Source organism: Ptiloglossa arizonensis, chromosome 12 (assembly GCF_051014685.1).
Source record: "Ptiloglossa arizonensis isolate GNS036 chromosome 12, iyPtiAriz1_principal, whole genome shotgun sequence".
Classification (NCBI taxonomy): domain Eukaryota; kingdom Metazoa; phylum Arthropoda; class Insecta; order Hymenoptera; family Colletidae; genus Ptiloglossa; species Ptiloglossa arizonensis.
Genome location: NC_135059.1, coordinates 13,828,495 through 13,971,962, shown reverse-complemented (window position 1 = coordinate 13,971,962; position 143,468 = coordinate 13,828,495). Strand labels below are relative to the sequence as shown.

Sequence of the window (143,468 nt, the reverse complement as noted above, 5' to 3'; positions counted from 1 at the left end):
TCGATCGTTCCTCGCTCTTCGTTTCACCGCACCCGATACGTACAAACGTGCGTACGTAAAGATCACCCAAGCCCCGGGTAAACAGCGACGGTCGATTACCGTGCGAGCGAAACGAGTGCTTCGGCCATCGTCTCTCGACGAAGGGTAACGCCTCGTTTCGACGACATCGGCACCGCGTTGTAAAACGTAGCAGTCCGCGGAACATTGGTCCATGGTGCAACGATACCGGTTCGAGCGATCGCGCTACTCACTCGGGGGTACGATTCTTTTCCATGTTATCGAGTCGTAGAATCACGATTCGCCGAATGTCCCGTAACGACTCGATCTCGTATCGAAGCTGCGTCGTCGACGGGCGAGAAGGTTCGATCGGCGAACAGTCAAGGTGCAAGGATAGCGCGCGGTACTGGCCGTGTAGTCGAAACGCGTCCCGTGTCGCGCACGCACGGGCGCACGGGCGCACGGGCGCACGGGCGCACGGGCGCACGGGCGCACGGACGCACGCGCGCACGGACGCACGCGCGCACGCGTGAATAGCTGTGTGCTCGATGCGTCACGGTTCTCCGACTGCGGGCCACCACGCCCATCGCGACCGCACTCGCTCGTCCGTGACGCGGACCAAAGACGCCGCGCGTCGCAAACACGCTCAAAGGGTGGATGCACCCCGGTGCCAGAAATACGCGCGAAGAAAAGTTGCACCGTCGCCGGGAAACACGACCGGAATGTCACGCGCGCTTTCGAACGGCCTCTCCAGCAATTACGTTTTGTTTATCGTGTTTTATCGAGGGGCGTCGGCCCGGAGGGCGGTTTAACGGCTCGATTCTCGAGCAGATTCTGCGGTTTCGGTTCGCCGAAGATCCCGCGAGCGCGTTAACTCTCTACTCCGTAACGATCAGAAGCGTCGGACCGTGACCGCTCGGGAGAGAAACTATCGTTACGCACGCGTGTCGGACCGCAAAAATCCGACGCACCGAGAACGCGATAAAACCAAGAAAATCGAGATCCGTGGTAATTATTCGACCGGTGGAGGAAACTGGGGCAAAACGGAGCACCGGTGTTGCTCTCGGACAAGAGTTGCGAATCGATCGAGACGGTGGTTCTCCGGCGGTTCTCGCATCGTTTCGCGATCGATCCGCTCGGGAACCGAGCGGAATCAACGTAGCTTCGCCGAGACGATCGGAGAATTTCCGGTGTCCCAGTTTCGATTTCGCGTTAACTTTGCCACGACTTTTCAAATTCTTTACCCGTGAGTCTAGCTCGCTTCTTATTCGAGAGAAGCACGCGAGGAGACGAGCACGGACGACGAACCGCTTATTTTCCTTCCGCGCCTCTGCGCAATTCTCGAGACAACGCGAGACCGAGCATTCCGCAAAGACGATCCCGGATTACGCCGCACGGAGCTCCAACGATCTCATCGTTGTCCGTTGCGAAAGGTATTTTTAACGTAGATTCTGTTCCGCGTTTGTCGATTCTGCCGAAGTTTAGCAAAGAAACGAGGAGATGGAACGAATACGACCGATTCGTCGAGTAAGAACCACGGTGGTAATTGGTCGACGGATACGTACATCGGTTTACGCCGATTTAATTTCGCGATAGGTGACCTCGTACGATATAAAATATTCGCACTTTCCGCGTCGGTTAATTTTCACGGTGCTGTAAACACGCGAGGACGAGGTGGATAAATTATGGTTTCTTTCTTCGCGAAACGTTGAATTTCTAATGTTAAATGGACGGAGTGGAGATTCGAAACTTAAGATGGATTTTACGATTTTCGCGTGAAACGTTTACCAAGAATTCAGCGTCGATCTCGACCCGAGTACACGCGTCTCGACGAAATTATGCGTACCTCGTTTAATTCGTTCGAGCAAATATTATTACGTATACGGAAGAACGGACAATCGATAGAAATCCGAGCGACGATTCGATAACGGAATCTCGCTCGGGCGTAACGAAATTATACCCGAGTGTTTCTCCAAAATTTTCAAGGAACGAATCGAAAGGTTTCTCACTCGAGTCTCCGGAGCGATGCTTCGACGAAGGAGATTCGCTCGCGACGACGAACTTGACTCTTGTCGCTTCGAGCGTTCAGCGCGACTGTCGATTTATTTTCGGTGCGTACGCGTACCTACCCGCTCGCGAGATTCGAAACGCGACGGTTTCGACCGAACGATACCGAGGACCGAGTCGATCGGCCGAGTACCCGAGAACCAGCACCCTTGCGAGTCTCGAGTTGCTCGCTCGGTATTGTTCGGTTCGAAGGAGACGCTCGTTTCCGTTAAAGTGGAAGAGACTCCGGAGAGTTCGATCGGAGTTTCGTTGAGGGGTATCGCTCGTTCGCGCGATTCGTTCGCGAGACGGTTCAGCGGGCGCGCGCCGCCTCGAAAACCATCCGTCTTCCGAGAACGAGAGAAACCCTTCCGCGTAGCGGTTCGCGGAAGAGATACCGGGACGGAACGGAACGGTTCTGGTATCGTCTAATCGTATCGGGGTTTATCTCGGCCGAATCGGGATCCGCGTTCGCGAGCCAAGGCAAGGTGAGGCAAGGCGAGGCGAGGCGAGGCAAGGCAAGGCAAGGCGGAAAACGAGCGGTACGGTACGGTAAGATCGAATACCGGGAGCTCGACGGTACGTCCGTACGCGCGTGCACGTTACACACCGGGGCAGGAAACTCGGAATCGGAGATCCCGTCGGATGGCGATGGGGAATAATTGCGCGTTTGCGCTCGTTGCGGGAGGAGGATTCCATGGCCGCCTCCACGACTCCCGGTAGTAATTATCGAATCCCTCCTCCAGCTTGTTCACCCTCCTCTTTCGGGCTGCTCGGCTCGTCCGCTGCGCTGGCAGGAGGGCTCCTTTGGCCACGTGTATTATTATTCGGTGTGCGCACCTACCGGCTAGCCGAGCGAGCGCCCAGCGGGACGACTCTCGCGGGCATCCAGCATCGGTGGATGCTCTTCGGGCCATCGGCCTGGATCAGAAGCCACTCTGACACGAAGATTACTGGAATTAAGCCTTTAGTTCCGAGGTAATCGCGACTCGCCCTAAGAACCGATCGACTCGGATTTTTGCCCCCCCCCCCCCCCCCCCTCGTGCCCTGGCACGGTCTAACGAGAGACGCGTCCCTCTCGTCGTTCCCGAAATTGACGGATTTTCCTCGCCTCCGAGTTTACGGGACGCCGAACACTCCGGGGTAAAGACGACGTTTCGCGATTAATTCGTACCGTGTCGCGACTCGAACTTACGCGGCTCGACCGTCGACCGTCGACCGTCGAACGCCGACCGCCGACCGAATATACGACAATTTAATTGCTTAATTGGCGAGTTGGTAACCAGCTCCGCGTTCCCAACGGGCACACCGAGCTCATCGATTCCCCCGCGTCCCCCGACGAAGAAACGAAACTGTCCTTGTGCCGCGCCGTCCGATGCCCGGATCGAAATCATCGACGTCTCAATCGGCGACGAAGATGGCCGCGGATAATATCGACTTTCCACCTCGAGGTCCGTTAAAACTTCTCCGGTCGGTGACAGGTAACATTTTCGCGTTCCACCGGGGGGATTAAAATGCAAATGAAAGCTCGCAAACATCCCCCGGTCCGGCGACTCGTTCCGAGTTATCGTTCGCGGATCGCCGCTTCGGTGATCGAAATTGTCCAAGAGGCTGGAGGAGGGTAAAGGGGTCTTACCCCCCTTTGGTAGCGAGGATAAGTGCACGGTATAGGCAATATCTCGTCGGGTGTAAATCCTTCCCTTTTCCACGGATCGTTTTGCCGTTTCCTCCTAGTCGGCGTCACGCGGCACGGAATACCGAACGAGATGCCCTCGAGGGTCTCGGACGCGGTTACGTTCGTTTCGACCGATAGAAGTATTCGCAGGTGCGCCGATCGACCAGAAGCGGCGCCTTTTTATCTTTCCCGGGCACGCAATTCCGTGTATGGAAACCCGTGGAGAGGCGTATCCACGTAGCCGGCGGAGAGCTCCACGCGCCCGAAAACTCGTGTCTTCGGGCTCGAGTGTTTCTTCTACCGCGACCGCGAGCTTCGGTGATCGCCACGGAGACAGCGATCTGCCCGCTCCGCGAAACCTCGACAAATTTCGGAAGGGAAGACCGCTCCGGTGTTCGAGTCGGTGGTTTTCTTCGAAAACCCATCGAAGGTTCGGCGAGCGGTAACGATCGTTCTCGAACGATTTGCCCTCGTTCCCGTTTCATTGTTGCGCGACGCGATCCCTCGAGTCGGTCGTTGCGCGTTCACTTTTACCGGGAAAAGCGAAGGACCGCGGGCGCGCGGTGCTCCGCAGCTGGTCGCTTTTACCGCGCGTAAACGCGCGTTGCGCGATATTTCGAGCGTCGAGGAAACGCGGTAACCTGTCATCGGGGACGCGTATGCGAGGGACGTGTACTGTCGTCGACGGCTCGCGATCCTCGATGGACGCCAACCGACGATGCTCCTACGTCTCGCGAAATTCTATTTACCCCTTTACGGTTCAGCGAAACTGTTCGCCGTTCGTCGCCTCGAGATACCGATATCCTCGAACTCGCGTCGATGGTACGCGTCGGGAGTTAAACTCTGTGAAATTTTCAAGCATCGCGGTAAACTCTGTCCCGCGGCGTGCAATATTGATGTCTCCCTGACCACGATACCGTTTCTGGCCCGCGATACGCAATCCTCGATGCGGCAAGAACCACCGCGCCGTCACACGGTTAGTAATTTCTACTCGAGGACCGAGTATCGCAACGTATCATCTGCGAGCTGCAATCGGCGATCGCTGCCGGAAGTCACACGCGACGTATGCACTTTTTTTTCCTCCTCGGCAACCCGGTCCCGGTTGACACGGGGTATTACGTGGGCGTGTAAAAACCTCGCCGACACGTGGGCCGCGAAACTTTTCTCGGCCGGGCGATCGAAAGAGGGCGAACTTTGCTCTTCGTGTCGATCGTATCGCCATTAATTCTCCTTTATCCTCGGTACACGTGGCATCTAACTTTCTCCTACTTGCTTCGTTCGAGCGTTCGTTCGGCTCGCCGAGACGGTCCGGTGTCGCGTACGAAAGGCTCTCGTCCCGTTCGCGGGCGTTCGACGACGAAATCGGTGACGCGCTAGCGAACCCTCTCGATACGGCGAATCTCCTCTCTTTCTATAGGTTTGATCAAATTCTATCGATTCTCGATGTCGAAATTGATCGAAATCGATTCATCGGTCGTATTTGCTCGCGGACGGTTACAATTTTCGAACGAACCGCGATGCGTCCCCCTTCTGTCGAAACAACGATGAAATCGATTCGCGGAACGCTTTCTCTGGAATATTTTCTGCGAGCAGTGGCTTCCGAGAAAGTTGTCGGTTCGGAAAAGCATCGTGCGACGGAGCGTGATTTTCGGTTCGCGGGAGAGATCGACGTTCGACGTCCCCCGAGGGCACATTAGGGTGCCCCCCGAGACCGGTGGGGATCGGGCACCGGGCGCGTCGACTCGTTCCGTTGATCGCGACCCCGTAGTCGATATCGTAGCCAAAATCGAGCTTCATCGGGCGCAAATAGAGTGCCTATAAATAACGAGGCCACCCCGAGTGTTGCGATTACATTACCCGCGCCGGGGAATCGGAGACGTACGGGCAGAGAGACGGAGAAGAGAAAACACGAGCGAGGACACCGCAAGGGCTTCCGCAAACTACGGTTTTGGGGGTGGTTCGGGGGAAGGGAAAACCCGGGGGAGTCGGCGGCAGATTAAATCTCCTCTGGTTAGCGTTTGATTAAACCTGGGAGTGAGACCGATGTTAATGCTCGGTCCGCGCTCGATTGCGCGCCAACGGAATTGACAGCGCGAGAACGACGCGCCTCGTAAAGCAGCCCCCGGTGCGGCGCTAACCCCGCGCCCCTCCTCCTTCCTCCTCCTCCTCCTCCTCCTCCTCCTCCTCCTCGATTTCTCTTTTTCGAGCGCGATACGCAGCGCCCCTTCGAAATTTCGTTCCACGGTCTCTCGGAGACGTCGTTATCTCGATCGAAGCGAGCAGCTGGTCTCGACGGAAACGTCTCCGTCCCCCCTCCCCGCGAGCCGATAATTGCCTACAAAGACGTAACCGAGTTCGCGTGCAGGGGCCCCCTCCCTGCTCGTACGTCTTCGAGGACCGAGCCTCGACCGTTCTTTCTCTCCTCTGCATTGTCCGAGCCCCGCGAGCCTTCGCGAACCTCCGCGAGCCTCCGCGAGCCTCCGCGATACTCCGCTCGTTCATAACGCCTTCGACGGGATTTGTTTAATTACTTAATTGCCCGCTTCGGGGGCCGAGCGCGTTCCGCGCGCCAGCGCCGATGTTGCGCGAGTACCGGGCGGCTGGCAGATGTCGGTACCCTCCGGGCGAAGAGGAGGAGGAGCGAATGCTAGTACCCCGCGAGCAGCGTCTTATCCGATCCTCCCGTCCGAAAGAAATTTACGCAACGACCGTTTAACCCTTTCGCAGCTTACGCGCGACCGGTGACTACGATCGCCGAACGCGACTCTTCCTACATTTACCAGGAATTTATCATTTTTCGGTGTTAGACCGAAACGAGTTTATCCGCCCCTCGAGCGGAAACGACCACTTCTCCGGGCTCTTTTAATAACGTGATTAAACAGCGTGATTGAATAACGCGATTAACCGACGGGAGAAGCGGTCTCTAACAGAGGAACAACGTAAATAGCTTTGCGGCGAGTATTTATTTTGTATCGAGTATCGTCGAACGAAGACATCGATCGAACAAAGATCGAATCGAGTGTGGTCGTTTTATCGATCGCGCTCATCGAACTCGATTTTTTCGAGCGTTCGCGATCGCGATCGCTTTTTGGAAATAAATTTCCAACAGTTTATTCGGCCGGCAAGTTCTCGAGGCAAATTACGATGCGCGTCGCTTCGGGGTAAATAGTTTGGCAAGGGGCGAAGAAATTGTAAACAGTTTCGAGAAAAAATATTCCCTTTTCCAAGAGGGAAACCTAAACGCCGACGGCTGTGCGCGCGCAACGTCGCTATTGGCCACTGTCCAAATTCGTCACCGTTCTTGACCAATAGCTACGGTGCGCGCGGTGGTAGGGTAGCTGCTAGACCGTAAACTCCGGTTAGCCTTCTTCTCGAGGACGTTCGACACTCGTAGGGCTCGTTCGACCGATCGAAAGAACCGTCGCGTGGTAACGCGCGGAAATGGTTAACCCGAACGACACCGTAGGAACGACCGGTCGCGTTCGTCCGTAGTCGGTGCGTCGGGGGTTACGATCGGGCAGCCACGGTGCGAGGCAACGATCGTGGCTCGCGGATCGTTCGCCTTTTCCCGGTCTTAAATTGAATCGAAATCGATATTAACCGTCCCGGGGAATCGCGAGCCGACGTTTAAAAGAAGAAAAGGAGCCGGAGAGGGAGAAGAGTCCGAGTCGGAGCGAAGGGCCTCACAATTAGCGCATACATCACTGCTCGAGAGGCCGCGAGGGGCTAGGAGAGGGCCCGTACTGGCAACCTGTTATTATATACGCGGTCCGAAATACGCATGTATCACTCACGCACACGCACGCACGCGCGCTCGTGAAACACGTACGGCCCGTCGGTGGATTAATTCGCACGCGGCCCGATCGCGAACGACGATGGGAGGCGCGCCACTTGTACGACGAAACTCGATTTACGAGCGGGGATGATCTCTCTGTCTCTCTTATCCGTGCGACCGGGTTCCTTATCGTTCGCCAGGGGCCACGATGACGACGACGACGACGACGACGACGACGACGACGACGTCAACCGGGCGAGTATTCCTCGAGAATTTCTCGATTCCTCCATCGACGCACCCCCACCCTGAGTTCGCGCGGTCGCGCACTCAGGTACGACGTACGTTTAATTAATATTTGATAAACGACCGCGAATCTGATTTATCGACGGCAATGGGAACGGCGCGTAAATCAAACGACGCGAACAATTTGATCGCGTAGGTCGTGGAAATCGCGAGAAAGGGATTTATACGTAAATACGAGTGCGCAACGGCCACCTCTCCGAAGTGTATCGAGTTACCTAACGTTTCGACCGAAGGAAAGATCCGTAGGATGACTAACGGCCGAATCGTTGTTCGATTAATGGCAATAATTTTTTTTCGAAGGATCCGGGTAATTGATAGCCTCGAATAATAAACGCGGCCGCGTGTGCGCGCGCTCGCGCGCGGGCGCACGGGCGCACGGGCGCACGGGCGCACGGGCGCGCGGGCACGCGGGCACGCGGCGATAAGTTTGCGAGATAGCGGCGGCGTAGGAATTATTAACGCGTCCCTCGCGACGTTAATAATCGATGATGCAACGGGAATCTAATACGTTCCCCGGTCGGACGATAATATTTTATGTACGCGGCCCGATGCAAATTACGGAAAGCGTCGAGGAACGTGGTCGTTCGCCCAACTGTCTCCTTCGGAACTTTCGACCGTGTTCTCTCGGAAAGTGGAAACGAACGAGAGTAAAGGCACTCTCAGCGTCGAACGCGTAGAGGTTTCCGTCCAGTCACCGTAAGAAGGGATTTCCGTCGACAACGAAGGGACAGCGTCGTAAATAATCGATCGGCGGTTCCCGTATTAATAACGGCTACAGCATCCAAGTACCAGGATCGTGTCAAGGACCACCCGCGGCGAGTTGCCCCGACAATGCCGGGGACAGACGACACGACACAATCAGGGACTCCCTGTTCGGCTAGCGTGCTCGCTAATAAATTATTAAAGGGACACCCTCTGGAAGTGACGTCGGAATATTACCGGCGAGAATGACTGTCCCGCTTCTCGGCGCGCGCTGCGCCGTGCACGATGCACGGTGCGCGGTGCACGGTGCACGGTGCACGGCGCACGGCGCACACGGGCGAACATCGACTGTCCGCGGGCGCGCAAAAAGGAAAGAGAAAAAAATGGAAAAAAGTGAACGGGTGGGGAGAGAAAGAAAAAGAAAAACTCCCCGTCTCGTTTCGAGAGGCCACACAGAGCCACGGCGCGGCGGTTTCTTTTCCTTTTTCTCGCTTCGCGGAAAAATGTACCAACCCCGACATTACGGGCGCTCGTTGTCAGCCGGACACAGAGCGCTACATAAAGCGATCATAATTTTCGCGTCTGACACGGGAAAGATTAATCGCCGTATTAATTTTACTCGCGTGTATTTTTCATTCGAGCTACGTGGCTGTGACAGGTAATTAAACAGCGTTTAAACCGGACCAGGGCAAAGTGAAAATCGGCGAATCTCGGGTCCCGAGCTATCGGCCCCGTCCGGAGTGAGAAATTTCCTTCGATAGGGAACTGAAAAACGAGCCTGCCACCCCGTCGGTCCTGGTCCGCGTTAACGAGACGAAATTCGAGACGGTCGATCGACCGACGACGCCTCGTTCCGTTCCCTTTGTCTCGCCGACGGAACCAGAACCGAAATATACGGGGCCGAATTTTCCAGGGGCCTTCGGCGCGTCTTTTCGGCTCCGCGGAAAAACGATTTCCAGCTTTCGAAATCCGAGCCGTCGCAAAAACAATAAGGAACGGTCACGCCTGGTAATTTCGAGCGAAATCCCGGTTGCGAATCCTCGAGCCGAGGCGCCGCTGGAAAAGGTTGATACTCCCGATTCGTTGCGAGAACGAATCGTATCTTTGCCTTTGGGTAGAGAGTGGAACGCGACGCGTTCCCGATCGACGACGAGAGAAACCATTGATCGCAAAAACGACGCGTTAAACTCGAAACAGGACGAACGGTTCGATTCGACCTTGCGTCAAAAATTACTTCTCACCTTTGAAATCTATTCGAAAAATTGCATTTCCCTCCGCGTAAATTGCTCGCGATAGCGCGATGTCGTAACATTTTTTCAACGGAGTGTGCACGCGCAGCGTGTACGCGCGTAGATGTAAATAAGAGAGCGGACGACGAAATCGTCCGGTCTGTCACGGTACTCGATAAATTCGAAATTTCGGCTCGCGTCGCATTATTTAACGTCGAAATATCAACGATCGACCACGCGCACCGTGGTTCGGGGTGGCGTCACCGCGAGTTACGTACCTAACGAACGCTAATTATCGCGACTCGAACGTGCACGTCAATTTCACGATAGCGCCACGTGTCGTTATCTAAGCCCGGTGGAAAGTGCGCGCAATTTACGCGGCACTAATTCGGCAAAGCTTCATTAGGGGCGACCTCGAGGCCCGTACTTAGACGACGCGGGGGGTGTAATCATAGTTTAAATTCGGCTCCCATCCATTGAAAATCAGTGGCTCTGACCCGCTTCGCAATCAGGATACCGGTTAGGGGGATAGTGGGTGGGGGCTATCATGGGGCATTTGATCCGCGGCGGGTCATCAATATTGCATGAGGGGACCGCGAACGCGCGTACGATCATGCCAAATGCTGGGAATCAAAATAGTGACGGAGTTTACAGTTCGAGAGAGGGAACCGGTGCGCGACAACCCCTCGTTCGACGCCGTGGCACCCATGAGAGTCACGTTGCCGGGACGCGCGCCGAACGAACACCGAACGAACACCGAACGAACGCACCTTGCGCCGAAAAATATCACCGTTCGTGACAAAAATTGCCCGATCGTCCTGCGCCCGTACCCCAACGACGTTTCCTCCTTTTCGCGAACCTTCCCGAGATTACGCGCGGCAGCCCCGGGAGCAGGGATCGACATTTTTCAAATTGTTGTGGCTTTCGAATTGTTCCGGTAAACGACAAATTACAAGTTTTATCGTTCTCGTTGGAAAAGCCTGCTCCGCGATTACAATTTTTTTTTCCTCTCGTCGCGAATCGAAGCGCTAAATTCCTTCTGGGGTCTTGTAGTCGTCGCGACGCTCGACGGGCGGGCGAGATCGGAAAAATGGAGCCAAGTTGTATCGCGGCGCGGCGTCGAGTTTGCGCGACGCGAGGACGACCGGGACGACGACGACGCCCACACCGAATCGCTCGGATCGCGAATCGAGCCGCTTCCACCCTCCATCTTCTTGGTCGTTCGGTTCCCTTCCATCGTGAACGCAATGGCGCGCGGTGCGTGGTATCCGTTCCTTTTTAATGGCAAATAAAGCAGGTGGAGCGCGCGAGCGGTGAACCGCTCGTGATTGCCGGATTAATTGGCTGTAGCGTGGCTGCAGCGGTAACGGAGGATGCGCACGGTACGGATTATTATCCGTCCGTTCTACGGGGAGGGTTATCCTAAACGTTTCTTCCTCTTACCTTCCTTTCGCCCCCTCCTCTCTCTCTCTCTCTCTCTCTCTCTCTCTCTCTCTCTCTCTCTCTCTCTCTCTCTCTCTCTCTCTCTCTCTCTCTCTCCTTGGTCTTGGTACTCGATGCGTCTAATCGGTGAACGATGGAAAATCCGTAGAGGGCCGTGAAAGCCCGTTAGGAATGCGTGCGAACCATGGCGAGATCGCGAGGCGATTACAATTCTTTCCAACGACCCCCGGGCCCGTGGTTTTTATCGCGCTAACCGAGCCGGGAACTCGAGCATTTTCTGCTTAAATTACGAGAAGAATCGAGCCGTTTGCGGAGGAACGCGTAATTAAAGGCCGTAATCGCGGTGCAGAGGTGCGAATTGAAACTCGGTTCGCGAGGCGCTACAATGTACGTGGAGCGGTGCCGCTCGGCGTGGCTCGGGTTGGCGTTCGTCGATGCTACATTTTTCGAAAAACCAAAGTACCGTTTTAGGGGCAAAATTCGAACAAGCGGTAGTTTCGAAGTGTCCGTAATTATTCGATTTATCACTCTCTCTCTCTCTCTCTCTCTCTCTCTCTTTCTCGGCGAGATTCCGTTTAATCCGGCGTTTAAAAAAGATTAAACTCGAAAGGAGATGGTACGAGGTGGAAACGCGAGGCCCCGACCCCCCCGAGTCAGCCCTCCGTAACGAAAGTGGGAACCGCAACGGGTCGAACGAGGGACGAAACGACCTCGAAGTGCTGACGCGGTAACCATCTTGGTCTCCCTGAGTGGCACTGGCGGTAAATGCCTCCCGGATTCCGAGGGTGAATGCGAGAGAGGAAGAGTCGTTGACGGAGGAGGACCTCGATTCCGTGGGGTTGGGGAGGAAAGGAGGGCATAGGAGCTGGAGGGTGGAAGAGAAGGAGGTAGAACTCGGAGCGACGTGACCGCAAAGAATCGATGCGCGGACGAGGACCGGGGAAAACGTCGTACCGTTCCTCGGCTGCTGACGCCGGTGTTTTCGTAATTCGCGATTTCGGCAGACGCGCGGCTCTCGGTTAACCATTTTGTATTATCGTTTCCGGATACGGAGAGGATTTTCACCGATGCTCCGAGATACGAGACACGAGACGCGGTACCGTCCTCTTTCCGGTGCGCCCCGTTTTTAGAACGGTCGAATCGCTCGAAGAAAATACGGCGAAGAGAGCTTTAAAATCGGAGGGGGAAAATAGTGGGTCACGGAAGCGGAAGGTTTTCTCCGCGAACCGAGGAGTGCTAAGAGGGGTTGTAGCGTCCCTGGAAAAGCAAAAGTGTGCAAACGGTGCACGATAAACGGGCTCTCCCTCTCCTCCTCCTCTTCGTCCAGCGAACAGATTCATTCCAGAGGGGGAGCGATCGAACGAACCGAACGGAGGGGAAAAAAAAGAAGGAAAAAAAAGGAATACGTACTCGAATCCCCGAAGCGATATATACCGTGACTGTGACTTCTCGTGGCTTCCGCGCGCTCACGTCCGCTTTTATCCCCATGAATTCCATTAACCGAACATTTATCGAGGTCGTATTTTATTCCGCGCGCGGGAGCGAGCGAGCGCGCACGACTCGGAGCCGCGTCTAGACGATTCGAGTTCGCGGAACCGGATAAAACCGGAGCTTTATGTAACTTTTTGGAAATACGGCTCGAGAGCGAGTGACGCAATCCTCGTACCCTCTGCTCCCCTCCCTCCGAAACAACGAGAAATTCTCGCAGCGAACGAACCAACGAACGAGTTTCGAGCGCCAACGAACGCGAACGAGTATTCGCGTCGGGCTATCGTAATTTTCGCGAAACGGTACTGCGCGCGTTAACCAACGCGTGTATTTTCAATCGGAAGAACACACTCGGTCGGACCTTTAACGGTATAGAAATAATTATTCGCCCAACGTTTTGTAACCGCGATCGAACCCGCTCGTATCGAACTAATAACAAGGTTCGCGGCAATTAACCGCGCCGAGGTAGTCGTTAAACATTAGCCTATATACATACAAAACAGGAACGCGGTATCGTGCATTCACGCATGATTAACTCGAACACCTATCGCGTTAATTTTTAATAATCCTAACTGACCGTTTCCGACTTTTTCACTTTATACAGGATCGCCCGGTGACCTTTTCTTTTTGCACCTTTGGCTTTTTCAGCTACCGAGGATCCAGCGTTACGTACGATACGATACCGGTCGTGCACCGACGGTCAGGAATTTTCTAGCAATATCGATACACTCGATGCTTCTCCCACGACTCTTTGTATCGCCGTTTATTGCTCCGTTCGATAGTTTTCATTTTTAATATATCTTTTACACATCCGTTTTTAGATTCTCCTTGCACGGGTTTCTCTCTTCACCGCTCCTCTGTAGTATACGTTATATTTTATCGCACCGGAGGACGTTAAATTAATAATAAACGAATAGGTATCCGGCTCGCAAAGTCGTTAGAAATTTTCTAGGAATATCGATCCACTCGATCCTGCGTACGAGTCTTTATATCGCTATTTATTACTTCATTTATCATATTCGTATATTTTTTGTACAGTTGTATACTTCCGTTTGTACATTCTTTTCCTCTCGCACCGAGTTCCTTCTGGCTCGTTTCTCTCCGATGTGCGAGTACGTTGTTCTCAACCGCTTCGAAATCGGTATCGGTATCGGTATCGGATTCAGTTGTCGCGAAAATCTGAGATCGAAGCGTCTCGCCCAACCTCGTCGAGGGATCCGAACGATATTCCTTGGACGTTCGCGTCTCTATTTCCCGATAAAACAATATTTACTTTCGAGTCCTTGGACTTCCACCGTCGATGAATTATACCGATCGTGCGATACGAGCGAGCGAAAAATCGACCGTATAATTAAATCGTACCTTACGGAAAAAGCTAAATCACTCGAGAGAGCAACGGCGACGGTAGCTGCGCGTAATTACCAGTGTAAATGTCGGCACCGTTTTAGGATCTCTTTCCTTATCAACCTCGAAGGATACTTTGGTCTCGAGTGCCCGAGAAACGAATTTTTCTAATTTTTCAAATTCGTGAAATTACTCTCTGGCGATGTTACGGAGATTCGAAGGGTTATTTCCGTACTTGTTTTCAGGAATTTTACTCCTCTCGAAGAAACGGGGGGGGGGGGGGGGGGGGGGAGATAACGCGCGGAACGAATAACACGGTATCGAAAAGATATGCGAAAATAAGAACAGGAGATAAAAGTGTCCGGAACGAAGGATCGCGAACGTCGCATTGACCGATGCGACGAAGAAACGACCATTTCGACAGCGCGTTTAATCTCTCGTGAAAAATTTACAACGATCGGATATTCTGAAATAGAATTTTCCACGAGCGGAGAACTCATTTGAAATTTATGCGTGAGAAAACGTGGCATGTTACCGAGAGATCGAGGATGTGCGTTTAATATTAAAGTTAATTAACTCGAGTAATTCGGAACAGTTAACGTAACGGTCAACGATCTTAAAAACCAGTAGTTACAACGAGGTTTATTTTTCGAGCGTCCTCCTGCTTCCTAAGCCATCGGTGGACTTATCGTTCGCAAAAAGTGTCAAAAAGACATTCTGCGAGGCAACTGGTCGTGGATCGGGCGTAGCGGATCAAGTGCCATAAATCGGTCGTTATCCGACCTGCGTAGCCGCACGGAAAACATTAAACGCCTCTTTCTCGCAACAATGTTTCTCGAATCGACGGTACAGTTAGCTCGCAAATCACCGCACCGATGTACTCGCGCATTTGCACGCGTACGAAACGAACGTCTCGCTAGCCTTTAGCCGCGATATCGGTATTTTCGGAGCGCGGGAAACTCGCAGAATCGACCGTAAAAATCGGACTTGCCTCGTCCAACGAAGAATTCCGCGAAAGCTGACCGTCGCTGATAAAGAAGCAACAATTACAATTACAGTTACAAAAATACGAGAAAAATAGAACCCTACGGTTAAACTCTAACGATGTATCGATGGAAGTAAGCGTTCGTCGTTATAATTTTCCGCGGGAAGTTTTCGGACACCCCCTCGGCCTAGGGGTCACCCCTTCTAATTTGTAAAAACATTTTTCCAGTACGCGTCACCGATTCCAGCGTTACAACAGTCGCAAGAGTTGAAATTATTCACATATTTCTGCGCAAAGAATTTCATTTCGCGTTCCCCTTAAATTTTACGACGCCCCTTCTCCTCGAAAGTCGCCTCTTTTACTTTGCAAGACTATTGTTTCGATGCGCGTTACCAATTCCCGTGTTACAAGAGTGGTAAAAGTTTAAATCGTTCCACGTTCCCCCTAAACTTTGAGACGTTGCCTGTACCTACGAGTCGTGGTCTCTACTTTGGAGAACACTCTTGCGGTACAATGTTACCGATTCTCGTGTTACAAGAGTGGCGGAAGTTTAAAAGCTAGATTCTACCGGGTGAAAAATTTCTTTTGGCGTCTCTCCCAAATGTTGCGTCGTTCGTTCTCGTGTCGCGAGAATCGAGAAACTCGACAAAGTATCGAACCGCCTAAATCGTCTCGAAGGCGATCGTTCGGTCCGAACCACCCCTTCGAGGAGGAGGTTTCTTCGACGAGATCGTCTCCCGGTTCACGTTCAAAGATTTCTAACCACCGCGCGGGACTCGTCCTCGCAACATCCGGTCCCGGTCTCGATCCCTGCCTCGATTTCTTCTTTTTTCCATGTTTTTTTTGCACGGTGAAGATCTTTTGCGTAACCCATCGGCAAAAAGGAGGCTAACGAGCGGTAATCTTCTTTCCAGGGAACCGGTGGGTGCGCGGAGGTGGAACACGAAGAAGGCGGAGGGAGGAGAAGATGAAAAAAAGAGGTGACGACCGGTCAGGATGTATACGTTTCCGAGTTTGAGAGGCCGCGTAGGAACGTTCTCCCCGTTTCGTCGTCGTCCTCGTCGTCCTCGTCGTCTCTGGCGGGGGTAGGCCGTCACTCAAGGCCGCGGCGCCGTAGCAAGAAATCTCTGGATCGCGTGCTCGGCCAAAGTTTTCGCTCGGTGGACGCGTACTCGAGGCCTCGAGTAGTAATGACGATGTTTTCTGTCGGCTCCTCGCAAACGGTCACGACTACGACGGCGTCCGATAGCTCTGTTACGCGGAAGCCTGCCAGCTAAATATTCGAAAAGGGTAGTAGATCCGTTTCTGTTCTGTACTTATTTTTTCCATCGTTTTCGTGTCGATTCGCGGACCTGTGGCGCGTTCGAAGCGTCGCGAAACGCTGCGACGAGGACGACGACGAGGACGACGACGAGGACGACGACGAGGACGACGAGGACGACGAGGACGACGAGGACGACGAGGACGACGAGGACGACGCGGTCCATCTTCCTGGTAGGGTATGTATCGTTCGGGCGGGCAACGGAACGGTTCGATGAACATCGGGAAACGCATTAATCAAGAACAAGGCGATCGAGAGCGCATTTCGTGCCGAAGGGGCGACCGATCGTCCGCATTCCCGTTTCCACGAGGCACGCCGTGAGACTGAAAAATGCTTCGCGGCGAGTAAACCAGTTCCGAGACGGCGATAAAGCCTATGGATTACTCGGCATGGAAAATCGACAATTAACTTTCAACCGCGGCTCATCGGCCGAACGAGACGCCGGTTCTAATTAAGTGTTCAGCGCGCTCGATGGAGAGAGAAAGAAACCGGGAAAATGAGAGATCGTTCAACGATAACGTACTTACGGAATTTCCTAATTCTCGCGTATTCTTGTCCGGGATCCGCAGGCCGTAGGCCGCAGGCCGCAGGTCGCCCGTTGTCACGGATGGCGGACGAGTCGTTGCGTAATTGGTTCGCGATGTCGGACGATCGGTACCGGGGAGTCACATGATCGAGAAACGTTCGCGTTTCGTTTTGTACTGAGTACCGAGCGACGCGAGACGTTCATCGTCATCCGCGGATACCTACGACCGAGGAAGACGACCACCACGACCACGAGCACGACGACGTCGACGACGAAAACGAGTGCATTGAAAATTTACGATGTTCGTAGAGGAGGGAGGTATTCTCAGGGTTATCGAGGCAGCAAATTGTGCATATCTCGGTTGCAAAGCGTTTAAAGAACGTGACCGTTGTCATTGAACACCGTACCTTTCGCGCTGTTCGCTATTAGCTTCCCCGTTATCGTCTTCGACCGCTCGGTAATTGGACGACAAAGTTGCAGCGAAGTACTTGGACGAGGAGAGGACACTTCCGGTAGATAACGCGGGCGAATCGCACAATAATCCGTGGTCAAAGTGCGAAAACACGGGACTCCCGGTGCGCGTAAAGGGCGAGGAAAAATGCGAGCGGAGAAAAAGAAAGGAAAAAAAGTTTTTAACCGTTCCGACGTTTTCCTTTTTACCGCGCGACCCCGTTCTTAAACTCGTTTGCCCCGGGAAATAAGATCGTATTATTCTCAATTACCGGCGCAGTTAACGTCGCGCATAATTACCGACGAACCAGTCGGATAGATTCATTTGACATTTCCAATTAGATACACACGCGGCCATCAATTTTTTTACGAAATGCCAGTCGGTTACTCGACCGATCCGCGATTTCGATCGACGTCGAGGCAACCCTCGAACGATTTCGAATTCAGGGTCGGATACCGGGGCCCGGCGTCGCGTTTCGTATCGCGGTTATAATCGTCGCGCGGATGGCGGCTCGATTAGCGAGCGATCGATCTTAGAAACGTGCGGAGCATCGCTGGAGCGAGATCGACTCGGCCGTGAGTTACGAGTTCCATTTGCGTAATGACCGCGATCGAGATCGCTTTTTTGCTCGGTGCTAGAATTGACCCACGATAACGAGTCGACGGTTCGCGCGACTCTCCGCGATCGTGAATAAAGAAAGAAGGCAGCTACCGCGGCTTCGAGCGACGAGGAACCCGACGTGTTCGCGCGGCTCCGCGTCGCGAAAGGAGGATATCGTTCGACCTACGATACCGAAATCGGTAACACCGCGATCACGCGATCGCGAATCCTCGTTCGATTATTTCCTCGCTCGTAATTCGATCGAACGTCGATGAACGAGGGAACGCGGCGATCCATCGAGAGCGGCTCGTAACGATCTTGCCGCGTCGCTCGCAACGAGCAACGGAGATCGATCGGGGAACCTTTTCTTTCTTTTGGTTATTCGTTCGACGATTTACGGAAGTCGAACACTCGAGAGTTCGCAAAAGAGAGAAAAGGGAGCGGTTCTATCCCGCGCGATGTAAAATACAGGGCTACGGGTCTCGATGTTGGACTCGCGAGTCTGGCGTAAGATTGCACGTTACGAAAATATACGAAGTTTTTCCGCGACGTTCTGTGTTCTTCGATGATATCTTGGACGCGTAAGGTGACTCGAGGCGTTCGAACGATCGATTATTTTGCGTTCGCGTTCAAGCGAAGTAGTACGTACGAAAATTCTTACATTGAAATTTGAAAAACAACAACGTAGATAAACGTCAAGTACGGTTTTAAAAGTTCGATCCGATAATTACGAGTCGGTTTGTATTTCGGTGTCCTTGTTCGCATTTAGCAAATGTCGCGACGCGATTTAACCGAGTACCGAGAACGTGACGAATTTTATCACGGTGTACTCGTACAATTGCTTACGCGGAAAGGACGGTCACGTGACGCGGTGTCCGTGGAAAAATTCAACTTTGACTTTACTTTCCGACGCCATTTTTCCGGAAACTATTCGTTTCGCGGGGGTGTCCTTGAAAACTTGGGCACGGATGAACCAATTTTCGCGAAATTTAACATACATATGGTAAATGGATTTTTATCGCTGGGACTGCAACCAGAACGATATGCAATCACCTGTTTTCTATTTAAAAAAGTATGTCGCACATTTCCATAAAATTTCAGAGTGGATTTTTAAAGCGTCGTCTTTTAAAAAGGTTGAACGTTGAACGTTTTTCTTTCTCCGTTTCGTAGCCAGAGCTACACTCGCGCGACCGGTATAAGAAGGAAACGGTCGCAATTTTTAAACGAAGTACCGAGTTCGCGTCGAAAGGTCGATCGTTGAAGGTTCGTCGATCGCGCGAGTCAGTCGACGGAGTGTATCGGGCATCGAGGTGAAAATTTCGGATGGAAATCGGTGGCCAGGACGCCGTGAAATTACCCGCGAGCCAGATCCACGGGGCGGAAGCGTGTATCTCGAACGTATGCAACTGGCCGCGTACAATTACCTCGTTTTCTACACGTTGCGCGAGGAGAGAAACGTTTTCCAAGCGGATCGACGCCGCTAGGAGAACCAGTGGTGGAGCTAATACTCGCGCCGCAACTAGCCGTACGAACTACGTACGCGTGTACGAGGAGCGCGCTGGGTATTAAGTAGCGGTATTTACGGAGCCACAATTATCCCCGTTTTCGTGCCGACGATCTCTCGAACACGTCGGAGATTCTCGACGCGACTCGACTACGTGGGAACTTCTCTTTCGATGTTCCGCGCGCTGCCTTCGAAGCGAACAACGATCGAACACGTCCGTCCGCGGGAGAATCCCTCGAATCCGCGTTTCGAGATCGACTTCGAGAACCGACCGAGACGCGACCTGTTTCCCCTACCGTCCGTAATTACGATGGACGAACGATTCAACGAATACGGATCGGGACCGCTCCGGTCCCGCTCCGGTCCCGCTCTGGTCCCGCTCTTGGAGATTTTTCGCCCAAACTCGAACGCCGGAGCGAACCGTTCGAAGATTGCGTACGTACGAAAAACGACGGAAATCTTCTCGGTGGGCCGACGACCGTTTCTGGGAAACGAGAACCGTTGTTTCGTCAGCGAGAAATTTGTTCGAACAACGTTTAAAACGTCCGTGATAGGTCGCGGTAAACGTGGGATAATTTCGAACGCGTATTTCGTGGAAGGAAGAACATGAACGGATCCGAAAAAGTCACACGAAAGGATTTTCGGACCTCTCGGTCGGCTCGATCCGAATCGCGTCAAGGTCGCTCCGCGCGATAGATGGACACGCGATCGGGTCGAGTTTCGGCCAGAAGGACGAATCTCGTGCCGAGGAACATTTAAACGGTGAGCACGCTCGCTGGATTATCGTCAGGGCCAGGGAGGGAGCTAGGTACGGTGGAGTCGAGGGGGACGAAAAAGAATTTCTCTTAGGAGAAAGAAAGCGATCGCGAACGATCTCGCCTCGCCGAGTCCGACTCTTTCCGCGAATAACGCGAGGGTAACACTTGTTGCCGGGATCGGAAATTTCCCGAAGCACTCCGGTTGCCGGTATTCCGCTTCGCAACTCTTTCGGCCGTAGCGGGCCAACAGGCTCGAAGAGTCTCTCGCTCCTTGGACGTGTGTTCGTTTTACAACGGATACGCGTACGCCTCGATCCTTCCGATCGGTTACGATTATTGACTCGTTGAGAAACCGAACGAATTGAATCGTCGACGATAACAATATTCGCTGGGGTCTGTCGGAGCTTGCCTTGCCAGTTGCGCGTTGATCAAAGAAGAACGAGAAAAAGAAAAAAACGAAATACTCGAGTCGCTCGAACAGGAAGAAACTCGATAAAGTTGCGGTAAGTCGCGATCGTCGGCGATAAGTAATTTTGCGGGATACCGAAGGAACGAGTCCATGTTGATGCAGTTCGGAGGAACGAAAGAGCGATCGTCCCCGATTATCGGGTCTGTTATCGACGCCGCGAGCCGCGAGACGCGAGCCGCGTCGTCGCTCGTATTTGCATCGCCGCGGTGATCAAGAGGAGGGCGGACTGGAAAACCGGCGAAGCTGTTTTTACGAGCGGTCAACGCTCCTCCGTGTCCTCTCCTCCCTTTCTCCCGGTGCTCCTCGTCACCCCGGGCATCTTGATGTCATTCTACGTTCTCCGCGATGCGCCGGGTAATTAAAACGTAGTCAGCGTTATTCGAGATCCCTCGGCGGTGATTAACGTTTCCTAACCGATGCGCGTACGCTCGGCCCGACGCACCGTCCTGCATCGGCGTGTCCGCGTTGTTACGTTCAACATCGAACTCGGGAAGATCCTCGATCGCGAGAGGTTCGCCGCGATCCATCGATAACGGATAGTTATCGCGAGTGGAGGAACTTTCTTCGAGCGGTTCTATCGAATCTATGGATACCGATCTCGCGGGAATCGGTGGTATTCGGTCGCTGGTAAAGAGTCGGTGGTGCCGTTTCGGGGAAAGTTTGCGCAAGGGTCTGTGACGCGATCGGTCGGCTTTGTTCCGAGCGAACGCGATTACGCGGAAGACGTTCGGCCGCGTCGATCCCTCTCCTTTCCGGCGCGAGACACGGGATGTCGGGAACCCCGGCCCGTATACCGTACGGGCAGCGCGTCGTCGCCACTTTGTTCAATGAATTCATCGCGTTAACCAATTAGCTCGGAGCGACAACCTCTGAATTCCAGAAATTCAAAGGCTAGGTTGGGCCCGCGCGCCCGACGATTCCCGGAATGCGTTTCTCGCGACGAGACATCGAGCTAATAATAAACGACTGTTCGGGCCCCGTCGAAAATAAACCAGCTGGCGGCAAATGTCCGAGGGCCCCTGACCGATCCTACGATGGAGAGAAGGGGAAACCAGAGATACTCTTTTCGCCCCTTTTCCGTTCGATCCTCGTTCTTCTCCATCGAACGGGGAGCACCAACCGTGCTCGAACCGTGTCGATTCGAGAGACCGAAACGGTCGTACGCCGTTGTCGCCGCGATTTCGTTTATTTTTACGGCAAGTAATGTCTCGCGACCGGGAACGGAAAGCGAGTTGCGGTGTTTCGTCAGAGCCACGATACGTATACGTTCCCGTACGCTCGATATTCGGGCAACGTATTTAGAAAATGGCGGATAGCGTGCCTTGGGCCCTGACGATTACTCAGGAATGAAGGGATACCGGTATCGCCGCGCCAGAAACACGATCCAGCTGTAGCGAGAGCTGCTGGCGCCTTCCACACCCACGTTTCACGTGTGCGGCGGTGTTCTCCGAACGATTACGGAAGTCGTATCACCGGTACGGCGTTCGTTCGTACCGACAAATTGGGACCGAGTAGAAAGCGCCGGATCGCCGCCTTTAACGCCGTCCGTCTCGCGATTTCGAATTCAACTCGCGAAACGACGGACGCGGGGCCACCTCGCGGAAACTCGAGCTTTCTCCGAAATAAATCTATTATCGTTCTCTCGTTCGCGAACGGTGGAACGACTTCGAACGCGAACAACTTTTGCCTTTTGTACGCGTGGAGCGCACACGCGAATACTTTATGCACGTATTACGCGGAGCGTAATGCGAGTTTTATCGCGGTTACGCGTACCGACCACTTTTCTCGAGACGCTCGGGGCGCACCGCGAGAGCGTTAAACCACGCTACGAGACCGAGTCCGGACTTGCGAACGAAACGATGATACACTCTACCGAACGATATTAAAAACCCGCGCGCTGATGTACCGCGCGAAAATTACCGGCTGTCCCTGGACGCCCGGTTCGCGCGGAAATTCCCGAAACTCGTGCACGAAGAAACGTGCACGAATTCAAATTTCCTCGACCGAGGCGTCGAATGGTCCTTCGAACGGAAACGTTCCTTTCGAAACATTTGGCGAATCATAATTTTCCAGATAATCGAATTTTGTAATTTCTTTGCGAACCACTCGCGGAAAATAATAAATAATTTATTTTACAAACCCGTATCGTCCTGCGAAACGATTCTTAAGCGTTGATGATCGTTTAAGAGCGTTGTGTACGGGTACGGGATGTAATACGATAATAATTAGAAGATAAGACGGTAGTACACCGTGTCGTGCGAAACGGGCGGACATTGTAAGAATTTTTCTTGGGAATATTCGTTCTTGGAAAGAATTTCGTTACAATTCGTACCCAGAAGAAACAGGTGTCTCGGTGCAGGTATGCAAAATAACGAATATTCGTTGCCGGATCTAGTACGATTCGACGAAACTCGACGATAAGATTTAAAACTGGTTAGACGCGATGAAAACTGCAACAAACCGTTGCGAGCGAAATCGTTCGGTAATACGACAATGTTGAAAAACAAAATGCGAATTGCGCGAATATTTGTCGAAACCTTAATCGTAGGCAATATTCGTACGGATGGTCTCGGTCCACTGGAATTGTCCGATATTTATGCGAGTGCTATCGAATTACACTGGCACAAGGCGCGTACAACCGATGGAACTTTCGAATTAATATTTTAAACGAACCTCGTTACGTAAAATTTTGAAAACGGTCCATCTTTTCCACGTTCAGAATATTTCCTTGACGACCGCTTCGAACGCTGAACGTCGAAGTGAATGGAAAATCGAGATAAAGGTACGAGGTAAAGAGGAAGTCGCGGAAGAGGAGAAAATAGAGACTACGGACTCGCTCGGTGCGCGAAGAAGAGGAAGACGAGGAGTCTAAGCGGATCTCGTGCAAATACATCGGGCTTACGGGTCGTTTCCGAGATTTCCGAGAAGCCAGCCGGAAATGACAATAAAAATAATCGCTTCGGCAAACTGAATCCAGACTCTCTCCCGGGCCGGCGTACACCCGTTACCGGGATGCGGTAATGACGCCTAATTACTTTCCACCGCTCTGCACAGAAACGCCGCCCGATTTCGAACGGCGGTGCCGCTAATTTGCGCGTGGCTTTGCGTTAATTAATTCGAGCGCTCGTTTCGGATCGCGCGGGGATTGTCGTCTACGCAACATCGAACCGAATCGGCGATCGCGGAATTGCGTCGCATCTTCGGACGAAAAGAATCAACCGTGCACTGTGCAAAGATCGCAACTTGCCGACTATTCGAATCGAATCGGATCGGATCGTTCCACTTGGGGTAATTGCGGGCCTCTACGCGGACACATTGTTACCGGTTGAATCGAGCAAGTATGGAAATGGAAGGAAAATTAGTCGGTGAAGTTCTCGTGGCTCGTGTACGGAGCGCGGTTCGTCGCTAGAACTCGGACCGCATTCTGGTCCAAGCTCGGCCATGTTGCTTCTTTTTCCGTTCGAGCGCGCGGTATTCGATCGGTGGCTGGTTCAGCGCGGAGCTAACGACGGGAAGGAGATAATCTTCGATCGTTCGGGGACGCGGGATCGTCGCGGGAAAACGATCTATGTGCTTTCCGTGTTTCGCCGCGGAGGCGAGCGCGTGATCGATAATTCGAGGAACGCGTCGCGACACCGATGACACCGATCGATACCGGCCGTACGGATCGTTCGATCCAGCGGTAACTCGCGAGTCGTTTTCGTTGCACGGTTCGGGGTCGATGGTCGCGAGAACGCCTAAATCGAGAATGGTAGCGATTCGAATCGTCGAGTACGGGCGTAGGTATTCCCTTCGGAGAGAGATCTTTGCTACCGGGGAGCCCGCTCTCTCTCCTTCTCTCGGTCTCTTTCGTCGTTAAGGTCTCGCGAAACGCGCTCGACGCGCTCGACGCGCTCGACGCGCTCGACGCGCTCGACGCTTTTCCACGAACTCGACTCGCTCGAGAACCGTTGCAATTTTCGAGCGGAGGCGACCAAGAGCCTTTCGAGAAAAATGCCAAACGAGAGCCACTCGAATCGACGCTCGCTCGAGAAGCATCCGAGCACGGTGATCGCCTCGAACGAATCCAATTTCTCCGACTCTCGTTTTTCACATTCGTATTCGCGAGAAAGAAAGGGTTTCGTGTTTACGAGCTACAGAAAAACGTCGATACTCCTCTCCGATAACGTTCTCGGTTGCACGCTCGGGGGATTCGAAACCTCGTTGAGTCGTGCTTCGCGTTCTCTCGAGTTCGTTACGGAGTGTCCTTCTTAATCGTTATCCGTCGAATCGCGCAAAAGTCGTCCTATATCGCGTCAACGAGTCGTGTTCGTGGTCGGACGCGTCGCGGGAAGGGAAGTCGGGTTAGGTCGCGATATAATTGCCGTAGAACGGCCTCGACTCTCGAGGGACTATGGATAATTGAACGTTCGCGCAGTTCCTTTTTTTCAAAGGGTTCACTCGAGTGTTCGAAAACCTCTGCTCGAGGGCACCGTGTTGGCGAACCAAGATCGTCGAGACGTTCCGAGCATCGGGCCGCGTTACGCGAACGCTCGCGTTTCGCGCAGCAATGTTCGTCGAACAAACGAGTCGAGTTGTCCACGCGCGTTTGCCCGCGCGAAACGTACTTTGGAACTTTTACCCGATCGAATTCGACGTTCGATTCTTCGACCTTGTACCTTCGACTCCTGTCCGTACGCGTTTCCCGGTGCAATCGCTTCGTTTACGATTCGCCGACAACGTACACTCGGCGAATAAATAAGCAAAACTGTGTCGTTCCTCGATTAACGCGACTATCGTGTGCCGTTTATTGCTACTCTGTCGAGCGGCTCGACAAACCAGTCGAACGAAGCGTCGATAACAGAAGTAACTTCACTGGTTGCACGTGCGATAAGACAACGCTCGATTGCACAAGGCGCGCGATAATTGTCAGAGGTCGTCGGTATGGACGAAACGTAGGTGTTCGCGTTCGTTCCGATACAAAAGTTGCAACTTTCGATCGTTTCGCGTACCTACCTTGTCGGGACTGTTTTTCGATCGGAGAGATTTCTTAATAAGATAGACGTCGATCTTCGATACGTACCGTGCATCGCCAAACTGTTTTATATTCGTCCGTACAAAGGTTTGGTCGGAATTGGAATCGGTTGCAATGTGTTCGTGCCTCGAAAATTGATCGCGATCGAGTGCGTTGTCGCGTCCTTTCCAACAAGGAGGAAACAGGATCGGTCTCGCGGAAAAAGGATCCTCTCGCGTTCTCGAACGCGGGATGGATTCTTCGTCGTAACCGGTGGGAACTCCGAGTCCCGGCAATTATCGCATACTACTGGCACGTTCGGTAATTATCATCGGTCGTTTATCCGCATCTTCGTACAGATTATCGCGGCGTTGGCCGCTTCGCGAGAGGGCGATCCGTAACACAGCGAGAACGGCGACAGCGACGGAGCAGTTTCCCTGGATATACCTACATATATATACATATATACATATATACATATATACATATATACATATATATACATATATACACATGTACGTAGGTATGTATGTACATATGCGTGTATACCCGTTTTCTCTTGCTCCCTTCTACGGAGTTTTCCTTTTCTCTCCAACGGCGGATCCACGAAGGATCTCGGAAGGCCTCGTGGAGAGTCGGAAACTGTGCTCGGCTGGCACACACGAAGTCGAAAGAGGCTTCGCAGGTAATTGCTAGGCCGACGGGTCGATAATGAGCCTTGGCTTCGGGGAACCGATTACACCCGGCCCAAGCCAAAAGCAAAGCCAAAGCCGAGAACCAAAGAAGAAGAGGAGGACGAGGACGAGGACGAGGACGAGGACGAGGACGAGGACGAGGACGAGACCGACGGAGGGAGAAAGTCGAGAAGAAGGGAACGAACCAACGCGAGAGTAGGCCCCGAGTAACCTACGCCGCAGAGGTTTTTTCGAATCCTCTATGGGGTACCGCGCCACCGCCTCACGGATAATCTTCCGGAACTTTTCGTAATCGGTGAGTACGTTCCACCGTAGGCCCCCACCCTTCGCGAGTTATCGAGGATCACCGATCGATGTTTATTCGTTCATTTTCTTCAATGGTCGATTCCAACGGAAAAACGATAAAAACTCGGTATTCTCCGAGTAACGAGACCGCAAAATACCGACACGTTATTTAGACCGTTTACACGAAAGAGATTTTTAATCGTCGATATAAAATTTTTTGCAACGCGTGTTGTACACGATGTAACGGTTCGCCGAAGCTGCTCGGAGGCTGGTTGTTGCACAAATTGAAGAAGAAACGTTGCAACGGGGAGGGGGACACGGAGTTCGCCGAATACAGTGTAACTCGGATTAACGGAAATGTCGATCGTGAGAAGATTTATCGTCGCGGCAAATATTACTCGAGTGTGCGAAATCGTGAATTCGAAATCGCACAGGCGCGTATTACCAACGATACGTCGAGAAGAATATTTTTCGTTCGAAGAGAAATTACGCCCGCTTTTCGAACGATCCGGCGAAACTCTGGCCAGTCTCGTTTCAATCGTTGGATATTTTTATTCACATCGATAGGTTTGCAGTCAGAAACGGTGGCCGTTCTCCGAAGCTCGAGATATTTGGAACGCGTAATTTTCAGCGTTCTCCTTTTCTTGCACAGCTGCGCGCTACTACGATTCTCTTCCCTCTAATTTACAAAACTCCCCAACCTGTACCCCTTTCGAACAAGTTGCCGGGCCTTTTATCCTCGAATCGTTAACCGTAAATCCCCTACTCTGTCTTCTTCGCGTTCTAGCGTGCATTCGATCGGTTATTTTGCAGACCCCGTCCTCTTCGTTGCTCCACTGTTGCGCATATTTTCGAAGCGGCACTCGAGCCAGGCATCGCGCGTCTCTTCGCGCGCATGGTAAACGAACGTCCACGTATCGGGAAGCGCAACGGGGACGTAGGTCGATCGGACGAGAGGAAAAAAGTGAATAAATTGTGGGCCGATTCGTGCGACGGGGTGTTGACCGTTCGCGAGGTCTCGCGATATCCGGTAGAAAGTGGGCAAGCGACGCGTTCCTTGGAACTAATCTCGGCGAGTGGTCGATAACGGAACGGGTAGAACGGTCGAGAGTAAAGGAGGGTTACGCGCTGGGAACAAGATCCATCCGATCGAGCGAGACGAGAAAAATTGCGAGCTAATTGCTAAATTATCGGCGACAAGTTACCGTCGCAGAGGAGAGGGTGGGACAAAGAAGAAGCTCTTCCTGTAGCGTGCGATGAAACCTGCCTAGATCTCTCGCTACCGGGACGAGAGGTAGGTGATCTAATTTCCCGCGCAGTCGTGCAGAAAATGATCCAGGCCGCGATTACGAAACGGCTTCCAGTCTTCGCCGGGGGCAACCGAGGCGCCGTTTTTACCGCTCCCTTTTCGTTTCCATGCGCCGTGTGTAATAATCGCGCCGCTAACCGTTGCTCCGCTTCTCGTCGATACGACCGCGGCGTTCCAGCAGCGCGGAAAATGATCAACCGAACTCCGCGAGACCGACGCGATACCGACGCGATACCGACGCTCTCGAGATCCTGGGGGACTCGACCCTGTATTCGCCTCGCGGATCTAGATCCGCCATCGAGAGAAGACGAGACGGAGGGAACGCGAACACGAGACGGAGAGAGGAGAGAGAGAAGAGAGGATTAAACCGTAATCCATCGTACGATGCATTAAATGTTGATTACACTGCAACTCCTTCGCGAGGAGGCTCGCTCCTTAAAACGTTCCCCGCCAATTACCCTGGGCAGAGAATCGACGCGCGGTGTATCGGGTTCGAGCATTCCCCTCGTAAATAAATTTATCGACGTTTCTCTATCGGATTCGGGGAGAAGAGCGACAGGGCAATATCGATCGAGGATCGGGTTAATCGAATCGACTTCGGTTACCGCCACGGTGAACGGAAAACACCCGGCAGCCCGGATGATTGCCTTCGTGGAGAAATTTTTTTTCTTCTTTTTTCATTCTCTTCTTCTTCTTCTTCTTCTTCTTCTTCTTCTTCTTCTTCTTCTGCTTCTTCTTCTGGTATTTCCTTCTCCTCGTTCGGTCCCTCGTCTCGCAGCAGCGATATTCCGTTCGCGCGGTTAACATTTCGCTTCTCGGCCTTGTTTCTCGTCCGGAATAGTTTCCGTTGGTGTCGTAACGGAAAGTTTGTTCCCGCGTTCGTCGAGGCGACCGCGAACTTGCCTCTCCGTACGGAAGCGGGAACGCGACGTTGCCTCGAGGGGCCCCCTCGGATCCTCGATTAACACAATGAGGCGAAAAACGTGGATATTAACGGGAGGTTGGTCAACGGCGCGTAGTTACCCGAACCGAGAGAAAATAGTTGGCGATCCGCGTTCGGTTGGCACTCGGTTGGCGTTCGGTTGGCGGGGCACCGCGAGCGAAGAAATCGAGGCTCGCGGGGCCCCCCCGTCGGTCGTTTCGCTCCTTTTCCTCCGTCGCTCGGACTTTCTTAAAGGAACCGACCGTAAATCAAAAGTGACGGAATCGGACTCTCTCGTCTGCGCAATCTGGTTATTTTATTCGGCGCACGTGGCCGCGGCGAGCCGTAAACGTTCGGGGCTCGTTCGTTCCGATACGATTTATCAATCGCGAACGTAATGCGCGCGGAGAGGGTGGACGGGTCGTTGATCCGCGGAACGTTTTCCTCCGATTCGTTTCTAATTGAGAATAATAGCTCAATAACGTCGGGGATCCGCTCGTCGAGCGCCCGAACGAACTCACCCGGACCGCGGCGCTCGCCCGAACAAAGAGATCGCGTTTCGATTTTCCGGTAAACCGCGTTGAATATGCAATGCGGACAGATCGGACGGCCACGGATCCGCGGTTAAAGTGTCATCGTGTTCGGCCGCGTGGTTACGAACCCCCTGTTTTTCAATAACGAGTCACGAAACCGGCCGTGTCTTCGCCATCGAAGCAGACGACTCGATGTCTTTATTCACCGACAGCGAGGCGTTGTTGCATAATCCGCGACAGCTGCAACGAACGATCGGCTCGTGGCCGCGAGATCTCTCGCATCTGGCGGGTGCGGCGGAGCTCTTCGATTCCTCGGCCGGTGGGCAACCGTGGCTGTTTCAACGACGCTCGAGGAAAAGGGAGCCCGGAAATCGAGGGCGCGCGCTTCGATTATTTCGGTCGGCGGTGAACCGTGACCGTTTCGAGGACCGTGCACGCGCGTCGTCGCGCTCGCGGCGAAAACGAGAGGTACCGATTCGCAGGTGTAAAGTTCGCGCGACGCTCGGGGTTTACCGCTAACGAGGGTTCGAGCGGTACGTGTGCGCGACGTGTGTAGATTTTCTGCGGGGGGAAGGAGGCGAGTTAATTGGATCCGGCGGCCGGCAGGCCGGCAGCCCGGCGTTACGGCGTTACGGCGTTACGGCGTACTTTTTCGTGTCCGTTCCGTTCTATAATTCCCGGCCGCTCGACAATGTAGCCAACAAAGTTATTCGGAGCGACGCGGGATCGCGCTCGAACGTTTCAAAGTCGCGCGCCTTCGTTTTCGCAATTAAAAGGAAGCTCGTTGGACGCGTAAACGCGTACGCGATGTAAACGGACGATTATTCGATGCCTCCTCTTTCTTCGTTCCGGGAGCGCAGAGCTCGCGTACGCGCGTTTCGTGCGAGTTCGAAACGCCTCGATCCCCGCCTGGATCGAGCAACGCGCGCTACCGAAACTGTAACAACCGTGCGCGCAAAGTTTCGCACCGTGACGCCGATACGTATTTGCGACGGTGTCGATCGTTCTCGGATAACGCGAACGAAATTAAACGCTTTCACGCCCGATCGACGCCGCGCTCGATAAAAACGGAGAATCGAGGAGCAAACACCGAAGGAAAATTATCGAAGAACGTTAACCTGCTCTTACGAACGGACGATCGAAATACGGGTTCTCTTCGCGACGACTGTTGAAATTTACAAAAATTGTACACCGTGTTCCGGAAAGAGTTTCCTCGAGACGGTTTACCGGGAAAGCGATCCGGGTAAAACGTGCCGTCGAATATATTCGACGTTTATCGACGACGCGATACGTTTTCGAAATGGCCAAAAATTACATTTCTGCGTATCGTACGACTCACCGAAATAACGCACGTGTTGCACAATTGGTTCGCGCGATACACTTTCCAACAGCTAACGATGCACCGAAGGATAAGTTGACTTCCAAATGGAAACTCCAACGGTTCGAGCGTTCAACGAGCCAAACCGTAATTCCGATTTACGTCCAGTTCTTATTGGAGTTTTCTTATCCGATCGATCGTCGTTGGTCGTGTCGCGATAAATGTAAAGAACGGGAGAGGGGCATCCTCCCGATCACTTTTTCGAAACATCGTGTATCTCGATCGCTCGTTTTTCCAACACTTTCTTTCGTTCGCTCCTAACTTTTGTCAAGGAGACCATCTTTTTCCAACACCTACGTCGCAAATATTTAATCCATTCGATCGGTTTATTCGTCGTACTTCGATTCGACCGTCTGAGCTCTCTCGTTGAAAAAGCGCAGCGCGAATTCCTTCGTCTCGTTGCTTTTCGTATTACAAATTCACGATCCCTCGTTTACGATCAACGACTCTCGAGCACCATGTTTTATACCTCGTTCGAACGCAAGGTGCCGCGCGATCGTGTTACGAGCCCGGATATTCTCCGACTGTTTAAGTTTCATGCGAGCCGAATCCTAATTAGAAACGTACAACGTGCCTTACGGAATCTCGAACGAGATTCCGTCGTCCGATTTTGCGCGCAACGAGTCCCTCGTTTACCGTTTTGTATTTTTCTCGTTCCGTGTTGCGTACTTCGCTCGAAAGGATTCTCCCGGTCGAAGATAACAATTGCAAAAAGTACAACTTGAAACTCGCGAAAACGGTGGACGAAACGAAGCGAAACGACGAACTTTTGCAAACGAAACCACCGTGCGCCCTGCGAAAAGGAAACCGAGACGAATTCGATTTGGTTCGAAGGTGGTTGAAAATCGATGGAAAAACTCCGCATCGAAGGGAAAAGAAAAGATACGCGTAGACGTTTCGTCGAGAACGTTCCGGAAGGGCTGCGAAATCCGTTGGCCGAAACCAGGACCGGGGTCCGGTTCCCGCGAGTCGAACGCGAGAGCCGAATGGAAACGAGCCCTTTCCTTCGCTCGTTTCTTTTTCCTGTCGGACTTGGACATCCCTAGTGGCGCCTCTCTCGGGATATAAATTAATTAGATTTGTGCGGAGGTGTGTCAGCCAAGTGCCGGCACTGTGTTTCTTGCCCTCCGACCGTCTGCTCCGGCGCGTTTCAACTCGGCCGAATGGCCTACTCCGCTCCGCTGCCTACAGACGGTTTCACAAGTTCCAAAATACCCGTGGCTCTCGACGCGCGAGTTCGCCCCCAATTTTCCACCTTAACCTCGTTACCATCGATCTCGCGCACCTCGGTTTTTACCCGCACCTCGAACTTTCGCGCGTACCCGAACGAAGACTCGTTCGAAAGATCATCGAACACCCTTTCCCTCGCGAGACCGGTGAAAATTGCAAGTCTGGCTAGGCGAATTGGTGCAATTCCGGTGCAACGAGTCGTTTCTGCGACTCGAGAGGAGAGTTTCGACAGCCGATGGTAGTTCTCGCGCGTAGAATTGATCGGGGAACGGGCGCAGCACCTTTGAAACGACGTGTACGCGTCGGCAGGTAGGTCTGCGCATAACGCGTGATGTATGGTGGGCGTGAAACGGGCGTAGCAACATAGTAACGTTTACTGTATCGGTCGGAACCGACTAGCGGCTCTCCCGTCGAGTTCCCGCGACCGAGGCACGGGAATCGCGTATCGCGTATCGCGTATCGCGTATCGCGTATCTCGATATCGATCTCGGCACCGACCGCTAAATTTTCGATCCTCGCGACGCGTTCGCGCAAAGTCGCTGGTTCTCGCGGGGGTCTCTCCGCGAGTGATCGTTCGTCGCGACGAACGGAAGATCGAGCGCGTATACCCCTAGGCTTCGATCGCGCTCGAAGCGTTAAAAGGCCGGGAGGTCGACTCGCGGGTAAGTTTTCCATCGCTGTTTCCACCGAGAGCCGTGAAATCGCGCGCGTCGCTCGTCTTCGGCGAGAGCGGATCGTGCGGTTTTACGGCTCGACGTAACGACCGGTTTCGAAATCGCGGCGTAAAATTCGAGCGGTGAATATCGAAATGCGTATCGAAGGACTCACGTTTAGATCGGCTAGGTGCGTTGGAGGGCTGACACCCCTGCGGCCACCGCCGCCTCCGAGCTCCGCGTCCAGCTTGCCGAGTCGCTCGATCTGTCGTGGATCTCGAAAAATAACGACGCGCACAGAGTAGCAGCGACCTCGGTGGTTCGATCGGTGGCTCGATCCTCGTGACCGTCGGTCCGTTCACCACGGGTCCACACTGAACAAGAACAAGAAACGAGCACTGCGCGTCACCGTGTCGCGTACGATCACTGTTCTTCGCGCGAGGAGATCCCGAAGCATTCTTTCGCGCGGTTACTGTGTCGTTCCGCGGCTCGGGTTCGACTGGGGGTATTTTTCGGACGCGCGTGTGTCCATTGATGAGAGTGCCGGAGGGTGGAATCGATAACGGTGGGAAAAGTATCGTTCGCGAGGCTCTGGTAATCCGCGAGGACGGTAGCCGAGAAAAGGTCTCCGTGGAACGATCGTGGTCACCGAGACTCCCGTCGACACTGGTCGGATCGAGCGCGGTGTTCCGGGAGAATTGAACGCAACGCGGGAGCGTGGGTAACGTGCACGGGCGGCTCGTATTCGCGTCGAATCACTGCTCGTCCCGTGTCCACCGACATGTCGCGAGTGCCGAGCAAAACGGCCGCCGAGAGGGTGAACGGTTTCGGTGGCGATCCGCGCCGGAGCGGACGGGCGCGCGAATCGGGAGCGGATCGGCTAGGAATCGGGACCGGTCTCGGCTCGATCGGTGGCATGCGCGCGGCTACGAACCTGTTGGTTGGTTTTTCGCCTCATCGACGGTCTCGGCGCGTGCATTTGTCGTTCCGATGGTTCACGGCGACGAAAAGCGAGCATTCACGGACGTGGACGAGGACGAGGAAGACGACAACGACAACAACGACAACGGCGGCGACGACGACAACCACAACGACAACGACAACGACAACGACAACGACAACGTAAACGACGACGAGTCGGCGTGTTGCGTATCCGCCTTAAGGGCCGTCCGTCGCAGACGCATGCTCGCGGCACGTCGCAGCCTCTCGCACTGACCGCGCGTAACACGCGAGAGAGAGCCCCGCGCGTATACCGTGTACTCGTCTCTCTCTCTCTCTCTCTCTCTCTCTCTCTCTCTCTCTCTCTCTCTTTCTCTCTCTCTGTCCCGTTGCAGCGCGCGCGCGTTTTCTCTCTCTATCCGTCTATCTCTCTTTCTCTCTCTTTTTGTTGCTCGGTCGCGCGCTCGCTCTCTCCCACTCCCCTTTGATCGAAGCTGTCGACTTTGTCGCGCTCGGCGATTCCTTCGCGGACTCGACCGGTGGTTGTTCGCGCGTCGTTCGAGCTACTAGGTGAAGCTCTCCTCGTGGCGTTCGGCGATACGGTACGCGAGAGACACACCGAGTCTCGTCACTCCGCGGACTCTCTTTGAATCTCTTGCGCGCTAACTTGCCGGCTATCCGCGGTACTCCAGCGAGGAACGTTGAACGCGAGCCTGGAATTGCCGTGGCGCCACCCCTCCCTCCCCTTCTACCTTTCCACCCATCCACCTGATCGTCTTCCACCGTGAGTGCCGCACCACGGGGCTTGCGCTGCCTCCACCGCCTGCGTCCCTCCCTATTTTTCCCTATAATTTGCTCCGCGGCTTGCCTCCTTTTTGTTTTACTCGGTTTTCGTACCCCACCTCTCCACCTTACCCTCCCCCTCTGGTTCGAGCGGTATCTCGTTCTCCCTTTCTCCCGTTCCTCACCGTCTCTCCTCGCTCCTCCGTTCGAGGTTTCAGCTTTCCCTCTGCCTCCTCTGCCTCCTCTGTCTCTCTACCTCTACGCGCCAGCCATGAATCCTTGCCAGGGCTACGGGGCTACGGGACTACGGCGCGCCGCCCCCTTAATGGGGCTTCGCGGGCTTTTTCCGTTCACGGTGCGGCCATCTCTCGGCGGGAATAGGAACGAAACGGGCCGCACCAGTACCGTACGCAGTTTGCACCGTTTCCCCGCGCGAGGGAATTCTTCGAGAGGAGGAAGCGGTTTCTCGCGCGCGTTCGTCGACGCGGGAGGCCGAGACGCGCGCGATCGATACGTTTCGTTGGAAGACGACGCGTAGACGGAAATAGGGTTCGTTCGAATTTCGAGTCCGGGAATCCTTCCCGGCGCGAAACTCTAAGAATCGCGCAACTCCGCGAAGAAGAGGAGATACGGGGAGACGCGGGAGGTAGCGTTCCTTCGGAACGATGGTGTATTTTTCATATTTTCTTCTTCGTACGAAATCGAAACACCTGCCAGGTAGGAAAGGATCGCGCGAGGACCGATCCCCGATGTACCCGCGTCGCATTGTGTTCTCTGGGCGGGACTCGCGATGTATCGTATGACGGGAAGATGTCGGGGAGGAACCTGATATACGACAAGGGGATGATTCGTTATTATGTGAATTTTCACGGTAAATCTACGCTCCCGAGCCCCGTGGAAAATTCAGGTTCGTTTCGATCGCGTCCATCGTCGGTCGGGGTTTCTTCCTTCTCTTTCTTTCTTTTTTTTCCCAGCGGGAGAATCGAGGAGCACTTGACCCGTCGGAGTCGGGGCGAAAAAATTCCAGCGAGAGACGCGCTTGTCGAAAGAATTCTTTTAATCCGGATTACATAACTTAATTACATCCACCGAAGTCGGCGGTATAATTTACAAAAATATACAATCTTTCTATGTACAGTAATTACAGAGCGGAGAAACAGGAACTTTCGGTCAACGACTCGGTTATGTACAAGGACGGGGGCACTCTCCTTCTTCGAAGGTAAATCGGTAACGCGAATCCTAGACGAGGGTGTACTGGCCGACGATCGGTGCGTACGAGTTGCGCGCGGTCACCGTGGGCAACGAGTTCTCCTTGTTCGACTCCTTTTTGCTCGCCGTGCTCTTTCGTTTCTGGTTCTCGTGGGTTTTCACGTGTTTCGCTAGATGATCGCTCCTCATGAACCGTTTCCCACAGGCGGGACAGGCGAACCTCTTCTCCCCGGTGTGGGTGCGGAGATGACGTTGCAACTCGTCGCTCCTGGTGAACCGTTTCCCGCAGAAGAGCCAATTGCAGACGAAAGGTCGTTCCCCGGTGTGCCACCTGAGGTGCGCCTTCAGATGGGAGGTTTTCCCGTAGACTTTCCCGCAACCGGGCACGTGGCATACGTGTTGTCGCTTTCCATCGACGCCCAACTGAGCTCCGTTGTCGGTTTGGCAGTTGGGGCACCGACATCTCGTGCACTTTCTGCCCGATTTGCCCGGTTCCTCGTTGCTCGGAACGCGATGATCCGCCGGCGGTGTCAGAGGCCATTGGTAGGGCGAGGAATGATCCCGGGGGCTCGCCGGTAGCTCGGGCGGACTCGGGGGTAGAGAGTAACGTTGAATCGGGGAAATGTTCGCGAGGTGAGGTTGACCGAGATGAGTTTGCGCGGTCCACGAGGCGTTGGTGGTCGGTACGGCCGGTACGGCCGGTACGGCCGGTACGGTGTAGGCCGGCGGCGTCAGCGGTTCGGTAATTTGACCGTGCCCGTTCGATCCGGGGTACCAGTAGCTCGGTTGCCCGGTTTGCAGATGATGACCGCTCAACGCGGGATTGTACGGCTGATAGTGGATGCCCGGACCTCCGTAGTCCATCACGGCGGGTTGATGGATCGGCATCGGTAGACCGGACATTGGCGTCATTCCCGGCATCGGGGACATCGTCGGCATGCACATCTGTAATTGCGAATAACGTTGACGTTCGGTTCATCGAACGAGAAAGAAACGGAAGAGAAGAGAACACCGTTGCGAAATATTTTTCGAAGATAGCGAACGAAGAGAAGATCGCTTCTCCGCGCGCACGATTTCACGGGAAACGAGATCGCGACGAGACACCGTCGATTCCCAGCTACGCGGGACGGATCTTCAACGAACCTGTTGATACTGCATCACTTGTGCCATCACTTCACTTCCTGGCCGTCCACGATCGTTGCTTCGACACTGATCGTTGTTCCTCCTCGCGAGTCCACGATTCCGCGCGGCGCGCGTACGCGAAGACGATACGAAGGGTACGCGATCCTCGACGAGACGTAGAAAACGAAAACGAAAACGAAAACGAAAACGAAAACGAAAACGAAAACGAAAACGAACACGAGCGCGAACGCGTACGCGTACGCGAACGCAAACACGAACACGAACACGAGAGACCGTGGAGAGAAGAACCCTGCGCGGATCGGAGCGTGCGCGGCTCCGAGCGTTCGCCAGATAATTGCTGGTTGCCGACCGTGTCGCCTCGGTTTTAATAACCGAGTGGACAAGGAACCGACGAAGAAGGGAGGAGGCTGAATGCTCTGCCGGGTTCCTCTACGGAGGTGGGGATAGACCCCGGTGAATCCTGCGGCCCGGTGCGCATGCGCCCTCCCCTCCATCGGCTCATAAATCAACCCTGCGTTCCGAGGATAGAGGATCGAGGCTACGCACCTTTTGTGGTCGTCCCTGGGGGCTGCCTCGTGCCAACGAGGAAAGCCTTCGCGAATCCTACGGTACTCCGCAGCATCTACGGTGTCTCCGCGCGTATCGCGAATCGCGAACGCGCGACTGATCCCCTTTTTCGATTTTCGATTTTCGATACTCGGTACGCTCGACGTTTCTTCGACTCGACGAATATTTCGAGATTCGGAATTGATCGCGGTACACGGAGCTTACGCGGTACCGGTCACAGTGCGCGAACCCTCTGCGCTTTCGAGAATTTATATTTCGCTTCGATCCGATTACGGGCGACGGTTCGTTGGGAAACGATCTCCGGGAAGCGTGCTCTCGCGAGACGTTCCACCGAATTCGATCGCGACCTCCCGGTAATACCGGCAGCTTTTTTTCCCATCGAGCCGTTCGAGAGGCGATCGAGAGCCCCCCCGGGCGAAATCGTTGCCTCGCGAGTCGACCGCCCAAGATTCTCGAGGAGCTGTCGACCCGGTAGGTAATAATTATCGGTAGAAACGTCGTAACGGCAAGAAGGAATAAGCTTAATCGTTCGGGTTTAATTAGCGGATAAGGCATTTGGGTTTAATCAGCGGTCCTGGGCGTCGGTGACGCTTCCCTTCGGAAACGCCGACGCTAGCACGCGTTGCTGCCTATTCGCTCTTACGTAATTACACGACGAGGAATCGTCGCGCGCGTGGGAGTTTTACCGGGCACGAAACGATTACGGTCGACGCGACGTATCTCCTCGAAAATTAGTCGTCGACCGTTTTCTAGTTGCCGCGTCGGGAAGGATTCGCCGATTCGAAAACAACCGAGCCGAACATTTTTCGGGTGGGTCGAGAACCGCGACAAATGTTTGCGGAGCGTGGAATTTTTCACGATAATCGGTGCGGTCTATCGAGGCAGCGTGGATTCGCAAAAACGCGTCAAATTGCGGAGAAGCGATAGGCTTCTACGTGGACGGGGTATACGGGGTAGACGAGGCCCACGTGATAACCGGGCCATCGGTTTCCCAAGGTTCTCGGTCCGCTTTGTGGCGTACGTCGAACCATAAATCCACGGAAAGATCCCGGTCCATTGGGCCGGGAAGGGCGCATTCACAGGGACGTCCCGTCGACCGGGACTCACCGAGAATCGCGCAGCGAGCGCAAAGTCTCGGTTTATGGTGGCTGTAAAGCGATCATCGGGCAGGACGAGGTGACGACACTTTCGCGCTACCGATCCGTACCAGATAGGCGGCACCATTATTGCGCCTCGTCGGGTCGCACAATGCTCACCGCCGGCAGAGTCCTGCGCGGGGACACAAAGGCGGGACTACCGCCGCCGAAACGGGGACAAATCGTTGCACTTTGCGGGCGAAAGATAACTTTCCCAAAGGACGACGGGGGACGAGGATATTCCTGTAATCGGTCCAACGTGGACACCGTGACTTGCGTCGCGCGATCTCCACGAATCTTGTTTGTTCAGCCTCGGTGGTATCTCCGGTCTCTCCACCGGACGAGTATCGTCTCGATGATCTCGCGTCGGTCGACGAGGCCCGCTGTTATCCGCACGCTTGTTCGTGCGTTCTCTCCGGTTGCAAGGGCTCTCGTCGAATGGCTTCGCTGACGCCTCGTTCGCATACCGGAAGGAGATTATCGACATCCGGCGGCGTGCTATCAGCGCCGAGAGAGAAAGAACAACGGAGATGTACTCGGACCATCGATCTTCCGCAATATTTTACGAAGGAGGAGGGACTCTCTGGGGGTTCGTCGTCCGTTGTTCGTCGAATTCATCGAAAGGCATCGGTGACGACGCGAGCACGAAAACCGTGGAAATTGGACAGTGCTGCGCGACACATGTCCGAGCGAGCGCTGGTTCGTGTTGCAACTGCAGCACCATCGTCGTAAATCTTAGGACGGTGTCGCGACCGAAGGGTGAAAGGTGGGGGCACGCCCGGAGCAACCCTTCGCTTTCCTCCGCTCGAGCTCCGGCCATTGTCCCCTAATAAGCCGCTTAACGCATCGGCCAGGGGGTAAATTGCTCGGCCGGTAAACAGTACTCCCACGTGGACGATCGAATACCCCCGAGGATGGGAACTTTTTCCGGGAAACTTGTTCCGTTGCTTCGCCCGCGGCTGATTCTTTATTACCGCGAAGCTTGCGATTCTTCGGACCGTTCGCTTCGTTTGCGAATCGTTTGCGAATCGTTTACGATCCCGATTCCCGGGCTTTCGCGAGGTGTTCAACCTTGAAATTACCGAAGATCGACCCACCGATGTAACCCATCGTCGTCGACGACGGAACGTACCCCGTCCGAATCCGTTCGACCCTCGAGCAGTTTTCCCTACGGACGATAATATAGTAGAGACGCAAATCGAGACGGTGATGTATTCGCGAACCACCCGGTACGTTTATTTCTACTTGTCGCGTAATTATTATTCGTACGATACGTCGATACTTTCTTAAATTGTAATATTTCTACCTCGGACTTGCGATCCTTCCGGGTGGTCCTAATGTCGTACGGAACTCCGAAGAATTAGATTTTACCGCAAAACGGAACAATTGCGCTTTCGAACGCAACGCGAGTAAGACGAGTTCAAGTCGAGGCGCTTTCCTTGGTTCGCGATGTCGGGGATCCCCGAGAAAAAAGAAAGAAGAAAAATCGTAGATTCGGTGGATCGGTTTAAAAAGTGGTCTGGGTTAGGTGCCATCGTCCACGGCGTAAGAGAAAAACGATGGACCCCAGCCGCGCTTTTTCCTCCGGTGTGTGTCCAATCGGTAAACGGAGGGTACCCGCGGGGGTGTAAAGTGCGCTTTGTGCGTTCGGTGGGACGTTTTCGGTGTTCCTGCGAATGCCGCGGGTTTTCGGGAGACATTCAGGGGCGGTGGAGCGATGCAAATCGGGAAGGGCGACGGCGCAGGTCAGATTTCGGGTATCCGCAATAAGAAATCGACGGTCCCCGATCTCTCGTATTTTTCACCGATTTATGCCCGCGAGAACGACGACGAAGCCCGGTCTTCGTGTTTAAAGTTTCGAACGAAACGAGAACGAACAGCTTTTATCTCCCGGGCGTCTTTCGAGTTACCGATCGCACGGAGATCGAAACTGTTGCCGCGAGTTAAGAGAATGGCCAGCGGTGTTATTTTATAGAAAGTGGACACGGGGAAGTCTCGTAACATATTTCTTTCGGGCTATAACAGTCTTTCGGCGGTCTTTTGTGGAGGACCGGTGGGTTCCTGCGCGCATAAACATGAGCTATCGCCTACGAGAACTAATATTCTCGAAAAAGGAAACGCTTTCCTAGAGTTTATCGTAACTCACCAACTTTTATAGTTCGTCGGGGAATCGGCGGTCGGTCGCTGGTCGCTTTTGAAATCGTCGCGCGAGGGTCTTTAACAATCGTGACGAACAACGAAACACGCCGGGACGATGTTTATTAACGCGAGAACGTTCGCGCGATATTCAATCCCCACCCCACCCCATCCTTCTTCTTTCGCTTTCGCTTTCGCTTTCGATTTCGTAACTCTCGGCCGTTTCCAGGAATCTTTCCCGTTTCCACCCGTTCCGTCGAATTTCGAACATCGTCTTCGCGCCGGATAACGGCAACCCGAAGCCGTTTCCCCGATTATGGTCCGTTTCGTCGAGACGTCATTAAGGGGTCGAACCTTTTCTTCTTCGCTACGGGTCAATTTTATACGCGATTTACCTGCTCGAAGGAAGCATCATCGGGATCGGCAGGTCCCCGGTCTTGACGGCTTTTGTAACTTATGCTCGGATCTGGAAGAAAACGCGGGTACAGGAGACGTTGAACGAGCCAGGGGGAGGAGAGAAAGATGGACGGAAAGGGAGAAAGGGAGAAAGGGAGAAAGGGAGAAAGGAAGAAAGGAAGAACGAAGGAAAGAAAGAAAAAGCGAGATAGATGACGGCTAAGGAGAAACGAGAAGAGAGAGAGAGAAAGAGTGAAAGAGAGAAAGAGAGAGGGAGGCCCACGTTCCTCGACAATGGATCCGACAATAGGACTAGTCTTCGGAGCTAATGGACCGAGACTTTGCAGTTTTCACACGATGATCGGCGTAACGTGGTCGCTCACGACTCCTCCGCAAGGTAGCAACCTGGGGCCCGTTCGAAGCCGATCGAACCGCGTGCCCTGACACGGAACAAGATTAGTCGGATTTGTCCCGCTGATTCGTGCGTCGCTGCTAATCGGGTTAGGATTACGACGGCGTAAACAAGAGATTACATCGTTTACCGTGGATCGTTGCTCATCTCGTAACGCAAACAGACCGGTTACACCTCGAGCGATCGCTCGGCTTACGGTTCAACCGAGTGGCAAAATATTTGCCAAGTATCGTCCTCGTTAATATTTCCGCGCCCCGTAGAGCGACGCGCTTTACCCGTTGACCTTAATTTTCATTTTCCGGGCCGGCCAAGGACTCCTTTCTCGGAAGGTTAATAGCGAAATTGGTAATCCGTACGGCATCCGCATCGGCTCGATTCGAATAACGCTCTACCGTCCGATCAGCGAGCCGGTCGGTCGTTCGGGTCCGCTCGGGTTTAAACAAACGGAGAGCGGACGGTGCTTCGTCATTGATCACCGGGCCGAAGAGAAAATGGGACCGGCGTTACAAGGAGGCTCTCGTAGCGGCGTTCGATATTCATTTATTACGCATCGTTTACAAAGCCACCGGTGAACCGGCCGGCGTTGATAATCGATAACATCGGGTTACGCGAGTCTCTGTTGGTTCAACGTTACGAACGGAAGCCCAATCGCGATCGTAGGAATTTTCGGACCCCGACCGTGATCGATGCGCGATACGCGTTCAACGCGGAGCCCTCGTTTCCGAGTTATCCGAGTTTCCTTTCTTTTTACAGTTCTAGCGAATTTTCTTTTCCTCGAAAATTCAACAATCTCTTCGGTTAGATTTCCTTCCTCTTGAAAGATCCTACAAATATTTGGACGATCGTACGATACGTCGTATCGTGTGCGGGACGAAACAAGGACCGTACCGGTCAAGGGGCGATCCGGACCGTCACGATGTAACATTCCTTTCGAGCGGAGAAAAGAAATCGATTATCGTTTTTCAAGTTCCGGTGCACCGTTTCGCGCGAATGGGTTAACGGTGAACGAGTGACGCGACGAACGAGGAAGAAGCGCGTGTATTTCGGTACCTGGTCCCGGGTCTCGAGGTCCATAAATTCGTGCCGCGTCGCGCGGCGCGTAAGAATCGAAGCCGAAGGGGGGTCGCTCCCGTCGATACCGTTCGAAGGGAACGACACCCTCGTCGCGATACGACCTGTTGCGTCCAGAGACGCGGGAAGAGCCGAAAACGAAAGAAACGACGAAAGAAGAGCGCGGAGCAGGCTGCGGAGGGCTATCCTTCGGGGGTACCGCTCACCGTCAGCCGTGAGAATATCTCCCGTTCAAAGGAAGCCGGTCGCCATTGTACGCGGATTCATTACGCAAACCCTCCTGCGAGCTTTGCGACGCCGATTGCGATTCGAAGGTAACACCTTGCCGATGGATCGATCGATCGATCGATCGCGAATGATTTTTTTTACGAGGAACGAGTATCCGGTGGTACGCGCCCGAACCGCGAGCAGTCGTCGAGCGAATTTTTCGAGAATCGTCGCGACGAGGGTAGCATCGGTGATGGAATTTATGGTTCGAGCTCCGAGTATCGTATTATCCGGGGTTGCGTTAAATATTGTGACGGTGTACGTTTCCAGGCAGGTAAATTGGTCGAGGCACCGAATGCGGTGTCGAAGGGTCGCGTTACGGGTCAGGTGGGGCCAGATTAGGTTATATTTGTCGCAGGGAGAAGAATTAGCCGGGTAATCCGAGGGACGATTGACTTGCGAATAATCGGGCGACCGAAAGTACAAATTTGAAAAGGTACACCCCCTCCCTCTCGTGCGGGACAAAAGCGAAGAGGTGCGCGAGGCTAGGGACAAAAAGCGGGGGGTTCGACGCGATCCAACCTTCGTCGGCTCGTCGATAGATTTTAATTAACGAGGAGCGCCACGGGTCTCGTGGTCTTCCCTATTGTCTCAATCGCGCCGGCAACGGACCGCTTTTGTTGCGCGGGCCCGCCGGACGAGAGACGAGAAGCACCGACGACGATACACGGGCCCTGGGATCCTACGAAACTCGAATAGGAGACGGAGAGGAGAAACAAGAATTCTGAACCACCACCGAATATATGATTTGTGTGCCAACCGGGCCCGAGAACGAATCACAGGAGGCCCCAAAAACGACCGCGGATGGCCGGACTGATCAAACAGTCCTGCACATCCGTGTATATCCCATGTCAAGTCAACGAGGAATTAAAACGGATAATTGCTTCCTTCCAGAACCCGTGGGCCTCACGGGGCCTCGCGTTGTTCCAGGTAGGGTCGTAAAAGGGCTTTGATATAAAATTAACGACTTCGCGGATTTCTCCTCGGGACTCGCTTAGACAATTTTTTCGCTCGACTTTATAAATAATGTACCGACAAAAACCTCCCCCCTCTACCGCTTCTACCCGTTCTACCCCCGGTCCTCCGGTCCCCCGGTTCCCCGACCTTTTCGCGATATTATCGCCATTCTTTCCCCTCTGGTAATTTCAGAGGGAAGAAAAATGACGAACGCGATCGTTATTACGAATTTATCGGAGCCGCGAGGCGAATTTTCATTTTCGTCACGAGAGGGAGTCAATGGGGATCGCGAAAGGTCACTCGGAGAACGGACACCGTGTCGGTTCTCGAGTGTCTCCGTTCCCTTTTTTACGGGGAAAAGTCGACGGCGGCAAAAGTCAGTGGACGCGTCCGAGTTTTTCTCGGAAGGGAAATATTGTCGGATGCAGAGTCCTGTGGCGCATTGTGCGGTTTTATCTTTCAACAGACTCGTTTGTTCAACTAGTATCCAGCGGCGCGGCCGATCCAGTGTCAAAGAACGCCGATACGCTCGAAGGAGTGTCGCCGTGACGCGTCGGTCGGTCGGTCGGCCGGTCGGCCATGATAGCCACGTTGTTTCAATTTGCGCTCGCGCAAATCGGAGACTCGCGTTAAATTCCCCAGGCTCGAACGGTGGGGGGTTCTGGAGGCCGTTAATCGTATATCGCGAAAAGTTCGCGGCAGCGACTCTTTCAGCGTCTCGACGCGCTCTTGCGAACGGACGCGGTCGGTCCGCTCGCATTCGTAGATGCGAGATTGACATCGGCGCGTTCGAAGCTCGCCCCCCCCGCGGAGAGGACTAAAGACCTCGGCAACCGAGAGGTACAAAGGTCCCTACGAACCTCAAAGTCATCCCGACTGCTGTCCCGGCAAACCTATTGGCGGAAACTTGTGTCAAGCGAGTGCGTTTAACCCAACTGCACAGTCGAGGAACTTTCGTCCCAGCAACGCGTCTTCGCGATAAGACGATGGTACGATTGAACATCCCGTTGTAAAATTAGCGCAGATCGAAGGAAAAAAGACGGAGCTGCGATCGTTCCAAGCGACCTCGATTGGGAGCCAGTTCAGCGACACACGCGTCGATGTACCGCGTATCGTCGATCGTCGCGCGTCGCGCGTTGTTCGTGTTTTTCCATCGAATTTTTTACGATATCTTGCGTCGTTGCGACCTCTCCGAATAGTTTGCATCGCGAGGCTTGATCGGTTAGCTGTTCCCGACGACTGTACTCGTCGCGAAGAAACGGCAACGTTTCGCCTCGCGACGAGTACACTCGTCGTGCGTAAAGAGTACTCTTTGCGATACATTTTGGTTACGCGCTTTCGATTATCCAGAAAATTTTTCGATGGAACGGTGGGTCTGTATCCGTGACGCGGGGGAAAGAATACCAGCAGCCGGAGGACTCGGAGGACTCGGAGGACTCGGAGGACTCGGAGGACCCGGAAGATCCGCAGAATGAACGTAGAATCGGGAAAATTGGATTTCGTTGTAAATTACGGTTAAGCTGCGGCTTACACGACAGCGTACCCCGTTCGAGCGTCTAGCTATGGCCTCGCGTGGTCGTAAATTATTGTTGGAGTTCGTGCCTAGAGAGCCCTCGTACTCGTTCAATGGGGATTATATCGTCGAGAGCCGAGGACTCGGCCAGGTGTACCTGAACATTGAAATTTCGTCGGACGGAGACGGATTCGTAAAGTCATGGTCGCGCACCCGTACCGCGATAGACGCCCGAACGTTATTGTTGTCTTCTATGCGGCCAATAATTCGCTTTTACACGGAGATTACGGGCGCATGATTGTTTTATTGCACTTTCCGCGGCGCGTCCTTCCTACGGCAGGTAAGTTAGACTGCGGTCGGGGAAACAGTTGGTCATCGTCCGTGGAGTCAACGTTCCTCGATTGTCGAGGTAAAGGATTGGCCGGAATGTTAAACGAGTCGCGAATAGAAAGATCCTAGCAGTCTTCCGTGGAAGTCGCTTTCAAAATTTTCGAGGGCTCGTAGAACCGAAGCGAAGCTTCGCGATACGAAACGTTCGTCTACGTGCTGGCCCGTTGGCGAGCTGCTTGTAAATCAAACTCCGTTCTTGCACTCCCGGTGGGAGTGGACAATCTTTCCAATTTGCACGGAGATTAGAGGATATAATTGTTTTATGGCGCCCGCCATGGTGTGTTCTTTATGGAAATTCGTTCCACGGTTGGGAATACTATATTTCCTGTATTTTTTGGAAAATACGGTCCGTATCGGTCTTGTATTCGAAAGTAAGGACAAACGGCAAACCTATTCATTGTAAACTTGCCAGAACTATTATCGGAGGAAGTTTTCTCCATTTTCTCCATTTTCTCCATTTTCTCCATTTTCTCGTTTACTCGTTACGGTAATGCGCGATACAACTCGAACCACCCTTACGTTTTCTAACTTTATCGATTTCCTTGATCGAGTTGAACGCGGTTCCCAAACTTACCACTCTTAAACGTAGAGTGCGCTACAAAACCACTGAATTTTCACGATGCCGATATTTCAGTTCTTGCGACAACAACTCTCATAATTTCAGTTAAATATTAAACAACTTTGTATAAATATAAAACGATATCGTTATCTTACTAAAAATTACAACGATTTTATCGTAAAGCAAAAAATAATTATCGTTCGTTGTTATTGTACAGGGTGTCGCGTAACTGATGGTACAAGCAGAGAGACAGTGATTCCGCATGAAATATCGAATCGAAAATATACGATAAAATTTTTTAACGCGAGCCATCGTTTCCGAGAAAAATCGCTTTGAAAATTTATCAAGGACGCGAACAGATTTCGTGTAGATATTTATACTTACGTTCGTAAACACTTGCAATGTTTGTATGCGTTAACCGAGAGTTCAATTCGATAAGCGCAAGAAAAGATAAGAATGATAAAAGAAAAAAAGAAAAAACGTAACATCGATCGTGTTTAGAAACTTAGGAAACGGTAAGATTAGTGTGTAGCGAAATACGTCGAGTTGAATCTTGATCGAGTGGAAACGTACCGGATAAACGTTCAAAGCCATTTTTCTCGAAAACATTTTATTCCATGCTTTCGATTCAGCGTTTCGCGTAGAAACGTTACTTTCTCGCTCGTACCACCTATTTACGCGGCACTCTGTACATTTATCAAATTATCTACGAATGAAATTAAACGAATCGATAAATTCATATTTATAAAATTTTAGAATTTAAAATAAGTCAGCAAGTTTGAGAATCGCTGGTGTAAAATAATTCGAACAAATATGAAGTTGTCCCGTTTAATGAACAATTTTGATCAGTGATCGAGTCCTTTTAAACATTTTTCTTGCAAATGGTTGCATCGGAAGCGCTGATTTTAGTTAATTTGCGAATACACTCCCGCATACCCAATACATGCACTCGCTTGTATAAGTATTTTTTTTTTCAAAGTTACACGTTATTGCACCGCATGCTTATTAGAAATACATCTGTGGATTGAAAATCCCGCTCTGAATTCGAACAGCCTAGGGAATATCGATAGTCGCGTAGCTGATCGTAAAAGGTAACCACTGGTCGGCTTCGGGGAACTGTAGCGAAGAAAAGCACTATAGATTCCTAGAAATCGAGTCACCGACTAGGGAAAAGGAAATAGTGGGAAAAATAGGAAATAGAACGTCAGAAAGAGATCCGGTAGGGGAAATCCACAGGTTGAACGAAGAGAAACGAAACAGGTACACCTTCTCCATAGAGAATTTGTACGTCACCTGTGCCGTGACTGGTGAATCGATGTCTCGAGAATATTTTACTAGGCTTCGATTTACCGCAAATTCGTGGCACTTGACGCAGAGCCAGCTGCTTACCGATGGTTATTCAAAAAATTGTTGCCTGATCAACTTTGTATTCAAAGATCACGAAATGCTGGTCTTCTGTAATATCTTCGATATCAAAGTATTAATACTTGTCTGTTTATTGGTGAGTAATAATTCAAATTGTTCAACGTTGTTTTGTCGAAAAAAGAGGAATAGGAAGTGACAGAAATGTTTGAAAACCGCCTACAGTACGGTGACACATATTTGGAAACATTGGAATTCCTAAAAGCCAGTTTCCCGTTATCGAAGCCGATTAATCGTGGCACCGTGACCATTTCAATGGTCACGAGTTTGTTTTTATCGTATAAATAGCGGCATAACCTATACACGTACATGCAAAATAACCTCAAAAACACGTACATTAAACAAACTATCCGATATTAATTATACTACCTGTGTATATTTGTTACGACCGATTTTATGTAAAAGGTATAGTGTTGACGTAGCAAAAACAAATCGCTCTAAAAGACCATACCTATACGTGGGAAGATAGCTTTTAATTTTATTTATCGTTTTAATTTATTCTCCGTCGAGCGAAATGTTATCGGAAATGTGTCATGTGTCAAATATTCCGTTAATTCTACGTGTGGGTAACGTATCGAACACCTTCAAGTACCGTAAATTTGTTACGCAATGTAACGATAAATGGTATTAAAAAATTATTTTCCGTTTTAGGCGTTTTTGCCAAACAATTTAGCGAACGATGCAAACGAAGGCGCGGTATCTCTTACTCAAGAAAATATTGATATGGCGCTTGGTAAGTCACGATGCTATAAAATTCCAAAAACGGATAAGTCTTCGTAACCTAGTCGTACTGTAGAAAATTAACGTTTCTTCTTTATTCGTGTTCAATTTCAGTATCGAACGAATTGGTGTTTATAAATTTTTACGCACAATGGTGCCGTTTTAGTAACTTATTAGCTCCTATTTTTGAGGAAGCTGCGACTAAAGTAAGGGAAGCGTTTCCAGAACCGGGGAGAGTGTTAATGGCAAAAGTGGATTGCGATAGGGAATGTGAGTAGATCGCGCAACGTCAACGAAACGCGCGTACGCGTTCCAATTGCTAAATGGAAATGATTTTTTAGCCTCTATCGCTTCGAGGTTTCACATTACCAAATATCCGACGCTGAAGGTTATAAGAAACGGTCAACCGACTAGAAGGGAATACAGGGGTCGGAGATCCGTAGAAGCCTTCGAAGAATTTATAAAGAAACAACTGGAAGATCCGATCAAGGAATTCCACGATTTGAAGGACTTGACCGTTTTGGATGATAAAAAACGAATGATCATCGGATACTTTGACAGGAAAGACGTTCCCGAATACGCAATGTTCAGGCGGGTTGCCACTAACCTTAAGGACGACTGTCAATTTCACGTGGGGTTCGGGTGAGCGTTATTATAGATTCGCTTATACTTTGTGCGTCGTTAATATAGTTACGTAAGGATTATTGATATTTCTGAACAAATTTAATTCAATGTTTCCGCAAAATCTGCGTAATCGTTATACCATTTTCCTCTAATAAGTACTGGCTCTGTTGAAAGCTGTGAACTTGGAGAGCATTTTCACTTGCTGTAAGTAAAACATTGGGCATAGTATAGGTGATATTTGCTTTTTGCACTTTATCTTAAAATTTTGATATTTGATATTTTTCATTTGCGTTAGAACCATTCCTGTGCATCGTCCGAATAGAAATATTTAATTAGCTTCGTTTTCGATACTACCGTCAGAAATCTTATTTAATGTAAATGCAGAAATTATACTCGAAACGTGAAAATAGGTTTTAACGGTTCGATAATTAAAATAGGAACTCGAGTAGAGCCATGCATCCTCCCGGGGAGCCTGTTATCGTCTTCCGTTCGGATAAAGCGCTCTCCAACGACGAGGACGAGACGTATCATGGAAGTTTAAACAATTTCGACGAACTGAATGTTTGGGCCCAAGAGAAATGTGTCCCTCTGGTCAGGGAAATCACGTTTGAAAACGCAGAGGAATTAACGGAAGATGGTTTACCATTTCTCATACTGTTTCATGCTTCCGACGATGTCGAGAGCGTTAAAATGTACAAAGATGTAGTTATGAAAACATTAATCGACGAAAAACGTAAGTATACGTTTTAGAAGCATGTTTTACCCACGCGTTCCAGCGCATCGAATGCATTAAGAACGACAATGTGTTTCGTTTTAGAAAACGTCAATTTCTTAACAGCGGATGGTTTTAAATTTGCTCATCCTCTTCATCATTTGGGGAAAACTGCGGCAGACCTGCCCTTAATTGCTATAGATAGCTTTAGACACATGTACCTGTTTCCGAACTTTCGCGATATTCACGTAGAAGGGAAACTAAAGGCTTTTCTGAAAGATTTGTATTCAGGGAAGCTACACCGGGAGTTTCATTACGGGCCGCAGACCAATAATGTCGAAGAACCGCAAATCGTCGGACAAATTAAAGTGCCGACGACGCCACCGGAATCTACGTTCAAAAAACTCGCACCTAGTAAAAACAGGTACACGTTACTCAGGGATGAACTATAATGATATATAATTAAGATACATCAAGATAATGAGATTTTTATCATTTTGGTTATTCAATTTGTTAGTTACTTTACAGCGATGAAATCCAAATCCGTTGTATTATTAAATCGAATTATTAATCGAGTCACGCGCGTCTTGCATCCCTTTTATCGTTTACACAGTATTGTACAATTAAACGATCGTTTAGTGTATTTTAAAAAGGGAAGAAATTTCCGCGGTCAATTTCATATTAATAATTTAAGGGAAAGTATATATAATTGCCTGTACCAAATGTTATATACATATTATCTAAACTCTAACTTGTAAAGAATTGATTACTCATGGACACGTATAATCGAAGCCATCGTAGAGGTTTCACGATCGGAAATAGTAGATTTTTATCCTATTTTTACATAACGCGTGCTTTTTATATTAACTTTCCTTTCTTACTGAACGCGAACAGCGGTAATGATTCTTAACACGGAATTACCGATGAACGCTAGAGATCGCTGCATCTCCCAGTGTCAATATTCGTGGTGATAGAAACGAAACTTGTAACACTTGTAACACGATTTATAGGATACCGTTAAGAAAGGGTGAGAGAGCAAAAAGAAAAGAATGGAAACGAAACAATTTCTCATCCATCATAGGCGAAACATTGTAATATATCTTTCCGTATAATCGAGAACCTTTAAGTTTTACACTACCAGATGTACTGCTAACACGATGGCTGTGACAACGGCCTTTGGTCCCGCGTCGCTCCATGCGTCACGATTCGACGAGACATCCCCGAGTAATCCCGGGTTACTCTCGAGGCTGTCGTTTTCCGATATCGCGTAGTTACTTGTCTCCAAGGTTTTTTCTGGCACAAAACGTGAAATCACCGGTACGCTGGCTGTAGCGTATTGAGACGAATATCGACGAACTATAGATGCGCGAGTAATCAACGAGTCGTTGGCTCGATCACGTTCGATTTTCGATAATCCCTGAACGCGTGAATGAGTGCGGACTGTAGATCGATTGTTTCATTTAGAATAATCGCTTCTTGGGCAAAGTATTTTAGCATCGACGAATTTCGAAGGTTTAAAATACTTGAATAAGAATAAGATTAACCGATAGTAATTATATTAATTTCGTGCGATAAAGTACTAAGATACTCCTAAGAAGCTAACTGAAGCAAATTTGTATGGATGAAGGTATTAATTTTTCTGTTAATAAACAATTTCTAAGTCAGACGTTTGCGATACTTCGGGTCTATGGGTTAAATCGATTTATCTAACGGTGAACGGAACGAAAGGAGAGCGGATAACCGGGAAAAAAAGGTCCATTATAAAATGGCTGTATTTAGGGGTAACTCGATACATCTATTACATTCCAGCAGAACACGCCATCACCGTTTTATCTTGTATTTTAATCTTACAGTACATAGCATTACACGTAACATGGTTTCATACAGCTAACACCATACATACTGCACTCTCGCCACAGTTTCCAGCACTTCCGTTTTTGTTTTTCCACCTTACGACGAAACGTGAGTGGAGCAAATCTGAGTAAGAACCTTCAATCGCAGGTACCGCAGTTAAAGAACCGAATATCCCTTTCAAGAGGGGTACAAAGGAACGTTTTAATAAACGGTCGTAGATCAGATCGACAGAAAGTTTAAAGAACGTGTTAGCACTCTTTACGATTACCAATCGAGAGCGTATTTCTTTCATTTCTTTCTTTCTTCTTTCCTCGTTTCTCGTTTCTCGTTTCTCGTTTCTCGTTTCTCGTTTCTCGTTTCTCGTTTCTCGTCTTTCGCGTCCCGATCGCTCTCGAGCGAAAATAAATAAATACGAAGCGAAAGTAAAGAGCTCGTTTTCCATTACAATATTCTTTGCTTTCTGTCGTATCGTACCGAGAGCCAATTTCACCGTCCTCTGAATCGCGAAACACAGTTTTAAGCAACGAATCATCGAAATGTCAAACATCGTGTATAATTTAATAATTTTTCGCGGGATAGGTGTACTTTAAGCCCGCGAAGTACATCGGCGAATGAGTATCAACGACAATGTCCTTGCAGGTCGATGGAAAAATTTCGTAGAAACGGTAAACACTGGCTATCGATTATTATTTTATACTTTTCATTTTTAACAATTACTCGCACAGAAGTATGCACGTATCTCTCTCGAACTTAGGTAGAAATAATATTTACAGCGGTAAAGTCGTAACAAACACCGCGTGAAACACATTGGTTGTATCGCGTACAGCACGTTTTTCGTGAGCACTCGCGATAAGATTGAAATTTATCTAACGGCTATTATACATTCAACTACACGCTACGTACAGAGACAATCGTAAGAACGACGAAGAAGTAATTCGAAGCGAACTCAATGCTCTTTAAGGATTAAACGTATACGTAAGTACTTGCATCTACAATGGATATCTCTTTCCTGTTTCTCGCTTGAGAGCACGTTTCGTCATAACACAATAATAACCGTTTCGATATATACTCTAGAAAAATAACGTTATAAACATTCCTTACCGGGTGGGTCGATTAGACGTTACAAACGTTACTATAACATTTTTTTCTCAAGTAAAAATATAAATATTCTCGTTCACGGTGCGATATCTCCGGTGCAACCTCGCTCGACTTAAGTGTTTACGCTATTTTTTTCTCTAGTACGCCTCGAAGATAATTTTTCGTCTCTTTGTTACATCTTAACGCGATTTTATTCTCGTCTCCGCGCCGTATCCGTTAGAACAATTATTTTCCACCCCACGAAAAACCAAAGACCTATCGAACGGATCTCCCTTCGGGTCGTTGTATCGGATATACACGCACACGTTAGAATCGTGTTCGACCAACAACGACTCGTACTCGCGATCGTTTTAATAAAGTAATGAAAGACGTTTCCTTATTACAATAATTACTCTTTCGACCGTCGTTCTGTTTCGGTCGCGGTTGTCAACGATACAATATCGTATTGCCTAGTTCGCGACGCTGCTACGTTAGACCGCTTCACATTAGGCAAACCGAGAGAAAAAATTTGCGACAACGATAGAGCGGGTATTAACAGGGAAGAAGCCGTATATTCGTTTATTTCCATTTCGTTCGTTGAACGCGGAACACGGAACGCGGAACGCGTACCCGGGAAAATAATGATCGACGACGAGCGAAGGGTTCTCGGTCGCGACGATTCGATCGATTTCGATTATTCGCCCTTCGATTTCACCGAAACTTTCGCGCGCCCTTCCGAACGATCGCGTCCGACGAACCACCGGAACCTAGGAAAAGCGCAACGCGTCACCGTGCTACTTCAGATCCTGTCCACTCCGATCAACGATGAGATCGGTGTCTACCTATCTCGGTGAGAACTTTTGTTCTTTACGCCGAAGGAATAACCGCGTTCTAGGACCGGCTGCCTTCTAGAGCGGGCCTCGTCGCGATCGGAACAACCTAGTTACGCTTATTCAACGATAACAATTATTACACGTCTAAGTTGATCGAGTTTCTCCGAGCGCGTGGAGCAACGCGCGCGTACATCGTTCGATATCGCCTAAATAGGTTTCGTTTCATCCCCCGTCTCGTATCTCGATCGCGTTCTCGGGTTGCGTTCGTTCTTCGTAAAAAGAACGAACACGGTCATTTATTTGTTTTCGTCTATTTCTCGTTTTCTTTTTAAATAAATCGCGAGCCACGTTCGACTCCTCGAAGGGGGTGAGTTCCGTTTCGGGTACTTTGGGACGCCACGAGCCCGGACCGTGCCGATAAGAATTCTCTCGCGCGGGAGAACGTACGCGAAGAAAGGAGAGAAAAATATTCCTTCGTGGTCTTCGCTCGATCGGAAACGGCGACTCGCCCACTAGGCGATCCTCGGCCACGGTTTCGGGCTACGGTCGGATGGATGGGTGGATGGGTGGGTGTCGTCAACGTATCGAATCTACGACGCGAGCGAAACTGTACGGTCGTCCAGAAAACGTGGAAACTGGCCACGAGTGGAGGACCTCCGGTCGCTCGATCGTCGTCGCTTCGAAGTTTTAGTTACCGTAACGTTGAACGATCGAGACGAGGGAAACGAGCAGAGACTCTCGACTCTCGGAATCGATGGAAACGCCTGATCTTTTCCATTACGCTTTGGTTACTCTCGAACGTTTCCGGGAAGAAATCGACCGGAGGAACGAAACTCGAATACGCGAGAGACGAATTTCAGTCTCGGAGCGTTTCCCTCGTCGTCGCGGCTCCGATCCACGGACTCGCGCGCGACGATTAGGCGAATCAACGGTACCGGCGCTCCGGGTATCGAAAAACTTACGGAATATCGGACTCTTGAGCAACTCTATCCCGGGGAAACAATTGATGCGCGATTGGAACAAGCAGACACTATCGTAGCCCGTCCTCGGACATCGAACAGCGCGGATCGAATAAAGGAAGACTTGCGTGCTCCTCTTGAGGACCTTCGCGCGATCGATTTGTATAACCGCGCGATCGCCGCGTCTCGAATACATAACGGTTCACGGCTCCTCGGTACGTATAATAAACTACAATGAAATCTGCCAGCAGAGTAGAACGTTACGATACGATATACAATCTTTACGCGCGCGTATACGATGACGTAAATACAATACAATTATAATAGAATATATAGAATAGAATGTAACGCAATCTCGTATGCATTTCAATGTATCGTAGGATCTGTGGTCGAAGAGTATTCTATAAAAATACTTTTCGGTAGGGGTCGATCAACGATAACTCTCCGTCGGGGGGCGAAGGCTGTCCCGTTTTTTTTCTTCGACTAAAACTCTTCGTAGATACGATCTTTTTCTTAACCAGGTACCCGGGGACAGCTCTGCGCCTCGGGGTGCAACCCCTCTCGGACCCGTTTCTTCGTCTCGATTCAATTTCACGACGTTACCGCGAGAACACCGATTCCTTTTTTCTTCGACGACGACACACGTTCGTGTATCCGTGGTCGCTGGAGTTAAATAGGCTTCCAGGAAAAAAGTGGACAAAGAGTAACGCGACTCTTGTAACAGGGTTTTCATACGGGGCGACTCGATAAACTCGGACCTAATAAAATTATCATTAAATTTCGAGAGTGTTTTTAACCGTTCGAATTCTCCAATGCTGTATACATTGTAATAGTTTATTCCAATTTAGACAATATTGGAAGGTTTCGCGCAATGTTAATTCGATGATACACCACTTGACTCGATTCCTTGGCTGCTGCGTCATTTCGATGCCGAAAACATCCTCCCGCGTCGAGAGGTTTTCACGCGGTTTTCACGCGGTTTTCACGCGGTTTTCACGCGGTAAACGGTACACGATACGATTTTTCCACTCGATCGAGTAAACTCGGGTCCGAAAGGGTCGCCCAAAGGTACTCCCTGGTAGCAGGGATCCGAGGAAAATGGTAATCCATCGTGGCGCCCACCGCGGGGCAAGTATACGTATAATTGATTCGAAAAACGCGCATCGCGACCGGAGACCTCGTGAACCCGCATGATCCGTAACAACGAAATAGGTACCTATTACAAGTGCGCGTGGCAAGTGTGCGTTTAGCGTCGATCACGATGGACACTCGCAGGTTTGCCGTCCCGATGCGTGTCCCCCGATTGAACGACCGCGAGGTCTCCGATTTCGCTCGCGATTCTTTAACATTTTTTTCATATTTTCCTTGGGAACGATATATACAGGTATTGACGATATCTTGTACTTGTGTTCTAACGTTTGTCGATAATCTTACCGATAAAGTTTCTCTCTTCCTCCCCCTTTCGTAAACGATAAACGTCGAATCAAAGATTACACGGGGTGCGGTGAAATTTCGTGCACGTCGTAAATCCAACTGAACCGAGCCTGTTCGTCGCGGTCGCGGTCGCGGTCGCGGTTCCAAGTAATATTTGCTCACGGTGCGGGTGAAACGGAAGGATCCGATCGTAAATAGAAAGAATCGATACTACCGATACTGGGTAACGTTGACAACGAAAAGTGCGGTAAACCCGATCGGGCAAAAAGCAGACGGACAGACTTTTACGAACAGAAAGTCAACGGTTGTCCAAGCTAAAACGTAGCACCCTTCTTCTCGCGATTCCTGCATCGTAACAATTCCTCGTTTCTATTCCTCTCGCGAACCACCCTTACGAATCATCCTACGATCTATCTTGTCCGACACACGTGGCAAAACGTAGGCCATCTCCCGAGGTATAATTCTCGATTAGCTTCCATTAATAAAATTGTTAAAGATATTGTCTTCGGGACGTTATACATTACTATTTTGCATCGACTTTAATCGAGCTCATTTTTTTTTATGTTTCAGCCGTCGAAGCGTTTTGCGCGCAATAGTTGCTCGTGCGTTCGCGCGTTCGCGCGTTTTTCACCGACATCGTATTATTTTTTATCAGTCACACCCGATGTCGAACGGTCGTCGACAATTTACGGTGAATCGGACGCGCGTGTCTGTGTGTAAATTTCTCACCGAAGGTGATCGAACGGAATTTACGGGTTGGAACGAAAACGTACCGACCGTCGAAAACAAAGAGACTGCTTCGATTCGGAGACCAAAGTCGGTACGAGAAAAGAAAAGATTAAACGAATAAAAAGTAAATAAAATTTCAAGTACCGTGTTCGTTCCGAGATTGTGTATCACGTGTTTCGCCATGAGCCGGGAGTGCGAGGCAGTCGAAAAGGACGATCGCAAATGTTGGGTAAGTACGTCGTTCTTCACGAGATAACCTTCTCCGATGTTTCGATCGTTTGTTCGAAACGATCTCGTGCAATCTGGAGCAGAGATTCCAAAAGTATGGGTCGCGTCGAGTATCGAAACTCGAGAGCGGTTTAAACGCCCGCGTTAAGAGAGCTTCGCGTCGACCAAGTGCGTTCGTTGACAAATTTAAACGCGGCGATACGATATCTTTTATTCGATCTTCGTTTTACATTACGCGAAACTGGGTCGCGGCCCGTAAAACTTTCGAAAACCTCGATCCGTGAGAAATTCCGAGATTCGTTCGCGACAGTCCGTCGTATCTTACCCCAGCGGTCGAGCCGAACAACGCAACCTAACCGTACGCGTCTCCTAACGAAAGAACAGAATTATTGTCTATCTTTGTATGTACGTGTGCGCGTGTGTGTAACTGTGTGCGTATGTATGTATGTATGTATGTATGTATGTATGTATGTATGTGCGCGCGCGCGTGTACATGTCCGTGAAATCACCGCTTCGAGTGACCAACGTTACCGTGCGATAACAATAGCTGACATTCGCGTATCATACGTAGACGCTCTTTTTCCAAGGACGAATCGAGTCGCCTTTACCCTAAGAGCTCGTCTTATTGTTTTATATCCTGCTTCCATTTCTCCTCTCGGCTCGAGTATATTTCGCTACGCACACTCGCTTCTCTTCCGCTCTTCGACCAACCAGCCACCAAGTTTCTCTTTCTCTCGTTCTTTCGTACTCTTGCACTCTTCCGTGTCTCTCATTCACTCTTGCACTCTCTCTCTCTCTCGCGTTCTCTCTCTCTCTCTCTCTCTCTCTCTCTCTCTTTCTGACACTAATACTTGTTCTTGTTGCATTTTTTTTTTAAAACCATAAAAATATCAATGCCAGTATACCACCGACGTACGTCGCTAACGTGTATATGTCATATATAATATATGTTCATATGTATGTATGTATAAGTATATACTAAATATATATATATATATATATGTATATGTATATATGTATGTATGTATGTACGTATGTATATACGAATATCCATAAACGTTACTTCAAGTATCTTCGGTGGTAACACCATGTATAGGTATATATAATAGGTATGTGTATAATGCATCATTTATTTACGTGTACGTACTTTCTCTATGCGCTAATTAACTACTCTCTATCGCGACCTACGGCTGTGGCTTCTCTTATCTTAAGGACCTAAGGGTGCGCGACGTAGTACGGTTGTCCCGTGTGGGTGGCAGGAGGGAGGTAGGGAGTTAGGGAGTTAGGGAGTTAGGGAGGGTTGTGTGTCGGGGGCATGTCGGGGTTCTCGGGTGGACGGTGGACGGTGGACGGTGGACGGTGGACGGTGGACGGTGTTTCCGGGAGACACCGGTCGAGGAGACGCACTAGCTGCGTCGGGACTGGATCAGGGGTGAAATCGACTGGCCGTTCGAGGTCGCGATGGTTGCGCGCGCCATGACGGGACGCTTGTTCCCCGCTTGTAGAGGGGACAGCCCCGTGAGTGACTTCGAGCGGCCAAACGATCGTCGCCCGCGCTACAACGACAACGGCGGTACACAGTCGCGGGATTCGCGGCTCGTTTGTTTCGAGCGTTGAGAAATATCGGGTACAAAATACGGTATCGGGAACCGAAAGAAGGGAAAGAAACCACCGGAAGGAAGCAGCCTACGACTGCTGCTCGTATATTTAAGGAGGAAACCGCTACTGTTGCTTTGATTCTTGCTTTCCAGCGGCCGCTCTGGCAGACCGCCACAACATGCGCCTAAAAACTCTGCCCACGAGTATATCATCGTTAGAACTAATCTACTTGCCAACGACATTCATCTAAATTTGAAGACAGATCGTTATAGAGCTATCTCGCGTCGAGTCCCGCGGCCAGAATGTTAATGACACGATGTCTGGGAGGAATTCGTCCCGCTTACGAGCGAATCTACGAAACTGGAGGAACAATACCGATCGATCGATGGAGGGAGATGACAGAGGGAGGGAGAACGAAGGTGAGCGAAGGAGGTGTGAAAGGAACGTCGTCTCGATCGTCCAAGTCGCGGATCGAAGTGCACAAAGTACCTATTGTCGCGCAGCCTTGCCGATTCCCGGCATCGTAACGAGATCGCTGCTGAACGTTATCGCGAGATCGCGAACTGGCCGTGAGTGCCACGAGCCGTCGTTTTTCGCATTTCGTCCGACTCGATATCGCGCCACGCCGCGCCGCGCCGCGACGCGACGCGCGACGTTACGCGTTCCTAAAATAGATTTTAGGCCATCGACGGCGATCCGCTTTCGGACGATACGCGAGACGATCGCGCCACAAGTATACATCGCGCGAATGACACCGGTGAGAGATGACGGAGGATTTAGTTACCTAACGATAATTAATAACGACGTTGTATAGCATCAATAGAGAGTATAGGTAAGGTAGGTAATGTAGGTAAACGCTAAACAAAGCTCAGTTGATTGTTTCGGGAGCGAGCACCTCACTCGTTTTTTCACGTACAGTGTCGTTTCATATTTTTGTTCATTTTCTGTTAATCGCTAGCTTATACTTGTAAATATTAATTCGAAGGAGCGAGGTGTTACATGCGTGTATGCGTGTGCAACTGCGGAAGTCGCTTCTCTGTTGGGCTTCGCGGCGTCGGCGTCGGCGTCGGCGTCGGCGTCGGCGTCGGCGTCGGCGTCGCCGTCGCTGTCACCGTTCCCCCGTTTCGCGCGTTCCTTTCTTTCCCTTCGATTCTTTTTTTCTCTTTGACGCGACGCTCCCGTCGATCGCGCACGTCGTCCGACTTCTCGAGACACGATTTTTCCGCTACCCACTTACCCTCTCCAAGGGTGTCGGGTGAATTTTCTGCACGTCCGAAAACCTCCCGAGACGACGATCTTCGCTCGCGGAGTCCGTAGAGGGTTCGGTAAATCTTCCTCGACGAGTGTTCTTCGGACGATGGGGAACGAACGACCGCCTTGCGACCTCGCGGAGGAACTCACGTACTCGATTCGATCGTCGACGAAGACTTCCGGCAGCTTCGTAGCTTCGCGTCCGATCCACCGCCACCGAACTAATTCTTCGACGTCAGGATTGTCACGAATTCTGCGACAAAATTTCGTCGGGTTTGCAGAGAGAAAAGTCACTCGCGCGAACACCACGGCGCAGTCTGCGTCGAAACCGAACGTCGCACGGTGTACCGAATTTCGCGTAATTATCGATTCTCCGAGTGCACGAGAGACCGATTTCGTGGAACGAACGGGTAGAAAAATATAAAAACCGTGTATCGTTATTAATTCGAACGTGTCTCGAGGTTCGAAAATACGATACACGGTATCGAAAATGATTTGCGTTCATCTTTGGAAGAAAATTCCAAATTGCGCGGTGGCAAGGTGCAGAGGAAAACGTTGTCGACGACACGTTTCGTGGTGATTCGAATCGACGAGGAGGCCGTTTTCTTAAACAATTACCCCGATTGTTCTCGGTCGCGAATAACGTTCGATGGTCAGTCGTGTACGGAGATTGTCGCGTTACCGTACGATCTACCGACATCGGTGTCGAGAGCGGTTAGGACGCAGCCACGCACGAGAAACGTCGTGTACCGTGGCCACTGGTATTCAAAGATCGGGAAAAACGAATTACCTTCGTAGTTCACCATCCCGTCGCCATCCAGATCCGCTTCCTTGATCATGTCGTCGACCTCCTCCTCCGATAATTTCTCACCGAGGTTCGTCATCACGTGTCGCAGCTCTTTCGACGAGATCAGGCCGTCGTTGTTCTTGTCGAACACTCTGAGAAGCGAGGAGTCTCGATTTATTCGACGAACGATCGTGTTTTCGAAACGAACGTGGCTCGATCGAACAGCAAGGTCTGCCAGGGGTTCGAACCTTGCGCGATTCGATTTCGGTAGAAGAAATATAAAATATTGAGAAAACGGGGAATCTTGGTGTTCCATCGAGCCTTGCGAACGACTTAAGAACGCGTACCTGAATGCTTCGCGCAGTTCGTCCTCGCCGTCGGCGCCCTTCATCTTCTTCGACATCATTTGCAGGAACTCGTTGAACTCGATGGTACCGTTGCCATCTTGATCCACCTCGTTCACCATATCTCGTAATTCCGTCTCTGAAACGTGGAAGCCGTCAGTCGCAATGATTTCGGCTGGTTTCGCGCCGCGAGACGCGATATACACGGACGTGGAAAATTCGAAATTGTCGGTTTAAGCGGCGCGTCGTTATCCTCGTGTCCTCTTTCTAATTTCCGTGTGTAACGCGACCGTACACTCGTCGTCGTTGTCGTCGTCGTCGTCGTCGTCGTCGTCGTCGTCGTCGTCGTCGTCGTCGTCGTCGTCGTCGTCGTCGTCGTCGTCGTCGTCGTCGTCGTCGTCGTCGTCGTCTCACGGAAGACGTTTAATTTCCCTCTGCCCCTCTCCGCGGGGACCCCGAGATGGAAGAACCCACCGCGCAGTTAATTACCGACGTTTACACGTGCGCGTAGCCGTCGCGCGGTTTCTAGCCGAGAATCGTTTCAAAGTTAATTCTCCCCGAGTTCTCGTTACACGGCCTACTTTCGAGGGGGTGGTAAGGGGATTTTAACCGTCGAAAATCTCGAAACCGTCGTCCCGCGATATTAATTCGAGCAAAAGCCCGCTTTCGAAGTTCGTCCGTTACGCTTTCGACTTTTCGCGTTGAATGTCGACGATTGAGAACCCCGGTGCCATTTATTCCGATTAAATTTTAATCGGCCGTTGAACGTCGTCGTTTCGTCGCGATGTCGCACCACAGCCAATTCTAACAATCTAGCCGGGTGAACCGATGAAAGAGATTATTTATAGATTTTTTTATATAGTTTTATCGGTGTCGACATCGATGCAGCTTCGATAGCCGAGCGAACAAGATTCTGCGATTCGATGAACAGAATTTTTTAAGTATTTCCGTTTTTTTCTTATTTTTCGTTTCTCCGTTTCTCGTACACTCGTTCGCATTCTTCCCTTTCCCCGTTTTTCCAACTCTCGGGTTCCGTATCGAATACGTAAGAAATAAATCGAATTCGATCGAATAGAAAATCTTGTTCGTTGCAAGGTCGAAGATCGAAGTCGATCACAGTGGCTAAAATTAATTTTCGTTCGATGTATCGATTTTCTAGATCCGGTAACGGTATTTCGATGGGATTTCGATGCTGCGCAAGGTTCCTCGTGTCGACGGGTTTCTTGTACGGTTATTCCGCGGTTTCGAATTTTCGGTGAGAGTCTTGTGCACAAAAATTACATACGTACGAACGGGTCGAGACGGTCGAACTGTGTTCGATCGAACGATACGGTTTTCGCGATGTATCGGATAATTCTTCCGAAGCGCTCGTCGAGTACGAAAATTATTCGACGCGCTGGTAACGTTCGACGGTTAACTTTTGGAAAAGTGTTTCGTTACCTCGGGTTTGTACCGATTTTACGCGTCGCGTCTATTCGAAAATCTAAATGGACTTTCGTCGCTGCCGGAAACTCCATATTTCGATCTTGTTCCGTCGAATCGATAAAATTGGTCGCTGTGCGTCGAGACGAGCGTCCCCCCGGAAATATCGAATCGTAACATCGAAAGCGAATCCGCGGAACAGCTCGCCCCGATTGAAATGTTTAATCTTTCATCGACGGCACCGGGGTCGTGCGCGACACGTTGTTGTTCCGCATAAATCGTTGGGATCTCGCGAGCGATTCTCCGGTGTTGGTAACCAATAGACGATACAGCGGTCGTGGATAAAGGTTTCGATTACAGTTATACTTTTTGGCCGCACGTTTCGGGGCAGCTTTCGTCAGCTCGTGGCTTCTGGCCAGATCGTGTCCACCTTGGTACACGCGGAGAACACGCGGCCGATATCCCCGTTTCTCGAACGATTCGAGCTACCGCTTACCCGACGGCCTCTGTCCCAAAGATCGCATGACCACCCCGAGTTCCGCCATCGTGATGGTGCCGTCTTCGTCCTTGTCGAAAAGCATGAACGCCTCCTTGAATTCTGAAACGAGAAACGCGTACCCGTTGTTCCGTCGTCGATTTATCGATTTATCTTACTCTTTTTACAAAGTTCGCGTTTGCCGATAAATCGATGTTAAAGATCGCCAGAGTACAACATCGATTTATTCGAAAATAAATGTTCCTCCGTAAGGATCTCGCTCTAGGTTTTCGACTTATCTTTTTACACGGAGTAACGCTCTGTACACGAACGGGATAAGTTACGTAATTTGTATCCCGTCCGACAAAAGATTCCCCATCGGTGCCTCGCGTACCGATAATCCTCTCGATTCTCGAACATCGAACCGGACACCGCTACGAAGCTTCGTTCGATAAATTGGAATCGATCGAGAGTAAATAGCACGCCGTCGCGATTCTTTTCGCGTCGAAACGTTTCGATCGGTGGTCTCGATAGGTACGCGAACCTAATTTCTCCGTGATTTCTGTGTCCTCTCTCTGTTCTCGAACGGTCTCTCCCGGCGCGACCACGGTAGCGGTTTTGGGCAGAAATTCCAGAGGACCCGTTCCCCCTCCTCCGACTCGACCGTAAATAACAACGCGGGGTAAAACTCCGTCGGAAATTTGGCAATACCAGAACCGTATACACGTATACAACGAACGCCTCTGCCTCGGCGTCGCATTGTTGAGAATTCGCGGATTTAGCTGTCTATTAATCACGAGCGAGGCGTGCGTGTGTAAGTGTACGTGTTCGGTCACGCGTTACGAGTCGTGCAAAACCAGCCGAGATCGCGCGAGCGTCGGGCAAGTAGCCAGCCGGCGACGCGAATCGCGAGGGATGTGCCGTTATAAATTTTCCGACGAGCATCGTGGGTAAAAAACGCGAGCACCGAATCTCGAAAAGTTCACGAGAAGCGCGAGCTCCGTGGCCAGAGACTCGCTCCTCGCGATAAATTAGCTCCGTGGATCGAGCAGGTTTGCGAGCACGCGGCCCGAGGAAATATTACGCGGAAGGAACACGTCTCCGTGCGGAGAGTACGGTAACCCCTCGATAACAACGCCACCTTGGTCCCGCTCGTCCGCTGTTCGTATTCTTCGACTCGAGTGACAGCTGTGGAATTAAAAACCGGTTGGCCGAACTTCAAAGCGACAGCCATTAATGCGAACTAAAAACGCCGCGTTTGTGTCCTATACGAAACGTATCGATTCTTCCCCACCGCTATTTACGTTCTTCGACTCGAGCGATAGTTGCGGAATGAAAAACCGACTGGCCGAACTTCAAAGCGACAGCCACTAATGCGAACTAAAAACGCTGCGATTGTCCCTCCGTGAAGCGTAACGAACCGCCTCCCACCGATGTTTACGTTCCTCGAGTGCCTGCCGTGGAATTAAAAAAAACCGACCGGTCGCGACCGAACCTCAAAGCGACGACCGCGAACGAGAACCGAAAACTTTCCCCGATGAAAATCAGACCGAACGCGTCTCGTTTCGAAGTTTCTCGGAAACGACTCGTACGATTTACGAGTAAAAGTGTAGACCGAAGAGGCTGGTGTTCGGTCTCGTTTCGATCGGGAGAATCTCACCGATTCGTTCCATCGATAACGCTTCAACGGAGATGCACAAGGAGAAACGATACCGGATCGATTCGAGGTCCTCGACGGTGGACGGTTCAATCGAGGTGTCACCGTGTTTCTCGTATCCGCAGACTTTTTCACCACCCGTTCGTTCGACAAAATATTGTTCGCGGTCTCTCCGTTTCCGTGCAAAAAAGGACCGCTCGTCGTGTCCGCGTTCGCGTTTCTTTTTTCCCCTGGAAGACAGAAAATCGAGAAAAACGATGGACACGGACGCGGAACGGGATAGGCGGCGAATTTACAGAAGTGGGCGGAGCTATGGAATCGCGGTCTCGAATCGAGGGAACGTTCGATGAACGCCGTGTTCGCGAAAATTAATGCATATCTCTGGAGGATCGATCAAGAGCTCGCTCGTCGTCGGTTTAGCGGCCCTGTAACGCCACCGCCCTCTCCCGCGCGCTCGAGTTAATTTAGAAAGCGGTCGAAATCGGTTCCGTCGCGGGACGGAATCTACATTTTCGTTCGAGACGAAAAGAGGAAAAAGGACGCGCGTGCACGGCAGCGGCGATAGCAGCAGCAGCAGCAGCTCGTATACGTTGCGTTTGACAAGCTGATGGAATTTCGGTTACGGAGAATCGGAGCTCGCGAGTCTCGGCTGGTCGTTTAATTACGGAGGAAGCAATCGCACTGTTAGGTGGACGATAAATCACTCGAGAAAATAAATCCGGCCATTTCGGCGAGACTACGGTGAATTGTACACGGTGATTTATAAATGCACGCCCGTGCTTCGGGGTGTGAATCTACGCGCTAAAATACGCGTCTAGCTGGGTAGACCGTTACGATAGGTAGATCCGTTTTTCCGGCCGCTCTGGCCGTGCTGGCTGCACGCGAGATTCCGCTCGTTTTTCGTGTTAGGCTTTACAGGACGTACGTTCGCGTAACATTATTTTTATCCACTTTTAGCGCGTAGATTCGCACGCCCTCCGAAGTATGGAGGTGCGTTTACGAATCACTCTGTGCGGAGTATAGAGATGAACGCGTACGAAGGAGGGAGCGATTTCTCTTTCGTTTGGTTCCCCCACGCGCGCAATCGGCGATCTCTGGTCGCGTGCCATTGGGAAAACGCGGCCCGCGACGACGTTTTAAAACCTCTTGGACGCCGGGAAATCCCGCTCGCTCGCTCGCTCGCTCGCACGCGCCCGGGGCCAATGCACGCGGTCACGTGAGCCCGAAACGCAATGTTTTGTGCAACGCGTTCCAGCGTAAACGGGGAACGTCGTTACGTAAAGCCACTCTCGTCGATTGGACAACCTCCCGCGGACTCCACGTGGTTATCGACCATTCGACCCTTACGATTCCTTTCCTTTGTAAAAATGAACGGTAAAACGCAATAGAATACAGCACGCGTTACTTCGACGAGAGCAATTTACGCGAGTTGCGTACGAAGTTTACGATTCGCCGTTTGCGGTACCTTCGATCGCGTACCTCGATAAAACGTCCACTTCTCGGTCCGCGAAGGACGTTTCGAGGAGGGACGGTAGCGATTTTGTTCTTTGAAACGACCGTTCGTATCTTGGGTAAAGATCCAGCCACGTGACAACGGATGGCAGATGTATGCTCGGAATTGAATCGGAATACGTACGCGATGGAAAGATCTCGGTATTTGCTTATTGGTACAATTGACCTTGATTATGCAAATCGATATCGCTGGAACGTATCGTTTGTAACGAACACTGAAACGTCGATGTAAACGTTTGGATGAAAAATAGTCCCGTGCTCGTTCGATCGAAGCGCGATCGAAACCAGTCGATCGGAAAACGTGAAAGTTGCAGCGGTCGCCTCTGGAAAGGGAAATAGCGTTCGCGCGACGTTCGGTGCAATTAGAAATGTTTGCGGCAATGCGGTGGAAATCGTGAGCAACTTCCTCGGTCTCTAAAACGACGTAGACGTCGAGTGCCACGACCGCGGGCCAAACGTGTCGCACGTGCGCACGAGTCGTACCTTGTCGGTGGAAACGCGAGAAAAGAAGTCCGTTCGGAGGTTTCGCTCGTTAGCGTTTCTTCGTAGCGTGCCACTTGAATTTTCGGTACGGTACAGCGCGAGGTTCCAGCGACGCGAAGACGCACGCTCGTTTCGTTTCCTTCTACCCTTTCGAAGTCAACGGACCCGGAACGAGAGCCGCCGAAACTCGTGTAAATACGAATACCTCGGTAACGCGCGATTCGCACACTCGTTAGAGCCGTTACGCTCCTTCCAGAACCACTCGCGATAGACCGCGCACGAGCGGGTTAATTGCCTCGTGGACGCGGCCGCGGCCGCGGCTGCGCGAGAACGATACCATTGACGGTAAACAGTGTCGTCGTCGAGGGCAACTCACCGGCCACTTGATCCTCCGTGAGTCCATACTCCGACTGAAAAAAGAAAACAGAGAACACCGTGGTTAGAAATTATGCAAGATCCTCGAAACGCTGGCCGATGATTCAAGGAAATCGTTAACGCGCTTCGAACGTTACCGGGAAACGCCCCATCGAAACTTAATACGGACCGGCGGTTAGCGGCACCGCGCACCGCGACCCGTTCGCAGAACGGTGCCAATTCCCGCCCAAAAATCTCATTAATTTTATCGAGTTAACGGTGGATAATTCTCGCCCCGATAATTAACGCGCTCGGTCGATTAATTTTTTCCCGACGCATCGCGCGCTCGTTGAAACGGGGAATCAACGCCCGAACGAATAAAACCGAATTTTGGCGCGCGGGAAACCAAGCGTGCAGCGTCCACCGGTTAAATAACACGAGTCGCTACGGTGTAGGGTGTATCTTTTCTCCTTCCTGATTTTTATTCGACATCGGTCGTTCGTTGCCGAACAATCGGGCGGAAATTGCCTCCTCTAACCTGCAAATTGTTCGAGTTGCCGTAACGGCGACGCGCGGCTTATCCGCGTCCTACACGCCGCGGCGCTCGACATTGTTGAATCGGTATTAATAGACGGTGGATCGAGGAACATATGCCGTTAACGCGATTACAGGAACATTGACTTATCAGCAGCCCTACGAACCACTGTTCACGCGTACAGCGTCGAGAGAACGGGTTCGTTAACCCGGAGGCTTCGACGCAGGAGATCCTCCGCATCGAACGTCCTCGATCCTTCGTCGAGCGACGGTTAGAACGGCCGTTGACAACCGTACCTGGGTCGGTACAGTTTTCTCTTTTCTTTTCATTATTTTACCGAACGGTTAAACGATCGAGGAGATCAACGAAATAATAAGATCGCGTATACGCGACAACGGCCGGTAATTGCCGACCGGAATTCTCCTCGATCTCTTCGCGCGTATAGACCGCTTGGGCAAATTAGCGAACATCCTGGTATTCTGCGGTGTTCGAATACCGAGATTCATTTGTATCTTGCGTTCGATCGTGCTGCCAAATACTAAATGCATCTATAACTTGTATTATATACGCATCGTCGTATTGTGCATTCTTTGTTCGAGCGAACGTAAGCTGCGAATACTTTTGAGCAGTTGGATGCAAACGAGATGCAAATTAAAAAGATATTTCTCGCTCTTTGAAGTATAGTTTGTCCATTCGTGTCCGAAAGGAGTGTTTCGCGCTCCTTGTTGTACGAGCTACGGACGAAATCGAAAAACATTCGCGTCTATCGTCGCGAGGAAAATCTACGCGCAATAGTTTCTCGTTTAACCTTTTAATTGCTGCGCTCGAGAATACTCGAGATAAGAAAAGCACCGAGTACGTAAACTCCTTAGCTTTCGTGGAAAATTCTGCGAGATATTTTACCTCTTTGTACAATTTTTACACGCATTCGGGAGTATAATCGTTAAAAGATAAATTGCGACATTGATTCGGTACCGAGGCTTTTCTTAACATCGATCGCTTCGGTAACGAAAAGGTTAAAGATCGAGAATCGGGAACACCGGTTATCGTTTGTCGACGGTACGAAGAGAATTTTGTTTCGCAACCGACGGTACTAAAGCGGTACGCGAACGCTAATGCGAATTAAAATTATCGCATATTTTTCATCATCGTTTACCACCGGGAATGGCACCCGATCTCGAATCCCTAACGCAAATTCTATCTTTAACCGAGGAATTGGTACACGTCGAAAAGAATTGGAACGACGAATAATACGTATTCAGTTGGTAGTCGAATGTACGAAATGCTTATTCGCCAGCCGTGTAGTCACTTTTGTTCGGTTTCGACCGGTGAATATGGAACAAATGTTTTTGGAAGAACGACCTTCAAAAGTATTAAGGAAACAACCATCGAACAAACACGAATTACGATCTACCGCGGATCGTTGGAACAGCGTTGTTTAAAAAATTTCGATACGATATCTTTTACGGTTCTCTCGAAGTTGTACAAGAAGATCGGTGAATTTTTCGATTCGGTCCACTGTACCGGAACACCGTACCAAAAGGACCGAGCTTGTCCCAAAAAGCTTACCACGTTTCGTTCCTTTGAATCATCGCTGTATTCTACTCGCGCGTAAGCTGTCGATGCCGGGGCACAAATCTCCGAACGAAATGGAAGAAGTTGGTAAAATTCGCGACAAAAGTGGAACGACGGGGGTTCTCGATTCATTGGTCGACGGTACCTCTCGATACTACCGTGCCGTGCCGTGCCGTGCCGTGCCGTGTCGTGTCGTACCGTGCCGTGCAGTGCCGTGCCGTGCAGTCCGGCTCCAGTCAATTACCCGTTGAGCCCGCTCTAGGCGTACCACGGATGACGGGAATACGAAGAAGAGCTCGAACGGCGATTATTAATATTGCGACGTTGGAATATGGCGGCGGGATTCGATGCAACGCAGTCGCAGGAAGAAACCACGAAAGTCCAACGGACGTACGGGTAACCGACGATGAAAATTTGAGACGCGAGGTACCGCGTGGTAAACATAACCGCCTAACGAAGTCCTCCGAGTAACCGATCCCTCGGCGTTAATGCGAGATCGTCGTGGAAATAGTTTCCTGGAAGCTCGCGCTAACGAAGCTCACCATAAGCCGGCCCGGTTGGTTAAGTTTGGTCGTGACTCGGGTATCGAGTGATCTATGGCTACAGCCGCATCGACGGTGTTGCAATTTGCACCGAAATAAACATTCCATACGCAATATTGTGCCGCACCCCCTGCGACAAAGCGATAAGAATCCGAGAGGAAATATTACACCAAATTCGATTTGTACGCGGTGAGCGATAATCGCTGATAATTGGGGCCTGCTGTTCGGTTGTTCGACTTTGTGGAAAGTATTTTTAGTTCCCGTTGAAAAAATTGTATCGAGAAGAAAAATATGACGCCTAGAGTGACGCGCCGTGCCAAACTTTGAACGTGTTTTTCTCCAAAGGTTTAAGAGTTCGTCCACGCGATCGCTCTGTCGATGTTGAATATTTTTCGCAAAATTTGGCGCGTTTTTACGGCCGGTAATAAAATTCTCGATCCGTCGAGTCGCTTCGAAAGTGTTTCAATTTATGAAATTTTATTCGGCGCGATATTTCCTCTTTTCGATTTAAAAAATAAATCGAATCGCTCGTTCGAAGTGGCAAGGTTCGTCTTCTCGCGACGACAAGGGCGCGCGTACCTGCCCTCCTCCCTCTTTCGTTTAATAAACGCGGCCACCTTGATCCAGAAATCTCTATTCGTCCATTGGTTAAACGTGGCTGATTCCGGTGCTCCAGAAACGTTCGCGAACGAGTCGGCTCGAGAATGACTTTCACGGATACGTCCGTGGAATAACTCCCGGATGTAATCGTAAGCACTGTGGGAAAGAGACACGAGTCTGTCGGATCCGTCTTAGTCGGGAGCTCTTGGTTCGATGCTTCGAAACTCCTCGGAAGTAGACAGAGACGGTGCTCAACTGGGTCAGATCCTTTTCCAACGTCTCCGCGAGAGGACTCGGCGTTAACTCGCGAAAAGTCAGCCGTGGTTCGCGAACGAACGCCAGCCTGCCCCCCGCGTTTCCGCGTTCGTCCCTTTGAAATCGGGCGAGCTCGATTCGCGGTGAATTCGCACGGAAATTGAACGCGCCTCCATTTTCGACGAACGGTACACCGCGAACGCGAGTAAATAACAGGAATAGGAACTGTGATACGGTAACCGCGATAAAATAAAAGTAACAATAATAATAATAATAATAATAATAATAATAATCGTCTTTGGAAACGTTCTTGATCTCTCTCGAAGCCGGTGGTCGCGAAAAGTTTCCGTACTCACGCTTATCTGTCTGATCTGACCGTCTATGGTGCTCGTGAGCCTTCTCAGCTTCCCGTACGCCGAGGTGTATTTCTTCTCCGTGTCTGTCATGTCCGCGTGCACTTTTCTCCGGTAATTAACTACACCCTCGGCAATAGACACCTTTCAAATATACATTTGAGAGCCCGCGGGAGTGGGTCGAGTCGCGCAACAACACTCGGTTCGTTTCGGAGGTTCCGCTTCCTACTGATTCCAGCGGATGCTTTCGGCTCGAAATCCACCCCGAAGTCTCCTTTCCGCGCGCGTACTGCCTCGCCACGCGTCGAACGAGCCAGCGCGACAACAGGCCCGAACGCATAATGGCCACAAATAATATTTATGGACTAGCGAGGCGGCGACGTCATCGCTTGTTCGCTGCGTCTCGCGTTCATTCTCCGAGGTTTCCCCTCGCGCGGGGAGCGATCGGTCCGCGCGCGATCTTCGCGGCCGACGAACGTTCGCGAGTCGTCTTCTTCTCGGTCGAAACTCGAAGCCGCGTAGCTGCCGTTCGTTTACGAAAAATTGCGAAAAAGGCGCAACGATCCTCGCGACGTTACTCGGTAAAAGATCGAAGAACCGAGCCTTTGGACAACCTTCGTCTGTTTTTAACTTGTCAGCGGTCCCCGACGATTGGCTGGCGATCTTCCTCTTTATTCGTTTCCCTCTCCGTTCCCCTCTTTCCTCCGCCATTCTGGTTCTTCGATGGCAAGTCTCTCCGAGACGGGTCTGCCAAATGGCGCGCGTTACGGGAGGATCGGTATTCGAGAGACCGCGAGAATCCCGTCGCGACCGAGAACACCTTCCGCGATGCGTCTGGCCCCGATAGCATCGCGCGCGTTACAGGGGGGCTGGTGAGTCGGTTACCGAGACGTCTCAGCGGAAAGAAGGGTTTTCGCGATTACGCGGGTGCAACGGAAAGTATCGTTTCCGAACGTTCCGATTGTACATCTGTTAGCCTTTCTCCGTTCAAAAAGGTATCCAAGAGGTTTACTCTGCCTCGAACGCGGCTCCGTGGTGGACGCGAGTCGACGACGCGCCGGCGAGCCCACTGACACCGCGCGCGAACGCGCGATTCAGCCGGACATCGAGTGCAATTACGAGTACCGCGACTACGTTCTAACTTTGGCCGATCTCGCAGCTCGCATCGATCTTATTCTCGCGGGGATGGGTAACGCGCGCCGGAGCGGGCCGAGTCTCTCGCGAACGATGTTGCGCGCTTGTCGTGTTCCGAGCAACTAATGCCAGGAAACTCGATCGAGGAGCAGGTACTTTGTCGCGGCGAAACAACGATCGAATCGATCGGTGGACACGCGGGACGACGGTCCGTTTCTTTCGGCGCGACGCTTCGAGTCGTCGCGGGGAGAACGAATCCGTTCGAGGCTATTTCTGGAGCGTCGCGACGAAAAATCACGGCCAACCTGACCCGCTTTGTCGCGTGTGTGGATTTCTTAAAACGCAACCGGCTATTTTTACGAGAGCGTTTGATATCGCAACGAACATCGGGCTATCGGCGACGATACATCGAGTACGCGCAATCTGGATAAAAGTTCTCGACGAGGATCTCGCGTCGGTGAATCGAGCTTTACCGGTGTTCAACATCGATGATCGAACGACTCGCGTCGTCCGGACTGTTGTAGGTGCAACATCGACGCGCGCGCGAGGAGAGTCCGCGAGTCATCGTTTTCGGACCCGTGCTACCATCTAATGGAGAAGGACGGCTCGGATCGGGCGCGTCCGATCACGAGCGTCTGTTTCCACTGCGGTCTGGTCGGTATCGGAGTCTGACGAAGAACGTCGAACGCGAGCTCGTGGATACTCGGTATCCCATTTTCGACCCTAGTGACGCTCGAAGAGTCGAAAATTAACCTCGACGCGGATTCCGGGGCATTTGAGAAAGATAATTATCGGAGCGCGCGTCGGAAGAAATATGAAACTTTTCTCGGGATTATTTACCATCCTCCATGGGGGACTACTTTACCTCGGTGCGGTAGGTACCGTTTTAAACGAGTTTCGAATCTAAATAGTTTACCCTTCTACGACAATACGAACGAAGAGCGTTTCGTATATTTTATTCCGGATATTATTAAAATGTAATCGTAAAAGTGAATATTGATACAAAATTTCGAGAGTGTTACCGCTTTTGAATACGTTTTTAAATATGTATCGGTACTGTACGTTCTTCGATAAAATAGTTAATAAAATCGGGCGAAAAGAGAAAGACGGACATCGATACCGGGACGTCCGATCGGCACCGTCCGTTTCTACTTCGAAAAACTATCGTACTCACCAGATCGATGGTGACGATGAGGTCGTACTGCTGCCTCTGGCCCTTCTTTTTGTTCTTGCCGGTCTTCACGGAAGCCGCCTTCGGCGTGACCTTCACCTGACCTTTCTGAGCGGATGGTTTCTGAGTCGGTTTCGCCGCAACCTTCCCACCGGGTGTCACCTTCTGGCCGCCAGCGAGCGGCGCCTTTTGACCCGTAGAGCCCTTCTGGTTAACGTGACCGACCCCGTCGGCTGGTTTGTTGCGAGCCTGTCGTCGAAAATAAAAAGACCATCGGTTAAAACTCTCTCGGCCGAGCGATAAATCTTCGAGGACGCCTCCACCGGATGGTATCTTCGGCTTCCATTTCGCGTGAACGAAATCTCGGTGATAATCGGACGAGGGGAGGGTTGGAGCCGATTAGCTCGCCCGAACGAACCGTTCTCTTTAATCGGCGATTAAACGAACGACGAGAGAACTTTTGCTCGGTGAATCTCTCCCCTTGTCCCCCTCGTCCACAGCCCCCTCGTATCAGCGCTTTAACGAGGTTTCGATCGCGCGATCGAATAATTTGTTCCCAGTCTCCGCTCTTAATCGTTCGAACGTGCGAAACGGTGTTCGGTCGACTTTCAAACTGGACTGCAATCGAGCACAATGCAACCGGCGAGACGCTCGACCGTTTGAAAATCAACGGGGCTCGCCGGTGCAGTTGAAGAGAGAGAGAGAGAGAGAGAGAGAGAGAGAGAGAGAGAGAGAGAGAGAGAGAGAGAGGGAGAGAGAGTTGCGCGACTCGGGAGACGTTCTCGAAGAAGATCGTTAGCGGTTGCGTTTACTCGAGGGAAACGTTTGCATGGATTTACGAGCACGAAGCGCAAGCCAGACAAAGCGAGCACCACGAATTGCAAAAATATCGGTTGTTTACCGATCCCGCGCTCCGCTTGTGTGCCTCGAAAGCAAAACTGGGGCACCGCCGATTACGAATCTCTTTTTGCTGCGCTCGCAAAGTTATCTCCGATATCCTGCGCCCCTCTCGCCACCTCCTCTGTACACAAAGTTACGCGGCCCTTTCGATAGTCGGAATTCTAACGCAGCCAGCGATAGAGTAAACGCGTTCGGTACCCTTTAAACTGGGACTTGCCCTTCGAACCACAGGGACCCGGAAGTGCACGTTTCGTGTAACAAGGGAGATCGAAATAACAAAGTTTTTACTTAAAGTTTCTGCAATTTCGTTTAAGAAACTATTCACAAATTTAATACTCGCAAAGTTTGGTCAATAAGAGCGCGTACTCGGTCTTTGTACGCGAACGTACGCTCGATCGAACGTCTACGCGTCACTTTTTCGTTCTCGTTACCTCTCGCTCGATCTTTCTTATTTCTTGCAACGTACAAAATATCAACGCTGCGACACCGTTTTATCGTCTACCGTTACCGTTATCCATTATTCGAGGGCAGTTTCCCTTCAGTCTCGCGGTTCGAATCGGGCTACGTCGTTCGTCGCTCGTCGCTCGTCGCTCGTCGCTCGTCGCTCGTCGCTCGTCGCTCGTCGCTCGTTGCTCGTAATCGCGAACAATGAAAAGCTTCGTGCTCGTAATCGCTCCAGTTCCCTGTCCGCAATTAGTCATTTCGTCGAGCTAGCCCATCCGTCGGGAGTTTCATCGAAGAAAGGTTTTTCCGATACGCTCTCGGTCTGTCGCAGCTGCACCGACGAGGAACACGAGCTCGTTGTCCGCTAACGAGAAACGGACCGTGGAAAAAATGAAGCTGCACTCGGCCGGGACAACGCTTCGCCCTTTTCGTCTCTCGGTCGAATGGCGTACAAAAATTCGTTTTATTCCCGCGAAGTAAATATCTAAGGTCGTGGAACGAACAATACCCTTAATCACGGGTCGGGAATCCGAGCGAGCGTTGCGTCAACGTTTCGAGGTTGGGATGCATCGCGCGCCATTGTTCGCGGGTCTCTGCTAATGACACACCCGTGGAACGATGCACGGTAATTTCCGGGGATTTTAGTCGCTCGGCACCGGGCCCATTGTTTCGTTCTTCTGCCCGCTTCGTTACCGGAATCAATCGGCCGCCACGATGATCAACGCGGAAACCTTTATACTTCCCATTCTGCGTGCGCGATTGCGACAAACGTGTTCGAAGCGAACAACCCGTCCCGCGATACGAGTAACTCGCCAAGATTACGTTGCGTTCTCCGATTGTTTAAGATTGTCGATTTTTCGAAAACGACCGAGTCACGACTTTTCGAAACCTTTCGGTCCTTCGGTGGCCACCCTCTACGAACAACGTATAATTTATTCGCGACGTTTCATCGATGGTTAAATTTTTAACCGAAGCACCGAGTCACGAAAGTTGCGACTTCGTCTTTTATTCGTTGCTCGAAGCAAATATTCGGATATTTTGCCCGTCTCTGGTTCGGAGCTTTGAAAACGAATTCGATTTTTTTATCAAATTTTCGAGCTTCTGCCAACAGGAAAGAAACGCTCCTGTACAGATATCTGGCAACGGAGAGACATTTACTTTACGCGCGTGTTAAGTTTCGAGTCGATCGGTTTATCGGTTCTCGAGATATCGCGTAAATCGGCTTGAAAAAAGTCGTTTCGAGAAACACGGCTTTAAAGTTTGAAAGTGTATAGAGAGTTCGTTTCAAAGTCCTATAATATTGCCAATTCTTCGAATTCCGTCGTAATCTTCTCGGGATAATGCTTTTGGAACGCGAATCTTTAAGAAAATGGGAATAGAAACGACAAATCGATTCGTGATTTTATCTCGAAATCGGGCAGACTGGGTATACCTTACGATCGAACAATGCCGTTTTCGGAAACGTTGCTAACGGTATTCTCTTTCGCATACGTTTCGGTCAACTTTCTCCGCAAAGTCCGTATTACCGCGAACGTTGATCGATGAATTTTGCATTTGTCGTCGCACCGAGAATCGGTTCCTTCTTGTTTTTTACTTCGATTACCGAGACATTCCGTACAACGCTAACAAGTTCACGCGTTTCGCCGCGTTCGAATAAAGACGCGCCATTATACGACTCGGATTCTCACGAGTCTAAATCCGTTTAAACTTGAACAGCGTAGAGCTATAGCCGACTCGTCGTTTGTATCCAAAGCTTTTAATAGCCGTATCGACTGCCATGAAATTTTGGAACTTAAACTCCGTGCTCTACTTAGGATACCAGGGAGACTCGTTTTTATCTCTCACCGTGACTTTTTACCGTTCTTTCGAAACTCGTCGAGAAAATTCAGATTCTTTTGCTCGCACATTCTCCGTACAGTACCAAAGGGTCTTTATTCGAATAACAACAACAACATCCGTTACGTATTATTTATCGAACAACGCTCCATCGGCTGTCCATCGTGTCCCGACCTTTCGCTTTCGACATTCGCGGGCGTAGGTGTTTCGCGATCAACGAATACCGTCGCGTTCGCAAACGAGATTATTTCTTAAGTAACCGGCACCGCGAATTCCGCGAGGCGCTAACGAACAATTTCCCGCGTGTTCGCGCGACGATCGACGGGCAAAAAGAAAAGCGAAACAAAGCCTTCGGGGGTAATCGAGAGGAGATGGCTCCCGATTGAAAATCTTCGGGGTCGTCGCGAAGGGGAGGAGCCGATCGATGCTCGAGGTTCCGAAACTGTGAATCGAATCGCGTCGGTTATCGCGGGCATAAACCGACCGGGAGGAAGTCCCGCGGTCGGACAATCTCGTCGATTCGAATCTCTGGAAACGAATCAGATTCCAATGGACGCCCATCGAGCGCGAATAAATCGAGTTAGGCGATGCCGACCACCGGTTCGCTCGTACGGGAACAATCTCGAGATACCGACGTTGCGACGAATCGGAGCAAAGCGGAGCAGAGCGGAGCAAAGCGGAGCAGAGCGGAGCAAAGCGGAGCAGAGCGGAGCAATTTTGCGAGAAATTCAATTTTCGAGCGTTGTTCGACTCGAAATCGCGAAACGAACGGTCGGTAATGGGGACGCGTTCGTCAAGGTGAACGTTTACCTTACGCGGAGCATCGTTCAACGACCTATTCCCGCGAATGAAAACAAGCTCGCGACGATCACCGATGAACGATAGGGATCGAAGGGAACGATGGCTAAGTTCGTCGACCGTTCGCCCAATTACGCGGCAAGGTAGACTCTGGGTGTTTAAATATAGAACGACTCAAGAGGTACACAATTGGTATTGGACGTTCTAAATATAGCGCGGGTTTATTCAAATAATAATTCAACGGAGAGGCGGCACGGGCCGCGTGGGCGGAACTGACGAGATAATTATAGGCGTTTGCCTTCTACCGCGTTCTTACGAAAAGCACCGTACATCACCGCGGTGGCACGCGGTGCGGGGAGAAGAGAAAGAAAAGGAAAAAGAACAAACCCGCCCCGAGAGCCCGTTTTCGACGAGACGAAAACTTCTGCCCGGAGCTTTAGTCCGCGCGACCATCGGAAACCGGAGAATTTATCTTTAAATATCGACAAACGAGCCGCGTTCATTTTCTACGGTGTCGAGACACTTTTCCCTCTCTCCGTAACGATTGGAAAATTTCTCGCGATTTCGCAGCTTCTAGGATATTAAATTTCTACGCGGAGTCGACCGAGTAAAAAGAATCGACGATATATCGCGCTGACAGAGACGGAGACGGAGACGGAGACGGAGACGGAGGCGGAGGCGGCGGCGGCGGCGGCGGCGGCGGTGGAGGCGGAGGCGGTGGCGGTTGAATGGAAAGCAGTAGTATCATAGTCTGGAATGTTTTGAAATAGCAACCCATCCCCACTTCTTTCCGCTAGCAGCCGCCGCTTCTGTTCCCAGCCGCTTCCTATGAACCGCGCGCGAGCGGCTCCGCGGTGCGGGAAAATTTTATTGCTTTTCGCTGCAAGTTTTTGGCAGCCTCCCGGACCCGCCGTAGAAAACAGCCACATAACGGGCGAGTTTAAGTAATATGCTCCGCGTAATGCATCGCGTTGCCTCCTCCCCGTCGTTGCATCGTTTTCAATTGCACGTCCGTAACTCGCGACGACACGCGGAGAAAAACCGTGGACGAGATCGCTCGTTCTCGAACGACGATTCCGCTTCCTCGTCGATGCTCGCCGATGCTCGCCGATGCTCGCCGATGCTCGCCGATCGTTCGGAGAGTTCGACGAGCGAGTCGGCGATGCAATTTTCTCCGGGTGGCGTACTCGCGCGTATTCGTTTTCAAACCGAAAACAGGAGACTTCCTTCGAGATCGAGGGGACCAGGCCCGATGCGGACGTGTGTGCGATTTTTCCGATTTTCGACTTCATTGGTGACGTATAGTTACAAAATCGTTCGTCGATCCAAGCGACGAAAAAACAGAGAAACGATAAAAAAGGATGTCGAATGTTGTCCGATCCGAAGACGAACACAGATTATCCCTTGTTTATTTTTTGTCGCGTTCACCGGTCGGTCGGATTTATCGCTGTGCGACGTTTATTTAGAACGCAGCCTAAGGAGAAACACGCGATCGTGCGATGGACCTGATCAAATGTAACTAATTTTCGTCGAGCTTCGTTGATTTTAATTTCTCATCGCTTCAATTTCTTCGACCGTTCGGCTAGGTTGGTGCAACATCGAAGATGCGTTATTTTGGTACAGGATGTATCGTTCGGTTTTGTATTACCCTTGTTTTTGTCTCGTTCCTTGAACTTTTACGAATCTCAAGGTAAGTGTAACGAATTCGAACGATTCTCGAATCACGACTTTAAATATATTCCTTAGTTTTCAGCTCGAATACGATAACTTGCGATCAATTGTATATATTTCCGTTTCGATCGTGGGTCCCTTTTCCGTGGTTTTCGGTTGTTTTCGATCGGAAGAACAACGAGAAACGTAGGATCGTTCGCACCGTAAGTCGCGCGTCCGCGTCGAGCCTTGGAAAACGAACCGAGCGGATTCTAGGGACGATAGCGAGACGGCCGCGCGGCCTTGAGCGGACATTTTCGAGCCCGTCGGTTTAACCGTTTTCCACGAGAGAATCGTAGCATTATAGCCAGCCGCGAACCGGGGCGGCGTCTCACTGCGCGCGAAGCTGTGAATTTCGACAGTTCGCAAGGAAGGAAGAAACGAGAGATCGAGAGGGGGCAGAGACAGAGAAAGAGAGAGAGAGAAAGAGATTTCTCCCTCCCCCTTCCATCGCGTTCTAGCTCGGGGCTTATAAAAGATATATCCAGTGGCGGGATAAGCCATTAGTGCGAGAGAACGAAGGTGCGCAGCGTTCGAGTCGGTCGGCCGCCCAGACTGAAGCCGGAAGATGGTCAGTTCCCCTTGTAATAATCGTTGTGTCGGTTGTCGCATGGAAACGCATTAATTCGGTGCCGCTTCGCGTCGAAACGGCGGAGCAACCGACGCTTCTGGCCCGACGCCAGCAATCCGTCGATCGATTCCACCTCCATATCGGATATAAATTGACAGACGATAGGAGAATTAAATCGCGGCGCGCTTCCATCGAGAGATTCGTACGCGTTCTCTCTCCCTCTCTCCCCCTTCTCTCTCTCTCTCTCTCTCTCTCTCTCTCTCTCTCTCTCTCTCTCTCTCTCTCTCGTTTCCGCAGTGTCGATAGAAAAAGAAAAGAACAACGATACGCTACCCCCGTTGCTGCGCGAAAAAAAATCGAAGCGATTCGTGTTCAGGAGGCGAGAGGGTGTACATATACATGCATATACATATAGATGTAGATGTATAATACACGTATATTTGTACATACGCATAGATAGAAATATACATATAAATATACGTGCACTGGTATGTAGAGATATGCACGTGTAGAGGGATAGAAATGTACGGTTGTATAGGTATATAGGCGTGCGCGCGCAGACACGAGCCGGTTACCGAAAGCAGGTTTCTCTGTTTCAGGATGACACGGAGCAAGTGAAAAGTGAGTACGCGTCCCGTGCGTACGGAAATCGGAGCGGCGATGTCCGAGCTCTCTGAATCGGCGAGAACGAGGCGGAGCGGAATGTCCGTCCCGCGTGCAAATAGACGCCGCGCCGGCATGCGGTGCCCGTATTTCATTGGATCTGCGTCGCGTCAACAAGTATGGTTTATTCGTCGAAGGAAGGTCGTCGCGGGTGTTTAAAATTTAGGTCGTCCGCCGATGTGTGTTTTATGTCGGCAGTCTCGTCCCGTCGCGTTTCGCGTCGCGGTTGACAACAGTGAGGCGAGTTACGTCGCCGTCGAGATCCCGGATCGACTCGCGACTCGAGAAATCGGTCTTGGAAATGGAAACGCGATCGTCGAGTTTCCATCGGGCACGGTTCGCCGCCTTTTACGTGTCCCGCATCCGCCCACGCGTTCCTACGCGGCGAGCAAGTTGCGCAATCCGACTTCCTATCGCAAAATAAACCGCTGATTGATCGGCCGCGTAGTATTAATACACGCCCGCTCTGGCACCGTGTGTAAATAAATGCCGGAGTCGTGCGAGGGACCGCGCGAGAGTTCCTTCGAGCTCGCGTTACGCGGACATCTCGCCTTGCTCTAGAATTTTCAAGGAATTTCCTAATTCTGGTGTCCCGCGCGACGATGCTTTTAACGCCTCGATCGGAACCGTGGGGACGATCCGTCCTACCGGTTCTTCCCATCGCAATTCGAACGCGGAGGAATCCCCACGCGGCGTTGCGAAAGCCCCGAGGCGGTACCGCGAATTTTCTTATTTCGTACCAACTTTCCTCGATTACGCTCATTTTTCGCGGAAAAAACTCCCTCGCCCCTAGCGATTCAGATCCGCTCCATACCCGATGGAAATTATTCGGAGAAATATTTCGTTTTATCGCGGCATCGCCTTTCGATTATTTTTTTTCGAATCCGAACTCGTCTCTCGTTCCATTATTTTCTCCCCTCTCGAAGATTAGAACCGCCCTCCGAGGAACACTTTTCACGAATATTTTCTTTCGATTGATTTTTAAAATCCAAACCGGAATCGTTGGCCTTTCTCCTTCTCGCGAACTCTAAAACCATCCTGTGAGAAACAGTTTTCGAGAATGTTTCGTTTCGTTGCGATATCGCGGCTTAATTATTTTTTAACGAACAAAAATCGAAATAAACCGAACGGAAAGCACGGACGGGCAAAATTGTTCGAATAAAAGGTAACGGATAAAACCAACGTGTAGGGATTTATTCTCGACGTTTATTGAATCGAACGGTTCAATTTTTATTCGCGCAACGTAAAATATTTCGTTCTACGATTCAAGTTGTAATTTTCGTTCAACGTGTAACGGATAAAGAGTTGTTCGTCCTTTATTCGTCGCTGGAAACTTTTATCTGGCTAAAAATTTTGCCCATCTCCGATGGATGGCAACTGCGGCATATCGGATGGGCCAAAATTCCTGGCAAAACGGAGAAGGCAATCGCGATTCTCGCTGTAAAGATAAATCGAAATTCTAACCAGAATTTCTTCGCGCAAAATCGCAAGAACGTCGAACGACGTCGACGCGTTCGTTTGCTAAACGTTGTTGTTACAGTCCACGAACATTGCAAACACCGTGCGATGTTATCCGTTTTAATTGTTTCTAGCCAATGAGAACGTGACAAGGTCGACGGAAATCGGATAATTTCGTACCAAACTAGCCATGTTTACGTACACCCACGCGAGTAGAAATAGCGAGTAGTGGACAGACGCGTCGGCCAAGTCGCGTTCAATCGTACGCGTAACCGATGAATCTTCGATGTTACCTTTCTTGAAAATCGAACCCCGTATAGAAAATCTTCGCAATTTTTGCGCAAAGAATCATCGTTCCTCCGAATGTACAGCGAAAGTTTATCCATTCGGCGTAAGACGGTCTTCGACCAGACTCTCCTCGTAATCCTTTTGCGCTCGCGTCTAAATCCAGCGAACATTATTTCTCGTTATTTCTGGCCATCGATCTGTTTTGTCGCAATTGCGGTACGAGAGCGAACCAAAATTAAAGAAAAACATTCCTTGTATCGGAAAATTTCACTAGACCCGAGTGCAAGCGGTACCTGTGTACATCGACTTTAAAAAAGACTCTCTACGGCGGATCGTAAGCATTCGTGGCGGACGTTAATACGAAAAACGTGCGAAACGACGGTGGATGAATATTTCATAAATCGATACAATAATACGAATGATCAATTTTACGCAAACGCGTATCTTCCGCGTACGTATTACGCGTACTTTGAATGTTCAACGACGCCGATAAATGCATAAAATCCACAAGCGGGAAATAAAAATGTATCGTGTGATCCGTAATTCGTGGTACGAACGAGGTCGTGCAGGTTTTACGGCTCGAAATAAGATAAAAGTATAAATCGTCCGAAACCGATGCGCATCGAAAAGGAAAAAAAGAGAAACGATTCGTTCTCCGGTCACTCGCGCTTAAATCGGGCGCGCGCGAAAACAAATTCGAGCGTCTATCGTTCCGTCGAGACGACGAAACTGTGATCCGGTTGTATTTTACAGTGCTCAGGAGAGCTTTCTCCATGTTCGACTCGGCAAAGTCGGGCCGGATCGAGAAGGAAAAAGTACGGACGATCCTGAACACCCTGGGGCACACTTTCGACGACCACGAGCTGGAGGTGCTGCTCAAGCAAGAGGACGAAGAGGGTATCGTATCTCCGAGTTTCGAGAGTTTCAATTGTCTCCGGTCCGGATTCGATTCCCCTGCCGAGCGTGTTTTATGCCGATTTTTTAGGGGGAGCCCCGCTGACTGACCCGTAAATCGATGTTTGCGCGTCCATCTAACCGTGGTCGAGTAAATTCGCGATCCGACGCTCGGAGACGCGGAAAACGAACGCGTACGAGAAACAACGATAAACTCGTTCCAAAGAATTCGCGAGATACGTCGATATCCCGCCGTAGCGCAAAGGTTGTCAGAGATCCGTCGAGAGATTGATCGCCGCGATTTATTCGAAGCTGAAGCGTACGCGACACCCGTTCGAAGAGTCGGTCACTCGCGAGCACGAAGATTCTCGCAAGAAGAGGAAAGAGACTCGGTGGTTAATTTGAAAGCGGCGGCGGCTCGCTCGACCGGCGGCGAGTGCTCGCTGTTATTAATCCGGGTAGCGGTAAAGTAGCGACTCGTTCGCGGTCTTTGATGCCGCCCCGAAGTGGTTCGAGGAGTACCTTTCAGCTAAGAAGTTAAACGGCGACTAGTACCCGTTGACAGCTTCGTTTTAACGGAACGAGGACGGAAAGTAGCGGTTCGAAAGGAACGGTCACGCGTACCGGTCGAGGGTAACGGAAAACGAACGAACGGAGAAGAACAATCGATTTGAACGAGAATCGTGCGTTGGAAAGTATTCGATGGTATCTTTGATACTTCTCTGCGATACGTAATCGGTTCGTTTTGGAATTTCTTCGAAACGTAGTTTTGCGTTTGCGAAAAAGTAAATTTCGATAACGGTCGAGCTCGGCGCAGGATCCGCGATCGAACGGCGGCCAGCAGCCACCGTGTTCGACCGTTGAACCGTGACGTCGATCGGTAACACCGAGCCGGACAAGCGGAATTAACGTAAGCCTACGGAATTGCCTCTCGAAATCGAGACAATGATCGGTGGCAGGAGCTCGCGGCCGTGGCTTTATCCGGGCGCGTTATTATGCAGATATTGTCCCAGCCGTGTGCGGACCGTGTATCGGTTAGGTATTTCCGGGTCGGTTTCGACTCGAATCTAATTTTCCCCTCCAGACACCGTTCTCGAAACCACGAATGCATCGGCCGATCCGAAGGGACGATAGCTCCCCTGTCCGTTGTAAATTTCACATTTATTCCCAGGGGTTCGCGTAAAAGGGAGCGGAACCAACGGCCTTGGAAGGCTACCAAGCGTATCGTCTCGAATGTTTTCCTATCGATAAAAAATGACCGCGAAACGGAAACGGAAAAGGAAAAGATGGGGAAGAGAGGCGCGGGTGACTTGTTTACGCCGACCAAGCCGTAGGACGGTTACGACAAAGACGAAGAGCTCCTTTGCGCTCCCGAGAGTAGTTTCTAATCGTGAATCGGCGGTATTTTCAGGCAACGGTAGATTAAACTTCGACTCGTTCTTCCGGGTGGCCTCTCACTTCCAAGAGGAGGACGACGAGGCGCTGCAGAAGGAGTTGAAAGAGGCTTTCAGGCTCTACGACAAGGAGGGGAACGGCTATATTCCCACGAGCTCTCTGCGCGAAATCCTCGCCGCTCTGGACGACCAGATAACCCCTGATCAAATGGACGGCATGATCGCCGAGATCGATACCGATGGCTCCGGCACTGTTGACTTTGACGGTAAGTTTCGCGTGTTTCACGACGTCTCGACGACACCGTAATCGACACCGTGCACTGGCCACCTAATCGCGGAAAGGTGGAAGCGCACGTAAAACGGTTGAAAACGAGACTTTGCGCATCGTTCTGGCGGCAAGATGCACACGTTTCGTTAACGCGGAGGGTGATTCGGAAAGAAAATAATCGAAACGTTTGCCTCGTGACCCAAAACGCGTTACTTTGCCCGCGTAATTGTTTCAATGGACCGCGTGTAATCTCCCAGCGGCGTAATCGCGCGAAGCACTTTCAATGCCGGACAATATCCGGTGGAAATCCGAATAGAAAGTTACGATATCGGTTCAACTTTTTCGTCCGGTTCGCGTCTATGGAGCTGGTTGCAGCGGGTCGCACGAGGGCTCGATTAAACCCCGAACGTCTTAATAACGGTATTTCTAAAGCCTCTTTCGAAAAGCTCGGCGGCAGGCGACGCGAAACGGACAAGGATACGACCTAGTTGCTCTCCAGCTGAAACGTCCGTCGACGACGAAACGATACTCCTCCGCGCGACGATTTTTCGAACCCGCGCGGACAAGCGAGTTTTCGCTCGACGGTTGTACCTTGTTCGTTGTTCTTTCGATGGAAAACGACGAAGACGGAGACACGGTCGTGCTTTTCGTCGTCTTTTCTCGTTCGAAAACCCGTAAAATCGTTCCGTTGCAGAATTCATGGAGATGATGACCGGCGATTAAAGCACCACCGACGCGGGAGAAACGCTTGCGTTTTCTTTCCACGATCCTGCATTTCTGTCCGACGGCGGCACCTACCACGAGAATCCATATTCCGCGAGACGGAAGCTCCGACCGAGCCTGGACAACGCTTCGCTGGGATCGAAGGAACCTCGTCGAATATCGTTTCACCTGTACATTTCTTTGCGCACCGTGTATCGACATCGTTGATCAAGTACTCGAATAAACGCTATCATCGACGATCGCGCGTTAGCTATTTTTACTCGGAAGGAAGACACCGTTCTGGAAGAAGAATCGCAAAAGACACCGTTAAACGAGCCGACGTCTCGACTCGAGAGACCTCGGCGAGTAAATTCCTTCTCTCGCAAAATGTTTCGGTGCCTCGAGAACTTTGTTCGCGAATCGGCGCGTGGCTATCGCGAGGCATCCGCGTTCTCGTGTAAACCGGAAGCTGGGCCAACTTCGCCGAGGCCGGCTCGGTCTTTTCCTTTTCGCGGACGAGCGCGCGAAAATCAGCCTCGACTTGGAGTTTCTCGCCGAACCGCCCTCGGCGCGGCTAATAATTTCCTGTCTCCTCGAAAGCGGGAAACTTGCGCCGGGATATTAATCGAGAATCTCTGGCGAGCAAATCGCTGAGCGTGCAACGAGCACCGTGTTCGAATTCCGTGAAGGCCACTTATTCGATCAACTCGGGCATCGACTCGCGCGCAAGGTTCGAGGTCGCGCCTCGTCGTTTTATAGCTTCGCAGCGTGCATAGATCGGTCGAGTTATCGAGCTTATAGACGACGATACCGCTTAGCTGGTAACCCGATAACATCGTTCCCCGTCCATTGAAAAAACCTTCGCCGAGCGAGGGCAAAGCATTCTCGAGGCCCGAAATTCAGCAGAACGTCGAGCAGCACTTTGAAAACGAGACGTGACAGGGACGCGTAACGAAAGTGGAACGTGGCTCGACGTTACTTGGAAACTTGCAACGTCTTGGTTATCCTTTCGAATTTTTCGATTCGCGCTTACACGACGCGAGTCCGAGTCCAAGATACTCGAGTATCGCCGAGCACCGACACGTGGCATTCGAAGAACCGAGATGGACTCTTCTGTTCTCGTCGATGCTTCGATAGGCTGCATACGCGAGAGGAGGGATCCCGGAGCTTTCGAAGCCCTTCTATCGAGAGGAAAGCCCTTCTATCGTTGTCGGCGCTGGAACACGGGCGTCGCGTCCGTGAAGGAGCATTTCCCGCCAAAACGGTCTCGAATCTTCGAAGACGGAAACTGTCCCCGAAAGATCGCCAGAGGGAAACGCTGAGAAACGAGATCCAACGAGAACGCCCTCGAGAAACACCCTCGACCGCCCCCTCCGACCGCCTCCCTCCTCTCGTGCTCCGCTTTCGGCTTTTACCCCCCGCCGTCCCGTTCCTTCCTTCCTTCCTTCCTTCCTTCCTTCCTCCCTCTCTCCCTCCCACCCTCCGTCCCTCCCTCCCTCCCTCCCTCCCTCCCTCCCTCCCTTCGTTTCTTCCCTTCTCGAAGTCTCTCTCCTCGTTTCCTCCAGGACCGCGACGCTCCTCCGTGCCTGGCCCCGGCCCCGGCCGCTCAAGTTTTGTCCGAGTGTTTGCGAGCGAGACCCGGAAACCGCTTCCCAAGGATCAATAATTGGGGCCGACTGCAACCGCCCTTGAAAAGCTATACTCCGTTGGCGAACGGGAGGACCGTTACGGCTCGAAAACGAGCCGAAGATCACCGGGAACACGATTGCGAACATTTTTTCGAGCTCTAGGCGCACGAATCTCCGGTTCGAGCGTTCTAAGAATTTTTCCGCTCCGTGTGTCAGGGTTGCGTTTCGTTGGAAAATAGAGGCACGTCGTTTCCCGGAGGGGAAATTTCTCGTGTACGTGCTTCGCTGCGAAAGGTAAGACTTGTTACACGGGAGAAACAAAAGAGAATGTGTGCGTCTATATAGGGGTATAGAGACTCCGTGCGGAGCAATTACGATAATTGCGAGCCGGGTTGCTCGTCTTTACTATATACCCGGCAAGGACGTCACGCGGTGTGTTTCCGTTTACTCGGGTTTCCACGCGACTCGGTGTTTCGTTGGACGCGCGAGCCTCGACGTAAACGCGCTATTCTTTCCGTTGCTATCGCGCCTCTCTCTTCGTTGTTTCCAATTCGAGGAATAACGAAAAACGTACGATTGTGGGGCGAAAGGTCGCGCGTTTCCATCGGTCGGACTTTTACCTAGCATTAGCCCCTGCTCGATCGTATTACGATTTTCCGTCCACCTGTACGCGAACGGGACAAGTCCCATGGGTGTACGGCCTTTTGCAATTTGTCGGTCGAAACTCTCAACGATGAAACGAAGAAAATATTTGGAAGAGGATTCCTCGGTTGCGTGGATCGAATCGCGTCGTCGGAGCGCGATCGACGGATATCCGATACAACTGTGATATATTTCTCGTAGAAAGACAGATCGAACGGGAACAGGTGCCGTGAGACGGATATCCGCTCGTCCAGCGAGATCGTCACGGAGCAAAATGGGGTTGAAAGTTCCGGTAGGATTCGACGGGGGACGCCGTTATCGATATTCGCGGGCAGACGTCGCGAGATTGTAACGCTCGATGGGATCGACGCGATCGACGCGATCGACGCGATCGACGCGATCGACGCGATCGACCGTGAACGGGTCAAGGGCGTGCAAATATTCGCGACCGAGCGAGTCGAGACCCAGACCGGGGATGACGGCTTCTCGAGAAACGTTCGCGAAACGCGGGGGAATAACAGCGATTGAGCACGGAGAATCGTGACCTTGGAACGTGTCACTGCACCTAACGCGATACAGGGTCTAGAAGCGGCTGGATACGATTAATAATTAAAGCAACGGCCACGACAACACCGACGCTACGAGGGGTGCAGTCGGGTTATCGATCGTCGTCCTCGACCCGAACCATCCTCAACCTGAACCTACTGCCTGCCCCGCTACATTCAAAGGCTCTCGCCACACGCCTGCCTCTCTCTCCTATTGCTTTTATACCCCAACGACTACTCGTCGGAAGGGTGCTCCGAACGAGGGCCCAAGATGCCATTCAGCCGGGCTTTCTTCCCTCTGATCTCGCGGACGCGGCGCTTTTTTGGCTCGTTTGTTTCTCGGAAGTGGCTCTTCTCGTCCCGAAAATGGTTCCTGCCCGGTGGCCACGCGCTCCTATGTATATTTTCTTCGCGAGCTATCGCGACGCTCCGGAAGCGATTGATCGACCCACTACGCGAACGAAACTCGCGAACGGGGACAATATCGATGGCACCGTGAAACCAACTATTTCTCGATACGTTCGAACACTCTGCGACATTTTCTCGAGAATCAAAGATCCTCGTAGGGACGAAAAGCGCAGCCGTGACACCACACCCCGTTGCTCGCATTGCAGTCCGGTAGCGCTCGGGATAAAACGATTCCCCTCTGAATAGTCCGAAACGGCCCCGGCCCCAGACCCGGCCCCAGACCCGGCCCCAGACCCGGCTCCGGCCCGGTTCGCGTAATTAATACGCAAAGCCGCGGGGAACCGCTGCGGGTGAAGGAAACGATGACTGAAACTCGAGGCGGGAATAAATTACGAGATTCGCAAGAGATTCTCGTTCCGCGGGAGGCCGTGGAATGAAAGTGGGCGGGTAACGCGCGCGAACCTTTTACGCCCCGGGTGTCTTTGTTCAGCCAGCTGAGTCTGCCCCTAGAGTGTCGCGAACCTTTCGAAACAAATTTCAACACCCACGGTAATTGCACCCGAGTAATTGCACCGTCGCTCGGATGTGCGACGAACCAATTCTTATCCGGATATACCAAAAGGAGACATTCCCTTTTTCTTGTAGTCGATGCGCCGAATCGTTTCACCGAATTTCCTCCGTTAACGAAACTTTACGGTTTATTATTCTTCGTTGTATCCTCGACGGAGTATCGCCCATAGATCGGTGAAGTTCTCCGGATGAAAATGAGTCCAGACACCACTGTATTCCGATTGTTTTTAGTCGGAACGTAATCACGTATCGAAAGATCGAGTTCGTTACCCGGATACATTAAACGAAGTCGTCCCGTTTTTCTGTAGCCGATGCGCGGGATCGTTTCACCAAATTTCGCTCGTTAACGAAAATTTACCGCATTCCGACTATTTTTTATTTTAACGCAATTGCGAGTCGAACTTTTTCTTTTCAACGCTTAATATCGATCATCGAACTACGATGTACTTTTCAATGAGTTCCAATTAACAGAAATTTCATTGATACAATGTTCTAAATTCGCAGCCAATTATCTCGGTACTACCCGCGACTATATATCGTTAAATAGTTTACAGAAATTAGTTCTGGACGAAAATCGAAAAATACTATATCAATACCAATCTTTTACTTTGATTTTCGATCATTCGTTCGCCTTTACGGATTTCGCAATACCTTCGTGTTTCCTTCTCATAAGCATTAACAACCGCCAGAGGACCACAGTTTGAACAGTTGTTAACAACGTCCTGGTATAAATAATGGCTTGAAATATCATTTCGTCGAAATATTCTTTGTTCGCGATAGAATTTTTCATTGAAGTCTAACCGATGTTGTCAAGGCTACACGTATCGATTATCGATTCACAAGTGTTCATCGCGTAATTTTTCTATCTAGAAAAGTGATTAATCGAATTTAAGCATTTTTAAGTAAAAAATACAACTTCTCCGCGTATTGTATAAATTATAAGAATTAAATAAATGTTAAATCGATATATCTAATAAACATTTAATACTGTCCATGCTTTTAAACTTTAAAAAACGTTGTCTTTACTTTAAATCAAAATTAATTTCTATTCTACTTCTATTCTATTCGCAAATCAATCATTTATAATGTATCGATAAGATGCACATTGTAATGTTAATATTCGGCACATGCGAAAATGTTAATAACAATCGCGTAGAGAAACAAACATTCAGTGAAACCGTTTACCTTTACAGATTTCGCAAAATCTTGATGTTTGTTTATCATAATTATTAACAACCCTCGTAGGACCATACTTTAGACAATTATTAACAATGTCCTTGTATAAATAATTGCTTAAAATATCATTTCGTTGAAATATTGCTTGTTCGCGAAGGAATTTTTCCTTGAGATCCAACTGACATTCTCAAGGCTACACGTATCGATTATCGATTCACAAGTCTTCATCGGGATGATTTTTCTATCTAAAAAAGCTATTAATTAAATTTCGGCACTTTTATGTAAAAAATACAACTTCTACGCGTATTGTGTAAATTATAAGAATTAAACAAATATTAAATTAATGTATCTAATAAACAATTGTTACTTTCCATGCTTTAAAACTTTACGAAACACGTTTCAACATCGAGTCTCGATCAAAATCAATTTCTATAAGTTTCTTAATTAATTGCAATACATAAATAAGATGCACATTGTTCGATCAATATTGGGAACATGCGTAAATGTTAATAACAATTACCGAAACGAACAAACATTCACCGAAACCATTCGCCTTCGAAGATTTCGCAATATCTTGATGTCTATTTATCATATTTACTAACAACCGTCGTAGGACCGCAGATTAAACAATTATTAACAATGTTCTGGTACGAATAATGGCTAAAAAGCCATCAATTCGTTGAAATATTCGATTAGATCGAACAAAGACAATGGAAGAAACGGTAAGTCACCTTGGGGAGGGTATATAAGGAACCCCCGGTTGTTTAAAATTTCATTGTTCCTGGAGCCTCCGAGGTGGACGGATCTCTTCGTTTTAGGTTTACGGAAGGGGGACCCCCCACCTTGGTAACCGGTACTGGCCGCCGGTAGGCGGTGGTCAGTACTGGCGACCACTCTCTCGATCCTTTCTTTTTTTTTTTTAATTGTTTCTTTGTCTAATTCATTTCATTTGTTCTCTGATTTTAATTTCTACTTGTTTTTCCATGTTTATTTTTTTCCACTAACCAACTTCATTTCTATTTTCTATGATGCCTTTACTTTATGTTTCTCTTAGATACATTCTCTTAGATGTATCGGAAAACGAAGAACGAAGAACGAAGAACGAAGAACGAAGAACGAAGAGGACCGATGTTAATTCCAAGTATAGACTAAGTTAGTTTTAAGGTCACCATGTACGAATATCTGTGATCTGCCGAGCAATTATCCAATCTTTAGTTTCTTTTTGCTCGCTTGCTCGTCACTCAGTCCGGCCACCTCTGCTTGTTGCATAAGCAAGTGACCGGCCGTGGAGGTGGACCGAACGCTCGATCGCCGTCTCTTCTGGTGCGTCCGCTTCGAGAGAGAATATGCTGCGAACACAGGGGCAGGTGTTCGCACCGGTCCCTGCGGAAGCCCTTGATCCATCATAAGACCCTCTCTTCGTCATCCTCCGTGAGTCAGGTCCACGCTCTGCGTGGCTCCTGGCTGCGGAGTTGGGAGAAACGGGGCACTCCTCTAGAGGAGTGGACGGCGTCGCGCATTTCCTTGAGAATCTGGCCCACTGAGGGGAAACGGGACCGACCTAGTAGGAACAACTCTACGGTTCGCGTCGCGTATTTCCCAATTTTGCCCAATTTTTCCATAATGTAATTGCTCGGCAGAACTAAACGAGGAGATCGAAGGAACATCGATTCCTTCTATCTCTGGAGTTTAGTAATTTCGTCTGTACCGCGTATCGAGGGAGATCGATGGAACTTTGATTCCATCTATCTCTCTCCGGGTCTCCGCTCGCAGCAACCTCCGCGTGGTGAGACCTGGTAATCGGTATTGCTCGCGACGAAAAATAATTCTTCCTCGCGGGTAGTACCGAGCTAATAGCTGCGAATTTAGAATAGCTTTTATCGTTTAAATTATAAGAGCTAATCATATGTAAATTTCATGTATCGAATAAACAATCGTTACTTCTTATGTCTTGCAACGTGTACTTCGACTAATTAGTTAATATACGAGAATACATCGTATACTGTAACACAGAAATATTTTTGTAGCACACGGGAATGTATGATACTTGAAGCGTGACGATGAAAAGTAGCAATACGATTGTAACTGAAAAAGCTACGTATGTTATATTAAATATACCAAATGTATTCAGAATACGTCACGAGTTTTTTCATTACAACATTCCACTCCCTTTCCTACATTGCTATGAATCGCTTTACAAATTATCGAATGACATAAATTCCAAAAATCCGCGAAACAAGAATACCTCCTCGGCTAGGAGATATGCTCCTGGTACCAAAGTCCCGAAATTGGCGAAAATTGGAACACAATTTCAGAAATATATTCGAAAGTCCCGCAAAATTTCAATTCGCGGAAATTCTTGGAATTTGACGTTATTTTCCAAGAATCCGCGAAACAAGAATACCTCCTCGGCTATCGTGTGCTCCTGATAGCAAAGTTCCAGTATGGGACATTTTCTCAAATTTTTGCCCGATTTTCACAGTTTGGTATCAGGAGAACACGATAGCGAAGGAGTTATTCGTTTTCCGTGTGTTTTTGGAAATGGCGTCATTCAATTATCGTCGAAGCGATTCATAGTAATGTAGGGAATGGGGAGGAAAGTTTAAATTAAAAAATACGCGAGGTACTCTAAATATGCTTGGTTTATTCAATATAACATACATATAGTATTTCATTCAGTTACAGTCACATTCTCACCTTTCTTAGCAGTATCGTACATTCTTATCCTATATAATTCCTTATCTACATAATTTTTGATAATATTATCTGTATAATTATATAATCTTATATTTTATAATTTTTCTAGGTTACGATATACAATTTATTCTTGTATGTTAAGTAAGTAGTCCGAGTGCACAGCCGATTAGCTCGGCGTTACTCGCGATGGACGATCTTTCCATGTAAAAGATGATTAGATTCCGTTTATCATCTTCCGGGTTTCCGCTCGCAACAACCTCCACGTGGTGAGAACTGGTATTCGGTATTACTCGCGACGAACAATAATACTTCGTCACAGGTAGTACCGAGCTAATTGGCTGCGAATATAGAATATTGTATAATATTAATGAAATTTCTACTAATTGAAAATGAGGAAAAAGTACACGATGGTTCGGTGATTGGTATTGAGTATTGAAAAGAAAATGAAATATCATTTACGCAAAGTTTTTGACGAGGAAACCTCTTGAATTCACCAATCAAGATACCGGAGTCAATGTAAAGGGCCTTCTGTTCCAATGGTCCCGGTCCTCGGCGACATTCTTTTCTTGTGTAAATAGTATCGATCGCACGTTTGTAAAAATTATCGACGCGTTTGCAACGCAACGATCAAAAACTCGAACAACGTTTCGCCGCGAGAGAGTTACGGCTCCGTTTCCATTGCATCGGACGTTATCTCTTTTGCGGGCGTGTAAACAACGATGCATCGCTCAAATAAGACGCTTCGAGTCGCCATTTCGGATCGTTCGTATCGAACACGGCGACGCAAAGTCTGTAAAGTTATCGAGGATCCCATCGCGGGGGACTGCCCCGTTCTCGAAAAAGATCTCCTGTTTCTCGTACGTATACTTACTCTGGATCACTGCGCACTGTGTCGAGAGGTAGTAGTAGCAGTGGTAGTAGTAGTAGTAGTAGTAGTAGTAGTAGTAGTAGTAGTAGAAGAAGAAGAAGAAGAAGAAGAAGAAGAAGGTGAAAGAGAAAAGTAAAGAAAGGGATGCACGAATAGAGTGATCTAAGGTTAAGGCAGGCGGTATGAAAACCATGCAAGTTCTACGGACACGCGCGATCGGCGAGGAATTTCACAGGGTTGTGCGTAAGGTGTTGGCATGCCTCATTCAGCATTCTTGCGTTTCTGTGTGTCGGAAGAGGGAACCCCGTGAGCGTGCATGCACCATACGCGAGGCGTGTACTACCGTTGGTTCGTTGAAAAAGAATGGGTTCCGAGGCAAAACTGTCCGTAGTTGTTTCGTAGCACGTTACCGCCGGGAAAGTGTTCGCTTCTTGTCGATCAATCGGGGGGAGGGAAAGAGGAGACTCGGGTAAATTCGTCGGGTGTTGATCTCAACGCTAATGGTGTGGCGATCATGATCGTAACATCGCGATCGAACCACCGGCGATCTATCCGGTGATGTCGAGGTTCCCGGCAAACGGAACACGAGAATTCGCGCGTGCTCTACGCATCTACGCACGAGCAAGTAGTGTCTATGGTCTAAGTGTCTAGCTATGTCCGGCTAAATAATATAGCTAGTAATCACTAATTTCTCAGCTATATGTGGATTATGTCAATTTTTGGTATGTACCTGGCTCAGGCTTCTAAAGCTACTTGTACTGGCGCTGCGGGCCTGTAAACACAAGTACAGCACAGGTCACCAATCACCACAACACTGCAGTTGGAAAAGTACAAATAGAGATACACAGGTATAGTATTACAAATACATAGAACAGACAGGGTTAGTAGAAAATGGACACGGGCGCGTAAACGGTGAATCGAGTTTGGAGAACGGAAAAGGGTAATAATAGAGTAAGAGATAGACAGAGATACAGAGAGAGAGAGAGAAAAAGAGAGAGAGAGAGAGAGAGAGAGAGAGAGAGAGAGAGAGAGAGAGAGAGAGAGAGAGAGAGAGAGAGAGAGAAAGAGATAGAGGGTGTCTATGGTAATCCGTTGGAACAGCATACGCGTGTACCTCTTTTAATTGGATGCGACAGCTAGACGGAGGAGAGAACGGTTGTTGTTACTTGTAGATCGGTGATACGGTGCGCCAGAATGGAGAGCCTTTTCTCGAACTCGACGCGTTCTCGAATCGTCCGATTGGTGCGCGACATCTAGGGATTCGAGCGGTACGATCAACGCGAGAAAAGAATCTCCGTGCTGGGCGAAGACGGTACGTGAACCGAGCTCGTGGATTTGCTCGTATCCTGCCGGTGTACAGTATCGTGGAACGTACAGCGTATCGAGAGCAGTGCACACCGAACACAGACGACAGCGTAGCGTGAGTGTCGCAGTGTTGGACAGTTACGAGGCCAGTTTTCGTGTATCTGACGGTTAACGTGTAGCTTCGTTTCTCTGTACAACCAAAGCGTTCGGAAGAAGCAAAGAGAGGGTGTCTCGTGGCTGTGAAAAGGATAAAGGGTTCGTGCCGATTCCACGCGAAACTCGCCCGTTGTTCCGCGTCCGTTCGCATGAATCTCTCCGACTCGTCGAAACGTCTCGTTTCTTCTTAGCCTAGTTTTCTCGGTGTTCAGGGGACAATTGGTACAATACGAGTTTCGTGCGACCGTAACTGTCCCGGTATTCTCTTCGATCCGTGACCGTCGGTCTCTACTCGCTTCGTTGAAAATCCGGCCGAGGAATATAGGTCGTAGGCGTTGCGCGCGTACTTATCGCGAGCGACCTCGAGAGGAAGTATTACCCAACGCGGAGGCTAGGAAGACCGCGTTTCGGCGTCGCGACTGCGCCCTATTTTATTTTTTCCTCGTTCGAGGACTCGCGACGTCGATTCGATCTATCGATTCGTCCGACACCCTCGTTCGATCGCATTTTCGATTACGAGGAGAAGTTCGATCGACCCGAAAAGTTAATCGTTTCGAAGTATCTACGGTCCGCTGAACGACGCAACGCGAAACAACGCGATCTTTCGTCGCCGAAAAGGGAAATCGATTCGCGTTACGTTTCGTCCGGTCGCGTTCCAGTTGGCGATCGATGGATTCGAAAAGGGCGACTCCGGTTTTCGAGAGCGGGCCAAATCCAGCAGGTACGAGCGTTGCCGATCGAAGGGCAATTATTCGAATCCCTCTGTCCAAGCTCCCGCGATCGAAAGTGCCGATGGAAGTGGGCACAGGTGCTCGCTATTCCTCTCGTAAAGAGCAACGATTGGAACGAAACGCTTTAAGATCGACTCCGCCCACGTTCGAAGATTATTACGCAACGATTATCCGTGAGTTTATTGCTGCACTTTTCATTCGCGATTGCCATTGTTTACCACTCGTCGAGAAAACATCGGTACGCGAGTGGGGCTCGACGACGAACGAGATCATTTTCTACAAATTTATCGGAGAAACGCTTCGGCGAGCCGAGCCAAAGTCAAGATTAAAGTAACGTAAAAAATGTTGGAAAAAACTTACGGAGAAACGTAACCCGTTAATAGTTACTCAAAATGAAAAGTTGTTTCGCACCAAAGTTACATAGTTTCCAGCGAGGTAATTTATGCCGAAAGTTATGCCCCGCGTACGAACCCGATCTCGTAACAAGGATTTGCTCGCGAAGGATCCTCGTGCCGAGTCGAAAAATAAACTTACGTCCGACCGATGAAATACGTTACCGGTTCACGAACGGCCGCGAAAGCCTTCGATTATCGCTATTATCGAAGCAAACACTCGCAAAAACACCGCCGCTCGTCCAACGCGCGAGAAATCCTCGGGCGACGCCGAGCCGCGAACGAATGTGTTTTCACGGTCAATTATTCGCTCGTTGCGCAGTGTAAGCGCAACGCGTCCGATGTTTCGTAGGTTTTTGCCCGGCTGCCTGCTTCCGAAGGTAGTCCGCGCAATTAATTCAATCGGGATGGCGCGTTCAGCGGGAAATTCCGAAGGGGGCGAAACGCGCGCCGTTAATGTTACGGGTAACGGATCTTTCGTCCGATCGAAGAAGAAATATGAAATTCGGAAAAATATCGATTCCGCGTACCGGCGCAAATTCGATCGTTCTTCGCGAAAATACGCGTTGAAAATGCGATTTGACGCAATCTTTCCTCTTTGAAATAGTATCCATGGTAAAGGTGCGACGATCTCTTGGAAAAAAAGCGAGGTGCGCGAGCAGTCGCTGGGAAAAATCTGGCCCGATTCGCGCGAGTGCGTCGAGCATTTTCCGTGACGCGGAACCTATCGACGAGAAAGATCGACCGTCGACGTACAATGGCGCCCGGTTATCGATTTCCAATGACGCTCGCGAATTCGAGTCGACGAAACCCTCGTCGAATAATTTCGCGTACCGAGCGTTTCGACTCGCCTTAACGTGTTTCCATTCGTGCGATCGCGCCACAGGAACGACGATGCTCGAAAATGGTCGTTCGTGGTACTCGTTTGAAAAGAACAATTTTTTACGCAACGTCCATCCGTATATCTTGCGAAATCGTTCCGCGATCTTTCCCAATGATTATTTTCGATAAAAACGGTCGTCGTTCGAAAAACGGGACAACGCGCATTGATTAGATCGAGTCGTACTCGCTACGACGTTTCGATTTTTAGGCACGTTTATAGCAAATTTTCCGTAAAATGTTGTACAACCCTATTCCGACGGTGACTACTGGATCATCGTCGCGTTTTATTTTAATCCCTGATAAGACTATAATATCGCCCAGCGAAAGCCATACCTCGTTGAAGTTTATTAAATCGTGCGTCACCTCGTTCAAAAGTACAAGAGCCACGTTGCAATCCTAGATAAGCGGCTAATCGCAAACTTTCGGCTTATCGACTCGAAATACGTGGACGAGCGAGACGTTCGTTTTCCATATTGCGTAAAGATTTTTCTTTTCCCACGAGCACCGAAAGCGGTCATTTTTGAAAATTGCGCATTCTAGGAACGTCGAACCGTTGAACGCGATTTTTCGCGAAGGGACGTCGAAACATCGAATTTCGTCTAGAAACGTATCCCATCTGGAATTCGTTTTCGCGAATTTCTCTCATTAGCCGTCCGACGTGCGAACTTTCAATGTTCCCGATGACGACGATGCATCGCACGGGCTCGCGAAACGTTTAATTGCTCGAACGTAGCGAAAGAAGAGCGCCGAGAGTGCTTCGGGGTGGGCATCTGCAACCTTGCTCGAAAACCGTGGCCCGTTGGAGTCCATAGATCATTAAAATTCCAGTCGCTTGTAAACGTTCGCTAATTGGATACCCGCCGTGGGAGCTTCGCGTCGGGCACTGGCTGAACATTTTCAACGGTCGCGGCTGCTCGCGTCAAAGTTTCCAAAACAATTACGCAACCGGAGAGCAATTTATCGCGTCGATTCGCGTTAGATGAATCGCGCGTATCCTGCCTAACGCGTGCGAGTAACGCGTAATCCTCCGTAGCGCTCGGCCGCGAGTTCTCCTTCCCCGAAAAGAAAATTTCATTTTTTCTACACGAGCGCGTTCAATTTCTTCGAAGGAGAAAGATAAAAAATGACCCCTTTTGGAAAATGAACAATTTACAAAGCTTTACGAACGTCGAACGTCTCTCAAGGAATAGAAAGTATCGTCACTGCACGGAAACATGTGTAAATATAGTATAACTTGAAACTCTTGCTGCAAAATATTTTATATTTTTTCTATAAAAAAAAAATTGTAAAAGGTGTTAGAAAATATCGTATTTCATACCGGAGTGCTCTCTTAATAAAGTTGGACAATGCAGAAGGTCCGTACAGCGAAATGTTTCCATCGCACTGTCTAGGTTTCGCTTAACACGGTTTCGATACAACATGGAACGAACGAACCGTGTTACAGGAGAGTCGAATCTACCGTAAAATCATTGCTATATGGGATAATGGTCAACAACGAGTTCATTGTTTTGCATCCAGAGACGAATACCTGTACCGATTATAATTTTAATAATTTAGCGATCATCTGTTTAATTTCTCGTTATTTGTTTCGAAGATGTTTCAATATCCGAAGAAGAAGAAGAAGAAGAAGAAGGAGACGAAGAAGAAGACGAAACGTAGTCTTTTTTTCCTCGAGAGGTATTCTTAAAGGTTCTGCATAAATTTTACATTGTCAAATGGGGTCAAGAAAAGCCATTTTTTAACGTTCTTTTTCGTTGACGTTGGATTTCAGTCTCTGAGTAAATTTAGCACATTGCGAGAAAACAACCGAGAGGCCATTGTACCGAAATATTTCTTCGTAAACGTAACGAACACCGATGAAACGAATTAAAAAGATCTTACTCGAAATGGTAAAAACTAATTGCTGCAATTTGTGATACAGGAGAAAGCACTTTTCTCTGGATAGGCACAAATGTATTTTACGTTTGGTACCGGTAACAGGGGTTTCGACTTTAAAATTAGCATATTTGCATCGATGGGAATAGTTCTTCCAATTTATTCGGAGAAGAATCTTTTCGACTGACTTTTTCTTAATTTTCTTTGAAGTTTTGGCAAGACTGGATCGAGTAGAGTGCGCGGTCTTGTCCTATTTCGACAGAATTAATTATTCGTACTTGAGAAAATGTCTGTAGCTTGGAACAATTCGAGTAAATGTTCAAGTGTAAAGTTTTAAAGTCGACACGTCTGATAGTTTTCTCAAAAGAAAGTTTCAATTATCGTTTCAATTTGGTTTATAAATTATTTCAAACATTGCTACGCGAAATTAACTACCAAAATACTAAATAAATATGCACAATTCGATTTCCCAATTATACGATAGATTCAATTTTCGTTTATTTCGAACAAAATATTTCGTTCTAGAAGAGATTAATGCGGTTAGCATACGTGTACGAAATATAGAGAAACGTGAAATAACGAGTAAAATTGTTTTCCGTTCTGTTTTAAAACGTACAAAATTCAACGTGCTAAATTTAACGGACTACGAGCGAAAGGATCGCAACAATGTTACGGTAGAACCTCCATTACTCGAACTTACTATATAGGGGGGACACGACTGCTGGATTGAACGTTGGATGGAACGCACGTTCGTGGAACGCTTCTCACTTGTCTCATTGGGAAGATTCACCGAAACATGGTTACGAAATTTCCGAATCGTCTTGTATATCGCCGCAATGTACCGGCTGTATATTACTCGCGATAAATTTCCATAAAATAGTTGCGTTCCGCGGAAGAACGAATCGACGAAAAAGGGAATACTATATTCTGCGCGGTTCGTAGAATGGCGGTTCTACCGTCTGTAAGCTTGGAATCGAGCGTGCCCCGAGCACCGAGCGCCATCCAAGAATCCAACCTAACCGAATCTTTAACGAGGAGTCGTTTCGTATTCTTTCTCGGGAGTCTCCCGATGATTTCGATTTCCCCTGTACGCGACTCGCCGCGACGGAAAATACGGTAACTCTCCGAGCGAGCGAAATGGCCGCACCGGATTTTCCCGGCGCGAAAATATGTAGAACGCGCGGCGTATAGAGTTCCCGGAGCCCGATAACGGGGAGCGACGCTAACTTACCGGGAAGCGAAACGGCCTGGTTAACGCAAACGAGACGCGATAAAACGGCGAACGCTCCGACGGCGTCGGCGTCGGCGTCGGCGTCGAGATACCGTCCGTGTTGGTTTACACGTTGTTGAAGGCTTTCGGGATTACTATTTTCAACGAGGGGGGCTATCGGGGGACGGTTGGAGGGGTTCCACGGAATATAATCCGATAGAAATCGCACCACGAAAGTATCCGCGACCCGAGGAACGTTCCATCGAGCGACAATTTTCGATAAAAGATCACGGAAATTGTCCTCGAGCCCCCCTCTCGACCCCCACGGAGACAAGAGAGACGCATTCTTATCGTTCGGTCGCAGTTAGGATAATCGCGAGCGTTCTTCCGCGCTGAAAGTGGCCGCGAAAGAAATGCGCGAGCACGTCCCCGCGCGAGAGGAAACGTTCCAGAGGATTCTCGCGAATTCGCGCGTTATTTTCAATATTTTTCTTCGTTGGTGCAACGCGCGCAAGTTCGGTCGCGGGTAAATTTTCCCTCGACTCGTTGAAGCTGGCCACGGTGATAACGAGAAAACGCGAGAGGACGTTCCTCGGCGTTATCGTATGAAACGACGGGGGTTCAGCGCGCGGTCGCGCTCCATTGGTATGCACCCTGCGCTTCGGTAGCCCCGTTGGCCCCTCTCGTCGCGCTTCTACACGGTATTCCAGCTGGACGAATCGCCATCTCGTACACGGTGGGTCGTATTCGCGTAAACTGCTTCTCGGAGCGCGAGATTCATGCGGACTGTCGCTACCGGTTTTTGATCTCGGACTCGGCCCCGATCGGCGCCATTTTAATCGCGGCGATAGTTTTCTCTTCCTTTTTTTTCGACCACCACGGAGACATCTCGCGCGCTCCGTCGAGTCGCGACTCGCGAGGGATATATCGCTCGGAATCACGGTGAATTCGTTGCGACACCATGGACGTTACGCGGGAGCAAAAAATGGACACGTGTCGCGGGCCGATGTTATCGTTGGTGCAAATTGTGGAAGATAGAGTCGAAACGATACATCGTACCGTGACGTACGAGGCGTTCCACGGAACTAGGGCGGAGCTCTACCGTCGAATCGGTTTCGGATACGAGGAAAGATACGAAGCAAAATTGAACGATTCCGGATGCTCCACATTCCTGCGTCGTTGTTACGCATTTAGGTCCACGCGTGCAGCTACGAATCGCATCTGTTTTTTTAACGGAACCTTTTATCCTTTAACGTGTAATTCCATGGAGATTTCCACCCCTGCGAAAACGTGTCGGAACATTTCACCGAAAAATGGATCGTTCGAGGAATACTTTAGCTTCGAATTTGAAAATCCTCTTTCGAAACTTCGTCGTTCGTGTTGCGAATACGAATCGGTGTTCGACAACGAATAAAGTTTTTATCGTTTTTATATATTTTGTCGCGTTGTTGACTCGTTTGGCAATTTTTGTTTCGTATACGGTAGTTTTCACTGGAATAGGATTGACTTTGTTCATCCAGAATCCAAAGACCAAAGGGATATCCTTATTGTTCTTAACTCGAAGTTAAAGTATGTTCCGAACTAACGACTCTTTGGAAAAATGGTCCGATACTTGTTTTCGTTCCAAATAAAAACTTGCTTCGAACTAACCAAGGATACGAAAACTTTAGAAATATTGTACCGCGTAAACCTAAAAACCGTTCGTGTACGATCGTAAAATTATTTTTGCGATGCATTTGCAATCAGAGAATGGAACGGTATCGATAATTTCGCGCAAAGGATGTATAATTTACACGATGGTGAAACGTAACAAATTTTAATAATAAATCGAAAACGCCGAGGGTATTTCGATACAATGGGCAGGTCGGTCGTTAAACTTTTTTACCGAAATTTACTCGTGGATGCGATGATCAATTTTTTACTAATTCAGATCGCACGGTACGCTCCCCTTTGCATCGAAACGTTTCTTTGCACGGTGTACACGTTACGAGTAAATTTCGATGAAAAAATTCAACGACTCCCCCCGTGTATCTTCACCAGCGTTAATTTCAAACGCGACTCGAGATCAAGATCGTTCTTGGAACGCGTCACGGTTCGAGAGACTCCGAAACCAAAGGTTCGAAGACGCGAGAGATTCCATTTGTAAAAGATGCTGCAACCGCGTGCACCTGAATGCGTCTCGGTGCGGTAAGAATCGAAAACGTACGAAAACTATTCATTGTTCTCGTATCTTTGCATCGTTTGGATGTGAAACCGTTTCGACGATCTCGATCGTCCCGATTTCACGTACCCTGTAAAAGAACGATACATCATAGGAGAGATTCAGGAAGGGAGGAGCGGAAGATAGAAAAGAAGAAGCCCGGTGCGCAAACTCGAACCGGTTAGCGATCGAAAACGCTGTGGTTGGTCTCGAAACGCTCTATCCTCTGTTCGAATCGACGTTGATCGCCGATTCGTAAACCCAACTGTCCGTATCGATAAACGGGTAAATAGTATCGGCTCTCGTGGTTTGTTTACCTTGCTCCTGTTTCGCGGCGCGAAGTCTTCTTTGCTGGCCTTCCGTCGCTTATCCTTAAGGATCATTCTCGCCGCGGCGAACGCCATTCTGTCGACGCACTGTTTCCTCTCGTTTCCCGACGGTCTCGAACGCGAACCGAGTCGCGTGCTCGACGATCGCGCACAACGAACCACTGCCGAACACCAGATGTCCCGGGAACACACCGTACCGGTTTATTCGATCGCTCGAATCGATCGCGAGTAACGAAACTTCTTCCGTAGAAACGATCGGATTTCGCGACGCTACTACTTTCGTATCACTGCGCGGTTACTTATCAGCGTAATACGATTCCTCTCTTTCTAGTTTCTCTTCCTTCCTCTTCTCTAAATTTCGTCTATCACTCGAGCGTCGAACCGAACGCGGTACCTCGATCGGTGGTCGCGCGAGTCGTTGACTCCTCTCGTTCGGTACTCGCCGTGAACTCGCGCCCCGATCGACGAAACCGTCGATTACGACGATTTTCGATGACGGAAACACACACGGCGATACGGGTTCCCCCGTTTCCGCTCGGTTTTTATCGCGAAATCGTGGCAGCGGACGCGCGACGACCGGCGTCGTCGTCGATCTCGTTCTTTTCTGTCGTTTCTCGTGCGCGGGACGACGACGGGCTCTCGCGGAACCTCGACGAGGACATTTGCCTGTCGCGACTGCACCGTCACTTCCGGTGGATTCTTCGTTCGGCGACGAGTCGTTGATTATGCCGCACAACCCTCCGCACGAGCACTTTGACGCGCGTTCGACGCAACTATTTTCCGCCGTTTGTTTTTCTTTTCTTTTTCTTTTTCTTCGGTTCCCGTATGCGTATGCGTATGCGTGTACGTGTACGTGTGCGTGTACGTGTACGTGTACGTGTACGTGTACGTGTACGTGCACGCGCGCTCCTTCGACGGACTACATTCCAGGCGACACGAGTCGCAGCTGATGCATCCTCATGGCTCGATCGATCGGTGGTTAGTTGTTACAATTATGGCCATGGATCTAGAAAGAAACAGCCTCGTTGACGGTACCCCGTCGCTCGTTCTACGCCCAAGGCGGTAGCGTCTTTCGATCGATCCACCCGTCGTGGCATCGATGTTTCCGGACGAAGAAACGAGGGGTGCACCGGCTGCGCGCCTCTGAATAATTAAACACGCGTGCCCGTTCCCGATCATTCCGCGGCTCGAAAATTATCACGGATTACCCGAGGCTGTAAAAAATCGAGCCATTGATTTGTTGCCAGCGCGGACACTCCTCGCCCCCTCCTCGAGCCCGAATCCAGGGAGGGTGAAGATTCGCGTTGGTTCTCTTACAGGTTAGCGTTCGTTTCCGCTCGAAACACCGAAAAACTCGTGGACGAAAGAGTTTCGACAAGGAACCGTACCAACCTCCGTTCCTTGAGAACGAAAGTAGACTCGATTAAATTCGCCCCGTAGCGCCGCCTCGATCGAGTGTCTCGAGCCTGGATAACATCGACGGAAAGCTCGAAAACCTTTTCCGACGCGACGCGACGCGACGCGATCCGATGCGACGTTCGCTTTTACGCCTCGTGCGAAAAACTCGCGAGAGAAACTAGCTCGCCAAAGCTGTCGACGCGATCGATCGCGCGGAATAATTTCCCCGCGAGGTTCCCACGGCTATCGAAATGCTCGCTGGAATTGCTCCCGCGATCTACGAAATTGTCAACGCGCCGAACGAGCCTCGATTTACGACACAGGGGATCTCCGAGTTATATTTTCATAAGGCGGTCTTGCCGATATCGAGCGCGAAAGGAGCAATGTATTCCATCTTTTCGATCGAGAAAGAAAATACGATATCGGAGAACGCTCTTCCACGATGTTGAGACACAATTAGAAACGTTAACGTGGATGTTTCCACGAAGCGCGTTTCCATAGTTTTTTGCGGAGTCCTCGACGAGCTAAAACGCTTTCGAGCTTTAAATTTTAAACGCCTTTTTTCTCGACACAGGTTTTTTCAAACTGGCGCGTAACTTTTCTCGGAAATTGGTCAACCGATCGAGTTTAAATACGAACAGCGTACTCGCAACGATATTTTCTATCGTTCCGCGTACCGTCTTTGAAAACATTTCGGTCGATTTCTTCTACAAAATTTACATTTTCTCCGAAAAATATTCGCAAGTAATGGCCTTTCCTCGGCTTTCTTGTATTTTCGAATTCTTACGGTGTCGATATCTGCCCAAAGAATATTTAAGCGTCGTCCGACTAATTCGGACCGTGCGTATTTCTAGAGTCTTATTGCTTTGTCCTCGATAATGATCGACGTATCGCGAACCCACGACTCGGCGTGTGCACTCGGTAACCTTGATGCGCAACTATCCGGGCCAAATTTCCCTGCAGTTGGAACGTTAAAAAAAACCCTCGGTCGTAAACATATTCAAATATGAGTCGCTAAAAAAAAAAAATTTACGTATTTTCCAACGGAAGAAGCGAGAAATAAACATATACAAATGTGTGCGACCAACGCGTATAGAATCTGAGACCTTTTTCCGCGGCTGAATTAATTTGTACAAAATTTGGGTCGCAATTACGGGGGTCATAGAGTCTTGCCAAATGATGCTTTTTGCGCGTTTATTTTTCAAAAAGACCGGAGCAATAAAAGCACTGCTCTTTATTATATTTGACATTATACGATTTACATTTACAATTTAAAATAAAATTATATTTATTTATATTTCTCCGCAATGTTCGTTCGAACACGTGCGAAATATTTCGCGGTAATGCGCACGGTCTTCTGTTTTCGATATAGATAGTTCCGTGGGTAGAAAAAAAGATAATAGTAAATTGCCAACTGATCGTTTCGAATTGAAAATTGAATCCACCTGGTAAATTTTTAACGCGGCACGAGTCGTACGCTACGAAAATAACTAATAGGATATAAATAATTGCGTATCGTCGAGAGACAGATTGTCCTTGTAACGAAGAATGGAAGAACAAAGAAATTGTTGAACCTGTTACTCGTTTTTCTGTTCATCTTTCTTTCATTTCGTGCAACAAGGATCCGATCTCTGTGAATAAATAAATAAACAAACTCACTCGAGCTCGAGGACTCCGCGAAAACTCCGTTCGCTCCATGGAATAATTTGATTTGCTCGTTAATAGTGTGCCCCGCCACGATGCGTTTAATTTAGCGCAGCGCTCGAAGAGGACGTTCAGCGTCACGGAAGAATTTTGCTCCCGCCCTTCGTGCTACGATGAGGAACCGACCTCCTGGAGGCTGCACGACAACGAGGGAGTATTTTTTTCTTCGATTCCTTTCTTTGCCTCGCTTGCGCAATTAGCGGCGGATGTCGCGCGCGTAATCACGATACGAGAATCTCGGATCCCTCGTGGGCGGGACGTGTGTGTCACGGGGAAGTTTAAATCGATGCACCGAACCGTGTTATTCGCGTCTAATGCCGAACTCCGCGGGACGAGTGTGTCCTGTACAGGACACTCGATTCGGTGGCAGAGTCCACGACACGTGTTCGATATTTTCGTCCGCGTCCAGCGAAATGCGAAACGGAATTATCGGCCGAAAGTTTCGATCGGTCTCGATGTATACCGAGTCGAAACGAGCCTGTGTCACGACGGAGATCGCGAACGTTGATTTTACGCGTGACGTATCGCTGCTCTCGCGGCAAATTAACGGTCGCGGCCGGTAGCGAGCAGGTGTGACAGAGTGACGCACGAACGCGATTTACAGTCGAAGGGAACTGAATATATTTTTAAATTGTCCGGGCATAGGGTAAAAATCCTTCCGATAAACTATTCCACGATCAAGGGGCTACCAGTTCCGAAGAAAAGATTTTCTTCATTCTCGATGCGACGTTTCTACTTTTACATTTAAAAATTATAGTTTTACGATCGGTCCAAGTTCTACGAGAAAACTGTAAAGATTCGAGAAGCTTTGGTTAAAATTGTAAGAATTACACGATCTCCGGTTACCTGCTGTAACGAGATCTTCTCTAGAGCAATAAGAGATCAATTCGTGCAATAAAAGTCTACTTCCTGGAGTAATGGAACACCAATTTGTTTCGTAAATCTTGAAAAATAGCGTTAAGAAGATCTCGTTGAAAAAATTGTATTCGTGACAAAAATACAACTACGATGGTAGTCTGTATTTAAGTATCGATACGCGTAAAGAGAAAAATCTCAAAGAAACGGTCTTTCTTCGCGGTGACAAAAGTGTGTACCCTCTTGAGAAGCCTTCTAGTCTAGAACCTCGAAGAAACCGTTTTTTCTTCTTCTTTCGTATTCTTGAGCTTTTAGGTCGCGAGAGCTTGCTTTTAAAATATTAAATTGAAATTCGAAAAATTGGCATAGACGTGGAAACTGAAAGGTAACTGTGCGCTGGGAAACATCGAAGCGGTGTACGTAAAGTGTTTGCTCGGCGGTTCAACGAAAAGACAACCCGGTCTATTTTTCGATCCCTTGAAGTTATTCATCGAATTACAATTATAGTCCCGATCAAGTTCCAATGCAGATTCGTGTGTACCCTGCTGCACGTACGAAAAAAAGAACGATGCATTACGAGAGATTCAAATAGTATATTCCGATGGTATAAAATCCGAAAATTGTACACATTTTTCGATAGAAACATCACGAAGTGGAAGAATATCTAGGTACAAGTCGCACGATGAAACGAAACCGCCTTTGTTCGATAACGTTTTCTCGTTATTGGTTTCGCGATACGATGCATTCAATTGCAATTGGGTAAATAAAAATTGTTGCGAGATGCGTCGGGTTTTATCCGTTATTGCGAAAACGAACGGTTCCTACTTCTACTTGTACGGTTTGGTCCGGGAACTCGGCCGCGACAGCTACATTGTTCCAATGACCCATGTCCCGATGCGTGCATGTGGTTAGTGGCGAGACTGACACGATTACGTATTCACGATACGCGTATAAGCAATTCGATACCGCAGTATGTAACGGGAAATATCGAAAGGTAACAAAATCTCGCGTACTCGGTACGAAATTTCGATATCGATACGTTTTTACCGAACACCGATCGATGCTCGTAATCCCTGTAATCCGAAAAGGTATCGATATCGTTGTAAATGTACCAAGAATGAGAAACGAAGCTTAAACTTTGGTATATAAAACATGGCACGTAAAAGCTCGTTGCCCGGTATCGACTTTATCGATAAGATAGCAGTCCGATCGGTCGTACCGTGGCCAAAGATTCAAAAATCCCGGTTTACGATCGTTTACCCCGAGCGATAATCTTAGGAGCCGAGGCGCGATGGTCCTCGGGGCTTCTCGCCCGGCTGATTTGCGACGCGACAAGCTGGCTGAAATTAAACTCTCGTACGCGGATACCGAGCACGCGAACACCGTGTTGCCGGGCGAGAAGTAATAAAGTCTTTAAGAGGTGTGTACGATAATCCGTCGGCCGACTACGTGGTTGGATTAGAACCGCGTTCGGATAAGAGTACCGTGGCACTGCACCGTGGCCCCGGTGTTTTACAATTATAACGATACGCTACGATGCGACGTGTCGCGTTGCACGAAACGTAAAAAGCTATCCGTCGCGCCACTGTGTCGTTACAGGTTGCCTTCCGAGGCGTGGCCGCGCACGTACGTCTGGATCTACTTGATCGATTCCGCGCAGGGAACCGGCCCGTGCACCACGAGCCACCGAATTTAGCCCCGTTTCTAACAGAGGGAAACCACCCTATACGGAATACCGTTCCTAATTTTGAATACCAAAGTATCGCGATCGAAAATAACAACCAAACGCTGCCCTACCGATCGAATACGCAATGCTTCCGATTCACGATCGAAAATAATGACGAAACACCGTCCTGTCGATGAAATATACGATATTTCCGATCGTAGGAATCAACGACGTTGGAACAAGTCCAGTGTAAAATTCTTTGATAACGATTTTTCAACGAGCTCGTTCGGTACTCGTCCGCCGTAAATATACGATCGGAAATATGGAGAAAACACCATCGAGCAGTGTTCTCGTCTCGTACTCGGTTCGTTGTTGATTCAAATGGACCCTTTTCCGTGGAATACCTTGAATTTCGCAACGTCGAACGTTGCGAGACCCCCGGGAACATATACGGACACCGTTCGCGTAATTCGTAGTCACGGTTTTGCGGTTCTCGCGTAACGGTTAAATAAATTATGTCGGTTATCGATCGAACGGCCGTAATCTAAAATCAGACGCGCACGTGGACGTGTTTCCGTGAAACGTATCTGATCCGATTCCTATCGCGGATGACACACATGCGTCGACGTACGCGTACGAGAGACCTTTTTTCCACGAACGAATTCGGCGTTCTTCCTTCGAAAGAATAAATTTCCATCGGGTCGTACATCGTACGAAATTGTCCGTATTCGATCGGTCGAAGATCGACCGCGATTGATAAAATAAAGTGCCCAATGTGCTGTACAGTATTTTCAAGTTATCGCGCTTTTTCATTTTACTCGACTATAGATCGTTCGCGCGATCGTTTATTTTTTTGCAATTCCATGGTTACAAACCGATTCGGCGTTACTTCTTCGGAAGAAGAATTTTTTTTCAAGCCGAAATCGAGGCAAGGGGAAAGATTAATTTCACCCTCGAAAAGAGCTCGAGTTAGCGACAGAAGTATTCGATGGTGTTCCTAGAAATTTCGTTCCGGGGGATCCGAATCGGAGAAACGAGCCCCGAGGGAGACCCAAATCCGTTTTAACCTTAATCCGTTCTTCCGTTCTTCCGTTCGATTCAAGGTTGTCGAGCGTAAAATGTCCCGAATATACGAAGCTCGTGTTCTTAAATTTAGAAAAAAGTTTCGGTTACGGTAATTACGAGGACGCGATGGGTTAGAGAAAGTCCCGAGAAACGGATCGTAGTTGAACCGAGCTCAATTAAGAGCCACGATGAAAATTGATCCGCGAAAAATAAATCAAACGTTACGAAGTTATTTCTAGCGTTTGCGAGATTTCATCGCAGCCAGTGTGCTCTTCACAGTTTTCTCCAACGGGCCATTATTCGGCATTTGAAGCTCTTTGCGAGGAACGAAACGTCCCTTAATCGAGCGGTGGTAATCGAAAGATTCGAATAATTTATACGATTTAAAAAACGTCGAGTGTTACGCAAGCACGGAGTGTATCGTTTATTATCCCGCCGGGAGAGAACCGGCTACGTTAACGGTGCGCACGATGATTCGATAAACGTTCGAAAAATACCGAGTTCTCGTTTCGAGTCGCGGAAACGACCGTTTCGTGCAACGTAAAAGAGTTCTCGGCTGGTTTCTTACGAGCAACCTAGACTTTTTTCGTTTGCGTTTACTTTCGATCGAAAAGCTCCTTATTTCGCGATCGGAGCTTTCCTTGTTCATGGCCGGCTTCTATCAACGAAAGGAGAAATTTCATTCTCCCGGAATAGGTGGGCGATGGTAACTTCTAGTTCGAACGACGGAGTAATAACGTCGATAAGAGCGGGGCCATTGAAGACCCCGAACGAGATCTCCCGTGGAGCAGTTTCGATGAAAAAAATTGTAATTTCGGGGGCTGGACGGGGCAAACAGAGCCGCCGGAGAACCGAACAGATTTAATCGGATGCGTGTATCGACCCGGTACGCGAAATCGTTTTCCCCCTCGGAATTAAAATATCGGTTTTCGTCCGCTCGCGTTCCATCGTGCATGAAAATGGATCCGTATTGCGTTGCGCCGCATCGCGCCGCGCGGGCAATATTTCCTTCCGGTTCGTTGCCGATCTTCCCGCCCCTAAATTCCGTCTTAAGCCCCCTCCTCCGTGCCCCGGTGGTTCGTTTCATCGGATGACGTCCACGAGAAAGGCCACGCCCGCAACGAGCGAACCGATACGATACACGCGGCCGACGAGCCGCGAAATCGGATCGCCGATAACGAACTTCTGGCTGCTTTTTCGTTCGAGGAATCTTCCGAGTAAAGACGGTAAAAGCGATTCTCCGACTTTTTTATTAATTTTTTTTCACCAATTCGTACTTGTTATCTTGCTCGATAAGGAACGCGTTTAACGAGCTTCCTTGTATCCACAGTGGTTTTCGAGATAGCATCAAGGGATGAACTTTTCGAGGGTAGTTACCCCCTCTAAACTTAAGTTACACCAACCAGGAAAATACCGAATACAAATTTTTTGCTACTCCGAAAGCCTGCAAAGTTTCATAAAAATCGGCGAAGAGGTTGGGGCTACTTGGCCAATGTTCCTTATAAGTGTTCCCTTGATGCAGGGTCGGAAAGAATTTCCCGAGGTGGAGAAAGAGTTTACGCTGTAACTAAGATCGCTCGTAAAGTTGCAGATTCCATTAATAAGATCGCTGCGGCTGTACTTAGTTCCGTAGACCGTAGGTCGGAAGAAAAGTGTGGATCTCGCTAAATTTCGACGATGCATTTGTCATCGAACGAAATTTCCCTTTCGACGCCGAAGAATATCGATCTCGTATCGAACTATCGGTTCGTAATTATCGGTGCGAATTACTGTACAAAGTCCGTAGGGATAATCGGTGCGCGAACCAACGTGGAATTACGATTCAACTTTGTCGCGAGGATATCGCGACTCCAAGGAGCGCTCAACTATAATAATTCTGATGCATCGGCTGTCCGATTTTGAAAGCGGCGTAACGCAAGAACCTATTATAATCTGCGATCTCTCTCTTCGAGGGAACGAATCTATTCTAAACGGAGCAGGACGTATGCCGTGTAAAGAATCTCGAAGGCTCAAGGATTTTTCAAGTCGATACTTGCTCTTTGAACGAAACCAGCACTTTAAGAGTCTTTCGTACAACGTGACTACACTGCTCTTCGAAGCTGAGTCGTGAATAAGCCCCAACGGATAGTATCGTGTCGTTAATTCCATAGGGAAATGTAAACGCGACGTTCCTTCTCGCGCACCTCGTTACATTACATTTGTTTACGCTATAACCGGTTCTCTCGTCGCCGAGAGCTCGCAGCGTTGAAATTAAATATTTTCCCACGACGTTTCCTCCATTGAAGAATCAAAGGGACCTTTCGTTAACCTTGCTCTAATTTCTAAAAAATGAACGTCCGCGATCGTTCGAAATCGATAGAATCTGTTGTTCGTTGTTGCGAACAATACTTTCGCCGTTACAAGGTAAGAGTATCGTTTCGGAAGTGGAGCGAACGAGAAGAAACCTAGGCGTGTGCCCGGGGGAACGGCAGATACCGCTGCAATTGGCCTCGAAAATTGACCAACGATCTCGAAAATCCGTGCACGGTCGTTCGGATAGTCGCGAAGTCGTTCCGCGAGCGAAAACTTGGAAGAAACGACTCGTCGTCCGAACGCGAAACGATTGATCTATCGTCTGGCCTAGTTCGGGGCGACTGAGACAACAAATTTCGACGCTGAACCGCGATAAACGCGTTTCTCTCCGACCGAGAAGCTTCTCCGTGGAATCTCTCGGTGTGTAAATCCGAAATGTCTCTTCCTCGAAACGGGGGGAAGGGGGGAAGAGGAGGGAGCAGGAACGGTTCAAAAGGCTCGGTAGACGCCGTTCAATGGGGTTCTAACGAGAGCGTAGTCGCGCGTTACCTCGCCCGGAGCGGAACGAATTTACAATTAGTTGTCACTCGCGTCACGATTCCCTCGTCACGGGGCCGCGAAGAGTCGCGACGAATCGCGACGAATCGCGTTGCGTTCCGAGCTCTGCCGACGACTCGAAACTCGATTAAACGACCGCCGATGCGACGAAGCCACCCGAGCCGGATCAACGTCGCTTCGTATCGGTCGCGTGAGCTTCGACTCGAGGCAAGACCGACGAACGGGACAATGGGCCAAGGTGGACGAAGGAAGACACGGTGCAACACGGAAAGAGAGAGAGAGAGAGAGAGAGAGAGAGAGAGAGAGAGAGAGAGAGAGAGAGAGAGAGAGAGAGAGAGAGAGAGAGAGAGAGAGAGAGAGAGAGAGAGAGAGAGAGAGAGAGAGAGAGAGAGAGAGAGAGCTAGAAAGAGCTAGAGAGGCGTGCTAGTGAACAACGGTGGCCGAGATCGGAAGGGCGCGGCGACGCTGTGGATAAACGTTGCGTTTCCCCGATGTACCGTGTTCGCGCGAGCGGAATCGTTGTTATCCAGCACGCGGAGCGTAAACTCATCGACGTAGAAAGAGACCACGCGCCCCCTGCCGCCCCTTGCCGCTACCGGTACGGGAGGTTTGTTTTCGCGAGCGTCGCGTGTCCCGTCTATGCAACCGCGACAACAGAACCGAGCGAGCGTGTGTATACAGTCCGATGGTACGCGGAGAAATGGAGTCACTGGGCTATCGATGGCGTGGCTCGTTGTTTAGGTTAACAGCCCTCGGTCACGCACGACCGAACGGGACGCGGGGCGGGCTCTATCGTTCTGGACACCGCGTTCACCGTGTCCTTCCTTTCGTCTCGCATCGTTGTTCCCTTTCTACGTGTGTTCCTGCCCTCTCCTTCCCTTTCCCTTTCCCTTTCCCTTTCCCTTTCCCCTCCCCTCCCCTCCCCTGCCCTGCCCTACCCTGCACTGGCCGTGTGTATCCCAGGCTTCGATCCGCGGACCTCTGTTCTAGAGCGAATCGAGGTGTCCACCGGGAGGTATACAATTCGCTGCGCTAGTTACGAGAGAACTGCTACCGGAGCACCCGGATTCGAGAGAATACGCGTTCCTTTTGTTTCGGAGAAAAAATTCCCTTTTTCGGCAATTACCGTGCAGCGGGTATGTTGACACGTGCCAAGTACCCAAGGTATGAATTTTAGATACGAAAATAAAGAGAAAAAGTTTGCGCGGACGTACAGATGCTCGGTACGATTGTTTTCAACATTTTTTTCTTCCAATTTCCTAGAAAATAATTTAATTTTCACCGTAATAATAATTTCAGCGAAACTGTTCTATACGAGTAATTCGTTCGTTACTCGCGGTAAAATACTTATTCGTTTCGTAAATGAAAAATTGTATCTCTCTCGCCCGTGTGCAAATGATCGTTCGCAGCGAATACCTAGAACGCGTACATTATTAGAATCGGTAACTACGCATCCGGTTATGAAACGCGGTCGTGCGGCACGCGGAGACGAAACCTGGTTGCCCATTATTTTCGTAAGTGCACTCTCGCGGATTGGCACATGCGACGAAATATCGGTACCGAGCGGAAGCGAATCGTAGAAACGAGTTTGTCGTCTGGTCTCGGGTGTTTCCATTATTCCCGACGAGTCGTGAATTATATTATAATTACACGCGTCGAAGACGAGACACGAATGGATACGCGTAAAATAACAATCGTCCACGGAGCGACCGTCTTTCTAAATTAATTTAAAAATATTCGTTTCGCAGAAATCGGTGAGCTTATTCTCAAAAATTAGTTCAGCGTTAAAGATTTTCCGCGTCAAAAAAGTCGACTCTGTTTCGTAATAAACGCTGCTATAAAACTTTCGTCGATACTCGCGAGAGTCTGCGTAGTGTGTCCTCCTCGAGTAAATTCGAAAAGCGTGGAAACTACGCTCGACTCGAATTTTCCCACGTAGGACGTTCGTGTAAAAAAAGGAAGCGGTCGTTTCGATGCGAATACGCGTAAAATCGAATTACCATAGTTTCCTCGTCCGTGATGGTCGCGATCTCGTCGTTTCCGACCTCGTTGTAACCGAGTTCAACCGTGGTCTTGCGTCGGTTCATCGATCACACCCCTACGGAAAACAGTTCCAGCGTGGCTGTCTCGATTCGATTCGAATTTGTATAGTAGTTCGAGCGTTAAGATTCGATAAACTATCAAAGAGCAACGAGTTTCCGCAAAAGAGGCGGCCCGTCGAGCGGGCACAACTCCTTTACGAAGAGCCCGAACGAGGAAATTTCAACCATATTTAACACCGCTGCGATTGCGATTGCGATTACGATTGCGATTGCGAACGACGGAGCACTCGATAACGTCTCGAATCGTTGGATTTATTATGTAACGGTTAAGCCGGGTATCCCCGCTCCTCTTCGGTGAAGTGTACAACAGACGCGAGAAAGAAAGAGGAGGAGAGGGGGAGGGGGCGCGAGCGTACGAAGACAAATTCGTGCTCGTTCGCGCGAGAGAATTGCAATTCCGAGGGAAATCGAGTCCACCGCTCCTTGTTCCTCTTCGTTCGAAAATTTCCGGGAATCTCGTTATCGATAATGAGAGAAACAGCGAGAGATCGGCCCGTTCGGCGAATACGATAAATTACGAATGAACCACGCCCCCGACCGGGATCTCTTAACGCGAATGTTTCGTTAAATCCATCATCCTGCTTCCACCAACTCCCGTGGATGCATCGCGACCGCGAGATTCCCGATGCTTTGGCTACTCGAGACTTTCCGTGTACGAGAAACAGAGAGATCGTCAATGGTAAAACATTGACGTATGTTTAAAGAAATGTTCCCTGGACGAAAAATTTCTCCGTATACGCACCATTGCGGTCTCGTTGAACGAAAACTTTCGTTAAAATCAGACTTTCGGGTAAAAAGAATTTCGCGATTAGCGATCGTAGTGTGCGCAGAGAAGAAAGTAAACGGGTAAAACGCAAGGGGGGAAGACGCTCGAATCGAGGATTCGTAATTAGAAGGAAAAGTCCGTAACGCGCACTACCGTTCGCTATTTGGCCAGCTGTATTGTAAATGTACAAAACGGTAGTGTATATTGTTCCGCTTCCTGGCCGGGGAATTCGGGGGCCTCGAGAGGAGCTGGAGTTCACCGGGGCATTCGAACGTGGCACTGGCTAGGTTAAGGACACCGTGGTTGGCGTTTCGAATAAACGTCCGAGGGAGTCTTATCGATCTTCGCCGCGTTGGTTATCAATCTCGCGAACCCTGGGTCCCGGAGTACGCGGAACCATCGGTGGGCGATCGTTCGCCGAGGAATCTTTCCGAAAATCGTGTCTTCCGCGCGTCCCGGGTCCGTCTTTGTTACTCCCGCGGGAACTTGGTGTGGAGGTAGTATTGATCACTCCCATGCTGCGCCCACCTCAACCCTCTACGTCCTCCGACCTCTGTTTTCCATCCTCCGTTCTGCATCCTCCGTCCTTTATCCCGCACCCGCCTCTATTCGGCCATCCTTCGCGCTTCGTCTTTCGTCCTTCGTTCGTCCAACCCGCTACCTCCTCCAACCTCTACCGTGCCACGATATATAGCGTCTTACGAGATTATCGGCGAGCGAGCGAGCGAGCGAGCGATTTCGTCGGTAAATCGACCTCCCTGGGCCAAAACGACTCGACGTTCGTTCGACGGGGCCCTCCGGCCCCCCGTTGTTTCCTTACCAGAAATTCGGGGGAACGCGCGTGATTTTCCGCGTTAGGGTATTTCTATTCGAGGCCGCTCGAGAGAAACGCGAAATCGAGTTCCAAACGAACCCTCTGATAAAAACGTACTCCGGTGATCCCTTTCTAAACGATGGCGGAAGGCAGGAATTCGACCGCCTTTGGGTGTCCCGGTTTTTTTATTTTCCGCACTTTTTGCCCCTTTTTTCGCCGACGGAAACTTTTCACGGGCTGCTGCGACAGGCTTTCCCCGCAACTATCGTGTACGCGACCGAGGATCGAGGATTAGCGACCATCCGAGCGACAAAGAGTCCACGCTGCGCGCAATCGATGCAACGCTGGACGACGATATCGTCTCGCGTTCGTCGGCCACGAACCGCGAGATTCAACGAGGCGGATGTACCCCGCGGCGAGCGTATCCGAGAAAAATCTACGAACATAGATTTTCGAACGTGGAAATTATTTTTTAACGCGTTTGGCTCGAGCTTCGAGTCCGGTTGGAGTTTGGCTGGACCTCGATTACGAACGAGGCTGGTGGAATACGATCCGGACCCGAACTACGAGTTGGATTCGTAGTACAAGTAGTCTTTAGATTGTGCACGATTTATTTCGAGACATCGATTCCAGGCGACCAAAGTCCATTATTTATTTCGTACCGAAGAAACCAACAGCCGTAAAATATTCGCCGGTGTCGCGTACCTCGCATCGTATCCGTACTCGAGCTTCGTGGACGTTAACGTTCACCGAAATAAATAAACGAATAAACAATTAAACGGACAAACGTGTCCCCGCTCGTGGTCGTCCCCGATCGTTGGGTCTCCTTGTTCCGTCGCAGAATTAACTGCGAGCGCTCGTTAATTCGGGCGCTCGGGATGCAGCGAGATATTCGTTGCACGGTCACGAGGGTGGATCACGATTCATGGAAATCGTCAGCGTGGAAGGATCCGAAGAAGCGACACTGGAACGTCGCCAATCCAGGGGACGGAAGAGCCCCCTGTTACGTATTTAACGTACGATGTAAATGAATCTTGCGTTTGGCTCGTAGGAGGTTCGAGAAGTCGTCGCGCGTGTTCCGCGCGTGTTCCGCGCGTGTTCCGCGCGTGTTCCGCGCGGGAGAGAGAGAAAAACGGGCGAACGAATTCGTCGGTGGCCAGAATGCTTGACGTCACCGTGCAGGAACAGGGTAAAAGTTTCTACGGAGGTTGCAGGGAACAGGACGCTTGCAACGAAAGGACCGATTTGTCCGCGAGACGAGGATGTCTCGCTAGAGGGTAACTTCTCGGAAAGACAGTCTGCACCTGTTGCCATTGACAATAAACCTGTTTGGGCGAGATTTCTTACCGTTCGTGGCCCCTCGCACCCTCCGTTGACTCCCGAACGGCACTTCTGTTCGCAGAGGAAGACTACGAAACGCGTTTTGCGATCCATTCAAGACCCCTGTTAACGAAAGGGCCTGCGAACTGGCGCGTTATCAAAACTACGTTTAACGGACGTTCAAACGAGCCGGAGCAGCCATCTCGTTTGCCGTACGAAGCGATTAACCGGCTGAACCGCCAAGTGGTAACCCCCTCTGTTCGTATTCCACTGGCGAACGTTGAACCAACGCCTTTGGAGTGAAAAAAAAAAGCGCGGCTCTGGTGAAAAATTCGGAAACAAAGGGGACACCGAAAGGAATTACGCGCTCCGCGGGCCGGCTTCGTCCGTGAACGGAGAAGTGCTCCTCGCCTGCGTCGCGTTCAATTTCGAATCTTGGAACCCCGCGAGTAAGGCGCGTGCAATTAAAATGGTCGCATCTCCGCGAGCCAGGATCGCGAGGAAACGTTTCGCAGCGTTGCGATTATCGCGCGTCTAACGCTACGTCGCGTTCACCCCCGTTGTACTACGTTTCGATCTTCTCAGGCCCAGAGAGACTTTCGTATCGTCGCGCGATCTTGCTTACCGATAATTGGCGGTACTTTATTCGCTCGAGCGTTTCAAGAGATCCCGTAATTCCTGTTTAAAAAGAATCAGAAAGTAGACGCGAACGAATTCAATTTGAGATATTTTAGGCCTTGAGAATTCGCAAAAGGAAATTCAACTAACGCGAAATGTTAAACATGTCAGTCCCTCGATGGAGATAATTTCCACGCAAGTATGTCTCGAAGATGATTGTACAAATTTCTAAGAGACACTCCGAACCTTTTCGTCGAACCAAGGTGTCGATCCTAAAGTTCGATGACGGAGCGTGAAAGGCTCCGATCGAAGTAGAGCCGTGTTTAACCACAGCGGAAATAGCGGAAAGACCGGCTCTTATCGCGAGCAGTGTGTCAATCGACGCTTAGAAAAGCGGTTTGAAAAGTGGCTTCTATGCGAACTGTCGATGAACGTTGTACGAACATCTTTGCTTCGTTGCGAGACGTAACGATGCGCTCGCTTTTCGACGACAACGAAGAATGGTTTCCGTGTAACAATTCTAAATGCAAACAATGGACATCGCGAATCGAAAACCTCGTACGGTCGTCAAGGATCAGAATTTTGTTCGAAAAGTACGTTATCCCTGCTCGTGACGACACTCGAGAGTCGCGCAACATTTTTAATCGTCCAGTTGGGATGAAACTACACCGGTAGCGGCCGCGGTCAACAATTTCATCCATTCTGTACTATTTTGGTAGAAATACATCGTTTTGTAGAAGATCGCGGGAGAATCCTCTTCCATCGCGATAACGCTTAACCGTATACGATCGAACAATGGAAAATATTGAAGAGTCTTATCGGGAATTGATACTGCACCGGCTACCTTCTCCCGAAGTTGCATCTGCCAACCACCATTTATTCCAACCGTTGTAAAAGTTTTTAATTGGTGGATGTTCCAAGGACACCGATCGGTAGCTATCGAACGAATTCGTCTGCTCGGAAGAGTGGAAATTGTTCGAAAGGCTTTCGAAGTTACCTGTGACCGTTCAGAGTAACCGAAAGCGTTACTTTTTTCAAGTTCAAAATTAATTTCAAAATCGTCGTTACCCGCGAAACGACTGAAAAATATTTCCTACCCTGGCATCGACTCCAGAAATACTTGTTTCGAGTTTAACTATCGGGGTTACTTTGTTCACCTCCCTCCGAACTTAAATTTTATTACGTTCGAATCGTTGGATTTAAAAGCAGCCCTCCGACCGTACCTCGCCTTTGCGCAATTAGACGATCGCTCCGATCCGTGGTTGGCGAGTGCTTTTTCGTATTTGGTCCGTGGACAACGTTCAACACACGGAAACACGATAAAGAAACGTAGGGTAAAAAGTCGCTGGCGCGTTTTTCTTAAAAAAAGAATTAATCGAATTCGGGCGGAAAGGTTGTCGAGCTATTGGTCGAAGACGCAACGCAAAAATAAAAGTGTCTGCGAGGTTTGCCTTTCGACTGGAGAAAATTTTGCTAAAAAATTGTTCGATTTCGAAATCGAAGCATCTGGCGAACCGTCTCGGTCGCGAGGAAGGTAGGCAGGTTTCGCGACTCGCGGTGCCCGATGGCTTTTCAATGTTCGTTCGCGGGCGATTGCTAGAGGAGAATCGTTCGTTGTTGGACGGCAGCCGCATCCCGGACGGAACAGTGTCGGTTCGAATTTGGGGCACCGTCTTCTGTCGCGGTTCTGGATGGAATCCTCCGGTTCGGTTACACGCTCCGAACGATCATCCGTTCCGAAAACGGGTGGTCCCCGCCGCGGCGCGTCCACGCGCTCGCGCTCGCGCTCGCGCGTGCGTAGGCGTGCGCGCGGGCGTGCTAGGTGTATCCAGGTTCGCGTCCTACTTACGATATCGAACTGCGGGAAGGCAGGGCACCTTTTCGCTTTCGCGAAACGCTTCCCCGTCAATTGACTATTTATCCGCGAAACCGCGCTCGGGGATCGCGCGTACTCGTTCCCCTTTCCCGTGCGAACCTTCAGACCGAGGGAAAGAACAACGCTCGAGCGCCCCGGCGCGCAACAGATTACGCCCCACGGAAAGAGTACCGGGTATTCCTTTCGAGATTAATCGCGGTAACGAGCACCCGGATTTATTCGCGTTCGAGCGTGAAGGAATCTCCGCGGGGATCGTCGCGAGGAGTAACGATCGCTGCGCTTTTCCGTGCGGGCTGATTTACGACGGGAGGCGCGGCGAGACGAGGCTAGCGATGGGAACGATACCCGAAATCGATACCATCGACGCCACCCCGTTAATTATAATTCGGTATCGAACGAATTCCAACTCTCCTTTCCCAATCTTTCTTCCGGTATTGCAACTATCTCCCCCTCCTACCCTCTACGCCACCTTCGAAATTCCCGATTCTCGTCCGGTTTAAAAGGGGCCAGCGGTCCCTACACTCGTCGACATTTTTACCCTCGTTCGATCCACTTCTTCGCGTCGTTTTACTCGTCTTACGATAATCGTACTTCTTTCCGCTTCTTCGCAAGAATAATTCAAAGGTTTTGGAAAGCGAAAGAATATTGCTCGAACGTTTCGCTTCTTCGTTTGAAAGTTTAAGGCGTTGAGCTTACTTTCGTACGAATAATTTTACAAGAAACGGTGGAACAAACGTACGAAAGGAATACGAAGAACGATACATCGCTTTACGTCAGTTACCGCGGAACAAACGGTTCTCTATTTGTGCGATTAGCGGTACGAACGATAAGCTAGACGGTCTTACGCTTTCGGCATCCAATGTATTTCGTACGTCGCAAAGGAATCGTTCAATTTCTGTAGGCAACAAAGCGGCGGACCTTCGGGGAACGTGACGTTGCGTTGCACCGTTGAACGCATTTGAAAACCACAGTTTTGCGTTTTCTCGTTAGCGCAGCTGTTTCGTGGCGATTAGATTTCGTTCCTCGTTTACGATACGCTTACAACGGCATCCATGCCTACGCGGTACCTTGTGCGCATCGGTGTCGATCAAGGGTTCGTTGTCGAATATCGGTACCAAGTACACGCGATTTCGATATCTTTCGATACTTCCTACTAACTGGCAAAACTGTTCGGTTGCGGATAAAATTACACGGATTTTTATGCGCGACTCGAAAGAGTGTATCGCGAGAACCGTACGAATAAAATTGAAAACCGTTATCGATAAGTGTCGGCGAGGAATTGCGTACAAAAGCGAGAGAAGTGAAAAAAAGCGGCGAAAAGGAGGGAAAATCGTTATCGAATGTGTTTCCCGCCAAAGAGAAGCTCTTTGCGTTCGCTTCGAAATATTTTAACGGTCAAAGTTTTCGAAAAATTCCCATTTGGAGTTTGCTGACCGTTTTCTTTTTCCTTTTTTACAGAAACAACACTAGCACCTGAATCGGTTTCGAAGAAATTTCCTACGAACGTACGTCCTGCGTTCGAATTGTCGAAAAAGAAAAAAGATCGATTTTGCGAAGCCGAATTACTGGAACTGTTGCCTCCGTGGCGTCCGATCGCTTCTCTATCGTCGATAGACGCAAATATTCCAGCTCTGATTTCGTGCCGGTCGAAAAACGACAGGGAAAGCGATCGAAATAATTAGCACGGTAAAATGAAAAAATGGCCGCATTCCCGCGGCAGCGCGAAGTTTTCGTCTCCCTTTTACGGAGGAGGAATTCCCTGTCGAAGAAGGGGTAGTTGAACGACGGCCAAGTGGAACTGTATGGTCATTCTTGTTAGAGAAAGAGACCCTGTAATCGACTGGAACACAATGGAACGGGTCGCAACATGGAAACAGTGACTCGTGGAAAAAGTTGATCGCCTCGAGAACGCGTCGGTCCGACGAAGTAGGGTACAACGACGCGTTGAATTTCCAAACGGTTGCCCCCTCGACGATCCTGTCCCTGTAATCGTTCTGGCCAATAGCGGGCCGCAAGGCTGCGCCGTTTATTCCGATTAGACCGAAATGTTGGACGTTCGGTCGCGTGACTTTCCACGGGACGCGGAAGCGGAAGAATCGCCGAAGAAGCCTCCGCGCGAGGAACGTCGAAAACGGCGCGGACAAGAAACGGAGAAACGCGACAGGAAACCGAGGGTAGAGGGACCGGTAGATGCATCGCGGGAAGCCACGATTCTCGTTGGTTATCGCTCGAACGAATCCCACCTATTTAAAGCAGGCCGCTACTTTCTCGTCCCGAACGACGTTGCTGTCCCCCCAGCAAACAAACGGGGAAATCCTTCCGAATGGTACCCCGATGTTTCGAGAATATCGACGAACTTGAAGTCGAGTCGATTTCGATGTTCTCGAAGCGCGAGTGGATCTTTAAGACTCGCTCGAACGCGATCGTATCGTTCGCGATCGAAAAAGGAGAAAATAGTTGCCGAAAATTATATCTCGTTTTACGACTCTGTCGCCACTCCTCGGCTTCTCTCGCTGGAGCAGGAAGTTCTCCAAGTTTTGAACAGCCTTCGATCGGGCGAGTCTGGAACGTTTTCGCGACCGTTCGACGAAATATTATCGGCGTTCGTCAAGGGGTGACCGTTCTGGCGTACCATTTCGCGAATATTTTTGCACAAATTCGCCCCGTCCGTCGCGACGCAACAGCCTTGCGTAAATATCGTTTGTCCGGATCTCGTTTCGCGGACCCGCGCGAATTACCGTGGTAAATGATTCAAAAGGGGAGCGCGAATTCGTCGGAGAAACGTCTTCGAGGTCCGATCGGGCTTCGCCCCAGTCGCGCAAATTCCTCGAGGGTGAACACGATCGTTTAAAAAATACAAGAAACCCGAGACAGGCGAGACGATTTGAATCCGAAATGTTCCCTTCGCGAATGCTCAACGTCGATGATACCCTTCGTTGCGCAAGCTTGGTCGAAGATGGTCCGGACGAAAATAGAATTCGGTCGTCGAAGGTGCAACGACTTTTCGCGAACGGTTTTCTTATCGTCGTGCACACTCGTCGTACGTTTCGCGGAACGTTGACGAGAGATAACGACAAGGTTAGCCCGTGTCCGGGGCGTCTAAAAGTATCGCGTGGGCGGTCAGACCTTCAAAAATTGGATGTCGGGTTCGCGCGATCGTCGGGTTCCGTTAAGGGGTTGGAGTATTTCGACGCGTTGAAGATGTACCCCGTTTTTAGGAACCTTTGTCTGGACAAGAGAAACGCTTTTTCTGGAAATTCCCTTTACCGTGACAGAGATTTACGCGAACGCGTGTCTCCCGTGTCGTCGAATTATGGTTTTTGGTAGATGCCTATCTATCCCCTCTGGATAATTAAAACGCGGAGCTACGATGGACACGATACTGTGGCGCGTATCGCCTCGTGATTTCAACGACGAAGAGATTCAAGGCCCGATACTCGACCTTGCGACACGCACGGTACGAAGAATTTTCTAAAAGACCTTGATCGCGGACGACGAAATCTCTCCGTGAATTAGTTCCGAATCTCCGACGTAAAATTTTACGCTCTAACGGAGGAGGAATAACTTTCGAACGATCGAGGATACTTTAACGAGACTTTCGTCAACGTCGATGGAATTCTCGTCGAGCGCTCTTTTCGTCGCTTCAAGACGAAAGCCTCACGAATGTGCCTGGATAACGAGCGTGATCGTCGAATCAAGGAAAATTGTCTTCGGCACGCGTACCCTGACAACATTTGGCACGCAATACTCGTATCAATTACTATAATTTTACGGATCGGGGCAACAGGTTCGATCAGCGAACCGGTCGATACCGAGAAGTGTTTCTGGAAATCGATACACCTACGCGATGATTGCAATCATCGTCCGTGCGCGGAGTTTCGCGAAGACATCGAGGCAAATGCGACGCGATAAGATAAGGTAACACGCACGATGCCATTTTGCGTTTTCACGGGCTTCCACGATCTGCCGCGTTCGATTGCTCTATACGCGAGAACGTATTTCGTCGGGTACCTTTCGTTGCAACGGAGAGCAGTGATTTCGCGCGCATAAATAAGTCGAAAATACGGAGAATCGAATCCTTTTGTACAAGGGCGCGTGTACGATACACGAGCGGTCGAACGAGCTGAAATCTATCGAACCGGTGACCAAAGTTCGAGGAAGCACGAAACAGAAATTTATCGCAAGATAATTTCGTTCGTCGAGAAATCGCTGAAATTATTTCACCGTTGAATAAGTTTTCGCGTCCTTGGAGGCAAAGCCTCGCGTAGCTTTCGTTCCGAATCGCGCGAAAGAGTAGCATCGAGATTCAACGACGGGAGGGAAGACCGTGACCGTAAATCCGAACCCGCGGTATCCGAAACCGCGTACGCGGTGAATACGCGCACACCGCGTCGAAGAATGGAGTAAAAATGCAACCGGGGCGGAATTAAATTGGCGCGATTCGCCGGGACCGCGGCTTAAACGTCCACCCTGTTGGTAAACGTTATTGCAAATACCATAGCCATCGGCGGGGCGGGAAGGCGGATCGAGATACCGTATCAATCTCGTCCACTCGCGGTTTATCGTGTCTGGGCAGGGACGTCTGTATTCCCTTGATTACGGGTGTCGCGCGTCCGCGAGCGGGACGCGTTACATCGCGATGCATTCCCGGCGAATCGACTCGTAGCGGTACGAGTCGTCCTCGTCGTCCTCGTCGTCCTCGTCGTCGCGGGACACTGGCAACGAATCAACGTTAACGGAAAGAGTCTCTCGTTGAAACCGGGCTCGTTGGACCGTTAAGCGAGTAGACGCGAGCGAAACGTTCAAGTAAAAATGATTCTCGACCATTCTTTTCCAACGTAACGCCTCGATTTTCGTCACTCGCCTCGCTGAAATTCCAACGAAAAGAAAATTTATATCTCGGAACGTTAAAAAGAATATATAGTATACATGGAAAACGACGGAAAGTTTCGTCGAGATTTTACCATTTAAGGTAATCGAGCGTTCACTCGAGAGCGAAACTGTCGGGATTTTCTCGTCGTTCGAGAGCCACTGTCCGATTCTCGAACGCGGTTTCCATCGGCGAGAAACACTCCCGAGAGCGTTAACGTTCAACTCGCGACTGTTTTACTCCGAAATGGACACGCAGCTCGAGATTTTCACGCGCGCGTGGCGCTGCGAGAGAGCGGGTCAATTGTCCGGGTACTCGCAAAACAATGAGCACGCGCGGAATGTTTAAACGCGTGGCGGGGTTAAACATCACAGGCTATTACTCCCCGCGAACGAAACGCACAGGTCGAGGTATTCGACGTCTCGCGAGCGGATATGCCCACGGTCGTCGCGTTCTACGTCGACGGAACAGTTTGCCCGTTTCGCCAACGGCGACGAATTTTTGGCGGATCGATCGGTATCGGGTCAACGAATCGTGTTCGAACGCTGAAAATAATAAAAATGAAAGCAGCTGTACTCGAGCACCCCTCGTTTCGTCTTTCTTCTCTCGTTCGTGTCGAAAGTTACGCTCCGGTCGAGGGAGAACTCGCGTCGTCGCTTTCTCACCTTCCGCTCGTGTGTCGGCGTTTAACGCCGAGAGTGCGTAGGATGTCGGGAAAGTTTCGTCGTTTCGAGAATAATCTCCGTCGGGTTTTATGCGGTTGAAAAATTGCACACCGGTGGTCGAAATGTACGAACGAGACTTTTCTCGTAGAAATTTACCGCGCCGAATATTTTGGCAAACGAACAAGGGGTTATTTCTCGCCCCAGCGTTTCTCGACTTCCTCGTATCTTTAAAACCGGTGTCGCGTTTGCTCGCGATATCGACGAATAAAATACTAATCGGTACCGGTCGGTACTCGTACGTTGTATCTGTACAATAACGACGTATGGACGATTTTAAGTACAGTCGAAAATAAAGTAAGAATTGGTAATCCGTGCAAAACGGAGCTCTCCGGGCTCGAACGTCTCTCGCGGTTTCCAACGTTATCGACGAGACTATCGCAATCGCGGAGCGCAACGAAAGATTGCACGGGCACGATACTCGTATCGAGAATTTGGAGTTTTCGGGAAACGGAGCTCGCGACGATATTTCTTTCGCGTTCTCCGATGACGCGATTCGATACCGTCTCGTCCCGCGCAAAAACTTTCCCGATACCCTTCGTATCGAACAGCGCGGAGCGACACCGTGAACGTTTACTTCAATTGTTCTCCCTCGGTCGGACACTTCGCGGACGTATTCGTCCCCGATTGGGACGCACGTGGTCAATTCCAGCCCCGTAGGAAGTAGCAGGATCGACCTTCCGTGAAACGCCGCGAGACGCCGCGCGTACGCGCGATACAAATAATTTCACCGGGCGACGTACCCTCTGTCGCGTGGGCGAGAAGGTACCTGGAAATTTCGGAGCCTCGACGAGGCCCTGCGAGCAGCGAAAAATCAACGCGACACCGATTCGTCGAGGTCGATCGTCGTCCCTCGGCGGACCGTGTTCGCGATTGACGGCTCCGGAGGCGATTAAAGGGGTTTCGAGAACGTTCTATCCGGAGGATTGGTCGGTTCCTCGAGTAAACGCGGCAACGAAAATCGAACGCGTGTCGCACGTGTTACGCGCGTTCGCGCCACCGCAACTTCCACTCGCGTTTCGCCGAAACTAACGCGAACACGAGTCACCGGTCCATCGAACGGGCGAAATTCTCTGGAAAATTACACGCCGCGAAGCTTCGGAGCTTCGAGTTAATTTCATCGTTATCGATCACCCGAAAAGCTGCCAATAAAGTTTCCATCGAAACGCGTTGCGTTCTCGACGGAGAAGGTACGAGTGAACGATCGTTCGGGGTACGCGACGAGAAACGCGGTTCCAGGGAGACAAGTTCACCGACGAGGTTTCTCCTCGAGTGGTCGAGAACGAGAAATCCGTTTCCCGGCCGAACCGAGAATTCGGCAGAGAACGCAGCTTGCCTTTCGAGCAACGCTTTCTTTCGTCCCGTCGATTCGTTCCGACCAGGAAACGTCTCTCGTTCCTCGTCCGGAAGCTACCGAACGGCGTAAAACGAATCGCGAACACTCCTCCTGTCCCAGGCCTGGCAAATACTCGCGAGGGGGCGATCCCCGTGAAATCGTCGCGTAAACGGTACCCGCCATTTTCGAGCGTAATCACTGAAACTGCCGGCGGGCGGATCGTGCCCCGGTGTCGCGAGGCTCCGTTGCGTTCCTTTCCACGCACCTTCGGAATCCCGTTTCTCGATCCGGTCGTGCATCGAGCGTACGGGAGAGGGCCGAGGAAAACGTAAGAAATCGAAGAACAGCGCGTACGAATCGGCTCGAGAGGAAGAACCGGAGAAACCACTCGAATCGGGAACGGTGCGACAACGGGTGGGGGGTTGTCCGGGTAGAGGAAATAGACGAGGAAAATAGGAAAATCGTGGAACGAAGGGCGAACGGTCCGATGGAAAAACCAGCCGCGGAAACGAAGGGGTATGCGGAGAAGGCAGTGGTCTCGCCAGAAGGTGAAAAAGAGTAACCGCTTGCGGACTTACGTGCTCGATGGTGGGCAGATGGGCCGTGACTGACACCCCCGGTGCCGCCACGCGCCCCTCGCGCACCGACTCCGCGATTACCACGAGCTACGCGCAGGCCCGAAGCCCCGCACGACCGCCACGATCGGAGCTTCTCCGGAGCTTCTACCGACCCCCGAGAGCATCATCCGTGTCGCCCGACCCAACGAACCAACGAACCAACGAACCAACGAACCAACGAACCAACGAACCAACGACCAATGTTCTCTAACGTGTATCTCCTGCGTTTACGTGCGCCATCATCAGGGTGAACGTCTTTTACTTCGTGTTCTCCGCGACACCCCCTCCCCGTTACACCATCGCCGCTGACCAAACTGTTTCCACCCCTACCCCCTACCCCTCCCCCCCCCCTACGGGCTCTTTGCCTTTCGACCGTTCACGGAACGGAGGTCACGTGGGTCTCCATTTAGGAGGAAAACGGCTACCGTGGACCACCGGGACGGATCGGTGAAACAATTTCGAGCCTGCGCCCCCGAAATCACGAGAAATTAGGTTACACCGTTCGAGGATCGAGTCGCGAACTTTCACCTCGACCTCTGCGATCTCGGGTACCGATAATTGCTCAATTTTATTCTCCGCGGAATGAATCTCCGACCTCTCGGCGTATATTTCCATCGAAACTGGCGTTACCCACGCCCGTGTAACGGGTTCCCTCCGATCGAATCGAACACGGGGAACCGTTCGGAACCGTTCGGAACCGTACGGATCGAACGACCTCGGGTTCTCGTTCTTATCGGCACGAGGGTCGTTTAACCCTGCTCGTGCCACGCTTGGCTCTTCTCGGCTCCGGAGAGACCCTTCCGTCGCTCGGTTGTACGATCGCTGGTTCGAAATCTTTCGTACGTCCGGAGTGCAGGATATTCGTATCGGAAGACGACCACCCTTTATCTCGGACGGAAGAAGCACAGAGTACACCGAGAGCGACGGAGACGGAGCACCAGAGACCGAGTGTCGGATCACCTACTTTCGACCACTCGAAAACGCGAACGAGGCTGTTTCAAGGTTATATTTTTCTCACCGGACGAATCGTTCGCCGATAAACGTTCAAATTCCTACGTGTTTCGTTCTTTCCGTGGAATTTCGATACGCCGTCGTAGAGATTTTGCGGGCAAACGGTGGACTTGGCCGAAAGGAGAACCCTTCGAGCGGTAACGCGTAAATATTTCAACGAATCGAGTTACGCCGAACTCTGTGCTCGATATTCCGATTCACGATTCACGAGAGCTTCGCTGTGCAACTCTCTCGAAGATTCGCTTTCCAAGAACGACTCCTCGCGTTCTCGACATTCGGAGCCGGTAACTCTTGTACCTGTACCGTGATCGCGACAAAGTAGCGAGCACAACTTGCAACCACCTCGGAGCGCATTGTCTTTTCGATACTCAACGAACGACACGCAGGTCGTGCAGTTGCCTGCAAATTGCGACTAATCTCTGTTGTCTTTTTCAGCAGCGATCGTTCACACTTGTACACGATTCTCTGCGTTAGCCGGCTTTTCCTCCCTCGACCGTTTGCGTCTGTCTCTGCTTGTACAATAACATCGAGGTTGGCTCGAAAAGCAGCCTCCGGCTGTACCTCGCCGTTGCGCGCGATCGTTCTTACGAGACAATATATACTATACGTATACCAATCTGCCCGATCGAGACGTTCGTAACGTCCATCCGATGTTTCGTTTCTGCGTCTACGTCTCTCGGTCTTGCACCGATTATCGACCAAACGAATAAATTGTATCGTCGCGAGAACATTCTCGCTGGAATTGGCGAGACGTTCCCGACGCAAACGGGTCGAAACTTCGTTTCGACCGTATTTAGTTGTACGCGCTGTAAATCGTTTTCAAATTCCCGTAATACGGGCGGCCCGATCGAACGAGATCGGATTTTCGAGCGGATTCCGTCGGTCCATCGATACCCCGACGTTAACGGAGAGTACTATATAACGATTTTAATTCGCATTCTTGGATGAAATTCGACGATGCGCGCAACGAGCACCGGAACGAAGAGAAAGAAAGTAACGCGAGGCTCGCTCGCTCCGTTTCCTGTATTCGGGGTGTCGCGTCGTAAACTATTCAGCGGAGACGCGTTCGAGAATCGAATCGTTGGTGACGGATTCGCGGAAACAGCAGGGGCAACGTCGGGGAACAGTTACCGCGCAACGGAACGTTCGAAATCCGATGAGATTGAATTCAATTCCGACGCGGAATTTCTTACGAGCTCGGGCGTAAGCACCACCGAGATCCATCGGGCGTAAAAACGCACAGCGCGGTGTGTCTCTGTTCGACGGTCGGGCCGATCGATCGGTCGAAACCACCGACTGCCGTTGCGGTTTCGTCGGCCGATTCCGCTTCACGGGATAGCCGAGACGGTGTACTTGACCGTGCTCTCGTTCCTCGATCGCTTCCCGCCTCGAGATCCCGATGAAATCGGTTTTGCCGATTTTATTCGGTAAACGCGCGGACAACGGTTAACAGGAGCGCGGTGGGAGAGGATCGTACGCGACCGATCGATGAAACGGAGTTCGCGAAGCTAATTATCGAGCAATTACGGAGGAACGAGAACAACGAGTAAGAAGAGTATAAATAATTCAAAGTCGATGGTTAATTGTATCTTCGCCTGTACGCGCGATTGAAACGCCGTATCGATCGTGGAATCGAGCCGCAAATTTCGGAGGAACGAAAAAGTCGCGAGAAAAATTGCAAAACTGGAGAACGCGCGGAACGTAGCCCCGTAGCTCAGGGTGGCACGGAGCGAGGTTGCGATATTTGTAGCTTTATAATTTCTTCCCGTGCCCTTGCCAAGTTTAATTACCGTTACTAATCAACGACGCGGCCCGTCCTCGGCGCGAATTTTCCGCGCGAGCGGGGGGATCGCGTACGACCAAGGAGCCGACGCTCCGAGAATTACGGCGCCTTAAAATTGAGGGAGGCTGGGACGGGCCAGGGGAAACGGAGGAACCTAGGGTAGTTGGAGCGTTTAACGGCGCTCGTTCCGATTGAAACGTCGCTCGGCCGTGCGGTCCGTGTTTCGTACATTCTCTTTTCCTTTTTCATTCGTTTCTTTCGTATTCGCGCATCCGCGGTACGTCCTCGGCCGCGAAGCGAAAACGATGTCGCGGCGAAACCGTTTCTGGTCGGTGATTGCGCGCCGAGCTCGTTTACAAAGCTCGTCATCGGACGGGGGAAAGAGTGTACACAAAATCGTTGTATCGGCTGTCGAAGCGCCGGTAGCGCCCTGGGACTGTCTTCCCAGGGATGCCGAAGCTTTTGCGAAACTTCCTCTCGAAACTATCGACAGGTGCCACCGGCGCGTTCGCTCGACGTGCATTACACAAACGACTTCGAAGAGCCGCGAAGCTTTCCAATGCCATTATTCCGCGATGCGGAACGAAATATCTTCCGATTCCCTTTTTCCAGCCGACAATGCCGCGGAAAAACGAGTCGAAGCCACCTAAATGTCAGATAATTTATCAGTGTTTCTCGATGCGCTCGTTCCAGTAGGACGATCGCGCGTAGAAACGTTGCCACGATTCGTGTAACAACCTTGGTGAACATTCGAGAACCTACCCCTTCCCTTCTCGATGGATACGGACGAGATGCGTTGGAAAAATTCGTACGTCGTTTCGTAGACGATGATAGATCGAGAGCACGTGTCGAGTTCGAGGTTCTACGCCTAAATGTCGGAAAATATCATTTATCGATGTTTCCCGATTCACTCCTCTCCCTGCACGGATCGCGTATGAAAATATTGTCGAGATTCGTGCAACAACGTTGATAAACGTTCGAAAGTTACCGTTACCGACGAATTCGAGATCGGTCGAAAAAAATTGTACGTCTGTTCGTGGTCAAGGAGAGACCGAGAGCGCGCGTCAATTTCGAAGGTACAATCGTCGCTGAAATTCTCCTCGCGAGAAAAACGGATTCCGCGCGAAAAGAACGAATCGAGATCAACGAGAGAGAACCGCGTGTTTAAATGGTAACCGATACGACGGAAAGTTCGTTCGTTCGTTCGTTCGTCGATCGTTTTACGCTAAATACGAGCACTCGAAGCGGAGACCCGATAATCGGGAGGGAGTCCACCGTAAAATTATATTTTATCGTCCCGGTATCGATCGCTAACGCTCGAAAACTACATTCCGATCTTCGGTTCGATGTTCTTTCAAGTTTGCAACGGTTCCTGGAATCGTGGACCGTTTTCCTCGCGGTGGAAAATGGGAAACACGTGTTCCGCGACGACGAAACCGAGCTGCTCCGCTAGCAGCCGCGGGGACTTTGCTCGGTTTTCGATTAGCCGTCGACCAAACGACGCTACCGAACCGGCCTCGAAGCTTCGAGTTTGCCCGATAACGCGAACCACTCGCGTTCAACGGGCTCGGGACCGGCCGAAAGTAATTCAATTTCCTCCAAGAGGGCCACCGACGCGTCGCGTATTCGTAAAATTGCACCGAGCCGAAAAAGGCAGCATCGGGGGACGTTTCGTCTTCCCTCGCGCGGTGTCTCCTGACCTCGATCGAAGAAAAGCGAAGCAGATAGCACGAAGAGCCCCGTACCCCGAGACGATCCGTCCAAAGTGCTCGGTCGTTCGTTCCGAATCGCTTCTCTCGGTGAATTTCCACGCGCTCGCCGTCGGCTGCGCGAGAAACGTCCGGCCGGGAAAGGGCTGGACGAAATAAACGCTTCTTCGCTTCTCAAGGTTCGAATATCGAGAAACGCGGAGAGACCGCCGCGAATCTTGCCGGAGAGACGCGGAGGCAATTTTAATCGAAAAGAACGAAAGGGACACCGAGACCGTTTTCGCGCTGCGAAACGAACAGATTTTCTCGCCGCGTTTCGTTTCGCGCGTGAGACAAACATTGAGAAAACGCGAAACTACCGAGCGCGCTCGAGCGTTTTTAAAGAGGCCGATCGATCCGCGCCGTTTATGTAAATCGCGGGATTGTAATTAAACTTTCGGTACTCGTTTGCGAACCGTCCGTCGAGGATGCACTCGTTACGTTTTCGTAACGCGTGGGCGGGTAACACTCCGACGCGGAGCAACTTTCGATGACAACTTCTCCCATAAATTAGTCGCGAAACGCCATTAAAATTTAAACGGCCGCGCGGCCGTGTAAACGCGTTTCGAGGGAGGAAACGATACGCAACGCCGAAAGCGCGATCGCGAATTTTTTTAATCTCGGCGTATCGAGGATGAAGCCACGATATCGGGGGAAGGGTAGTATTTTACGATTTCTCGAACGATCGTAACGAACGATATTAAAATTCAACGGGCCAGGGAATATTCCGGACCCCTTCGATGGATCGAAAAATGACTTCCGCGCGGAACGACCTCGTTGTCGAAGGAAATCGAATTTCGAACCGGCGCAACCTGGTAATAGAATTTTTTCCGCGAGGTTACGGGTACGAGTGGGTCCGGTAACCGGTGCACCGGTGGTGCAACAACGAAGATGTGGTCGTTTTGCAGGAAACAACGAATCGTGAATCTGCAAGAAAATTTATTCCGTCTACTCGAGCGTCTCGACTCGACGAATTTCACCGCAGATTGTACAGGATGCACCGAGTAGTGGAACGATACTTTTCGCGAGCCACGAGCAACCACGATCCACGACGAACGCTTTTTACAATTTTATAGCCGCGCCAGGTTATTTGTTCGAACCGCTATACGATACGTAAATGTTACATCTTCCAAAGAAGACGTTCTCGTACGACGCGGAGCACGTAAAAACCCAAGACTTTCTATACGTTTCCGTCCAAACAACTTGTTCTCTTAATCTCGAAAATACGTGGTTCGCGATACAAATATCTCTTTAATTTTTGCGCCAGTTTCTTTGCTTACGATCGATACATTAATATTCACCATGAAGCAGCTGTACGAACCCTGTACGAAGTGGGATGAAAAATGGCCTCTGTCCCCGTTTTCGCCAAGCGGAGCCAAGGGTAATCGGTCTCTCGATCACGTGATGTCAGAACCAGGAGGAACTCTCGCTCGGTATAAAACCGCTCGAAGGTAACGTCTTCTATAAAAGCACCCTAACGCGGAATATATAATGAACTCTGCTTCTCGGGACAAAATTTTCTTCGTACCTGTATATCGTGCCGTCAGGACCTTAACGGTGATGTTTCCCTCGCGAGAACGCGTCGACTGCCTCGCGGAGTTTTGCAAGCGCTTGTTAGCAAGTACTTGCGCTCTGGCATCGTATTATCATTTTCCGCACAACTTACATCGAATCGTTTTAAACCGTTACACCGACTACAATTTAATATCCTCATTTTGCGTTCAACGAAGCGATATTCTTGTATCGCGTCTTGGTGAAATTTTTCTTTCGCAAATTGAACATTTCTGATCGCGCGCGGAAGGTAATATTTTCCGGATAAAAACGTTTCTTCGGCTTCGCGTAGTCTCCCATTTTTTGTCGAAACACGTATTTTCAATTTCGTTCCAACTCGAAGGATAATCGTACTCGTGGAGAGTAAAGTACTTTTCATTTTTCGTCTCGGATCGACTCGACAACGCGAATCGTGGAAGCCGTTTAAAACGATGCGCCTCGGTAAACGGGCAATAGCGCGAGCAATAATAAATACGCGAGGGTACGCGAGAACGATACTCTTCTTTCTCGAAACGTGTTCCAAAGCGTACGGAACGTACGAAGTATTTTTTAGAGAAGTAAAAATTCTACCGCACGAACTTATCGAACAACCTGATAACTTCCCCGACAAACTACCTTCTTACCGTCACGATCCCTCCTCGACTATCGATGAATCGATAGACCTCCGTCGAGAGGTCGCGAAATGTCCGATTTAAAATCGGCGCAACGATTTCGAACGACGGAAACGGGGGAAATGGGCGCTCGTTCGATCGAGCGCACACGCCGAGCCTGTTAAAGAACAAAGAGCGGAGGAACACCGCGCGTCGAAGATACGAATCAAGGGGAGTTCTCTCGAGCGGATCGGAGCCGACCGAGCGAGGAAATCTATGCATCTTCGGGCGGGAAGACTCTGTGTAACTCGTAGGCGATTCCGAAGCGGGGTGAACGGTACGGATTCCGGGCGAATTCTAATTGGCCGTTTCGAACGACACCCTCGGAGATTCTCGGCACGTTGAACGCGCAGCTTTCCAATAACGCCCGCTCCGCTCTAGCCGCGAGGGGAATAACGGCTCTCTCGGCTCGCGACTCGGGAATGTTCTTTCCCCCGCAGCCCTCGATCTGCGAGCTCCTCGCCTCTGTGTAAGCCCGCGATAAGAAACTAGGAAAAGGATCACCGACCGTTCATTTATACCTCGTGACTTTATCTAAAGCGGCACGCGAGCCACCCTCGGCCCCCGGCCGACTCGTTTATCGAAGTCTTTTTAACGCCGAACCGAGCTCCCGCTGCGAGCACCGGGAGCTCGGTTTTTCTCTACCGTTCGCGCCAGTATCGCAACGATCGCGCGAAAAAACACATCGGAGGCGTGGGACCATCGACGTTGGATCGTTGGAACGTTGGAACGTTGGAACGTTGGAACGTTGGAACGTTGGAACGCGTCCTTGGCACGGAAACGCCTCTTACTCGTACGCAGAAATATAAATATTCCGCGCGACCGAGACGAGCGGTGAAGAGTTTCGAGCACGGATTACGAGACGCGTTTTTTATTCGTTCGGAATGATCGTTATTGAGCGACCGTCTCCGTATATTGCGCGGACGTTGTCTATAGACGACTGCTTTAAAATCTATCGCGCGCTGCATCATTTTTAAAGTAAGCGGTTTACGCCGGGTCGCGTAGGACACTCGTCGTTCCGCAACCTCCGTCGCCGAGGGGTTGAACGTCTTTATCGTGCGCGTAGGTGTCGTGTATACCTAGCGTGGCTGTTTTGTCTCGACACGGTGGAAAATCCTTAGAGCGACCGACGGTATTAACCCTTTACGCTCGAAAAGCGACTTTCGGTTGCCGTAGAATTTAGCGCAGCAACTCGCCTCGTATCGCGCCACGATAAATTCCAACACTTTGCGTTCAATGGTTACCCATAGCTGCGTAAAATGTGCAAACGATGCAGGAAAATGAAACGCGTAAAAAAAAGCTACGAAGGAAACGTTAGGACAAGAGTTTACACATCTGGAAACTGGTGGCGCTATCGTAGCATTATCGTTGAATTTTAGAACGATATTATTGTACCTCTTGTCGTAAAAATTTACACGCTGAAACGGTTTTTCATTCAAGTATACGTTCAAGTTCCGTTTCAAGTTCCGTTTGTTGGAGCGTGTTTAATAAATTGGTGGTTCTAAAAAATGCAATTATTAAATATTCGATTTGTTCTGAAAATCGTCCTCTATTTTTCTTACGTAGATTCGCGCGTTATTCGCGAGTAGATGGATCTATTTTTTCCATAAATTGGTCGCGTTATTGTTGCGTGGCTCGCTAAGGTTATCCTGCTGAATCCGGAAGTAGAAATTGGTCACGATTTTGTCCATGCTCGTAGCTTTCGCGAATCGTCGTCTTCTATTTTATTCTTCTTTGATATCGTTGTACACGCGTGCGTTCTATTTGTCCATTTCTTCACCGTAGAGTAGCTCGGCAGTAGTACTATATATGACCGAGATGGTCGGACGCGTCGAATCTGACCGTGAACGAGACTCGTCAACTGCGTCAAGGTACGCGGGCCCTCGGTGTCGGAAAGGTGTTTCGTGAAAAATCATGAAATCGTTCCTCTCTCTCGTAGATTCGCTTCGAATCTTTCACGGTCGTAGATTCGTGTAGTCGTCGTCGATCTCGCTTGTAAATTTCCCCCCAAGTTTTCGAGGAGCCGAACAAGAGGAAATCGAATTGCTCCGCGGCAAAAATTGAAAGAAATTGATAACTTTGGAACGATCGGAGATACTTTCGCAAGACTTTCGCTAAAATAATAGCGAACGGATACCGACGGTTTACCCCTACGACGAAATTTTTACGGGTTACCGTTATCTTCCACGAGTCGTAACAGTTTCTTCGAGCACGTTGAAATCGCGAAGAAAATAATAGAACGTGCACGGATCGACCCGAACGATCGGTGTATCGATTTTTCGTGGTCCTTTTCAATACTCGAACGACTCGACGTGTAATAGGATATCGCTGACTCGCGTCGACAGCGCGTCAGTTATTTGTACAACGTGCCTGTCGATAGCCGAGTTCGATGAAGCTGCTCAATTATCCACGGGGAATTTCTGAGAACGAATCTCGTATTGGCGGGGCAGATTGGATACGAAGCAAGTACGGAATAATACCGACGATCTACATTCCCTCGTTCGGCGATTGAAAATAAATCTACCGACGTAGAATTTTTGGCGATACGTTCGGTTCGATTAACTCGCCTTCGTTTCGTTGCAGAATTCGTACCAGTGTGTGATTCTACTTTCGTGTTTATTTTAATTTTCGTGGTTCTAAAAATATCGCGAACCGGTTACCAGGTAGACTCAACGCTCCACGGATCCAAATCTAATTCGTAATGTACGAATTTACATTGGAATACCAGCCGTACGACCGAAACAAATTTACACCGTTACGATCGAAAAGAAAATCGTTCCCACGGTTTCGGTTTATTCAGCGCGATTGACAAATACTTGGCCGTTCGATCAACTCGCTCGGTTGCTCGCTTGTACTTTAAAACCACGAGATGGTATCATCTTACTCTCGCGAGTAACAAGAGGAACGCGATTCTATCTTTATCGATTTTGGCTCGTTGGTCGAGCACTCGAGCGGTACGTATCTTTCGAGACTTCCTTCGTCGATGAAACAGTCCACGATCGGTTGTTCCGCGTTGTTCGTTTTACCGACTTTCGATTCCCCGAGTGGCCGTTTTTGAACGCAGTCCGATCGATAATGGCGTTGATCGTTCGGTTTTCGCGTTGTCGGTAGTTCGGTTCGCTCGACTGGAGCCTCCGTAAGACGTTGGGTCTACCGCGTAACTCGTTCGAACGTATCGCGGATAAAGACGACCGAAAGCCAGTGAAGCGACCGAGCGATAAGCGCGTCGCAAGTGGTACAGATCGAGCAAGAGTAGAGAGTGCCGGTACTCGATCGAAGGAAGCTTTCGGGAGAGTTCTGTCGTATCGACTCCGAGAGCGCAGAGCTTTCCAGGCTCGCAAAGCTTTTAAAACGAGGGAAGCTGACTTACCGACCGGAAAACTGCTTCGCCGAGCGAGCGAGTCACTTACCTACAAAAGAAAAGGGTACAGACGTTAGCAAAGTACAGCATTGGTTCGCTAGGACGACTGCTGCATCGCACTAGAAGGGCTTTTCGTGGAACTAAGGTGACAAAAACGTTTGTGAAACGCAACCAACATAAACGATACATGCTGAAGTATTTTCATGCATCATCGGGTTTCGCATGCTAAATTACGCGCGACGAACGAACGTTGAAATTCGCTCGGACGCACCGTTCGCGATTTCGGAGTAGAAATTGCGAGTTTTTGGAAAATCGAAATTTCTCAACGTTCTGGAAACGTTTGGAAACTAAAATCCGTGGCGTTGGCAAATTTTCCATGAGACGAACGTCGACAATTTCTCGATATTCGACGCGACGAATCGCGACGACGCAACGCGTATTCAACGCGCTCGATGTTGCACGAACGACGTGAGAAATTTTGTCCACGCGACTCGCACGATACACGACCGATCGGTGTCTCGGTACGCTAACAAGCTTCGTTTCGCTCTACTGACAACGAAACAGGGCTGCGCGCGTTCTGCGGCCTACTAAATGGTTAAAACTAAGTGCTACTCGTCTAGCGAAGGGCCACATTCTAGCTGAAAAATAAAAACAACGAACAATCTAAACTAGAGACGCCTAAGGTGTCTTGGTGCAGAGAATTCTGGAATTTTGCGTGAAAATTTGTACCTGCACGACTGCCGGCCCGCGATGCGCCTGTGCAATGGAAACACAAGAAAGAATGTTATACAGACAGGTAGAGACAGAATCGCATGAGAGAATATAGTAGTACGTACTAATGCGCGATAGAAACAGGAAAAAACCACGAGAGACGTCGTACGAGTGGAAGGGTGATGAGAATATTAACGAAAAAAAATAAAATTAAATCGAACGAAATGTACCATTACGGTCGATACATCGTTTTTAAAATCCTACGCTTCTTTTAAACATGCGGTTCGGTGTATCGTACATTCGTATTTTTTCTTTCGTCCGTCTTATGTATTTAACTTCGAACCAAAGATAAAATTAAATCCATCGACTTGTCGATACAAGCGTAACGTATTTGTACAGGATTTGATGAGAAGAAATAGGCGACACTCGCCAAATGGGGTAGAAAAGTCCTAACGAACACGGCTCGAAAATCTACCATTTAGAAAGTTACGATCAATTTTTGATTCTCCGTTCGAGTAAGTGACTCGCTCGCTTCGTGTACCGTCCATTACCTGTCTTTTCGTTCCGTACGCGTATCGTAACAAAGGATTATCTTATTACGAGACGTCGCGTCCAGGGAAATGAGAAACGACGAGGTACTCCATTATTTCCGTACAGTAAAATAGCTCTCGAAGCGAACAAATCGTTTACTTAAACGGAAAGGAAAACTCGTTCGTAACACGGTTCGTACGTAAATTATTTCGATCGTCGTTTTTAGAAACGATAGACCGAACGAATCGACTCGGTTCGACGTCGAATTCGTTCCGCGGCCTCGACACGAACGAAAACTGACGCCAGAACTCGTAACAAACTGTTGCTCCTCGAAACGATGTTCGACCTTAAGGTAGAACGTGCTCCACGAGCCAGCGAGTATCGGTTCCGCGCGACAGCGCTCATAGGTACAGAATCTCCGACGCTTGCGACACCATTGATCCCGAGATCACGGAACATCGTATAAGAATATCCATCTCCCGATATCCACCGTTACCGGGAGGCTAGCTCGGAACGAGTAACCCTCTCGTTGTATCAGAATCATCGAGCGGAGATACGGCTGACCATAAATTTCGTGCTGGAAAAATCATTGCGCCGTGGCACTCGTAACCACCGAGGCCTTAACCCCTGTAACTCTATCGATCGCAAACTCTAAAAGTATCCACCCTCTGGTATCCGGCACTAGCGAAGGGGATATCTCGGAACAACCGATCCTCTCGTCGCGGTCGAATCATCGAGGATAGCTACGGGGGATCCTTGGACTCTGTGCCCCGAGTAGCTTTCGTAGCTCTCGAGGCATTATCGCCTCATCGATCCGAAGATCACGACCTACGAGAATACCAACTCCTTGGTATCCAGCGCTGTCCACCGCAGACTCCGATGCTTCGAGAGCCGAGCGAGCGAATCGTTCTCAAAGCGGTCCAGCGGCTCGACAATTCCTGGCACGGTCTCGCGCAAAAGTATCGTTCCGGTGGTACCGTTGCTCACGAAAAAGTGTCGTGGATAACTTCGTTCCGAGGAGCTCGCGAACAACGTTCGCCATTTCCGCTCCACATTTCCCTCGTATTCGCTGTAATTGGGTAAACCGCGAACCTTGGCCCCGTAGTTGGCGTTGGTACGTATCCGAGAGGGGTGGTTGGTAGCAGTGGCTACGCGCACGCGTTCACCCTACGAGATCATCGGGAGCCTCGTACGCGCGATGCTGCTGCTGCTGCTGCTGCTGCTGCATTGTCTATTATAGGAGATCGCGTGCATACGAATGCGCAAGACCGTCGAGTGTGTCGCGCGTATCGCGCGTATCGCGCGTATCACCGTAAATTCAAGGAAAAATATATCCACGGTGAAGGCGTTCGATCGTCGAGCCCACGGTTTCGAGATACTCGTCGAGGCGCGACGAGTTTCCTTTGTCGTTGGCGAATCCGCCTCGACACTCGTTCCTCCGTTCCAGCCACCCGATCGGGCCAGAGAGGAGTGTCTCGTAAAAAGTCTCCCAGCCAGCCCCACCCGACGGCAGTTCGCTCCGACACTCCGTATCGAAAGGGGTCCTTTCTCCCCGTGCGTCTCGATTAACCCCCGCGGGATCGGAATTTCCCCCTCGACGGATCATTATTCAGCTTCGCGCGCAATTGCCGATGAATGCAGCGATCAACAGGAAAGCCAATTTACTTTCAAAGCATCCGCTCTCTTCCCTCCGTCCTCCTCCTCCTCCTCCTCCTCCTCCTCCTCCTCTTCGCCACCTGACCCCGCCAGTTTGCCCGAGATTAAAATGTAAAATCGCGCTTTTATCTGTCCCTGAGACTGTAAACGGAGACCGCGTCGATGTACACGGACAGAGAGACGGATAGCGAGAGAAAGAGAATAAAAGGAGAGCGAGTTCGTTCAAACGGCGAGTCTGTTTCTCCGGTGTGGGACGACGGGACGGATCGTGGGTCAGGGAAAAAGGTCGAACACGCTCGATAAATATTCGAGGAGTCGGCTCGACGTCGCCGACGCTTCGATCGAACGAAAATCCCGTTACGGATCGATCGCTCGCGCGGATTTCGTTGTTCCCGATCCCGTAATTACATCCGCCCGACTGCCGTCGCGTCGGTGGCTTGACTTCGTTCCATTGATTTTACGAGCCGCTTCATATCCGGGAATCACCATGGAAACCGTGGGATGCCGTTTCAATGGAAAACCGAGGGGCAAGATGCACACGCGAGGACTCGCGCGACCGTGAAAATTTTGCCCCGGCCTTCGAGAGACGGAGCACCGAGTCTCTCGCAGGAGACGGGTCAATAGGACGCGGAGCGACCGAGTCGAACGCGAAACGAAAAAGGGAACTTCCTCGTATCGAGGCGTTTTTCTTTCGATCTGTACGGCGAGCGTGTCTTCGCTCGGGCGGGGGAGAAGAACCAAAGTTTCCCCGTTCGCGCGCACGCGCCGACACCGGAACCGTTAAAACGGACCGAACGTCCAACGATCCGAGCTCTCGCGGATAGAGAAACTCGCACGCTTTCGGGAAAGAGAGCCGATTTTTCGTTTCCGCGACCGCGCGTGAAACATCGATCGTTCAGCGAACGACGATCCGTGGAGCTTCCACAGGAACGACACCGTCCACCGAGAGACGGCGCGTCTCTCGTTGCGCGGTGTTTCCAGAGTTTCCGGCATTTACGGCCGACAAACCGCTCCCTCGGATCAAACGGAAGCGGAACGTTCCGTGCTGTATACCTCTCGCGCGGGTCCTCTCGAGCTTCCATCGAAACGAATTTTAAACGCGGAACCGAGATTCTCGGTCTTATTTAACCAAGTTGCTCGTTCCGTTTGTGCGCGCGGTAACCAAAGAGGCTCTCGATTTCCCCAGCGTCGTGTTTATTCCCCAGTCGTCGTACCTCGCCCGGCGAAGACCGGCTCGTCGCGGATGCGCTCAGTTCAGAACGGTAGCGAGCCCGCTTCGTTTAACGCGCGACGATCGCCCTGGGAATCGATTCTACCGGGATCTTTCGCAGAACCGAGACGGATCGTAGCCCCGAGACGATCGGAAAGACGCGAGAATTTACCTTACCTCGATTTTCCTTCAATTTGCGAGCGCACTTGTGCGCATTAAATTCATAAATCACCGCTCGAATCTTTCGAAACGCGTACAATACCGAGACGCGTGTACCTTCTTTGTCGCGACTACGCGTACAATCCATCGGATATCGAAACTTGCCCCTACTTGCAAACACGAACGTGCGATAAACGGAACGTAAACACCGTAAACTTTGCGCGTTTTACGATACCTGTAACAACGAAAGCAAGAGTTTAAAACATTCCCGAAACGAAGAATTTTTCAGCAATACAACCCGATACTTTTTCCTACGGAATATATAATCTGCACGGAATCGTACCGCATTTCGTAAATGCATGCATGCGTTTAAACACGTTGGACCCGCGCAGAAATTTACAACTTCCGAAACCTTGTATCCCATCACGTTTCATCTTGCCTCGTACCTGTTGTTCGTATCTCGAACGTTCCATTTCCGTAGGGCACCGTGTGTATCGAACGATACAGCTTCGCGCAATGCTTTAGACGAGATAAATGCATCGGACGAGTCGGCAAAAATTATATATGCGAAAATTGCAATTTCTCGTTATTGTTTTCAAGATCGTATTTGAAATTCATCGATACGCGATTCGTCCACTTTCGATCCAACTTCTGTGCATCGAAAGTACGCGTAATAATGAAATTTTATCGGATAGCGGATATAGATATAGCGCGCAGCGATATTAATTCGCGATTGCAAACATTTGAAAAGCGATGCGTTCGATGCGCTGGAACACCCGAACAAATATCGACTATTTACAATCAAGAAATACATATATTTCCTCGTCCCCGCTTCGCGTAGCGATAATATTTGTCGAGAAAAATTGCAGATGTAATGAAAAATAAATCCAACGAAGAAACAACGATTGTTCGAAATCTCGTTGCAACTTGTACTTTTCTTTCTTTTTGTTATTTTTCCTATCTTTGAATGTAATTTTCGTTCGCGAACGGTTTCTTCGATAAGATTGAAAAATTCAAGCAGCGTAGGACCGAAGCTTCGAGTTCTCTTCGGGGATCGACTTTGAAAAATATAAATCTAGTAAAATGTATGCTCGTTGGAAGAATCCGATCGGCCAATTGATCGTCCATCGTGGGTATTACGATCCTCGTTCTTGCGACGTTACGTTTTCGGTACGGCGAGTAAGCAACTATCGCGTAAAAGTATTCCTCCCCAGTGCCCATCGGAGAATCGCGCTATATTCGTCCTCGGTGCAACCCGTGCGCAACCCGTGTGCAACGCGGTGCAACTCGGCCCTCGACTCGGCAACGTTAACGCGGGAAACGGCACAGCGGCGATACTATGAGAAACGACGTAACGCGAGAAAGAGCGGAAGGACGCGATATTAACGACGGGGGCAGACTACTCTTGGCCGTTTATCGAGTGGGAGCCAGATAAATATCTCACCGCAACGTTGTACACGGCCGCGTGACACTGACAAAGTGGTTGCTCCACTTTTCAGCGGACTGCGTCCGCGCAGGTAACGGTCACTGGGAAACCAAACGGAATCGAAGGGAAAGACGAGACCGGCCGCGGCGAAATTGCGCGAGAACCGTTGCTCCGAAGCGAACTCGAGATCCCGGACCGATTTCTCGAGGAGAGCCGAATCCGCGAACGCGGTGAAAATAATTGCGGTCACGTGCCGCGATGAAACTTGCCGGGGCTTTTCGTGTACGCGACCTTTCGCTGGTCGCGAAAACCAATCTGGTTCGAATAAGCCGCTCTCTCCCCTCTCCCCTTGCCGCGCTGTGGAAACAAAACGGGACACTCGAGGAAAACATCAATCGCGCCCAACGGACGGAAAGGGACGACGACGACGACGACGACGACGCCGAGCTTTTCACCGATTACACGGATCCACTCGAGGCGAGAGCTCGTACAGCGAGAGCTCGACCGTAGCGACGGTTGCTTTCGAGGAGACGAGGAAAAATGGGAATTCGAGCGACTAAATCATCCTGCCGACTGTTCCGCGTGCCGCACCACGTGAGTTGTTACGCGTTTTCTCCCTAGTATCGGGTACAAAATTACGCCTACAGCGTGTCGGTGACGACCGTGCGAGATCGAGATCGATTTTACTCGGATTCTCTTCCGAGTACCCTCCAAAAGACTTTAGCCGTTTATCGTTGTCCCTTAAGAAAGTGTCGACAAAAAGTGTTTGAAAAATAAACAATAATCTTTAGCACCGTTCCTATTTATCGGACGAATATA

The 143,468-nt window shown here is 50.2% G+C and overlaps 4 protein-coding genes across 10 annotated transcripts; 2 read left to right on the top strand and 2 right to left on the bottom strand.

Moving 5' to 3' along the window:
* Positions 1-35,474: 35,474 nt before the first annotated feature.
* Positions 35,475-59,653, bottom strand: LOC143153430 (uncharacterized). Of its 2 annotated transcripts, XM_076324598.1 has the most exons (3): positions 59,521-59,608; positions 40,923-40,993; positions 35,475-36,490 (listed from the first exon to the last, which is right to left on the bottom strand). In XM_076324598.1, the coding sequence occupies exon 3, from the start codon at positions 36,488-36,490 to the stop codon at positions 35,576-35,578; it is 915 nt and encodes a 304-aa protein (XP_076180713.1). In that variant the 5' UTR covers positions 40,923-40,993; positions 59,521-59,608; the 3' UTR covers positions 35,475-35,575. The 2 variants fall into 2 exon arrangements, with proteins under 2 accessions (XP_076180713.1, XP_076180712.1); XM_076324597.1 differs by lacking the exon at positions 40,923-40,993 and having other exon boundaries at positions 59,521-59,653.
* On the top strand, positions 47,281-51,234 carry Erp44 (Endoplasmic reticulum protein 44). 2 transcript variants are annotated; one of them, XM_076324595.1, is made up of 7 exons: positions 47,281-47,593; positions 48,166-48,247; positions 48,349-48,504; positions 48,576-48,876; positions 49,033-49,062; positions 49,296-49,591; positions 49,676-51,234. In XM_076324595.1, exons 1-7 carry the CDS (start codon positions 47,408-47,410, stop codon positions 50,020-50,022), a joined length of 1,398 nt encoding a protein of 465 aa, XP_076180710.1. In that variant the 5' UTR covers positions 47,281-47,407; the 3' UTR covers positions 50,023-51,234. The 2 variants fall into 2 exon arrangements, with proteins under 2 accessions (XP_076180710.1, XP_076180711.1); XM_076324596.1 differs by lacking the exon at positions 49,033-49,062.
* On the bottom strand, positions 58,310-103,279 carry LOC143153431 (neo-calmodulin). 3 transcript variants are annotated; one of them, XM_076324599.1, is made up of 8 exons: positions 102,262-103,279; positions 93,924-93,965; positions 72,737-72,982; positions 66,591-66,624; positions 62,584-62,685; positions 60,669-60,804; positions 60,325-60,473; positions 58,310-59,787 (listed from the first exon to the last, which is right to left on the bottom strand). In XM_076324599.1, exons 1-8 carry the CDS (start codon positions 102,346-102,348, stop codon positions 59,756-59,758), a joined length of 828 nt encoding a protein of 275 aa, XP_076180714.1. In that variant the 5' UTR covers positions 102,349-103,279; the 3' UTR covers positions 58,310-59,755. The 3 variants fall into 3 exon arrangements, with proteins under 3 accessions (XP_076180714.1, XP_076180716.1, XP_076180717.1); XM_076324601.1 differs by lacking the exon at positions 93,924-93,965; XM_076324602.1 differs by lacking the exons at positions 72,737-72,982; positions 93,924-93,965; positions 102,262-103,279 and adding an exon at positions 70,432-71,027.
* Positions 72,262-84,919, top strand: Tpnciib (troponin C type IIb). 3 transcript variants are annotated; one of them, XM_076324603.1, is made up of 5 exons: positions 72,262-72,436; positions 79,592-79,613; positions 82,155-82,298; positions 83,707-83,955; positions 84,652-84,919. In XM_076324603.1, exons 1-5 carry the CDS (start codon positions 72,377-72,379, stop codon positions 84,678-84,680), a joined length of 504 nt encoding a protein of 167 aa, XP_076180718.1. In that variant the 5' UTR covers positions 72,262-72,376; the 3' UTR covers positions 84,681-84,919. The 3 variants fall into 3 exon arrangements, with proteins under 3 accessions (XP_076180718.1, XP_076180719.1, XP_076180720.1); XM_076324604.1 differs by lacking the exon at positions 72,262-72,436 and adding an exon at positions 78,915-78,992; XM_076324605.1 differs by lacking the exons at positions 72,262-72,436; positions 79,592-79,613 and adding an exon at positions 79,623-79,772.
* Positions 103,280-143,468: the final 40,189 nt, after the last annotated feature.

What these genes read in the sequence shown, in the direction of transcription:
- LOC143153430 (XM_076324597.1), bottom strand. Translation starts at nt 36,490, where the DNA reads ATGTGCATGCCGACGATGTCCCCGATGCCGGGAATGACGCCAATGTCC.
- Erp44 (XM_076324595.1), top strand. Translation starts at nt 47,408, where the DNA reads ATGTCTCGAGAATATTTTACTAGGCTTCGATTTACCGCAAATTCGTGG. An exon ending in AGTGGATTGCGATAGGGAAT is followed by an intron (nt 48,505 to 48,575) that starts GTGAGTAGATCG and finishes ATGATTTTTTAG; the next exon opens with CCTCTATCGCTTCGAGGTTT. An exon ending in CAATTTCACGTGGGGTTCGG is followed by an intron (nt 48,877 to 49,032) that starts GTGAGCGTTATT and finishes CTCTGTTGAAAG; the next exon opens with CTGTGAACTTGGAGAGCATT.
- Tpnciib (XM_076324603.1), top strand. Translation starts at nt 72,377, where the DNA reads ATGAAACTTTTCTCGGGATTATTTACCATCCTCCATGGGGGACTACTT. An exon ending in TGACACGGAGCAAGTGAAAA is followed by an intron (nt 79,614 to 82,154) that starts GTGAGTACGCGT and finishes TGTATTTTACAG; the next exon opens with TGCTCAGGAGAGCTTTCTCC. An exon ending in CAAGCAAGAGGACGAAGAGG is followed by an intron (nt 82,299 to 83,706) that starts GTATCGTATCTC and finishes CGGTATTTTCAG; the next exon opens with GCAACGGTAGATTAAACTTC.
- LOC143153431 (XM_076324599.1), bottom strand. Translation starts at nt 102,348, where the DNA reads ATGGCGTTCGCCGCGGCGAGAATGATCCTTAAGGATAAGCGACGGAAG. An exon ending in TCATCGTCACCATCGATCTG is followed by an intron (nt 66,625 to 72,736) that starts GTGAGTACGATA and finishes TTCTTTTTTCAG; the next exon opens with TCGGAGTATGGACTCACGGA. An exon ending in TTTGGGACAGAGGCCGTCGG is followed by an intron (nt 60,805 to 62,583) that starts GTAAGCGGTAGC and finishes TCCACGTTTCAG; the next exon opens with AGACGGAATTACGAGATATG.